This window comes from Triturus cristatus, chromosome 4_1, assembly GCF_964204655.1.
Source record: "Triturus cristatus chromosome 4_1, aTriCri1.1, whole genome shotgun sequence".
NCBI lineage: Eukaryota > Metazoa > Chordata > Amphibia > Caudata > Salamandridae > Triturus > Triturus cristatus.
The window spans coordinates 14,947,355-15,091,533 of NC_140585.1; positions in this window are offsets into that span (position 1 = coordinate 14,947,355).

A 144,179-nucleotide genomic window follows, 5' to 3' on the forward strand; every position below is an offset into this window, starting at 1 on the left:
TACAATTAATAATTAATTAAAAATTATTTAATCTATTAATCAAATTAATTACCAATTAATAATTGATTACCAATTAATTAATCATAAATACCAATTAAACAATACATATTAATTCATTAATTATAATTACATTACTTCCCACCCTATTCCCCTATAAACCCACAACCCACTACACATAAAAATTCACATAATTAATTTAATTATCAATTAATCACTTAAGAAACTTAAATCACCAATTAATTACTAATTAACAATTAATTAATTAACAATAACAATAAATAAATATTAATAATAAAGTAATTATAATGTATATAATTAACCAATTAATAAAATAATTTTACAATTAATAATTAATTAACAATTAATTAATCAATTAATTACCAATTATTAATTAATTACCAATTAATTAATCATAAATACCAATTAAACAATACATATTAATTCATTAATTATAATTAAATTACTTCCCACCCTATTCCCCTATAAACCCACAACCCGCTCTGATACTAAAATGCTAAATTAAATGTAAAATAATTATAAATCTCTAAACATTTATTTTTAAATGTATTAAAATACATTACAATAATCTTTAACATACAAATAAAATACATATTAAATGACATTACACTAAATAAATATCGATATTATTGACATCGAAATTTTTACTTACGATATTACTTACATCGATATTAAGTACTTCGATATTATTAACTTCGATATTACTTACCTTGGGATCGATATTTTGTCCATCGATATTCTTGACTTCGATATTCTGTACCTACGATATTAAAAACACGATATTATTGTAGGTCGAAATTTAAAACTCGATATTTTGGCTAAACACCAGTACAAAGACCTCTTTTGAGAGGGTAGATTTTGTATCATAGGGGGCCCCTGGCCCTTTCTGGCCACAGCTGAAGTATGAGTCCCTTGTCCTTGTCCTGCCAGCCTAATTTGTATGCCGTATTAAATTGACCAGTGGGTCCTGTGTTACAGGCCCTTCTATTCGAAATATAGGCCTTTGTTAGATTGACCATACCTCTGCCATTTTAGTGTATTACAGGCTGATGGCAGGTCTGGCAGGTCTGACCCAACACATATTCAGTTCCTCTTTCTGCGAGGCTTTCTGCTCCAGACTGGTGGCCCCCACCCTCTACCCGAGTGCTCGGTATCAAAGTTCAGCATCCCCTCAGCATCCCCTTGAGACATCGACATACAGTAAGCCGCATCCTGGCCTGGCACTTGTTTCCTGGGTTGGTTTCCCGCTTGCAAGGATGTGGCAACCGCAGAGCGTCCAGTTAGGAGAAGTGAGGAGATTTATATGTATATATATGTATTTCGCGTACAATATCTGTTTATATTTTCTGCTTGCTCTGTGAAACTTACGACAAGCGTTTGGCCTGAGAAACTGACCTTTTCACCTAGTCTATTGTCAGCATTAAGTGGGTAAATGACGACATGTCTGGTGCAATCTGCAGACGAGGCTTTTTTGGGTAGCATACGTAGGTAGAAGTTGCGTGCGAAGGAGCCCGAAGAAAGATATAAAAGGGGTGCCCCCAGAGACCTCGTTGGACTACCTCGCTGTCTGTATGTGGGTTACAGACTGCGTAGAGTTTTCCCCAAGATCAAAAGAAGCTCTTGCGTCTGCTTAGCATTATGTTGTATTTTACCCATATGAAATGTCCTGTTATGTTTAATCATTGTTCTCTTTATTTGTTTCTCCTTTTTTGTATTTACATAATGTATTCATTGTAATTGCAGGAATGCTTGCTCTAGAGTAAACGTGAGAGTTCCTAGGTAACAGAGTTCTTATACTCTGAAACGTTTCTCCTTGGTGTAATCTGTTTCTTCAATTGCACTTATAAATGTGTTCTCTTTCTCTCTGACAGTACAATAGTGCAGATACAGAGGGTATCATGATGAGCTCCATGTGATTATCTGAATTCTGTATTTTGTATTTTATGCCTTTGTCTTGCAGTTTCTTTGAAGTTGCATCTTCTCATTAAACTGCCATTGTGTTCTGCCTCCAATTCCATGTCTCACATGTCTGTTTTCTTCAATTTTAGAGCAAGCATTCCTAGGCGCCCCGGTTCAAATTAAGGTGCCCCTTTTGTCCCTGACTCACTCTCCTGCTCAGTTCTGTGGTGGCTCCCGGGGCTCTAAGTACCGCCCCTAGCTTCCGTGACCCGTAATAAATCTTCCCTCCAACAAAATTATAAAGTCCTCTTGCAAAACTTTGGCCTTATCCCTAGAAGAGTACCAAGTCCTCCTGTAGCTTGCTTGAGGGTTAAATAGCGCTGGTCGTTATTCTTACTTGTAGTGAAAGAAAATCTCTTTGAAAAGTGAAGACTATCTCTTTATTTAGTGGAGCAGACAAAGTAGCATTGTTTTATGTTGTTTCTAACAAAAACTTAGTTCAGAAAACCTGGAAATATGTTGCAGTAATATGTTGTAAAGGGAGGGTCAGTAGCAGGATTGAAACTGGCAGCATTGAAGAAAATGAACTGCATTGAAATATTGAAGAAAAGAAATTGTTTAAAGGTTTTAAGAAACTGTTAGGAGGTAATGTGAAAAGTTTGTTTTTAATTGGTGATGCTTCTGAAGAAACACCTGTGCCTTTTATGTCTACCATTTCAGGACAAAATTCAAGTATGTGGGTTCACTAATGGTGCAGGAATACAAAAAAAAGAGGGTCCTTAGAGGTTTCCAAAAGATTGTACTTTTGAATTGCAAATTATTGACAAATTAAGGGAAGTGCTATGTGAAATAAAGACACCATCCAGAGCTGCACTGTTTGAAGCTTTAACCCCTTCAGTGCCCCGCCCTTTCCACGCCCTGTGCCGGGCGTTTCATTAGCGGGTGGGGTTCATGACGAGCTGGACTCGTCATGGGCACAGCGCAACCGCGGCCCATGACGAGTCCAGCTCGTCATGGGCACAGAAGGGGTTAAGCATGTGGAAAAAGACAGCAAGAGACAAAGAAAGTAAAGATAAAAAGGTAAAGCACCAGTCACAGGAGAAGGAAATTAAAGATGACAAGAAGCTTCAAATAAATAATGATTCTGGGGATGAAATATTGGATGCATTGTTTACTGTGTGTCCACCACTTTATGTGGTCCCCACTAAAAATACTGATAATAGTGTACCAGCGAGTACTACGGTGGCTGCTGCTTCTGTTGAACAGAGAGAAACACAGATTGAGAGAATTGTGCAGACATTTCAAATTGACCCACTGCCTGTTGATTCAGCACTGACAGCGATACCTCAAAGTGTTACTGCTTCAACTGTGACAGATTCAGTTCAAATACTACAAGCTGCAGATGCGCAGGCTGTGCCCAGATAAATTGTGACTGTCCTGATTAATATGGTCCCTACTCAAAAAGTTCAAACAGTTGCAAAAGGAGTAATTATGTCAGGGTTTATATCAGAATTTCAGAATTCACAGATTATTGAACAGATACAACCCCAGACAGTCCAAGCATTGAAAGGTGGGGGGGGGTGAATGGTCTTTACAACACCAACAGCCCAGGATAAAATGAATATATTTGGAGATGGGATTTTTCAAGCCTCCTTTGAGGAAGAAACAGTGACTAAAAAGATAGAGGTGCCGATCACGATCCGGTAAAAAATTCCCCCGTGCGACTCGTATCGGGTCTTTTTACCGTACGAATCGTACAAGTGCCGTACGAACTGGCAATCACGATTCGCATGGTAAAAAGTCCATACGAACCGCACCGGGAATCATTCCCCACACGTCCTCGGGTCGGAAAATGTGTCCGACACGTCCTCGGACGATTTACCTTACAAACGTAAAAATCCAAGTCCGACCGAGGAATCACGATCCATCCCGTGCGTCCGAGCCTACAACCGTATGGAAAAAACACCGTCCGCACCGAACACCAATAGCAACCATGGAGACATGGGCCCGCATACGCGCCCAACACTCCCCCCAGCCCCCGTACGTCCGACACGTACCCCCGTATATGTATACCCCCACCCGTCTATGTACACCCCAGTACGTTCCAGTCGCACCCCCACCCCAGTACGTGTCGTACCACCGTCAATGTACACCCCCCCACCCCTGTACGTGTCGTACCACCGTCTATGTACACCCCAGTACGTTCCAGTCGCACCCCCACCCCAGTACGTGTCGTACCCCCCGTGTACCTACACCCCAGTACGTTCGAGCCACACCCCCACCCCAGTACGTGTCACAGCCCCGTCTACCTACACCCCAGTACGTTCCAGTCGTACCCCCACCCCAGTACGTGTCGTACCCCCGTGTACCTACACCCCAGTACGTTCGAGCCACACCCCCACCCCAGTACGTGTCACAGCCCCGTCTACCTACACCCCAGTACGTTCCAGTCGTACCCCCACCCCAGTACGTGTCGTACCCCCCGTGTACCTACACCCCAGTACGTTCGAGCCACACCCCCAGCCCAGTACGTGTCACAGCCCCGTCTACCTACACCCCAGTACGTTCCAGTCGTACCCCCACCCCAGTACGTGTCGTACCCCCATGTACCTACACCCCAGTACGTTCGAGCCACACCCCCAGCCCAGTACGTGTCATAGCCCCGTCTACCTACACCCCAGTACGTTCCAGTCGTACCCCCACCCCAGTACGTGTCGTACCACCGTCAATGTACACCCCCCCACCCCTGTACGTGTCGTACCACCGTCAATGTACACCCCCCCCCTGTACGTGTCGTACCCCCGTGTACCCCCACCCCTGTACGTGTCGTACCACCGTCTATGTACACCCCCCCACCCCTGTACGTGTCGTAACACCGTCTATGTACACCCCCCCACCCCTGTACGTGTCGTACCACCGTCTATGTACACCCCAGTACGTTCCAGTCGTACCCCCACCCCAGTACGTGTCGTACCCCCCGTGTACCTACACCCCAGTACGTTCGAGCCACACCCCCACCCCAGTACGTGTCACAGCCCCGTCTACCTACACCCCAGTACGTTCCAGTCGTACCCCCACCCCAGTACGTGTCGTACCCCCCGTGTACCTACACCCCAGTACGTTCGAGCCACACCCCCAGCCCAGTACGTGTCACAGCCCCGTCTACCTACACCCCAGTACGTTCCAGTCGTACCCCCACCCCAGTACGTGTCGTACCCCCCGTGTACCTACACCCCAGTACGTTCGAGCCACACCCCCAGCCCAGTACGTGTCATAGCCCCGTCTACCTACACCCCAGTACGTTCCAGTCGTACCCCCACCCCAGTACGTGTCGTACCACCGTCAATGTACACCCCCCCACCCCTGTACATGTCGTACCACCGTCAATGTACACCCCCCCCTGTACGTGTCGTACCCCCGTGTACCCCCACCCCTGTACGTGTCGTACCACCGTCTATGTACACCCCCCCACCCCTGTACGTGTCGTAACACCGTCTATGTACACCCCCCCACCCCTGTACGTGTCGTACCACCGTCTATGTACACCCCAGTACGTTCCAGTCGTACCCCCACCCCAGTACGTGTCGTACCCCCCGTGTACCTACACCCCAGTACGTTCGAGCCACACCCCCACCCCAGTACGTGTCACAGCCCCGTCTACCTACACCCCAGTACGTTCCAGTCGTACCCCCACCCCAGTACGTGTCGTACCCCCCGTGTACCTACACCCCAGTACGTTCGAGCCACACCCCCAGCCCAGTACGTGTCACAGCCCCGTCTACCTACACCCCAGTACGTTCCAGTCATACCCCCACCCCAGTACGTGTCGTACCCCCCGTGTACCTACACCCCAGTACGTTCGAGCCACACCCCCAGCCCAGTACGTGTCATAGCCCCGTCTACCTACACCCCAGTACGTTCCAGTCGTACCCCCACCCCAGTACGTGTCGTACCACCGTCAATGTACACCCCCCCACCCCTGTACTTGTCGTACCACCGTCAATGTACACCCCCCCCTGTACGTGTCGTACCCCCGTGTACCCCCACCCCTGTACGTGTCGTACCACCGTCTATGTACACCCCCCCACCCCTGTACGTGTCGTAACACCGTCTATGTACACCCCCCCACCCCTGTACGTGTCGTACCACCGTCTATGTACACCCCAGTACGTTCCAGTCGTACCCCCACCCCAGTACGTGTCGTACCACCGTCAATGTACACCCCCCCACCCCTGTACGTGTTCTACCACCGTCAATGTACACCCCCCCACCCCTGTACGTGTCGTACCACCGTCTATGTACACCCCCCCACCCCTGTACGTGTCGTAACACCGTCTATGTACACCCCCCCACCCCTGTACGTGTCGTAACACCGTCCATGTACACCCCCCCACCCCTGTACGTGTCGTACCACCGTCTATGTACACCCCCCCACCCCTGTACGTGTCGTAACACCGTCTATGTACACCCCCCCACCCCTGTACGTGTCGTACCACCGTCTATGTACACCCCAGTACGTTCCACTGTCAATGTACACCCCCCCACCCCTGTACGTGTCGTACCACCGTCCATGTACACCCCCCCACCCCTGTACGTGTCGTACCACCGTCTATGTACACCCCAGTACGTTCCAGTCGTACCCCCACCCCAGTACGTTCCTGGCGCACCCCCAACACAACCTCCTAAGTACGGAGCGCACCCCATGCCCCAACATCACAACCGCATGTACGAGTCGTACAAAGCCACACACAAGGACCAAATCGTACAACCAAATGGCCCATGTACACACCGTACACACGCACAAAACGCACGTACACAACAAGGACAAAACAAAACAACTCAACAATACACCATTCGAAAGGCACACAGCCACTAAACATGGCCAACAACCACTAAAATAACACAATCACTGACCTGCAACTGTCAAAAACAAACAGAGGCCCAATACACCACCACTCCTTATAACACACCCACCCAAAATTCAAACACTGCCACACCCACCCATGGACCAATAAAAAGGGCCCACACACACAAACCATGAGCCTTTGCAACAGACCCACTGCTGCCAGACACCACAGAACCAGACTACAAGCGACACCACATCTTACACTTGCACACCTTCACACGACCACCCTCACAAACACCCTCTCATCACATTCACACACACACACAACCATCCACACCCCCCCCAACATCCACACACCCCCCACACCCACACCATCCCCACCCACACCCCTCACCATGCCCACTACCAAGAATCCAAAGTTCAGTCACCGAGAGTTGGAGGTCCTTGTTGATCAAATCCTCAGAGTCGAGCCACAGATCTTTGGAACATTGGTCAGAAGCACCAGCCAGGCAGCCAAAACAGCCATGTGGCAGACCATCGTCGATGCTGTGAATGCTGTTGCGGACACCAGGAGGACCAAGCAGGATTGCCAGAACAGGTGGTACGATCTGCGGAGGAGGGTCAGAGCCAAGAGACAGGAGGAACACGACCAGGCCAACGCCACCGGAGGAGGGCCCTCCCGCAGACCCGTACAGTACCATCCCTGGGAGGAGAGGGTGATGGCCATACTGCCGGTGGAGGCAGTTGAAGGAGTAGAAGGACTCCGAGACCCGGGTGAGTACACAAACAACGCACCTCACATGGGGGGAACTGCAACCACAACCAAAATTAATAACAGGCACGCAACCACCACAAGCCATCGCATTACTCAACCACACTCCATGAGCAGGCACATGCCACTGCTGCCACCATGCCCCATGCACCCAGCTGGACAATGTCAAGTCACAGGCCACAGAAGACAACAACACATGACACGGTAACCCGGATGGCGGGAGGCTGGGCACCAAAAATCACATAGTGCGACTCCAAAGCAGACAACAATGCCCTCTGCCCATATGGCCTAGGTCACAGCCAGACAAACACTGTGTCCCAACACAGGAATGACTTGCCAGCAAATGGCGGATGCCTTGCATCAACACATGGGGGTGAAGGCACTGTTTTGCACATGCCAGCAGCTAATGAACAGCCAACAGTGTGAAAGAGTGGCAGCACACACCACCACAGCAGCAGCGCACAGACACACAGCAGACAAAATGGGTGCCTGGAGATCAGAAACAAACTCACATCAACAGGCCAAGGGCCACTCAAAGATCTGCTAACAGTGTGTGCCCAGGAAGCTGGGCCAAGGTGACAGAGGGTGACACACGGAGGGAGGGAGAGGGGGACACAGAGGGAGGGAGAGGGGGACTGAGAGGGAGGGAGACGGACAGAGGGAGGAGGCTGACACACAGAGGGAGGGAGAGGGGGACAGAGAGGGAGGGAGAGGGGGACAGAGAGGGAGGGAGACACAGGAAGATGGACAGAGGGAGGAGGCTGACACACAGAGGGAGGGAGAGGGGGACACAGAGGGAGGGAGACACAGGAAGATGGACAGAGGGAGGAGGCTGACACACAGAGGGAGGGAGAGGGGGACACAGAGGGAGGGAGAGGGGGACACAGAGGGAGGGAGAGGGGGACACAGAGGGAGGGAGAGGGGGACACAGAGGGAGGGAGAGGGGGACAGAGAGGGAGGGAGAGGGGGACAGAGAAGGAGGGAGACACAGGGAGAGCAAATCAGTCCTGTGGTGTGTGGGAATGTCTGCTCGTCAGCAGGTGGACTGCGTGCATGTAGACAAGGGTGGCCAGTGCCAGAACCCCCCCTCTTCATCATGGCAAAACGCAGGGCCATGTCACAACCTGTACACGAGCACAAGGACAGCCACCTGCATCATATGAGTGTGTGGATCCACTCCATGTGCACATGTACAGTGCTACAAGGAAGGCGCAAATGCATAGCTCGGCACACATGCACACTCCACTGCTGACTGCAGTCACACTTGACGCAGCAAGTAAGACTGTGCCACACATAGTTAAAGGGGCCAAATTGGTGCCCAAGGGACACACACATGCACAAGTGCACTGTGAGTGGAATGCAAGACAGATCCTAATTCCAAGAGGAAATGTGCCAACTTTGTAACGGATGAAACATGGATGTTGCATGGATCAAAATTAACATTTTCTCTCTCACACACAGGTCAACGTCGTGCTGCACCCCCCAACACTGGGGGGGAACACTCACAGGACCCGGATCTGCAGGAGACCGATCCCACCGGCAGCGACCACTCTCACCACTCTGCGGACGACCCCGAGCGACCTGGCCCCTCTGGTGTCCAACCACCTGCAGCACCTGCGTCAGGTACAACCGTGCCAACCACCACCCCCACTCCTGCCACTTCCCAGGAGACACCCAGGATCCCTGCCCCAACACCACAATGCAGCCAGGCTCGCCAGGAGGGACACGGTGTCCCGGGCACCCAGGAGGAGGCAGGCGACAACGCCAATGCCACCCCTCAGGGGTCCCGGAGACCCGATGTGCCCACAAGTGCAGGCCAGACGCAAGTGGGCAGGGGTGGTGGGAGTGGAGGACGGCGGAGGCGCGAGCCTGACCAGTTGGCTGGGGATCCGGTATTTTCACATGTCCGTAACATCCTGGACTCATACCGGCAGGACACCACGGGCATGGCCCAGGTTGTGTCCGTCCTCGAGGGGATCAAGGTCCAGCAGGCCCAGCAACATGCGGAGCTAATAGCCTGTCTACAGCTACACCAACGGAGGATGGAGGACAGACAGGCTGAGCAAGTGACGGCGTCCCAGGGGATTCACGCTGAACTCCGTCGGATGGCCGACACCATGGCCGACCCTCCCTGTGCCAGAAGGCGGAGAACATCACCACCCACAGGGAGGGATCATGAGGAGGAGGAGGAAACATCCGACGGAGCATCCCAGACGTCGTCACGGCCTGCTGCTGAGGTTCCCCGCAGGAAGCCGGGTCGTCCACGGAAAGGACCGTGAGGGTGGCTGCTACATCACCATCGCCCAGGACACCTGGCCTGGCACCTGGCCCACTGGAGCAACAGCATCACAGCATCAAGAGACATTCTCTGCCACATGGCCCTGCTGGTCACTGGCTGACCAATGTTGACAAAGACTGTGGCATGGACTCTGAGGATTTCCAATGGCAAGGACACCAACTCCCCTACTGAACTTTGGATTCCCTAATCCCGGAAAGCCCCCCACTTTGTCCCCCCCCCCCCTAATAAATCACACTATTAAGAGTAGATGCCTGCTGGTAGCATTATTACCTAACATGTGTCTTGTACAGTCTAAACATGCCTGAGTCATCTGTTCACTTCAACCATCCACACCCTGGGGCCTGAGTCTGGCACAGGACACATGGGTCACAGTTTATTAGGCAAGACAGACATGGAGCACCATACACACCCGTGATGTGCAGAACCAGCTGAGGGGGTGGCCGAACAACCGTGCTGACAGACACATTGAGTACAGCAACAGTCATGCGCAGAGGTCAGGGAACCTGGCCCGTGTCCTGGGGGGCACCCAGGTACGTGTAGACAGGTGGCAGAACCATGTCCTGCAAGCTTGAGTCCGGTGGATGCAGAGAATGGGGGCCTGGACAACGTTGGATGCATGGGGATGGCACATGTCACACTACCCACACAGTCATGGACATCATGCCCAATACACAGTCTCAGCACACACACACAGCTTGCATCTTGCCACTCGACACATTGACACATAGCCACAATCTGGGAATACCATGCCAGACATGCAGGATGCACCGTGCCAACACACCAGCATTGACTGAGCAGAGGCACCTTGGAGGCATAGGGACACCTTTAATAGTCATGTTTTTGGGATTGCAGAGGCAACTTGAAGTACACATGAACACATCATGTGGAGTAACATGTGGCTCAAACACTGGCACCCCCCTTCTGCAGCACAAATGCGTGATAGCCATGGTACTGGCACACAAGCGTCGGCTAACAGCTAAATACCCACAGCTGCACACGGAGAGCCTGCCATACACCATAGATCCGCTGATGTGGAAGTCCCACGCCATGTCAAGCCAATGTCAACCGTATGTGTCCGAGGGCAGTGTCACACACATTGATGCCATCATCACAATCCACCATCCCATCACTGATGACTGACAACCAGGCAGCCCATCTATTCTGGTGTACCCAGCTGCATGTCGTGTCCCATGGGGATGCCACATGACTGCAGAGGAACCAAACCCCGACCTGGGCAGTGTGCACACATCGTGAACAACTGCCACACCCAATACACCCCAGATGCATCCCTTACCCCATGGAGACTTCCAAACGTGTCCGTGCCTGTAACGCTGAGTCAGCCCACGATGCCATGTCCATGAGGAATAGCAGTGCCACAACAATGCAACCAGCAGATGGCATGTGCAGGTACCTGGGGAAGAGAGACACACAAGAAGTCAGCCACAAAAAGCACAGCCACTTGCATGTGCATTGACTCGACACATGTATGGATGACAACATGCTAGGTCACAATTATGACTGGGGAAATACTACCATCACTGCCACCATCACTCCAGTGACACACCCACACACACCTCTGACTCACGTGCCATACATGCAGGTGGACACACACATCACAACACATGCCACACGGGGACCAAGGCGTGCACACTCAGACACTGGTACTCACCACTAAGCAAAGAAGTCGCGTATGAGCCGAGTCCGGATGTCCTCTTGCGGCTCCACATCCTCCACATCACTAGCCCCATTGCCAAGCCCTTCGTCCTCCACGGGTGGATGGTCCTCGTCATGTTGATTCAGGATGAGTGGCACAGCTCTTTCAACTGCCATGTTGTGCAGCATGCAGCAGACCATGAAGATCTTGCAAACCTTTGCCGGGGCATATGGGAGTGCGCCGCCGGTCTTGTGGAGGCACCGGAATCGGCTCTTCAGCATGCCAAACGTCCTCTCTATCACTCGCCTTGTCCGGCCATGGGCGGTGTTGTAGCGGAGCTGGGCCGGCGTGATGGGGTTGCGGAGAGGTGTCAGCAGCCAAGGCATGTTGGGATAGCCAGCGTCCCCTAAATGGAAAGCACATGGATATCGTTAGAACTGGCGAAGCGGTAGTGCTGCTCGGCCAAACAGAATACAGGACAGACAGACTGTACCCACCAACAACACATGCTCGTTCGTTGCGCAGCTGCATCATCATATCAGGCATCCCGCTACGCCTCATGATGTAGGCATCGTGTGCTGATCCTGGGAAACGAGCACAGACATGTGAAATCACCATATTGGACAGACACACCACAAGGGCATTGATGGAGTGGTAGTGCTTCCGATTGCGGTACGCCACCTCCCGTGCGTGTGGTGGTACCAAACCTACATGTGTCCCATCTATGGACCCAATGACATGGGGCATCCCTCCCAGGGCATAGAAACCACGCTTGACCTCAGTCATCTGTTCAGGGGTTGGGAACTTGATGAAGTCATCCAGGTGAATCAACATGGCCTCCAAGAAATCATGCAGCACACCGCTGAACATGCTCTGGGACATGCCACCAACATGAGCTATGGTATTTTGGAAGGTACCCGTGGCAAGGAAATGTAGGGCAGCCATTACCTTCAGCTGGGGTGTCAGTGCCGTAGGATACCTGTGCTGCGGTTGCAGGTGTGGTGCCAGTCTCGCCGTCAGCTCCAGAATCAACGGTTGGGTGAAGCGGTAGAGCCGGATCCTGTCATTCTCCTGCATGGTGGCCAAGTCTGGAATTCTTCGGGCAACAGGAGGCGCTCTGCAGTAATTTGGAAGTGACAAGGAAGAGTGAGTGCACTACGAGAACAACTCATGTCTACTGAGCACATGTAAATCTGGCAATACACACATGCCACATAGGGAGTCAGGCATGTGCTACATGCCCAGGACACGTATGGATGCAAGGTGACACTACTTCCAAGACCCAGCTACACACGATGATTGAGAACCTCCCCATGCCACGCCATGGAAATAGCTGTGTCCCAGTGCAAGTGCACTGCCCGACGCAAGACAGGAGTGACATACACCCACACATCAGCAGAAGTGTGATGCCGATTGCAGAGACTGGCAGCGGAACACTTGAGCCACAGGTCACATGACATTACACTAGTCCAGCCCACACACCTTGCCATGAAGGTGCACATGTCATGACTCACCACACATTCCTTGTGAGTTTGCTGACATGGCCTTGTCACGCTACTCCGTGTCCCTTGCATACATGTGCACCTCACATCCGAGAACACATGTGGCATGGTGTTGGGAACAGTGTGCAATGACAATCTACACACAGCCACATGTTGGTTGCTGCAACGGCTGCAGCTTTTGAGGGTGCTACAACATCAACCTGATGTAAATCCCGGACACATATATGGCATAGTCACATTGTGCACTGTGGGTAGTGATAAGTCATGTGTCATGACCCCTGTACCTGGCATCATGGGACACTTCCGTGTGTTGGTGTCGGTGCCATGCCAGTGACGCTCACCCCAAGTGCGCAGTCCCACATGCACACATGTCAAAGGAGTCAAGGGCATGCCTGGCACACATTGCACCCTCACACAGTACACATGTACACATCTCATCATACATCTGGTGCCTTCTCCACTCAGGAGGCATGTTCCACATCACAGCCTGTGACACCTGTGCCCCACACATGTGGTAATGCACAGACGATGCCTTGATGTCCATTCCTGGACAAGTATGTCCATCCATGGACAAGTATGTCCGCCCTATTCCTACATGTGTGTCGCCTATCACCACAGTGATGTGTAAAATCCGCCGTACTGCTGCTGAGAGGGCCTGTGCATGTTCCCAAATCACTGTGGGAGTGCTGCCGTATGTGTACCCATCGTGATGGCGAGCGTAGATGTGAGTGTACGGTCCGTACCACTACGGGTACGCATACGCGTGCAGACCCATAGTGATAGAGAGCGTAGATGCGAGTGTACGGCCCTATCACTATGGGTCTGCACGCGTATGCGTACCCGTAGTGGTACGGACCGTACACTCGCATCTACGCTCACTATCACTATGGGTCTGCACGCGTATGCGTACCCGTAGTGGTACGGACCGTACACTCGCATCTACGCTCACTATCACTATGGGTCTGCACGCGTATGCGTACCCGTAGTGGTACGGACCGTACACTCGCATCTACGCTCACTATCACTATGGGTCTGCACGCGTATGCGTACCCGTAGTGGTACGGACCGTACACTCGCATCTACGCTCACTATCACTATGGGTCTGCACGCGTATGCGTACCCGTAGTGGTACGGACCGTACACTCGCATCTACGCTCACTATCACTATGGGTCTGCACGCGTATGCGTACCCGTAGTGGTACGGACCGTACACTCGCATCTACGTTCACTGTCACTACGAGTAGGCATACGCGTGCAGACCCATAGTGATGGAGAGCGTAGATGCGAGTGTACGGTCCGTACCACTACGGGTACGCATACGCGTGCAGACCCATAGTGATGGAGAGCGTAAATGTGAGTGTACGGTCCGTACCACTATGGGTACGCATACGCGTGCAGACCCATAGTGATAGAGAGCGTAGATGCGAGTGTACGGTCCGTACCACTACGGGTACGCATACGCGTGCAGACCCATAGTGATGGAGAGGGTAGGCATGCATGTACGGGCCGTTGCCATGCATTTGGGGTGCCCTAGGGCCCCCACACGCACCGTACCTGTGTGTGATGCTCCAAATTACATAGGGGACAAGTATTAAGGCCTACATGCATGCTGGTTGTCATGGAGACCAAGTTCAAAATTCGAAATTGTTCTGGAAGGTGCACAGCAGAAGTCAGTTGGAATTTGTCTACTTTGTTGCAATGTGTTTGTGGGGCTGACATCATGCAGGAGAATGAAACCGATAGAGAACACACAGACTGCTAGGTTTGTAGGGATTGGTGGAAACATAGGATGCAAATGTGAGTGACCAATCTCTCTGTACTCCTGTGCATGAGACTGGGCAGAAGGGCACATATAAGGCAGCCAGGTCCCATGAGGGAGCACTTGCCTGCACATCTTTGCATTCGTCGACCCAGCTGCTGCTACTGATTCCCTGGAACCATGTCAAGGGCTGTGGAGAGGACACAGCCATTCACCCTGGAGGAGAACATGGCTCTGCTGGATGTGATCCTCCCACAGTACCCCATGCTGTATGGGCGACCAGGGTATCAGGTGAGTGCATAGGCCACTGCCACAGACTGTCCCTATGTTGTGACTGTGACTTCTGCCATTGCGTCCAGGTGTAACACACATGCCATGTACTGTCGGGGGGGTCCCAGGGGGGGGTGCCTGATGTCTCCCAGCAGTGCCCTGAGACAGGAGGGGTGGGGGCCTATCACTCACAGCAGTGCCCTGAGACAGGAGGGGTGGGTACAGAGTGCTCCCAGCAGTGCCCTGAGACAGGAGGGGTGGGTACAGTGTGCTCCCAGCAGTGCCCTGAGACAGGAGGGGTGGGTACAGTGTGCTCCCAGCAGTGCCCTGAGACAGGAGGGGTGTGTGCCTATCACTAACAGCAGTGCCCTGAGACAGGAGGGGTGGGTGTGATGCACAGTGTGAGCCTTGATCATTGATTGTGACATTGCCATCATTCCACCTGTGTACCCACTGTGGCACGTAGTGCTTTTTCCCCTCAACAGGGGATGATGTCCCTATGACAAAGGTGCAATGCGTTGGCTGCATGACATGTCTTGTTGTAACCAGCTAATTTGTACCCATATGTCTCTCTGTGACATGTGGCTGGTGTATTGATGTGGTGTCACTTGTTCTACCTCACAGGTGGGCGCCACTGCCAAGGAGCAGATCTGGCTGACCGCCGTCAGTGCCGTGAGGCGTGTGGATGGTCGGAGGCGGAGCCTGCCCCAGGTGAGGAAACGCTGGCAGGATATCCGGTGCTGGACGCGGAGGATTGCACGGCTCCTGCTGGGGGACTCACCTGAGAGCCACAAGAACCGCAACCGCCGCCGTCTGAGCCACCTCCACAGGCGTGTGCTGCCGGTGGTCTTTCCAGACCTGGAGAGGCGCTTACAGGCGATGCAGCAGCCGGAAGGGGGTAGGTACATGTGTGTTTGTTGTGTGTCACCGGCATTTGTAAGGGCACAGTAGCATGAATTCACTGGCAGGGTTTAAAGGTGCTGTGCAGATCCTGTTTGCCCCAGTATAGCGCTGTGCCCCTGCCACCCTTCCCCTCCTTGCAATGTGTTCCCTGGTCTGTGTGTAGTCACTCCTCCACAGGGTAATGTAGGCTGGCGCTTTGTCCACGGGAACAATGTCTGTAGCATCATGTGTGGGGGTGGTGTGTAACAGGTTGTGGGACATTGCCTGTGCACTGTCAAGTTCACTGCATGTGGGTTCCATATCAGTTGGCACTGATGCTGACTCCAGACATGGGAGTTGGTCTCTCATGTGTCATGCCTTACAGCGCGCATGTCCCATGTAGTGGCCTGTGACATGATGTGCATGAGTGTGCGATACACATAGTGCAGGGATGGTGACGTGTGTTGCAGTCATTACCATTCAGTAGCATGTAGTTGCGTGCCCACTACTGTCCCCTGGGGCACCTTTTCCTCAGTGGTGTATGTGTCATCATACACGTGGCCACTGTCAGTGTCTACAGCGTAAGTTGTGCTCTCTGCCATTGTCCCCTGTCACCATGTATATAGACGTGCTATTTTGTACAGGTGTCCACTGTGCAGCCTGACCTGATTGTCCTTCTTCATACTCACAGTTGCCAGTGCCTGTGTGTCTTGCTATACTCATCTGAGGATGGGCACTGGTACCACATTATTTGTACAGGCGCACCTTGGCTGTTTGGCGTTCAATCTCGCTTTTTGCCTGCCCCTGTGTGTATCACCCAGACTATGAGATGTTGGTGCCACCTGTGTCTCAACAATTTGCCTCGTGTAGGGTCTTGTTGGGGCGGGCAATGCCTATGTGTTAAATCCTGATTACCACTTGCTGGGTCTGGGCAGTGTGTGATGTGTCTGGACACACACGCAATGTGCAGTGACAGAGTCATGTTGTGCATGTTTTCAGCATTACCTATGCAGCATGTGTCTCAAGTTCATGGATATGGTCCCTGGTCATCGGTATTTTCGCCAACGCTGTGTGGTGCAGATGCAGTGCTGGATTGTCCCCAGGGCCTGGGTGCTATGTCAGACTCCTTTTCCTGTGTTTAGCTATTGTCTCATGCTCTCCATGGTATTTCAGTGGCATGGTGGCTCAACCAACTGTGTGTTTCATGCCCTACATCGGTACCCTGTTCAGTAGATGTTAGGGATCTTCCTTTTCAGGCCATGCAATGTTACCTATGTGGATTGGACTCATGTGACAGATGTGTACAGATGTCTGATTATTTCTGTCTCTCCACCCTGCCCACAGCATCGTCGGGGGACACAGAGGGAGACATGGACACAGACCAGGCGGAGGGACCGAGCACCAGTGCCAGCCGTGACATCGGGTCTGGCACATCGAGTGGTACAGAGGCGGAGGAGAGTGTGGCCGAGGACCTGTCGACTGGCACATCAGACTACGAAGCTGACAGGTCCGGGGACGATGTCTCCGAGTGGGCGGAGGCTGCACCAGCAGCTGACAGCGGAACAACACCTCGCACCGCCCCCTCAGTTTCCACCAGCCGCCTCCCACTTGCTCGTGTCCCTTCCCAGCGTGCCCGGTCACAGCATGTCTCCTTCCTGCCAGGCACCGCACCCCCTGCCCCTGTCTCCACTGCTGCCGCCAATGCAGAGTCTGTGGACATCCAGCGGCAACTGCAGGTTGGTCAGGCTGCGATCCTTAATGTCCTCCATGCCCACGGCAAAACCCTCACCAACATCGAGGCTTTCTTGGAGGGCATTCATTCATCGCAGGCTGACCAACGCAACTTGCTGAGGTCCATCGACTCCACACTGACTGCAGCAGTGGGTCTCCTGCAGCGCGACCTCCCCCCACCTACCCCTGCCCCATCCACACTTCCCACTCCCATGCCTGTCACACGTACACCCAGACGTCGGCATGCACCCACATCAACAGACACGGGCACCACACCAGCAGGGAAGGTCCACCGCACTCCTCCTGACACGCACACACAGGGTGAGGTAGGCACACCCACTGGGTCGGGGGGCAAACGTGTGACACGCAGCCATAGTGGGAGTCCGCATTCCACCCAGTCCACTCCCTCCAAATCCCCTCCCCTCAGCTCTCCTGGCCACATCTCCCCCAAGGACACCTTCATGGCCGCTCTGTCCCTGAGCCCCACAGTTACACCACCACGCAAGCGGTCAAGGAGGTCCCCGGTCAGGGTGGTTGAGTCTCCCCCCCTGTCTCCACCCTCCCCCGGTGGCGCTGCGACCCATCCCTCTGATCCCCCCCCCTCCTTGGGGCCTGAGGTCCCTTCGGGTGCAGGGGACTCCCTGGAGGACCTTGCAAAGGTGTGTAGTGCCATCCTGGCCTCCGCCTTTGGCACTGACCCACCCCCTGTGGTGGAGTCCTCCATCCCTGCACCCACAACGCCTCCCCTTTGCCCTGATGTCCCTGCGGTGCCTGTTGCTTCCCCCCCCCCTGATGCCCTCACCAGTGTGGAAGACGATGCCATTTGACTGTGCAGGCAATGTAGGGGACACGCATCCCACTGTGTCCCCCATCCAGCTGAGAATCATTGACTGCCCTATGGGCTTTGTGAAGATTGAACTGCCTGCGATCCACGGACATTGTGCTCATGCTGAATAAAGCTTAATTTTGTTTTCATTATCACACTACTGCTATGCTGGTATTGGTGTTGGTGGGGCTGCTACATGGTTTTGGGTGGTGTGTAAGGGTTTGGGTGTGTGGGATGTGTAGTAGTGTACTGCTCATTGGTGGGACCCTGTGATCTGTGTGCCATCACAAGGTGTTGGCTAACTTTCTTTGTTCATGTAAGCAGTTACTGCATAGTGCACTTGTCCCAGGGTGTATTCCTCCCTCTGTGTACCCAGCTTTCTTCCCTGCAGGGTGTTCCCAATGTTTAGCGCAGAGCTGTGTCTACATGAGCTGTGTGTGTGACGGAGCCCTTCTACTTTGGCCATGCATGCAGGGCCATGTCTCCACCTGCGACAATCGTGGCATCCTTGGTGATCACTGTACTTGTGTGTGGAGTCTGTTGACATGAGTTCATGGGGACATGTTCCCTTGTAGCCAGTATGCATGTGGATAATTCTGGCCTCACACACATGTGTTACACCCCTCCTGTATCAGGGCACTGCTGGGAGTGATGGGCACCCACCCCTCCTGTCTCAGGGCACTGCTGGGAGGACTCCACACCCACCCCTCCTGTCTCTGGGCACTGCTGGGAGGACTCTGCACACACCCCTCCTGGGTCTGGACACTGCTGGGGGGACTCTGCACACACCCCTCCTGGGTCTGGACACTGCTGGGAGGACTCTGCACCCACCCCTCCTGTCTCAGGGCACTGCTGGGAGGACTCCACACCCACCCCTCCTGTCTCAGGGCACTGCTGGGAGGACTCTGCACCCACCCCTCCTGTCTCAGGGCACTGCTGGGAGGACTCCACACCCACCCCTCCTGTCTCAGGGCACTGCTGGGAGGACTCTGCACCCACCCCTCCTGTCTCAGGGCACTGCTGGGAGGACTCCACACCCACCCCTCCTGTCTCAGGGCACTGATGAGAGGACTCTGCACCCACCCCTCCTGTCTCAGGGCACTGCTGGGAGGACTCCACACCCACCCCTCCTGTCTCAGGGCACTGCTGGGAGGACTCTGCACCCACCCCTCCTGTCTCAGGGCACTGCTGGGAGGACTCCACACCCACCCCTCCTGTCTCAGGGCACTGCTGGGAGGACTCTGCACCCACCCCTCCTGTCTCAGGGCACTGCTGGGAGGACTCCACACCCACCCCTCCTGTCTCTGGGCACTGCTGGGAGGACTCTGCACACACCCCTCCTGGGTCTGGACACTGCTGGGGGGACTCTGCACACACCCCTCCTGGGTCTGGACACTGCTGGGAGGACTCTGCACCCACCCCTCCTGTCTCAGGGCACTGCTGGGAGGACTCTGCACACACCCTCCTGTCTCTGGGCACTGCTGGGAGGACTCTGCACACACACCTCCAATTTCTGGATATGTACGCTTGGGACATACACGGTGTGGGTGCGCTCCATGCATTCGAGGTGAGGGTACGGGTCGTACTTACACTGTTGGGGTGGGGGGTACGCTCCATGCATACCCGGGTGAGGGTTCGTGTCGTACTTACACTGTTGGCATGGGGGTTACGCTCCATGCATACGCGGGTGGGGGTACGGGTCGTACTTACACTGGTGGGGGTGGGGGTACGGTCCGTACGTCTGCGGGTGAGGGTTCGAGTCGTACTTACACTGTTATGGTGGGGGGTACGCTCCTTGCATACGCGGGTGGGGGTACGGCTCGTACTTACACTGGTGGGGGTGGGGGTATGGTCTGTACGTCCGCGGGTGAGGGTTCGAGTCGTACTTACACTGTTGGGGTGGGGGGCACGCTCCATGCATACGCGGGTGGGGGTACGGGTCGTACTTACACTGTTGGCATGGGGGTTACGCTCCATGCATACGCGGGTGGGGGTACGGGTCGTACTTACACTGGTGGGGGTGGGGGTATGGTCCGTACGTCCGCGGGTGAGGGTTCGAGTCGTACTTACACTGTTGGGGTGGGGGGCACGCTCCATGCATACGCGGGTGGGGGTACGGGTCGTACTTACACTGTTGGCATGGGGGTTACGCTCCATGCATACGCGGGTGGGGGTACGGGTCGTACTTACACTGGTGGGGGTGGGGGTATGGTCCGTACGTCCGCGGGTGAGGGTTCGAGTCGTACTTACACTGTTGGGGTGGGGGGCACGCTCCATGCATACGCGGGTGGGGGTACGGCTCGTACTTACACTGTTGGCATGGGGGTTACGCTCCATGCATACGCGGGTGAGGGTACGGGTCGTACTTACACTGTTGGCATGGGGGGTACGCTCCATGCATACGCGGGTGGGGGTACGGGTCGTACTTACACTGGTGGGGGTGGGGGTACGGTCCGTACGTCCGCGGGTGAGGGTTCGAGTCGTACTTACACTGTTGGGGTGGGGGGTACGCTCCATGCATACGCGGGTGGGGGTACGGGTCGTACTTACACTGTTGGCATGGGGGTTACGCTCCATGCATACGCGGGTGGGGGTACGGGTCGTACTTACACTGGTGGGGGTGGGGGTATGGTCCGTACGTCCGCGGGTGAGGGTTCGAGTCGTACTTACACTGTTGGGGTGGGGGGCACGCTCCATGCATACGCGGGTGGGGGTACGGGTCGTACTTACACTGTTGGCATGGGGGTTACGCTCCATGCATACGCGGGTGGGGGTACGGGTCGTACTTACACTGGTGGGGTGGGGGTATGGTCCGTACGTCCGCGGGTGAGGGTTCGAGTCGTACTTACACTGTTGGGGTGGGGGGCACGCTCCATGCATACGCGGGTGGGGGTACAGCTCGTACTTACACTGTTGGCATGGGGGTTACGCTCCATGCATACGCGGGTGAGGGTACGGGTCGTACTTACACTGTTGGCATGGGGGGTACGCTCCATGCATACGCGGGTGGGGGTACGGGTCGTACTTACACTGGTGGGGGTGGGGGTACGGTCCGTACGTCCGCGGGTGAGGGTTCGAGTCGTACTTACACTGTTGGGGTGGGGGGTACGCTCCATGCATACGCGGGTGGGGGTACGGGTCGTACTTACACTGTTGGCATGGGGGGTACGCTCCATGCATACGCGGGTGGGGGTACGGGTCGTACTTACACTGTTGGCATGGGGGTTACGCTCCATGCATACGCGGGTGGGGGTACGGGTCGTACTTACACTGGTGGGGGTGGGGGTATGGTCTGTACGTCCGCGGGTGAGGGTTCGAGTCGTACTTACACTGTTGGGGTGGGGGGCACGCTCCATGCATACGCGGGTGGGGGTACGGGTCGTACTTACACTGTTGGCATGGGGGTTACGCTCCATGCATACGCGGGTGGGGGTACGGGTCGTACTTACACTGGTGGGGTGGGGGTATGGTCCGTACGTCCGCGGGTGAGGGTTCGAGTCGTACTTACACTGTTGGGGTGGGGGGCACGCTCCATGCATACGCGGGTGGGGGTACGGCTCGTACTTACACTGTTGGCATGGGGGTTACGCTCCATGCATACGCGGGTGAGGGTACGGGTCGTACTTACACTGTTGGCATGGGGGGTACGCTCCATGCATACGCGGGTGGGGGTACGGGTCGTACTTACACTGGTGGGGGTGGGGGTACGGTCCGTACGTCCGCGGGTGAGGGTTCGAGTCGTACTTACACTGTTGGGGTGGGGGGTACGCTCCATGCATACGCGGGTGGGGGTACGGGTCGTACTTACACTGTTGGCATGGGGGGTACGCTCCATGCATACGCGGGTGGGGGTACGGGTCGTACTTCCACTGTTGGCATGGGGGGTACGGTCCGTACGTCCGCGGGTGAGGGTTCGAGTCGTACTTACACTGTTGGGGTGGGGGTACGCTCCATGCATACGCGGGTGGGGGTAGGGTCCGTACATATCCGTCCCCACGCTATGTGATGCTTGTGCGGGCCGTACCCAGGCCTTTGCCACGTGGGTACGATCCGTCCCGCCATTGTTGGGGTGACGTGTGTGTGGGCGTGGTACGACTCGTACCCACGCTCTTGAGGCGTGGGTACGGGACGTACCTGTCTGGTTGTGTTGCCGGTTCGCGTGGTGACGGACTTCCGTTGTGGCGGTCGCTGGCTTATCAGGACACACCCCCACCCCCTCGTGGTGACCGGGGCATGGGAGTCAGGTATGTCCAGGCCATGTGTGACTTATGTGGTTGTTTTGTGGTCTGCCCTGGTCGTGCCACCCCCACCCCACCCCACTTTCCCCCCTCCCTTAGTTATTCTGACCTTCTGCGGCGTCTGCGTCGGTGCCTGTAGAGCAGGTGGACTGCTATGAGGGCAGGGATGACTCGTAGGTTCGGGTCCATGTCTGTCCGTCACGTACTGGTACTCCAATCGCGTCGTCCTGTCGCGTACGGGTCCTCCTTGGTGGCGTCGTCCTGTGTGTCCGTCACGTACTGGTCCTCCTTGTTCGCGTCGTCGTCTGTCCGTCGCGTACTGGTGGTCCTTGTTCGCGTCGTCCTGATTTCCCGGCAGTTTTTGGCTGCCGCAAAATATTCACCGTGCGGGGTGACGTCGGTGCGAATCGTGATTCCTGGGTCGTGAATGGCTGGCTGCGAGCGTCCCGACGTCAGGTCGGCACTTTCCCGGATCGCATTGGTAGGTGTTTTTTTGTTCGGTCGGACTTTTTTACGAATCGTACGGTCATGGTGTACCCGTGCGAATCGTAATTCCTTGTTTGTAGAAATTGACGACCGGGTACGCGTCGGACGGAGAATATGCTCCGTCCGACGGTTCGTACCCGGTTTTTACCGGATCGTGATCGGCACCAGAGAGTATGGGGTAACAGATCAACCCAGACTCCGAAAAAGAGAGACAGCTTAATGTTTTAAATTTAAAATTTGAACATGAAAAAATTAACAGTTCCTGCTGTTTAAGTCATGAAAATGTGAACCAGTGTCAGGAAAAACAATTAATTTCCCTGAGTAAGGAAACAGCTACATGTGCAGCAACTACATGTGATAGACTGACTGATTTGGCTCACAAATGTGAAATTGATGTTTCAGGAAGTTTTCCATTTCAGAAAAGGTGCAGGGTACATATGGATGATTAAGCAAATGAGACAATGAGTTCTTCAGGAATGCAATTACACATTGCAGAAATAATGAAATATATTTTCAAATGCAATGGGTTTGAGAAATTAGGAGACAAGTGGGCAAGAAAACATGAGAAGAAAAAGAAACCACCTGACCTAGCAAGGAAACTGGATAAGAAAAAGAAACCACCAGACCCTGTTGAGGAAAATAAGAAGCAGAATGAGGGAAAAGCTTTTGCATAACTCATTGAGAAAAATGGTAGGAGAAGTGCATGTCCATGTGCCACGGAACAAAAGTGAACTTGCAGCATTTCTGAACACATTCCCAAAATTGAGTGACAGGCCTATGCTGTGGTACCCACAAGTTGATGAATTTGTTGAACTTTTAAAAGGGTTGTGTATTGATTTGAAAATGTTCTTTGACACTGCCATGCAAACTGAATTATGGTTTGAATCTAAAGTTGTTGTGCAAAGGCCAGATGAGGAGACAATGAAAAATGTTTGCATCAATGCACCATCATCTTCTGTTATGGAGAAAAATGAAGCAGTGATTACTTTTCTGAAGGGCAGAGTAACAGCAAAAGATGTTAATTGAGTACAGATTAAAAGAACAGCACAGGAGCTAAAATAATTGGTCCGTGTGTTTTGTCAAAGTGTGTGTCTGGAGTTTTAACAACACAGTGGGAGAGAATGTCCTGATGCCGGCGGCATGAGATTCTGTGTGACTCAGTTGGTTATTGGTTTCATGTTCTCTGATCAGAGCAGTGTGCTCGTACAGCAAATATTGGTTTGTTTACAAAGAAAGCTGATAGATGGGATTCTGAAGGATGAAGGGTACTATAGTGCTGGACAAGGAATGAAGCAGAAAGAGTTCGATTAACAACCTATGATGGTACAGAGGGAGTTTACACAGAAAAGTTTTCAGAATCAGTTGTTTGCAGAGAATGAAAGTGTGTTACAGGGTGTTGTTTCACAAGCAGAAGTAAAAGGTGCTCAAGGAAAATTTAGTGTTTCACAGGATAGAAGTAAAGGTGTTTTGGTTTGTGCAAATTTAAGTATGGATGTTGCACTGCTGGAAAAGGTGTCCATCTTTATAACAGATTTGAACATTGGAAGAAGAAATGTGAAATTTGAACATGATGCAACAAATGGAACTGCGCAAACACAGAGAGACATGCAGGTGCGGAATGGGGCCAGCTCAGCAAACGCAAATGTTAGTTCAGAAACAGGTAACAATGACAGGAGTTTTTCAAGCTCAAGTGCTCCCACAAAATATGGACAATGCTAAAATTAATTTAAATGAGTTGTCCAGAGCAAGTGTGAATTCTTTCCAGAAACAAAATCAGAACCCATTTCAGCAGGTTGCTTTATTTTAAAATGAGAGTTTTAACACTAACAATTCCGACATGACAAAGTCCATTGTGAAAACAATGGAAGGTCCAGACTTAGTTGTAGGAGTTTTAAAAAGAGAAATTACAAACCCAGTTTTAGAGAAGGTTGCAGCAAAAATAGGCCCATTTGAGGAACATTACCAATTTGTTGTTTCTGACACAGTCCTGGCAGGAAAACATTGGTTTTGCAACTTGAACAGCACAGATTACTGTACACCAGATGATGTTAAATATCAGATTCCTGGTGGGGATGTACAATTTAAAATGGCCCAACAAGAGGCAGCTGTAGGATTGTTTTCAGAAATGACAGTTGGAAAATTACCTTCTGATTTGAAAGAAATAATAAACACAGAAGTAGGGGAGCTCACAGAGAAAGATGTCAGATTAATAAAATGCGCAGAACATGTCTTATTCAAATTAGAACCAGATGACATGTATTCAAGAACAACATCAGTTGCAGAAAATGTACCCATAATTGGAGATAAACTGAGTAAAGGATTTTTGATGGAATTGATTGGAAGTTTATGTAACTTTCTGATCACAGGTCCTCAGAAACTAAATGAAAAGAACAGAAATGTGCAGGAGATTAGCAGCATAACTGTTCCATGTTGTCCTATGATACCGAATCCAGCCAACATATTTTCTCACATTCCATGTGCTGAAGAATGGCTTACTGTTATTGATTTTTTCCAAATTCATGTCACAGTGCCATTGCATGAGGATAGTCAGGAGTACCGTCAGAAAGAAGATGAATGTCTGGGACACATAGGGGCCGATTCCGATCTGGGTCGGAAGGGCACCGAACGCGATCCGGCTGGAAAAACTATGAGCCGCACGCGTGTTTTCCGGCCGACTCGTACAGCTGTATGAGCGAGCAAGTACAATGCGATCTACATGAAATTCACCGACTGAGTCGTTTCTGGGTCCGAACTGCTCCTTACGTCTCGGTCGTAAGCAAACCGTGGCGTGCAATGGATGCGATTCACGACCAAGCCAGTACGATGCATGCCTGAGTGTCCGGCTCACAAATTGTCCGGCTGGTTGCCTTCGGGGGTCCAAGTCAGACCCCCCTGTCACCCGCAGCCCTACGACGCGGAAACAGGGGGAGACACATGGGTCTCCCCAACACAGGCATGTATTGTGCAGATGACAATGATGCATACCCACTGTAGGGGCGCACTTGTCCGCGACGTACCCATTCAGTCAATGGGAGCCCATATACGCGTCGTACGACCGGCTCCCATTGACTTCTATGGGAGTCCGACCGAACCGAGTCCGACAGCATACGTCCACATCGTACTCGCTGGGTTGGACTGCAAGACTCCGGCTTGGTCAGAAAACACTCCAGATCCGGTTCGGAAAGTGACTTTCGCGAATTATCACGAAAATGTTAAAAATCTCCGTAAACACGCGGAAATATCGCGAAGATGCGAAAGTTTTTTTCCCGCCCGTTCGCGGTATTTTCTGCGTGGTCGCGGCTCGCCAACTTACCCATGTGGTTGCTCGCGGGTGCGGCCATCTTGTTTTCACTCTTCTCGCGGTGCATGATCGTGAGAAGAAAGACGTGATCGCGCGACCAATGACATTACTGCAGGCGTGAATTGTCGCGAGACAGCGCAAATGGCTACCAACAATCCAACATCTCGTGGAGAACGCGACCGGATCGGGAAAACTTGTCGGCGAACGCGGGGATTCAGGTAAGGCGATCGCACGCGTGCGAGAATGTATTATTTTACAGCGCGAGCCTGAAACAAATTATCGCTAAGCTGCGCAATGCAGAAATTTTGATATTTTTGCGCTCTCCGCGGAACGCGAAAATGTCAAATTATCGCAATTTCCGCGAGCGGAACGGAAATTTAGCCCAAGCCTATCAGTGAGGGAGCGGATGTGGCACTCTGCCTATTACAGACACTGCAAGGCTCTGAGACAAATGGCTTGTGATAGCATTTTTAAGCATATTTGGGACATTCTGCAAATGGCAAAGTTTTCAGATGAATGTATAGCGTTGACCAATAAAAAAACGAGCGCATGTGTGCATTGTCAATTTTAATAAATGTGGAAAAATACTAGCTGTAGCGTCGTCTTTTGCTTGTGGCAAAAATAAATATGGATAAATACAGACGGAAATGGCAAAAAAATAAATACCATTAAACTGGGAGCCCTACTTATAACCTTTGGGAGGACAAGCAAGAAATCGAACTATTGCTTGACTACGGGCCCTTGAAAAATCACGGGGCCGAAATTGCACAATTACCTTGGCGTGTGGCTCTCCACAGATAGCGGTACTAAAAAACATTAGAGCCGCCTTAATGCAAAGACCACACTAACTACTACCACACCTTACCAGCTGAACAAGGTATTAGAAAGTGTCTCTTCTGTACAAATACAAAGGGTGCTCAGGGCCCCCCTATAACCTGTGATCACCGACGGCCACGAAGCCTTCACTGGTCAACTTACTGATATCAAGGAACAGCTCCATCTAAAAGCATACAAGAGAGACCGAGGCTGCCCCATTAAATAAGAGGATGTCGGATTAGACTTGGAGGGCCATGTATGGGCGCCTTTTAAAAATATTCCTATAGATGTAGTACGCCCATGCCTCACACCTTGAAGTCCGCTCTTCAGAATATATTTCAAATTAAGAGTGGTCCACTTATCTGAATGAGTCCGCGGATACCCTCCAAATAGACCTGCCCACAATGAACAAATCCCTGCCCTCGCACACAGCACTCAAAACCATCCTGAAAAAGCAGATAAAAGCACTGTCAAAAGCAAGCGACAAACCAAAGAACTCACCAATAGAAGAAGAAATGGCAACTTCGTACGCAAATACTGACCCACCCTGCTTGACAACATAACTCCAGGGCTCTATTGGGAAAGCCGGTCTCAAACAAGCATTGGCTGCATGGGTAACAGGCCTTCAAGTGAAAGAAACAGATCCACAGTGAGCCTCCCTTTCCAAGAGTGTGAAGTGCAGGCTGTGTGCACACAAGAGGATCTTTTAACCGCTTGTTGTGCTGAAGCCCGACGCTGCTCCCGCCATGCGCATCCTGTTGAAACCCCCCTTCCTAAACCACAGCACAGGAGCCAGGCACGAGGCTGGAACTGTGTCCTCACCTCAGTGGAGCCAACTGGATTGGCTAGATTTGGTAAATACATCAGAGTAGGACACACCCCCTCAAATACTCAGCCAGGGAAAGCTTGGAATGGCATGTGTAAGTCTGGGCAGTGCATCTGACCTCTGCTTAGCACTTTGCAACATAACACTTAGCGTCTGAAATGATTGTTTACCTTGCCTTGAAACAACCGCTACGCATGCTTTTATTGGGGTCATGTCCTTTTTGCACATTAAGGACATTCCTTCTGTCTTAAAGGACTTTCATAATTACAGCTGCCTCAAAGTGTTTTACTGCACCTCAACACTGCTGACGTCTCTAGCGTTCCATGCTCTTAGGCACCTTGAAATTCGGCGCTATTTGTACTCTGGTGAGGTTTGCTGCTTTGGCCTTATTACCTTATTTTTAAAAGCCTCTGTGTCCACACCTATTTGTAGTAATTCGCACCTCTAGTGGCCGCTGCTAATTTTAAGTCCTTATTTGTGTATTACATGTAATCTGAAAATACTGCTTTACAACATTTGCTAACTTCCTTTACACACTTGTGTTTCTCAGATATTGCATTTTTTCATCAATGCCTCATGCGCTGCTTTTTTTTTTAGAAGATCCGAACTGACATTGTAAAGGTTTTTATTAATCATGCAATCAAGTTTATTGACATATACATATATTTGTTACATTAGTTAATTAAAACAATGAAAATGATAATATAAATTATAATTAATATTTTTAATTTTATTTTTAATTGATGTCGTTGTACATCAAAATACACAAATAAATATATATGTGTATGTTTAAATAAGTATATTTATATATATATATATCTTTAAATAGTATTTAAACATGTTTGATTGACATATTGAGCTTACAAGTTAAAATATGTAATATTTACTATTTTTAATTGTTTATATATAAAACAGTACTTTTGTATATATTGTTTCGATATTAGTGTATTGCAATACTTTTTCCGATATTTTTGTACTTACCATTCTATGTAAAGAAATACAATATTTTTGTCATCAGGATTTTTGACGCACTATTTGGGTATCACGACATTTATGGTTTCACTGAACCCCCCTGTGTGGGATGTCTCTCAGTGTGTGGGAGCTCAGTCACTGCTCTCACCAGACCGCTCTGCCCTCCTCCCAGAGTTTACACCAAAGAAAACCCGAAAACTTGATGATTTCAGAAATATTATTAGAACAGACATAAAAACACCTCTTTGACCGGTTCTGCTCATTTAAAATATGACCAACAATGACAATAGGTTTTCTTTGGGACGATTCTCACTCCTGTCGACTCTGAACCACAGCTGTGCAGATCGACAGGCAGGGAAGTTAAAAACTCCAATGGAAGCATAAATAACTGCAGAAGTACGGATGTTTTAGCAATAATGGATGCCTAGTATATTAAGGGCTCCCATGTTTAATGCATTTATTTTTTACATTTCCATTTATGTTTATTTTTGGGCACTCTTATTTGTGTTCCTCCATATATAATTCACGTTTTGTGAAAAACTGAAGCTGACACGAGTGTATTCCACATTTACGAAAGTAAAGATGTACTCGTCTTCAGTGCTTTTACCCCTGGAGGAGGCCCGCTCCGATGGTTTCACAAAATGTTAATGAAAAGATTTACAACTAAAATGAATGTACACTTCTACAATGTTATGGCTGCCATAGATGAGACATCAATCCACTCACATGAAACATGCAGATGTTAATGTGATCTTGTGCACATCTGCAGCTGTTCTAGCTTCATGAGGCAACATTCTCCCCTTTTTAGGTCTCACATAGCGTTGCAGCACAACGCGCTGTTTGCTTTGCGAGGCATGCAGTATACAGTATAGTGGGGGAAGCTCCGCCCACTTTCAGTCCATGTTTTTCATTGGCTTAAACTTAAATCAGAAGTGCTGCATTCTGATTTGTTTTCGGCTTGTTTGTTCCTCCTCCTGACAGCCATGTCGTCATGTTTCTCCTTTCATGGCTATCAGCCCCTTTACTTTACAAACTCTTTTGTTCCTCTGCCCCCCCTTCCTTCCCGTAGTCCGTAACTTTTCTGCCCACCCCCCCCCCCTCCCGATCATGCCTTCTTGGACGCCCGCACGTTTGTTTATAATACAATAGGTCTCTCATAATACGACTCCAATTGCATTTATAAATGTTTGTTCTCTCCTGGGATTGGCTGGCTCAGTCTCGCACTTTATTTTGCCTGACCTGTCCAGACGGCTATGTTGCGCATGCGTCGTCCAGCAGCCGCTATACAGAGGCTCGTGCGCATGAAGAGGACGGTGTTTACCAGGACCCAGGCAGCCGCCCAGCGGAGCAGGAAGAGAAGCGCCCTGCACCTGAACACCCACAGCTGCAGCCTCCTCAGCAGCGCTGGGGGTCGGACTGAGGACAGTAGGCAAGTATGAACTTTTTTTTTGTATCCTCATCACAGATCACTTTTATCAGAGAGAGAGAGAGAGGGGCGGGGGTTTAGAACGAGTTCTTTGGACAAGGCAGTGCTAATGTTGGCATCGCAGATAGTGAGAAAGGAAGCCCAAAGGTAGCTGAAGGGCAGAGGTTACATGAACCTGACGGGACACTCAATATTATGCACCACCTCCACTTCAGTGTCACTCGCTGGCCTAACGGCCGCTGACCCGCAACATGAAACGTGATCCCATCAGTGAAACACAATGCGTTTCAAACACAACGCACATCCGGTAGTGCCAAAAGTTACTTCAGTATTCCGTGCCGTTTACGGAACATTAAAATGATGTGAAGATCGCCGGGTTGTTTTGAAAGGGAAGGCTATGGCTATTCCTCCTTTTATGTTTTAATTTCTGCCAGCTTAAGAGGTACATCGCTACGGGGAAGGATTTTGCCAGTAATGGGGTTACTGTCTGTCCTTATAAGGTAAGGGGCATGCATTTTTTCTCCGCAGTTAGATTTACCTTTCTGCACAGTACTAGCCTTGGTTTTTCCTTGTTTCACATTGTGCCCCCATTGAGGCCGGCTCCGGAGACAAGAGCCCTTTTTGTGGCTAAATAGACTTACAAGATGTGCCAGCCAGGCGGAAAAGGGGGTCTCCATAGACCCCCCGCCATGCCCCATGCCACTGCAGGCCTGGGGCCGTTCCAGGCACCCAAAGTCTCGCGGGAATGTGAGCCCAGCTCCAATAAAATTAAAGGGGTTGTGGCACAGGGCGGCAGTGGGCTACAGACCACAGGCGCGGGGGTACAGATGCATGGGAGAGGTTGAGATTTGGGGCGGCGTTCAAAGGCACAGAGATTGAAAGTGGGGGGGAAGTTAAGGGCCAAGGAGGCAGGCTCTCGAAGAGTGGAGTCCCCCAGAGCTGCAACCTCTGACAGCAGGAGTGCATATTCTACCGCGGTAGAGGCACTGACAGCATAGGTGCATAATTTATAGCGGGTGGCTACAGGCGCTGGCAGCAAAGGTGCATAATGCAACAGGACTTCACACTGCACAGGGGGCTGCAGAAACTGATGCTGTAGCAATGCTGAAGGCTCCCACACTGTAGAAGGACACACAACACGCAATGCTGGCTATCACAGGCGTAAGAGTGCATACTGTCCTCTGTGGAGTAGTACACATTACACAGGGGTTATGAATTGCCCGTGGAACTCCAGATTTACAGCAGTCTCTGTGCACACGGCACTGGAAGGCCGCCGCTCTGCCAGGTGGGGTGCAGGGGCTGCAGGCCCCGATCGCATAGTGCATGCTTTACATATGGATGCAGGCTATGGTACCAGGCCCGTAAAGGGTTAAGGGAGTGCACGCGGTGGTTGCAGTCTCTGATGACCGTGACTCTGCACAGATGCCGCAGCCTTCGACTGTAAGAGAGTGCACGCTGTGGTTGCAGTCTCTGACGACAGGGGGTGCACTCTGCACAGAGGCCACAGCCTTCCATTGTAAGGGAGTGCACGCTGTGGTTGCAGTCTCTGACGACCGTGACTCTGCACAGAGGCCACAGCCTTCGACTGTAAGGAAGTGCACATTGTGGTTGCAGTCTCTGACGACAGGGGGTGCACTCTGCACAGAGGTCACAGCCTTCCATTGTAAGGGAGTGCAAGCGGTGGTTGCAGTCTCTGGTGACCGTGACTCTGCACAGAGGCCACAGCCTTCCATTGTAAGGGAGTGCATGCTGTGGTTGCAGTCTCTGACGACCGTGACTCTGCACAGAGGCCACAGCCTTCCATTGTAAGGGAGTGCACGCTGTGGTTGCAGTCTCTGACGACCGTGACTCTGCACAGAGGCCACAGCCTTCGACTGTAAGGAAGTGCACATTGTGTTTGCAGTCTCTGACGACAGGGGGTGCACTCTGCACAGAGGTCACAGCCTTCCATTGTAAGGGAGTGCAAGCGGTGGTTGCAGTCTCTGATGACCGTGACTCTGCACAGAGGCCACAGCCTTCCATTGTAAGGGAGTGCATGCTGTGGTTGCAGTCTCTGACGACCGTGACTCTGCACAGAGGCCACAGCCTTCGACTGTAAGGGAGTGCATGCTGTGGTTGCAGTCTCTGACGACCGTGACTCTGCACAGATGCCGCAACCTTCGACTGTAAGGAAGTGCACGCTGTGGTTGCAGTCTCTGACGAACGTGACTCTGCACAGAGGCCACAGCCTTCGACTGTAAGGGAGTGCATGCTGTGGTTGCAGTCTCTGACTGCAGGGGGTGCACTCTGCACAGAGGCCACAGCCTTCGACTGTAAGAGAGTGCACGCGGTGGTTGCAGTCTCTGATGACAGGGGGTGCACTCTGCACAGAGGTCACAGCCTTCGACTGTAAGAGAGTGCACGCGGTGGTTGCAGTCTCTGATGACAGGGGGTGCACTCTGCACAGAGGTCACAGCCTTCGACTGTAAGAGAGTGCACACGGTGGTTGCAGTCTCTGATGACAGGGGGTGCACTCTGCACAGAGGTCACAGCCTTCCATTGTAAGGGAGTGCACTGTGCACACGGTGGTTGCAGTCTCTGACTGCAGGGACTGCACTCTGCACTGAGGCCGCAGCCTTCCATTGTAAGAGAGTGCACGCTGTGGTTGCAGTCTCTGATGACCGTGCACGCTGTGGTTACAGTCTCTATAATGATCGCCGCTTTAGCCCTTCATTGTAGACATCATGGTGGACGGAGTGCTGATGGCTCATCTAGGGGCATATTATCAAGCCCGGCGATAAAATAATCGCCAAAACTGCCGCTAAAGCGGCGATAATGGTCTTGATAATATGCTCTATGGAATTCCAATTGAAGCTCAGGTTAGACGTCCTTCACATCTAACATGGGCTTCTATTGGAATTCCATAGAGCATATTATCAAGCCCATTATCGCCGTTTTAGCGGCAGTTTTCTGCCGCTAAAGCGGCGATCATTTGATCGCCGGGCTTGATAATATGCCCCCTAGGAGGTAAAGATGGGACCTACCCCCACACACCCAGGTGCGTGTCATTTGAGTGACCCCTCATCCGAAGGAAACCGACATTTAGGGCATTCCAGGCCATCCTCGAACGGGATTGGCGGAGCCTTACCTGTTTATCGCCCCCACGATTCCCAATATATGCAGCAGGTCTCCGGTGTGTAAAAGGGCCCCTCCCTCATTTCATCCAAATCTTCCCTCTGTTTCACTTGGCAATGTTGAGGATTCTCGATCACAGAAACATTTAAATTTTTGTTCAGAAAGTGCCACCTGGGCTTGATTTTTAATAAGATATTGGCCGGGGTTATTTTCCTCGATGGCCTGCACAAAAAGCAGGGAATGCGGTCGAAATCCATTGCAAAATCCCAATTTTTGACTAATGTATGTATATCACGTGAGGATTTCTGAACGTCTTAAATAAAACTATGCAACAATATGTGGTTTAACCGGGCACAGAGCGCATTTAAATAAAATGCCTCGGATTTATTTCAGCCTATCTTTAAGGAGCAGCTTAGTTCCTTACAGGGAACGTTTCTGTTGTGCCAGGAACAGCTCTTACAGCAGAGGAGTTGTACATAGAAGATGCATTAGGCCTTTTAAGAGGTGTCCTGCGGGGATATATCTATGTCAGATAACCTAATATGTATGGGATTGTGGTGAAAACATGACTTTTGGGCAGTAGTCATTTTTACTTCACACTTTAGCAATCCTTAGTGCGGGGTTTGTCTGACCATGCTTGGCTGCTGGTCCGTTGCATGTAGGACCACCGGGGAGCTTTGGAACTTTCCATTTTCAGCTGAGGAGCCCCCGAGCCTCACTGGGTCTCCAGCTTCTGCTGTTGGTGCCGGTGTCGTGACAGCTGCACTCTGGTGGGACTCGGTGTCCCAGACTGCAACGCCGGTAACCACCCGCAGCTGCTGAGGGCGGAGGCATTTCCATCGCGCTACAAAGCGCTGCCTCGCATCCCGCCACGTGGGATGCGCGCGGGATGCGCTGGGCAAAGCCTGGACCAAGGGCGGGCCCGTCTGTGCCCGTCTGAGACCGACCGAGGCTGGGCTGGGCCATCCCCCTTGGTTTATCTTACGAATTGTCTACTTATCTATATCCAGATAACTGTTAACGAGAAAGTGAGTTGGAGAGTCCCAGTTAGCAAATCTCAAGGCTGGTGGAGCCTCAAGTGTTTAGTGTTTGCCGCATCTTGGAAGTCAACAACACTTCAAACCATTGGCGAGGACTGGTGAGGTTTGGATCCTAAACAGCCATGGGCAAACGATCTTCCCCGGCGACAAGGCCTACCACCAGGCAGAAATCTCCTTTGCCAACTCCTACTGCCCAACCTACCACAATTGACAAAAATGCTTCACCAAGCTATAGGAGCAGTGTCTAGCGAAATTGAACGTACCGACAGACACCTCTCTTTAACACCGATCCTTGCCCACAGCTCAACATCTACGGAGCCAGAGACTTCGCATTTACTTCCAACACCAAATGCGATCCCAAACCTGGAGTCCCCATGTGCACAAGAAAAGATAGCCTCTGGTCACATTACTGAGATCCCTGCGGGAGGTGGTGCGAAAAAGAAAGGTGGGAAACGAAAACAAGCTACACATAAGGAAGGAAGCCAAGTAAAACAAACCCCCGGTATGCTACCCAATGAGCCTCCAGGGGGACAAAGCACTGATGAGTGCTGGCAGAAAACACCGGAGCACCCGTCGTGGGCATCCAATTTGCTAATGGAACTTAAAGCACATTTTGCTTTGTCTATAAAATCCAAACTCGATGCTGTAATGAGATGCATGGACAATCTATCAATATTGATGGACCATTGGGGGAGCAAAATAGATGCTATTTCCACACAATTAAATCCATTAAATCCCCACTCTCAAAGTTGGCTTAGCACCAAAACCAGGTAACCCCACCTATCCCCAATGAACCCCCCCCCCCCTCTGTAGGGTCCAATCCAATAGTGCAAAAGAACGCATCTCCCACTTTTATACCACCTGCCCCACAGATCAGGTCCCAGTTAATCCTTAACAGAGGCCTTTCCATCGCCCCGACACCGTACATGACAGTAGGCATATAGCAACAACATCAGGCCCATCTCACAAACACCAACCCAAAGTAATCATGATGCTTTCATCAGGACTACTCCACACTCTAAATCAAGGAAGCAAAATCCCTACTTCCTTGTATAGATCTGCCCCCAGCATCCATTCCCTATGTTGTCATTTTAGCTGGTGTACCAGAGCTGGATATAGGCCGAAGGGAGACACATTCTGAACTTAAAAACAAAACCATTTTTTGGTTAAATAAATATAGGCCTCTCCCCTACCAAGAACAAAGCAAAATTGTGTTCACACGCAAGGTCAGCTGGTTGGGGCGGAGACAAAAGGACATACCCGGGGATTGTGTTGTGATCAACTTTAGAGATATCCGGATGGTCCAACACATCTTAGATTGGGGCCACTCAAGGGAGTTAGGGGGTATTCTCTCTCTGCCTTTGGGATATTCCTACCCCTCTAGGCCTCTGCCAGACAAAGAGGGAACCATGTATAAGAACTGGGGATCAAGTGATCAGAATGGTGCCACGTTAAACACGGGCTGGGAATGCCAAAAAACAATGGCGTATAACATCCCTGTTAATAACAGATTTAGTTCTCTGGACCTGGTAGACTGACTAAACTCCACCAATAAAAGGCACATTAATATTGACGAGGATAAATGGGAAAACATACAGCAAGCTGATCTCCCAACGAATGGAGGGACGAAGGAGGGAAAAAAACCCTTAGAGAAGACCTGTGAGGCTATCGCCACAACCCATACTCTTAGCCCACTGAGTAATATAAATTGGGCTGGGGGAGGGCCAAGGAACAATGATAAAGAGATGCAGCAAGTTCCGTTACTTGAAAGTCGCACTCCCCAAACCTTGTTAGTTAATACAGATGAACCACAAAATACTCGCATCTTATCCTGGAACATAGCAGGCCTTAGCTCGAAATTGGACTTCCCAGACTGGGGAGATTTTGTAGATAAACAGAAGCCATGCATGTTCCAGGAAACATGGCCAAGGACAGAACTATTTAGAGTGGGCTACGCTTCATATTGTATTCTAGCTGTTCATGGGGCTGGGGGGAGACCCTCGGGGGGTCAATGTACTTGGGTTGGTGTACATTTGGGTGTAATGTTAAAAAGTTAGAGACTTTTTTTCCCCTTACATCCTGTGCATTCTTCTTTCTTTTTATAACTCCCTGAAGATTGCAATAATCAATGTTTATTCTCAAGCAGTGAGTCAGGGACACGCCTCTCAGAATCTCGACTGCCTCACTACATTTCTCCACACTGTACCAGAGAATTGCTACGTAATCGCGGAGATTTTAACTGTCAATTTGAGCCCCTGAATGGCATCACTACAACCATTAAAAGTGAGGAAAACTCGGTTTGGTCTGTGAGAAGTTGGCCTGATATATGATGTCACTAATTCTAGTGTACACCTTGTATCAGTCCAAACAACCCTTATGGTGATTGGTTGTAAAGTCAACCTTATAGACCAGCTATCCTAGTGGTAGCATGGACAAGAGCAGTCTTAGGCTAAACTCTGAATGGCATGTGAAGCCAGTTGTTATACCAATCGCTTGAATACCAAATGAAAGGACACCACAACAGATATATATAAAAATAGAATGTATTTATTCTAGTCAAAATACCCTCAGCACTCTTTATGGGATTCGAGGTAAGTACAACACAGTCTTATTTAAGCATACACTAAGTCACACAGGTAAGTAATACAGTTAGGCCCTAGGGTCCACGCAAACCATATACTAAGTAAGTGGTATAAGGACCACTGTCACGAATACAGGATAGGCCTAGGCCTAGGGAATCGCTGGGGCTACACTATACTACCAAAGGTTAGGAAGTGGGAGGCCCACGGGATTCAAGTGCAGAGTGGAAACACTCACGCGTAATGCGTAAAAGTCGATAGAAATAGAAGTTATTAGAAATTAGAAGTTTTAGGACACTTCTGGTATAGCTAGGAAGTCGAGACTCGGAAACTAGACCCTTGGATAGTCAATACCCTAGTGAGCACCAAAATGCTCAAGTTACCTAGCCCACGGGCTGCGGGTGCATAGGTGTGAACTTGCGTCGGGTTTCGTCGTTGACTCCTATGGATGCCTGAAGGAAAGTTGCTGACAGGCAGTCAGTGAAGAGTGTCCGGTGGATCCCAAGGATGGGATCAAGAATGAAGGAACCTGCAAGCAGAAGGGACAGAGTCTAGGTCACCAGCCAGGAGCCAGGAAGGAACCAGGAAGGAACCAAGCGATGTCGTGAAGATGCAGGTGAAGAGGTGAAGCTTGTCGCAGCAGTCACGGGTACCAGGAGGCGTCGAGGACGACCAGGACCAGGAGGTGAGCTGTCCCACGAAGGCTCTTGCTGTCGGCGGCGTCGAAGTTGACTCAGGACCCAACAAGCCTTGGCAAGCGGAACCCACGTAGAATGGAGGACTTGCTTCTGGTGCAGACCAGGAAGGTCTGGGGTGCTTCTCTTTTACAGACGAGTGGGTGCCAGTCTGGAGGAGCCGGACCAGCAAGTTGGAAACAAAGGTTCGTCGTCGCAGAAGTCACTAGCCAACGGACCAGCAACCGGACAACACGTCGAGCAACTCAGGTGCAGAAGGGCCCCACGCAGAACACGTGAAGTGTGGGGAGCTGGTCTTCTTTGCAGATGGTGCTCGGGATGGGGGCTTCTCAATTCCCCACGCACAGCCTCGAGGGAGCCTCAGAAGTCGCGCTAGTCAGGTACTAGCCACTTTTCCCAAGTCGCCGGTCCCACGTCCCTCATCGCCTCCACGGGTCTCAGCTTCGCTGGAGATGTGGATCTGGGTCTGAGGTGTCTGGAAGTCTCGGCGCTGGTCAGTCTCTGCAGTCGTCCCTCATAGGATCAGTCGCAAAGCAAAGCAGCGGTCGCTGGATGGTGCCTGGTTGCCCAGGGTGGTCACTCCTTGGCCACAAGGGAGATTTCTTCAGTCTTCTTCCTGAGGTCGTATGTCGAAGGTCCAGATTTTCTGTTCAAGTTGCAGATTCAGGTTAATCTAATTTAGCAGGGCTACCTGCAAGATCCCTCCTATGGGTGGGACCAGGAAGGGGAGTGGTTACACCCCCTTTCCTTTGTCCAGTTTCGCGCCAAACTGGGGCTGGAGTGCCCCAGCGCCGGTTTGAATTGGACTATGCATGGGACACCTTGTGTGCCCCAGGCAGTGTCTAGTTTCATTCAACCCTCCCTGCCCCAATACACTAAATCCTGTCTAGGGTGGTGCTCGCACCTCCCAAGGCAGGAAACCTATTGTCCAAGCCTCCCTCGCTGGAGGGACTCCCAGCAGCAGGAGGTCAGACTTGTGTCTGTGGCAGCAGCATTCATTTTGTGATGCTGGGGCTCTGGTTAACTTTAACCGGGGAAGTAGGTTTCAACATGTCTTCTCCCTCTAGAAGGGAGGAATAATATCCTCATTGCCAGAAATGGTATAGGGGTATTATTCCAAAGTGTTAGACACCTTACACAACATGTTTTGATAAAGCCAAACCATAGTTACCATAACCGTTTAAGATTATAAGGCACTTTAAGAGTATATGGTAGGCTATATCATAGAACAGCTATTAGGACATGGTTCCGAAAGCTGCAGACAGGCTCAGCTCATGCTAGAGCACCATCTCACATGTTACCAAGCACTCTGCCTCCAGGATTGTTAAGGCCTGCCATAGGAGTGGCTGATAGGTACACATGTGTCTATATGTAAGTTAGGTATAGGAATACTACACCTAAGCAAGGAGTGATTACACAGCCTTGCCCCAGCTGAGTGATCAGCCAGTTGTGTCATAATGGAAGGCCAGGCCAGGAGTGGCACAATACATGCTGCAGCCCCTGGTAGGCCTAGGGTACACCTATGCCTTGGGTACCTAAGGTACACTGTACAGGGGCCAATAAGGTGATCCTAACCAATTGGGTTATGCACCTAAAGTACATAGTATAAATTTAGAGAGAGAACAGCAGGGCTGTGGGTCCGATTGGCAGGCCCACAGCCACATCTAAGTCGAAAACCAGTGACGCAAAAGCAAAAAGTGGGGGTGAACATAGAAAGCAGACCCTACTCTCCTACATGGTCAATCCCAGAAACTAACATCCAGCCAACACGGGCATGGACCCCTTTAGTATTACAGATGGATGCAGTTATACTTAGTCACTCACTACGGGCCTGTAACAGCCGATTCCCCTCCAATAGTCCGGGGAATTTTACTTTTAATAGGCCGGGACAGGCATCTATAATAGATTACATCTTGGTAGATGTCCGATTATGGTATCAGACTATGGATTTCACGGTTAGCTCCCGTCATGAAAGCGATCAGAACCCGCTGGCCCTAGAAATAGTCTTTCCCGTGCCTAAAGACCTCCAAAGCACATCTTTACACCCCACTCCAAACCTAGTATCGAAGGAAGGAGGGTACGCTGGGGTTTTTTTGCACAATCAACGGACAAAGTGGCTACCGTGTACAAACAAATTGCCCCCTTTTAAGAAGTTGCGTTTCGATTGTCTGTAACTAGTTGTGGCTCTGCATCGCAATTGGCGATGGAAAAAAAACACCAGAATTTGATCTCTATATTGGCACAATTTTTTTATAATAGTGATAAGATAAGGCTGAATCCCAAACCCAAGCACCCATGGTACAATAAATCATGCAGGGAAGCCAAGCAGGCTTTACTAATTTCTATTTAAACGAATGCCAAACCACGAATAAAGGAAGCCAGGGCCCAATATAGAAAATCACAGCTGGAGCAAAAACCAATTGGGAAATAGATAAATGGGAAGCAACAAAAAAGCTTTAGACAATCATGATATGCGAGCCTTCTGGAATCTAGTTAAGACAGGGAAATCTGAAGGTCAATCAGCTATTGGACCACATTTGGGGTAAGAAGTCTGGAGATCTTACTTTAAAACCTTATATTCGAGGTCTGTAGAAGAAGCTGATGAAGCTGAAGATGTTAGGGAAGTATTAGCTACCCTAGAAGCAAATCCCCCAAATTTGAACGCTCCCCCTTGTATAATGAAGGAGATCACTGTGGCTCAGGGTAACTTACTTCCAGCAAAAGTACCTGGGCTAGATAGGATCCCTGACTATCTATTCCGATCTGGACAAGTAGTCTTGGCACCCTACTTATGGTCATTATTTAATGCCATTCTACAAGGTATGGCGCTGCCCTCGACCTGGGCAGAAATCATTCCTATTTACACCACTCAACCCAGTAAACCATCGCTCAATTAGCCTCATAGATGTTACCCAAAAATGTTTTGCTCATGTGCCTCTGGGCCGCCCGCAATCCTGGATAGAAGAGAACAATGTATTAACACCTTTACAAGCTGGATTTAGGGCCAAGACCTTGACTATCGACCAGATCTTTAGATTGCAACTGATCCATTGGAAAATTGTGGGTTTAGAGGGTGGCAGCCTCTGTCTCACATTTGTGGATCTTAAATCCGCATTTGAAATGGTTCAGCGAGATCAGCTATGGGGCATACTCCTTGATATGGGAGTACCAGATTATCTTTGCCACCAGCTGAAAAGTCTGCACCAAGACAATTATGCAAGAATAAGATATGGTAAAAAAGGTGAATTGACCGCTCCCTTTCCCGTAGAGAAAGGGGTGAGACAGGGATGTGTCTTGGCCCCGACACTGTTCTCCCTCTTTTTAAATGGCTTAATTGAAACCTTACTGGCAGGAAAAGACATAGACGCTCAAGGTGGGCGAACCGCAAAATTCTAGCACTTATGTATGCGGACGATACGCTGCTACTCTCTAAATCACCCATGGATATGCAGCGGGTTCTTGAGGAATTCAGTGCTTTTTACAGGAAGAGGGGATTGGAGATTAATCTCCAAAAACAAAATACATGGTTTTCAACGCTAATACGACCAATTGCCCACACCCTCAATTGGATGGCAGGGCCCTAGAGAGGGTGTCCATTTTTGATTATCTGGGGATTACACTTAACGATAAGATGGACTGGGGGACACAAGTAAAGAAAGCTAATTTAAAATTGATTCAGTCTACAGGGGGCATTTTAAAAATACACAAAAATTGCTCTCAGAAGGTGATAGGTCCACCAGCAGAAATTTACAAAATACAGGCTAGGGGAGCTTCACTATACGGGGCAGAACTATGAGGTCACTGCCCACCCAACTCCGCTATCCATGACAGAGAATCTATTCCTCAGGCAATTGTTGGGCCTCCCTAAGAGCACCCCACTAACACCACTTAGGATGGACTTGGGGATTGGTGCCATGGCCGATGTAGTCACCTCTAGACCACTTCTATATTGGCGCTACCTCTTGAGAACACCAGAGTTAGTCAACCACAGAGAGGTATTGAAGGATGTCATGACCCTCCTGGGGGCAGGGAACTTACCATGGTTAGTTCATATTAGGAATTCCTGCCAGGCACTGGGGAGGACAAACATGTGGTCAACACCCGAAGAGATCTGCTCCACTATTCCCAAAATGGCTTTGCTTGTCTCCTACAGAGAATACAAATTGGCCCAATTATGCCAGAGGACCAATTCAAGTAGCTTGACCTCCAGGTTTATGGATTTCAAAAAGCAAGACAAGTTGGAGTTGCCACTTGATAGTATCCAACCACTCTTGGCAAAGAAACTGTTCCTCCAATTTAGACGTGGGGCGCTTCCGCTTCGAGCTTTTACCAATAACAGGCAGGGAGCACTCAAACTAGATTGCCCAGGGTGTGATACAGTTGAAGAAACAGAACTACATGTTCTTTTCTTCTGCCCCGCCTATAGTAGGCCAAGGTCCAAGTGGGTGTTCCAGCTCTGCAGAAATTTGGGGATTAGACACCATACTGAGGTCTTTAGGCTCCTCAAATACGAAACAGACACGCTATTTGTGTTTGCTATTTCCAGGTTTCTCTATGCAATGTGGTGCATTCGCAGGGGCATTTTAAAGAAAAAGAATTTAGAAAATCCTTAGCTCCCATTGCCGATTAAATATGTTGCTATGTTATGCCTGCACATTTTTACTGCTTGAATATTGTTCCGTAAATTATTTTCTCCTGGGTTGTTTTCTTTCCTAAACGTTTTAACGTTTTATATCTCAATCGTTCTTAACGTGTTTTTTTAATATATGCCTTTGGGCTATCACTTATTTTTTTTATGTATCAACTGATCTGAGTTTTATATATATTAATGCATCGGAAATCATTAATAGCATGGGATATCGTAGCCCCTCTTGTTGTGATGTAGATTACACATCTGCTGTTGAATGTTGCCTGCCCCTCTTTAGTACTAAGAACTGCTAAGAGGGACTGCAGGCAATGCTGAGCCAGAAACCCTTGTACAGTCTGGACTCGCTCTCTTAGTTCTAGGATGACATTTTATTCTAACATCTGTTCTTTTATTATTGTATAAAATGTATTTGTATTATTTTATGTGCTTTTATGGCCATATGGCCGAAAAGAAGCTTTCTCTGACTGACTGGTAATCCTTATTTCCAGTTTGAAGACATATTGATCATTATTTGCGTAGAAGTATTCAAGTGTTGATCTATGGAGAGAGCGGGATTAGGACCTAACAGTGGATGTTTCAGCCCCCAGGCTAATGTGCTGCATAGCTAAATACATATAAGATCCGAAAGGCAAGACCGATTGGATTGCAAATGCTTGTTTACTTCCCTTACCTCTCAATCCGCACAGCTGTAGGGCCTGGAAATATGGACTAAGAACATTTTGAACCACGCAAAAAGAAAATCAATTTCTGTTTGTATCTATTCTTAAAAATAAATGCACAAACCCCCCAAAAAAATTCTGTCCCATTCATCTACAAAAAATAGTAAAAAGGGAAACCCGAGAGCTTTACTTACAAGTAATGATACATGTAAACAGTAATACGGCGGGATGCCGTTGGGTCTTTAGGGGGCATTTCCTTGCACCTGTGCCCCAGAGCTGGCAGGACCCTGTGCAGTGTCCAGGGTCAGACTGGGACAGAAAGTAGGACGGGTGTAGAAGCAAGTGAGGACACTCAAGGCCTGGGCAGTGCTGGTCACTCCAGGAAAGCTCTGTTGGTGTTTTGCAATGTGTGGAACACTGCATGGATTTCAGCTTGCTGCAGACATTGATTGTTCAAACGCAAGGGAAATCAACTCTAACAAGCATTGGTAATACATCGGTTTCGCCTATTTAATGAATAAAGAGCTGTTTACATCAATCATCCTCCGGCAGAAGGAAAGAGCTCCCTGACAGATAACACAGGAGTACCGAGGATGTGGCGCAGTGGCCAGAGATGCTGACTCAAAAGCTGGGGATCCCAGTTCAAGTCTCGGCTGCGCTGCCTAACATCCTGTGATTCTATGCAAACCATTTAATCCCTTGTGGTGATACATTGTTATAGAAATATGCTGCAAGAGTAAAAGGCAAAACATTATGAAAATCTAGTTCCACCGAAGTGGATTTGAACAGTATTTCGGCTATGGCAAACTGATAAGAGAAGCAGATGGGGAGAGGAGTTTGTCTAACGGCTAGGGCGGCCGACCTCGAATCTGGGGAACTAGGTTTGAGTCTCGGCAATGACGCTGCACATCCTGCGATTCTGGGCAAATCACTTAATCTCCCCGTGCCTAACAAAAACAAAAAACATAAAAAATGAATTTGTCCTAATGTAAGGCAACTGGTGCTATGTAAAGCGCTCTGATACCTGATTCGGGTCAAGTCCGCACTATATAAAACTCTATACAAAAAAAAGAGGAACAAGCATTGGTACATATAGGAAAATATTCTACAACCAATAGAAATGGAGGAAAGGTACGTGGCCCGCACAGGAACCAATGACAAGCCAGCAAAGAGAGGAGGCCGGATGTAAGTCCCTTTTAAGTTTATATTAAAAATAATAGATTTCCCAATCAGTGCAGTGGCTGACCAGGTGAAACCTATAAACTGGTCCAACAGACCATAAAACAGAACCACAAACAGCCAAAAACCTGCCACATCCTCTTCTGTCAGACCGGCAGATCGGGCACTGTCTGATTACCTCTTAGGCTAGTCCGACCTTGACTGTCCCTCACAGAACAGGCCAGGGTGTGGCTGTGCGGCACCCACTGGTCCCCTGGTTACAGCGTGCGATGTTTGTGCAGATCTTTGTGTGCCACACACGGGATTGTGTTTGCTGATGACTGACCCATGCCTCTTTGAGTGAATATGATGCATTTTATGAGAGCTCAGTTATGTTTGGCTATCTGTTCACGCCCTGAGCACCAGTCTTGCCCATGAATACTTGTGGGCTGAGGAACCACTTGCACAAGTGCAGACTTTGTGCTTTTACTCATGCACACATTGTATGCTCCAAGGAACCAGTGAGTAGGGTGACCCATGCTCACGTGACTTTGACCCACATTTCACCCATGTCTCACCGGGTGTGTATGCTGCAGCGGTTTATGGTGCAATGGGTCACTGCTGGAGCTGACCTGCAGTAGCTGCTGCTGTTGTGTTATGTTGCTTACTTTAGGAATAAAAATAAATATCGTTCTATTTCTAGCCAACAGCAGCGCATTCCTTGAATGGTCTTGTGACAGGCCACTGTTTACCACTGTCTTAGGTGGCCAATAGCAGCTCTTCGCCTATTTAAGACACCAGTCAGCCCAAACAGCAGCAGAGACATGTCTTAAACTAGCAGTTGCTGGGCTTACTCTATGTGACACTGTGCCTTGTGTGACCCCTGGTGTGCTGTCCTCAGTGCGAATGAAGCATTGTCCTCAGTGATACCTGGGCTCATAGATACCAAAACATAACACAGTGAAGCCCAGCAAATAAAGTTGCCGCACTGCTTTCCATAAACGGGAGAGAGCAGAGCTGCACCATATCTACCAAGGTTTGAAGCTGTGCCTTCTCTCCCTGCACTGGCGATCTTTAGACTGCCATGCGCCAACGCACACACCCTTGCACCACAGTGCACCATAGTTCAAGTGTGTGTGTTCTGTAAGAAATAGTTTTTGTTACTGGAGGAGGAGCCGTTCAGTACACAATCTATCCTTTAACCCCTGTCCTGTTTTGTATACATGTTGTGCAACGCGGCACATGTGCAAAGTAGGAAAAACAAGGAGAAATGAAAACATTTCTCCTGATTGCCCCCGCCGCAATAACGAGCAGTATTATGGCAGAAATCCCTGTCTACAATTGTTTGTATGCAGTATCAGACTACAGGAGGTAACCCATAAACCCATAGAGACCAGGGTCAACATGTATAACATAGAGCAGTGTCTCTAAGGGTGCAAGTTAAGGGTCAATGTTATCAGGAGCACAAGGGGTGAACAGGGAGGCAATGGATTTAGAATGACAATGCACACTTGTTGTATAAATTACTTCATATATTTAGAAAGACATGAAAAACACTGCGTAACATTCAATGGCGTGTAACCCGTGTGATACTGTGCACAAGTGCTCGTGAAACAGTCAACAACGCAAGTGACACATGAGGAAGTATATACAGTGCCAGGGAGCCATCCACTGCCTTCCAATTCTACATTTATTGTTGTTAAGAATATTGTATTCCATGTTCAAATTGTGCTTGTTACGTTTTGTGAACAGCACAATACAACTGGCTGCGAACATCAGGATTTAGTCTTTCTTCTTCATTCAGATCCTGTAACGAATGTGCTTTTCACAAAAAGGACACACCCAAACCCTGCACTCCCACCTGGGAGGCAGATTTACCACTGCACCTTTACATTATATACACTTTTGAGCATGTAATGAGTGTGCTTTTTTCTAAAAGGACACACGCAAACCCTGCACTCTGGCGGCAAAATGACAAATTCAGGTGCTTTTTAAAATAACACACTCAAGTTTATTAATGCAAAGGTAGGCCAAATATATCAATAAATGCAGATTCTCAGGTATCAATTAACTGCAATGAACAATTAGGATAAAATGTAGCAAAGAGTAGCACATATATATATAAAATGGTTAGGAACACCTCACCGATTGAAGTTGCATCATCCTTGCCAACTCAAGCTTGGGAAGCCCGTCAAAAGCCCAGGAAGGAGTTTCAATCAGGAATCAAGTTCCGTCACCTCCAAAGCAATACATTTATTCAGTGGTGAACTTCTCTGGTGAACTTCCACCTGGCCCCGAAGGCTCCCAGCTTTAATACCATTACTCATCATGAGGTGAAGTTTCTAGAAGACCTCGCCCCCTTCTCATCAGAAAGAACGGAGCTGGCTGTACCAGTCTGCGTCAAGGCCAAGACGGAGGCTGGCTAAGCACCCGTATTTTGACTTCGAGGCAGAGTTGCACATTCTACAGATAATATCCAGTTCACTCTGGTCATTGAGGAGTGAAAAACAAGTGAAGAGCAGAAAGAACTTGAATATGAATCGCAAGCACTGCTGTGCATGCAGAAATAAGGCAAAGTCAGACATGAGGCCATGTCAAAGCCAATAGTAAGCACCTATAATTCTCATAACCCAAAACAACTTGCAAGCCCTGCTGTGCACGCAGAAGCAAGGAAAAGTGACAAAACAAGATGACATGAGGCCATGTCAAAGCCAATAGTAAGCACCTATAATTCTCATAACCCAAAACAACTTGCAAGCACTGCTGTGCACGCAGAAGCAAAACAAAGTCAGAAAACAAGATGACATGAAGCCATGCCAAAGCCAATAGTCAAAGTCAGAAAACAAGATGACATGAAGCCATGTCAAAGCCAATAGTAGGAACTCACAATTCTCACCAATGTACAACACAATGCACATGTGTGCACCACCGCTCACAAAACTGAACTTCCAAACCAAAGAGTACATTCCACACCTCTCTCTCCCTCCCACGCTTTCAAATGCACATCCCACATCTTCTATTCTTGGCAAGACTATTCTACTCAGTGACAGCTCCCACTGAAAGACAGCAAGATTACAAGACAGAAGAGAAGCAGGCTTATGCAGGACCGTCTCATATATCCAGGCTAGGGTATATTAACACACTAAAGTCAGTTAAAATGGTGGTAGTTGAAGGTCATCATAGGGTACCAAACCACAAGAGTGGCTCATTCACTACATATATCTATTCACATTAGTTACTGGTCTAGTTGTTCGGAACGCGGCTACGCTCACAGGTTCCACGTGTCCTCACAGGCTTTCCTCTTCTATCCTGCCGTCTCTGTCCCTGTTGTACATGCTGGACTCACGCCGGCTTGACAAACCCTTAGCCCGCCGGATTAATTCGGGTTGAGGGCACACGACTGCGCAACTCGGAATGAGCCCGCCGCCTAGCCAATAAGTATGTGTTCAGGCCGCACATTTACCCATGTGGGCTTGCGCATGTTGTACCAACAGCCCACATTTGAAAATCGCTAACCGAGCTGAATGCACAACTAATTAGATGAGAGCATGCTTCGTACAGCCTGAGCCCATGCTTATGCCTACAGTTTTACCCTCAAAGAGATGATTGCCTAATCACCCGCATGGGCTCTTGCTTGGTGCACCATTGTGCCCACGCTCATGGCTGTTTTTGAATCCTCCTATTAGATGACTGCGTCCGCAGCTCTTAACTTTACTGCTCCTCAAAGCAGTGGACTTCAGACCTCCGACAGTGCTAACCAGATATCGTATGCATGTCTGGGCAGTGATCTGCAATTTATCCCACAGGCTTTAATTTTGCCTGCCAATAACCTCTGAGCCCCGGGAGTCATGTCCTTACTCCGGGTTGTCCCTACCAGTGCCTCTAAGGTGAAATTGCAAGCCTTGCAGTGGTATGGGAAACCAGTAATCACTAGGTTAGTGCTCTGGTCTCCCAAACACTGGTTCCCCCTTAAGGCCAGGAGGGAATCACAAGGCCAGGTTAGGAACTTACCCCTACCTATTTGAGCAGCGTGGCTGGCGCTGGCCGCAATTGGGATGCGGACGGGCGCAAACGGGCTTGCCTTTGGCGCACCTTAGGAGTGCCAGCGGCGCGCCCACTGCACACGTTCGCTGCATGCGTCAGCTACTTGATGGCGGTGTGGTGTCCATTAAATAGGCAGTAGGGGAGCCAGACAACTAAAGAAAGCTAGTCCGCTCACCCTTCAAAATGGCACCTTAAAATGTCCCAGCCAAGCAGAGGAAAGATGGCACTTTGATCTGTGTGCAAAAATGCAAGCCTACAGTGTAAAAACAAATTTAGAGATTTAAAAAAAAAGTCAGAATACAGTCATTTTAAAATAGCATTAGATTCACCCTGCAACCCGCAGAGGTGAACTTCACCCCTGTGCTCATGCCCCCACAATGAGCCCAAACAACTCAATATCACAGTTCAACTACAATCACCTGCAACTGCTGCATGTCAGTGGTGCGAGGTCCATGAAATAGGCACCAGGGGACCCAGACAACTAAAGCTAGTCCACTCACCCTTCAAAATGGCAGCTTAAAATGCCCCAGCCGAGTGGAGGAAAGGAGTGAATGCTGGTGTATCCTCAGTGTGACTGCATTGTCCTCAGTGAATGCTGGCGTGTCCTCAGTGTGAACCACGATGTTGCATCAGTGTGAACAATGTGTTCTCCCTAGTTTGAACTGCTGTGCTCTTGTAAGCATGTTCGATGTGTTGTCCTGAGTGATTGCTGTGTCCTAAATGTGATTGTGAACCCCTGTAGTGTCCTCGCGTCAATGGTGTGCTCTCTTTATTGTGACAAGTGTGTTGTCCTTTATGTTCTCAGTGATACCTGGGCTGTCCTCAGAGTGAAGCAGGGGGGAATGCCTCTTTATTTCCATGGCCACCCCCTGAGACTGAGCCGATGGTGCAGCGTCCTTGGTGCTTACACTGGGTGAGTCAGAGATGTACACTCTAGCTGCAGAACCGTCTCTGTCTCTCGGACACTACTCCTTCCACTGCTCCAGTGCTAGGTTTGTGCTATTCAAGTAACCCTACATACATACATACATAAATACATACACATGCATGCTTGCATCGCCAGTGAAGCCGGAAGACAACTTGCTCTGCTCACATCAGCTCTTCGCATCACTCATGAGGTGACCTGCTTTATGTGCTTAGTGCCTCTCCCAGGCGAGGGATAAGGTCCCTTGGGAGATCACACAGCAGTGGTAATAGGGGTGGTTAAGAGAGTTCATCTCTAGACAGTAACACAGGTTCATCTCTAGTTAGTCTCTCGAGAAATAATCATTTGATGGTGCTGCACAGGAGTGATACACTAACTGAGCTCTAGGGTCCTATTAATGAGACGACAGGCCCCTTGGGTGGGCGCCTCTCACTGTACCCAGCTGCAATGAGTGATACTGGATGAAAAAGGGGGACCGTGAATGAGGACCCGATGTACTGTCAGAGAGCGGGTCCCCCATCTGTTATAGGGTCCCCACAGCCTTGCATGAGTGGGGCTGGAACCATCACCCGATGACCAAAGCTGTCCTGGATGATTAACTAGAAGAAAGCTGACAATAAGAACCAAAACTAAATTCCATTACATGTATGGGCATCAGCATCATATGTTATGGTTTGTTATGTTGTGTTACATTACATTATGTTACCTGGATCTTATGTGCATCACACACGCCAATCACTCGGCCCCTAAGCATGCCTACAAGCAGGCATGCCTACAAGCAGGCATGCCTTTGGTTGTATCCTCTCTCCCTATTTCCCCTTAGAAGGCGTTTGAGTTGCCCTCTACTAGGCAAATGTATGCACCATGTTGGTAATGTCGATATAAATGATACCAGTGGCTGCCATACTATTTTGAGGAAATCCAATGAACTCACATCATTGCTGTCAGATTCAACCCGAGTCAGAGATATGTGGGAAGGCAGGTCCTGTGATCCATACCCATACTTATCGAGTAAAAAGTCACAGGTGGGTTGTCCCCCATAAACCAAAGACAAACATGTACCTAGGGAAAACCCTGATCGATTCTACAGATAGATAGTTGCAGCACAAACAACTCCGAGATAATTGGCCCCAATAAAACCCATTTCGCCAAAGGCTCGTGTTCCCCAGAAAAACCACAATGCTAGACTCCGCATGTAGATAGGTACAAGCAACAAATCAGGACACACCATGAGCACCCCATGTAGTGATCATGCACTCCTCACACCGCACATCTGGACACATATGTACTGGCCAACATTCGCTCTCCCTGAGGTCGAGAGCCACCTGTGTCATTATCAGATATGCACTTGAGATTGATGTATGACTAAGATGCTCTTTTACAATGTAGAGAACATTTTATTGTACCTCATGAACTGTAGAAAGTGATGGCCGAAACTTTGTACATCGAGAGATTTGAGCAGACGCATTCTGTCCAGGCTCACCTAGCTGCAGCGTCTAATAAAATCAACTTGTTCCTGCTTTGCCAAACGCCTCTTGGATTTTCATTTATTTAATGTAAATTCATATCTGAGAATCTCTTCCTCTGAGGCAGTGTTTGTTACAGGCCTTTCGAGCTTCTTTGTATTTTTGCACTGCTCAATCAGAGGGACCGATATCTGTTCTGATGCTGTACAAATGAAGATCTTTATGAGCTCCTACGATCTTCATTATTATGTGGCAAAATAATCTTTCAATATGAATCAAAGAGCTCCGAGGTGCTTCATACAGGCTCACCTCCTTTACAATGAGCCACGCTTTGCGAAGTAATGTGAATGAAATAACTAAAAAAAAATCCTGATAGCATTTCACCTGGCAGGTTCCTTCAATGTGAGAGTGGATGCCCTTAGTTGTCTTGCACTGGAGGACCACGAATGGAAACTACGCCCCACAGTGGCAGAGGTGAACTTCTCCAGATTGGGGTATTCATATGTGGATCTCTTCACAGCAGCCCCCAACAGGAAGAGTCCTTAGTTTGTGCCATACACTTTCTTCTAAATGGTTCTCAGTGCGATGCCATCAGATTGAGTTGATCTCAAGACCTGCTTTACTTTGACTCAAAGACCCTGAAGAAGGAGAGGAAGATTGAAACAATTGATCTCCCCAGATTGAGTGAGGAAGATCTGTTGTTCCAGTTGTTTGACACTCCGCATTTATCACCCTCTTACTTTCCTATCCAGAGTAGACCTGTTCTCACTGCAGGAAGGTCAGGTCCTCCACCCAAGCCCCAGAATGCTGCAGTGACACACATGAGACTGAGAAAAGCCAAATAGAGTCCCTCTGCCTTCCAGCAGTTGTGGACGTCATCGTTGTTGCCAATAAACCCACTACAGAATCCATTTATTCAGCTTGCTGGAGCACACTGGTTCAATAATGCGAGCCGGAAGCCTTAATCCCTTTCAATCCCGCCTTTCCAACATCCCACAATTCACCCTGTTTCTAGCCCAACAGAGTCTGGCACTAGAGACATGTCAATGGTTATTTGGCAGCCTGTCGGCCTCCACAGATATTTAGGATCAGCCATCCTTGTTTAGGCTGGCACTAAGCCTTTCTCTGAAAGGTTTATTGGGCTTCTTTCCTCTCACTCTATTTATTGTTCCTCAGCGGCATTTGAATCTTGTGTTGACTTTCCTAATGATTTCTCATTTGAGCTGATGCACATTTCCCTAGTTAAACATCTCACTCTGAAGGCAGCAATGTATGTGGTAATAACTTCAGTCCGTTGGTCTGGTCATATATATATATATATTCACTGAAAAAACCAAAGGTTTCAAAAACGTTATAGTTAGGAATTAACATTTAAAAAACCTTGCAAATTCAATGAAAAAACCATAGGTTTCACACATGTTATAGTTAGTTGGACATTTCACTCGTAAAAAACCAATGAAATTCCCCCGTTATAGTTAGTTCAGCTAACTATAACTCGCGCACCCGCAATCCACTGCTGATGACGTCACATATTACATCACTCATGACATGGTCAGTGACATCACTCATGACATCACTGATGACATCTCAAATGACATCACTGATGACATCATCCAGTGAATGTGTGTTTTTCTGAAAATTAAATATGTTTTATATATGTATATCTCAAGGTCGATGGAAGAATACATGGGTATATAAATGTCTAAATGGATGATTTTTTTATGAAAAATTGATTATGTGACTGATTCAGTGTATCATAGTGAATACATGGCTTTGTGAGTAATGTTTAAGTATGTAAATATCTGTATCAGTCTCTCACTTTGTGTATAGGTGGCTGCATGAGTTGGTGAGTAGCTACATGGGTGTCTATATAGGTTATTAGTTGGTTTTTGGAGTATCAGTCTGAGTGTCTGCATGGTTCGGTGGGGGGTATTACGTAGTGCATAGGTGCATGAATGAGTGACTCACTGTTTGTATGTGTTGAAGACAGCATTGTGCAGGACTGTATGGGTGGATGAGTGTGTGTATGGGTGTGTTATTGAGTGAATGACTGTGTCAATAGTGTCTCTATGAGTAACTTCATATATTTTATAGTAGTATATGTGACTATTGGTGTTTTTAATTGAGTATATGTGAGAGTAAGAGATTGAAAGAGTTCCTGTATAAATAAGTATGTTTTTCTATAAGTGACTGTTTAAAAGACAAAGTATGTGTAAGTTTCCGTATAAGTAAGTGTGGTGGTGTGTGTATAACTGTATATGCATATAATTGTATGTTTTAATCTTTATTAGCATGAGTGACTATGTGTGTGAGTAACTCTATGGATGAGTGACATTATTAAACAGGATGTATAAGTGTATGAGTACATATGATGAGTGAGTACATGTATGAGTGACTGTATAGGACTGTTGGTGAATGAGTGGATTTGTATGTGGATCTTTGAATTATTGAATTGGTTGTTGTAACTGGTATTGGTATGTCCATTATTTTGAACATTGTAGTTTCTATTTTTGAATGTGTGTATCAAAGGTTATATTAGGGTGAGAGGAGGTCTGCTACTCAATCACAAGGATGATGTCATCAGTGATGTCATCAGTGATGTCATTTGAGATGTCATCAGTGATGTCATGAGTGATGTCACTGACCATGTCATGAGTGATGTAATATGTGACGTCATCAGCAGTGGATTGCGGGTGCGCGAGTTATAGTTAGCTGAACTAACTATAACGGGGGAATTTCATTGGTTTTTTACGAGTGAAATGTCCAACTAACTATACCATGTGTGAAACCTATGGTTTTTTCATTGAATTTGCAAGGTTTTTTAAATGTTAATTCCTAACTATAACGTTTTTGAAACCTTTGGTTTTTTCAGTGAATTTGCAAGGTTTTTTAAATGCTAATTCCTAACTATAACGTTTTTGAAACCTTTGGTTTTTTCAGTGAATTTGTACGGTTTTTTATATGCTAATTTTTGTATTTTTAATTAAAGATATTTTTTTTTTAATAAAAATAAAATTACTATATATTCCTTTATATATTATCTGTATCTTTTTTTTTTATTTATTTTTAAAAAAAATTCAATTAGGAGAATTTTTTTTTTTTTTATTAATTTTTTTAATTATTTTTTGACCACTTTTTTTTTTTTTAATATAAATTCTTGGGGTGCGCGCTCTGAGCGCGCTCCTAGTACTATTTCGTAAGTTTTTTATGAATTCCGGCGTACGTTATTTACGTACGCAAATATACGTTATAGTGCGCGCTGGGAGCGCGCACCCAGTACGTATGCGTACGTACGTACGCATGCGTGCGTGCGTCCTACGCGCTCGACGCGGTTTACTTCCACATACGCTAAAATTACGCGCAATAACGGTCGCGTATACGCGTGTTCAACGTATGCGCGCTAGGTACGCGCATATGACGTATGCACCTGCGCGCTTACGCGTTCGTGCATACGTCATCACGGGGTGCGCGCTCGGAGCTTGCGCAGTGCGCGCACCTCGGGTTTATACATAATAAAACAATATTTCTTATTGGTTATCATTACTTTCAGTTTCTAATTGTTTCAATACCACACCCAATCCCCTCATGGCAAGTCATGTGATCATAAATCATCACTTTTGATTGGTTTGAAGTACTTTCAGTTCCAGATTCTTCCCAAACCACACCTACTCCCCTCATTATTAGTTCTGATTCCTTTGGAGAAGGAGCTATTCTGTTGTTGAGAGACAATGGCTGAACAGCAACCATCTTCAGACAGTGACCAGGACACTCTTGAGAGGCAGAGGAACAGGAAGCAGAAAGACAGCTTTATATGGCAGTTTTTTACTTTTCCTGAAGGTCTGAAAAAGGTAAATGCACCGAAAGTTACATGTGTACTTTGTAAAAAAGTCTTATCTCGTGGGAATCCTAACAAGAAATATTCTTTTAGCATTCACACTATGTTGAGACATGTTAACAAAATGCATCCAGTAACTTTTCGTCAAGCTTCTGGAGAAAACCCTCCACCTGCTCAGCCGACGACATCTGCAGCAGCTCAGCCGAGCACATCTTCGGCAGCTCAGGGGAGCACTTCAGCTGCGATGGTGCCTTCACCTGTTTCTACACCTCTTGTTGGTCCACCTTGTTTGGCGAGGTTGTCTACACGGTGCACTGATTGCGGTTCTCTTATTTCTGTGGGGGAGACCAGTCTTGATCTCCTTCAGAGAAAATTTGATGCGCATCCGTGCACTAGGCCATAGATGTTTTTTCTTTTTTTGCGTTTTTCTCTTCCTGTTTCCCTCCATTAACTCAAGGGCTCTTTTAAGAGCCACTTATAAACTAAACCCCCCAATTTTTTTTTTGAGATATTTTTTTTGAAATTTTTTTGAGGTGCGCGCACCCTGCGCGCACCCAAGGTTTTTAAAAAAAATAAAAAAAAAAAAAAAATGTATATACAAAAAGAGGTGAAGAAATGGAAGCACACAGAGTCATGCCATCATTTTAAGCACATAACACAGGCTGCCCCTTTCATGGGCTGCATTTCTTTCAGAACAACAACTTCACAAATTAAATCTCTGCCCACAATTCCTGTGCGCACACAGACTCATGCTATGTTTTTTTGAACAAAACAGTGTCCCTGAATAGTACCAAATTACTGTTACAGCCTGATACATTTCCCTTATTATTTACAGAAGCAGAAAACAGCACATTTCCTAACAGCTCCTTAAGACCATGTCCATATGTTACAGAGTGAGTAAATAAACAAGATCAATTTAAATGAGGCCATGGTGACGTTGAATATGTTTGCATTACACAGTGCTATCTGAAACAGCACACAGAGCTGAGTACTACACATGAGAGTGTTGGAGAAGCTGCTGCGTGTGTGCCAAGAGTGTGTTTCTGAACACTGTGGATTGTCTGGTGCTTGACAGATGAGCAAAGAGACTTCCAGAACTGCATGAAGACTGCAGGGATGTATGTAACAGTGCATGTGTGCTAAGGGATAATTTGTGTAAACACAACAGGCTGCCCCTTCCATGGGACTGCATTTCTTACTGAACAACATCTTCACAAATTAAATCTCTGCCCACAATTCCTGTGTGCACACAGACTCATGTCATCATTTTAAGCACTACATTTCTTACTGAACAACAACTTCACAAATTAAATCTCAGACAACAATTCCTATATACAGACAGACTCATGCTGTGTTGGTAGGCACAAAACACAGGCTGCCCCTTTCCTGGGTTATCAATTCTAACAGAACTAATGCTTTTTTCAAATGTGCTGCCATTTTCCTCTCTTTTTTTTCAAAGTGATTTCTGCTAAATGCTAACCATCACAATTAAAAAGAAGCTGTTCTTTTCTTTCAACTGCAAGTCTTACTTTTCAACAGCAACACAAATTATATCTCTGCCCACAATTCTTCTCTGCACACAGACTCATGGTTTGATGGTAGGCACAAAACAGTATTCCTCATTGTTACCGGTACACATTATCTTATGTTGAAAACATACTCCATATTATTTTACATATTCAAAACAGTTAAATTTTTCGCAAAACAGAAAATGTAAATCACAACTTTAAACAAATAATCATAATTTTTTTTTATATATCAAAATTAACCACAAACACCCCCTTCTCAAACTCATAACTCACCTTTAAAATTAGTTAGTTGTGAAAGAAATGTGGCAGTCACACAGCAATTTATCAGACCTCTCTCCTCTCAGCAGAACCAGTTAATGGCACAGTTTCCAAACTTCAACCCCTTTCCAAATGTACCCTTCCCCCAACTTAACTTCTGCCTGCTACCATAGCAACAGGTCATAGAACACAGGTGTGAGCAGAGAGGTCAGAAGTTCAACAGACAATGTTTCATTTCCAAAGAGCAAGAGTGCTTGACTTTTCAAACCTAACAGCAAATCCAAACTAATGTTCTTTTTTCACACTTTTTTCTGAACCAATGCAATACATGCTTTTTAAAATTTAAACATACAGCCTAGTTTTTAGTGTAGAATGGTTTGAAACAGCCAATGAGTTCTTTTTATAAAAAAAGTATGTGTGCCCCCATTTTTCAACTGTCTTTCATTTCTTTTTGCCTTTCTATTGAAAGACACCTCCTGAGTGCATCCAGATCTCCTTTGAAGATGTTCACAGTGTGGATTGTACGACACAGCTATGTCTTCTGGAGTGAAAAATTTGCAGAAAAAGAGGTATGGTGAGAGACCTTGCTTTGCCAAATGTAGACATTAAATGGATTAGTCAGAGAGGGTTAAAGTGGCACCAATTAATGCCTTTGGTGAAAACCTTTCTACATCTCCCACAGCCTAACCTTATTATTGTGCACTGTGGTGGAAATGACCTAGGCACTTTAACTGGGGTAGGTCTGGAAATGCTTATTAAGGACACCTTTGTGCAATTGATGTCGCTTTTTCCACAAACTGCCTTCGTATATTCTAACATATGCCAAAGGCAAAAGTGGAACTGGTCCAACCAATTTTGTCCGCAGATTGACAAAGCAAGGAAGCACGTCAACAAATCTATTTCTGCTTTCCTCAGAGACTATGGTATGGGTTCTATATACCACAACAACTTGCGTTACGACATGCAAGACATTTATAGAGGAGATGGTGTACACTTCACTGATGAAGGCAACAGAGTCTTCCTCTTGAACTTTGGACTCTGCATCGGTACTTACTTGTAGGTACCAAAAAACAAACAATAAACACAAGGGCTCTTTTTAGAGCGACCTTATATCTAAACACTTAAATGCGATTTTTTTTTTTTTTTTTAATAAAGTTTTTTTTCGGGTGCGCGCTGGGTGCGCGCACTCGGCGATATTTTTTAACAAAATATAAATCTTTTTTTTTGCCCTACAAGGTCCTACTGTGACCCCCTTACAATGCCTACTGGGTTAATTTCTCCCCACTCTGCCCCCTTTTCAAGTTCTCCCCCTTTGTTTATCACCCCCTCTTTATGCGATAAACAAAATGGCGGCCGCCGCTTCCTGATTTCCACCGATTCGAATGTTTACTAAGATCTAACAACCAATCAGAATTGCGCTCACGCACGGCAAGGTGGGCGCACCCAGCGCGCACGCTGCGCGCTTACAGATATATATATTGATTTAAATACTATTTTCTCAGGAAATACTGAACAGATTTACACCAGACCTGCAAAAGGCACTTCATGGACCTTATGGCTACCTCTCTGCCAAATTTCACATAATTCTGTTCAGCCGTTCGGGCTGTAGCCCTGTCTAAAGGTCCTATGGAAAAATGCATGGGAAAAACGCGTTTTGGGACCCCCCTTTTATCTCAGCCCCCGCTTGACGAATCCCCCCGAGACTTTCAGGGAAGGAGCGGAGCGTAGCGCCCCACCTATTTTGAAAAATTCGCGAGGATTCGTCGACCGGCGCAAAAGTTATTCAAAATAGAATGTTGCGGATTTCCTATGGAAACGTGGTCCTAACTATAACTACCTACTGGCGACCGCCAGTAGGTAATATATATATATATATATATATATATATATATATATATATATATATATATATATTCACTGACAAAACCATAGGTTTCAGGGGTGTTATAGTTAGCTGGACTTTTCACTTGTACAAAACCATTGAAATTCCCCCGTTATAGTTAGTTCAGCTAACTATAACTCGCGCGCCCGCAATGCACTGCTGATGACGTCACATATTACATCACTCATGACATGGTCAGTGACATCACTCATGACATCACTGATGACATCTCAAATGACATCACTGATGACATCACTGATGACATCATCCAGTGAATGTGTGTTATTCTGAAAATTAAATATGTTTTATATATGTATATCTCAAGGTCGATGGAAGAATAAATGGGTATATAAGTGTCTAAATGGATGATTTGTTTTTGAAAAATTGATTGTGTAACTGACTGATTAAGTGTATCATAGTGAATACATGGCTTAGTGAGTAATGTTTAAATATGTAAATATCTGTATCAGTCTCTCACTTTGTGTATAAGTGGCTGCATGGGTTGGTGAGTAGCTACATGGGTGTCTATATAGGTTATTAGTTGGTTTTTTGAGTATCAGTCTGAGTGTCTGCATGGTTCGGTGGGGGTATTACGTAGTGCATAGGTGCATGAATGAGTGACTCACTGTTTGTATGTGTTGAACACAGTATGTGTGCAGGACTGTATGGGTGGATGAGTGTGTGTATGGGTGTGTTAGTGAGTGAATGACTGTCTCAATAGTGTCTTTATGAGTAACTACATATGTTTTAAACTAGTATATGTGACTATTGGTGTATATATGTGAGTATATGTGAGAGTGAGAGATTGAAAGAGTTCCTGTATGAATAAGTATGTGTTTCTATAAGTGATTGTTTAAAAGACTAAGTATGTGTAAGTTTCCGTAGAAGTAAGTGTGGTGGTGTGTGTATAACTGTATATGCAAGTAAATGTATGTTTGATTCTTTATTAGCATGAGTGACTATGTGTGTGAGTAACTATGGATGAGTGGCATTGTGTAACAGGATGTATAGGTGTATGAGTACATATGATGAGTGAGTACATGTATGAGTGACTGTATTGGACTGTTGGTGAATGAGTGGATGTGTATGTGGATCTTAGAATTACTGAAGAGGTTGTTGTAACTGGTATTGGTATGTCCATTGTTTTGAAAATTTTAGTCTCTATTTTTGAATGTGTGTATCAAAGGTTATATTAGGGTGAGAGGAGGTCTGCCACTCTATCACAAGGATGATGTCATCAGTGATGTCATCAGTGATGTCATTTGAGATGTCATCAGTGATGTCATGAGTGATGTCACTGACCATGTCATGAGTGATGTAATATGTGACGTCATCAGCAGTGCATTGCGGGCGCGCGAGTTATAGTTAGCTGAACTAACTATAACGGGGGAATTTCAATGGTTTTGTACAAGTGAAAAGTCCAGCTAACTATAACACCCCTGAAACCTATGGTTTTTTCAGTGAATTTCTGAGGTTTTTTAAATGCTAATTCCTAACTATAACGTGCCTGAAACCTATGGTTTTTTCTGTTAATTTCAAAGGTTTTTTAAATGCTAATTTCTAACTATGCCTACAGAGATAGGACATGTGAAGAAAGAAGAAAAAATGCACAGAAAGAAACAAAAGAAGTGCAGAAAGAAGCAACAGAAGTCCTCAAATACGAAGATAAGTGCAGGAAGAAGGATAACGTGCAGAAAGAACAAAAAGAAGAGCAGAAAGAAGCCTTGTTGCAAAATCATCCTGTACCCTCAACTTTTTCAGACGGATACTGGTGGTAACTGAGTCTGACTAACCAGTCCTAGAGCCAGTGCTATGTTAAAAGACACTTAGAATACAGTGAAAACACCTACATACACTAGGGAACATTATGCGTTGGGGTCCCCCTGTGATTAGCCTTACCTCCTCTATAAGCCCCTAGTATATAATAGGGCATGGGGATTAAAACTACCTCTTAAAACAGGCCACAGGGCGTTTTTGCACACGTTAACTCAGGCCCCGTCCCCTCCTTTCACCATTGTGTAAACACGCCCTGTGTCCGTTTTTAGTTGGGAGATTAAGTTCATTTGAGTCCTGAGGGTCCCTAGGGTCCAACTAGCCCACTAGGTACCTCCAGTAAGTGCCACAGAGCTGCGTTGCAGAGAGGTGTAAAAAGTGGCACGGCCTGGACCACCTCTCTGCAATGCAGCTCAGTGGCGCTTACTGGAAGCACTTGGTGGGCTAGTTAGCCCCCAGGGGCCCTCAGTATTGAAGGGAAATTATATCCCCAATTTAAAACGTGCCATGGTGCGTGTTTGCACACGTCACCTCAGGCCCCGTCCCCTCCCTTCACCACTGTGTAAACGCGCCCTGTGGCTGTTCTAAGTTGAGAGATTAAGTCCCCTTGAATCCTAAGGGCCCCTAGGGTCACACTAGACCACTAGGTACCTCCAGTAAGCGCCACAGAGCTGCGTTGCAGAGAGGTGTAAAAAGGGGCTTGGCCTCAGAACACCTGTCTGCAGCGCAGCTCCCTGGCGCATACTGGAGATGCCTGTTGGGGGCGCGTTTGCAGAGTGCTGCATGGAGGGGGCATGGCCTCCGGCACGATGCCAGTCTTTTATTTATTTTATTTTTTTAAGAAGGTGGGCTGTGTGGTTCCCCTTCTTATTCTAATTTATTGGCCCTGATGACCCCATCCCCCAGGGCCTGTCTCCTAATTATATTTTTTTGACCCCAATCCCCAGGGCCGGCCACTGTTTTTTATTATTTTTAAAAAATATATATTTATAGACACACCTAGGACATGCTGGACAAACCGTACGTACCTATCACCATGACGATTTGCGTGATATTCATTAAAAGGCGACTATGCATGCAATTAATCCACGTGGAATGTATTTACACCACTAGTGAAGCTCTGACATGTCTGATGCTCTACCGTGCCTAATCCCGGTAGACACCCTTGTCGTTTATTTATACAAACATGGGTAGCTATTGACGGGCACATTTAATACACATGCACACCAAGCCATTCAAAGGGGATTCGACAAAAATTCGACCAAAACTATGCAAGAAACCCCCCTCACAGTTAATAAAACACACATCCACTGCCGGATGTGTAATACTTTTTATTTTACTCTCTGGAAAGGGGACGAACATCACTTGCGAGTCACAGCGCGCTCCTGACAGAGCCCAATGCTGTGTTACACCCACCATTGCCTGCCGAGTGCCACACACCTCTGTATTGTATTCCACTAGCTAGTGCATATGCTATGACACTCTCTAGCCCATGTGCACTGTAACACCACCCCGTGAAAATGTCATGCCACACTTGTCTTCGCACGGGTTATATTGCCCCATCTAACGTGCCTTCCTCGATGCCTATGTTATAACGCACAGTGCTATGCCATACATATTACAATTTGGGATCCATATCTTTGTCACAGTGCATATGCAACGTTACACTCCCCAGCACATATTTTATATTACAACTTTAGAGACTAGTTAGGTTACACAACACTGCCCTGTGCATATTACACTCCAAGGCGCATATCGCATAGCACACGCTAGTGCCTGTGCTATCTCGCGCTCTCCAATGATTCTGTCATTGCGCACAATGTATTGCATATTATATTTCACGCCTGGTTCATCTTATATCACACTTTTTGGTGCATAGTTTATACCATACACTATATCTAGTTTTCATTTTCAATCGTGCTCTCAGGACTATGTTCTATATAACACTGTGTTCACCTACCCTTTTCACGGGCATTACATTTTGTGATAGGGGGTGGAGGGTCAGGGGGTGTTTTTGCCAAGTGAGCCCGGAGTCACAGTCACTAACGTCTTCTTCTTCCTGAATAAAAGTGAGATTATGCTGCATACTTGTTCATATTTTAAGTAGTTTGCACAGACAAAATGTTTTAAAAACAATAAAGTTTCTAATACCCGCCTTCTCTGAACAGTTAGCTTGCTGCCCCATCCCACTCCTCCCTATCCTCTGTTGTGTGAATCCATGGACTAGCCTCCTCCCTCCTGCCATGCATGGTCTGATGTGCTGCCACTGCTCTCAATTTAGTATGATGTACCAGTCCACTCCTCCTGCCCTCCATTGCCCAATTCTATGCCCCATCATTGACCTCCTGCTTAAACTCTGTGCTTAGCTTGCTGCCCCTATTCTCCTTCCCCCTGCCCTCCGATGTCTTTGTGCATGCCCCTGCTCCATCCTTTTTGCCCACCATGTCCCATGGACCTGCCACTCCTATCTACTCTGAGTGTTCTGTTGAGCTGCCACTCCCCTCCCACCTGCCTAGCATTGTCAGATGACTGTAACCTGTCCCTGCCGCCTCCACCCTGCCTGTCCACATGCCATGCCTCTATCCTCTTCCTCCTGTCCTACATGGTCCATTGTACTGCCACACCCTTCTGCCCTCCCTGGTCTGTTGTGCTGCAACTGCTCCTCCTGCCTGCCCCGTGTGGTCTGTTGTGAGGCCCCTTCCCCTGAACTTTCTTGTCTGTGCACAGGTCCTGACCCTCCCTTCTATCCTCCATCGTCCTTTGTGCATGCCCCTGCACCCTCCTTCTTGCCCATCATAGCCATTGTGCTGCCACTAACCCTCCCACTTGCCATGCATGGTCTTCTGTGCTGCCATGGCCCCTCCCACCTTCCCTGTGTGGTCAGTTAGCTGCCCCTGACCCCCTCCCACCTTCCCTCCATGGTCTGTGTGTATGCCATCACAGTCTCACTGTTGCTCTTCATGTTGTGTCTTGCTTCTAGTGCCCATCCTGCCTGACCTCCATGGCCATCTTGCTGCTCCTGCCCTGCCCCCTTGCCCCCAGCCCTCTGTTTACATGTGCAGACCCCTACTCCCTCCCTCCTGGCTTGTCTGTTCCATTGTAATGCCCCTGATCCGTCCCTCCTGCCCTTTATGGTCTGTTATGCTGCAGCCTTCTCTCCTGTCTGTCCATTATGGTCAGCTAGCTACCATTGCCTCTTGCCCCTCTGTTCTCTGTTGTCCATGTGCATGGTCCTGTCCCCTCCCTCTTGCTTTCTATGGATTGTTGTGCTGCACTCCCGTCCTGCATGCCCTGTGTGGTGTATTGTGCTGCTGCAAACCCTGATGCCTGCCCTGCAGGGTCAGTTTGGTGCACCTCTCCATGTCTCTCCTGTCCTCTGTTATCCAAGTCCATGTCCCTATCCCATTTCCTTCCATGATCCAATGTACCATACTTGCGAACATTTTGAACTTGGTAAGAGGGAGATTTTGAAAAAAAACTGGGGTATTGATTTTCCCCTTTGAGTTACATTGAAAAAGAGGATATTGTAGACAGGAGACAGATCAAATAAAGCCCATTTGAGCTTAAAAACATTGGACGTTTCCTGGCTGAATCGGGTCTGTTGGCATGTATGGTTGTACTACCATTGCCTCTTCCTTCTGCCCACAATGGTCTATTACATTGCCACAGCCTTGAAGGAGGGTAGATTTTGTATCACAGGGGGCCCCTGGCCCGTTCTGTCCACACCTGAAGTATGAGACCCTTGTCCTTGCCCTGCCAGCCGCATTTGTAGGCCGTATTAAATTGACCAGCGGGTCCTGTGTTGCTATATAATTATCCTGAGACATCCTTACCACTCAGCCAGCATAAAACCCCTGTGTAGGCCCTTCTGTTCAATATGTAGGCCTCTTTGTTAAATTGACCATAGCTCTGCAATTTTAGTGTATAGCAGTCTGAAGGCAGGTCTGCGAGGCCTTCTGCTCCAAACTAGTAGCCCCCACCCTACCCGAGTGCTCCGTGCTCGGTATCAAAGTTCAACATCCCCCTGAAGCTGTCGACATACAGTAGGCTGCATCCTGGACTGGTACTTGCTTCCTGGGCAGGTTTCCCGCTTTTAAGGAAGTGGCAACCGCAGAGCGTCAAGTTAGGAGAACTGAGGAGATTTTATACATGAATATATTGAATTCCTGTACAATACCCATTATTTTCTGCTTGCTCTATGGAACTTACGATAAGCGATTGGCCTGAGAGACTGACCTTTTCACCCAGTCCATTGTCAGCATTAAGTGGGTAAATGACGAAATGTCTGGTAAAATCTGCAGACGAAGCTTTTGGGTAGCATACGTAGGTAGATGTAGCGTGCAAAGGAGCCCACAAAATGATATAAAAAGGGAGCACCCACAGATATCGACGGACAACCTCGCCGTCTGTATGTAGGTTAACAGGCTGTGCAGGTTTTCCCCAAGAACTGGGAGCTCTTGTCTTCCTTTGCTTAAAATGTCTTGCTCGGCTTTGCTTGAAGTATCTTATTCTATTTTACCTATATGAAATGTCATGTTATGTTTAACCATTGTTCTCTTTACTTTTGCATTTAAAAGATGTTGTATTGTAATTGCAGGAATGCTTGCTCTAAGAGTAAATGTGAGTGTCCCTAGGTAACATTTTCCTTGGTGTAACTTGTTTCTCATGATGCATTTATAGATGTGTTTTCTCTCTCTCTCTGTCAGTCCATTAATTGAGATACAGAGAATATCATGACAGCTGTATGATTATCTGGATTCTGTATTTTGTACTTTAGGTCTCTATTCTGCGGTTTCTTTGAAGTTGCATCTTCTCATTAAACTGCCATTGTATTCTGCCTCCAATTCCATGTCTCATATGTCTGTTTTCTTCATTTTTGGAGCAAGCGTTCCTAGGCACCCCGGCTCAAATTAAGGTGCCCCTTTTGTCCCTGACTCACTCTCCTGCTCAGTTCTGTGGTGGCTCCCGGGGCTCTGGGGACCGCCCCTAGCTTCCTTGACCCGTAATAGATCTTCCCTCCAACAGCCTCTCTTGCAAGTCCTGTATTGTTGGTTTGTTGCCCCTGCCCCCCTTTCCACTGCCCTCCATAGTCTGTTGTGCTTCCACGGCCCTTCCTGCCTGCTCAGTGTGGTTAAATTGTTGCCTTTGCACCCTCCTACCTGCCTTCAATTTTCAGAGTCCGTGCCCCTGGCCTCTGCCTCTCAACAGTATCCTAATGAACAACTAGATTGCTAACATTCTATATTTTTTACAAAAGTGTGGAGCGCCTGACATCATCTTGATGTAATCAAAACTGTAATACCTAGAGCATTCCTTTAGAAATTACATATATGAGAGGGTCTTATTGGCATCAAAATTATGGTTAGTGCTCTAAAAGACTAAAATAAGGACATATTTTCTGAGTTTTCAAATAGCGACAAAGCACTTTTAAATTATTTGTTATCTTTATGTTTTTTTATCTAGTTGACAACTTGATTAAATGTTGCACTTAGGGGAGAGGATGTGGTGTTACTTCCAGAACTGCAGACTTTGCAACTGGGGAACCAGGTTGAAGTTTCTGCTTCAGCTCGACATTCTGTGATTCTGGTCAAATCACTTAGTCTCCCCATGTCTACAACCAAAATGAATTTGTTCTTGTGTGATGTAACCAATGCTCATGTAAAGCACTCCAATACCTGACAAGTCTGCACTATATAACACTGCAAAAACACAAAATAATAAGTGTTTTGCACACTTCTGTCATTGGGCTATATTTGGGCTATATCTGGGTGATTTTGGGCTACATTTGGGCTCTTTTGTCTCCGGTGGCCATCTTGGGAGATTTATTTGTTATGAAGTTTCCTAATTTCCTCATGTACTGCAGTCTCCTCAGTCGGAAATGCTTTCAGTTTTTTACTTTGATTCCATCATGAAGGTATTCAGATATGTCACACATTTGCCATGAATTCTGAATGTTAGCACTCTAGTTGCTCATTAGATCACTGTAGTAAAGCTACTGCTCACCATGGAAGTCTGCTCCTGGTATTAAAAGTGCATGTTTCAGTCTGCATGTCAGAATTTTTTAATGAAATAGAAGAGGATTTGAGAAGTCACTCAAAATGTGCCCTCATTTTCTTTCTTCAGCATTAATCATAATTTCTATGGCAAAATGAACCCCCTCATTGTGTTCCTTTTTAAATTAAATGTTTTAAGTGTTACCAGTTTATTCCAATCAAGATGGCTTCAGGTGTGCCATACTTTTGTCATAATGAAGACAGTAAGTGCTCTAGTTGTTTTTAAGAACATTCTTGGACATTCTGTCATTGGGCTATACTTGGGCTACATCTGGGTGATTTTGGGCTACATTTGGGCTCTTTTGTCTCTGGTGGCCATCTTGGGAGACTTATTTGTTATGAAGTTTCCTAATTTCCTCATTTACTGCAGTCTCCTCAGTAGGAAATACTTTCAGTTTTTTACTTTGATTCCATCAAGAAGGCATTCAAATGTGTCACACATTTGCCATAAAATCAGAATGTTAGCACTCTTTTTGCTCATTAGATCACTGTAGTAAAGCTACTGCTCACCAGGGAAAACTGCTGCTGGTATTGAAAGTGCATGTTTCAGTCTGCATGCCAGGATTTGAGAAGTCACTCAAAATGTGCCCTAATTTTTCTTTATGCAGCACTAATCATACTTTTTATGGAAAAATGAACCACCTCATTTTGTTCCTTTTTAAATTAAATGTTTTAAGAGTTACCACTTTAATCCAAGCAAGATGGCTTCAGGTGTGCCATACATTTATCATAAGTAGGACGGTTAGCGCTCTAGTAGTTCTTTGGAACACTCTGGAAAGCTGCAGTAGAACACAAAGGAATCAACTGACAGTCTCTGCCCTTGTTGGATGTACATGTTTTACTGAGAATGTCAGACTTCATTCTCACATGACTGAGAAAGATAATGTGAATTTACAGAAAATAAGCTCTCAGTTTAGCTTATAGATCACCTTCCAAACCTCTGTGGTAAAAGCATGAGAAAATATTTTTCTCTCAATCATGATATCCCAGCAGAAGGCTTTTTCACATGGTGAAATCACCTTAGAACATACCACAATTCCTAAAATGAGTATGGTACCATCAACAAATGATTAATAATGTAACTAAAGTCTTAAAATCTTCTATTAACTGCAATGCTTTTTAATGAGGTGCTATCATGTATATTGGTCCCAAGATGGCTGCCAACACTTCTTGGATGAAGTGCTGACAGCCAATCAGATCTCAGGATGAGATGTGTGGTTAGGCTCCGCCCACATATATATATTGATTTAAATGCTATTTTCTCAGGAACTACTGAACAGATTTACACCAGACCTACAAAAGGCACTTCCTTGACCTGAGGACTACCTCTCTGCCAAATTTCAAGTAACTCTGTTCAGCCGTTCGGGCTGTAGCTGTGTCTAAAGGTCCTATGGAAAAATGCATGGGAAAAACGCGTTTTGGGACCCCCCTTTTTTCTCAGCCCCCGCTTGACGAATCCCCCCGAGACTTTCAGGGTAGGAGCGGAACGTAGCGCCCGACCTATTTTGAAAATTTCGCGAGGATTCATCGACCGGCGCCAAAGTTATTCCAAATAGAATGTTGCGGATTTCCTATGGAAACAGGGTCCTAACTATAACTATCTACTGGCGACCGCCAGTAGATAATATATATATATATATATATATATATATATATATATTTTATCTACTGGCGGTCGTCAGTAGATAGTTATAGTTAGGACCTATTTTCCATTGGAAATCCGCAACATTCTATTGGGAATATCTTTGGCGCCGATTGACGAATCTTCGCAAAATTCTCCAAACATTTGGCCAGCTCCGCTCCGCTCCTACCCTGAAAGTTTTGTGGTGATCCGAGAAGCGGGGGCCGAGAAAAAAGGGGTGTCCCAAAACGCGTTTTCCCCATGCAATTTCCTATAGGATCTGTTGTCGCAGCTACAGCCCGAACCGCTGAACGGAATGACACCAAATTTGGCAAAGAGGTAGTCCTCAGTTCGGACTCGTTCCTTTTGCATATTTGGTGTGAATCTGTTCAGTAGTTCCTGAGAAAATTAGGGTAAAAATGTTAGTGATATCTATGGCCGCGGAGGGTCCGCGGACCGTACCCGCACTGTAAGCGCACCCTCCCCGAACGGAGCGCACACCCTCCCGATCGCGCGCTGAATGCTAATTGGCTGTCGAGCGTCTCTCTACATTCGAAACCAGGAACTGTTGGCGGCCATTTTATGCCTCGGTAGAAGCGAGGCTGAAGATGGAAGGGGAATAAGTGTGTAAAAGATATAAAGGGGGCAGAGTGGAAATACTCTGACCCTCTAGATCTGCTTAGGGGGTCCCAGAAGGACCCCCTGTGGCCCCCCTTTCTTTTTTTTAAAAAAAGCGGCGAAATGCGCGCACGGTGCGCACATTCTATCGCGTTGGATGCACGGATTCTCTCACGGTGGGTTCGCGGATCCAAGGAAAAAAAAAATGAAATTGTTGGGAGATAAAGATTAAGCTTAAGTGTTTTGTTCTTGAGTGGCTCTAAAAAGAGCCGTTGTGTTCATTGAGAGTTTTTGGTACTTATAAGTAAGTACCTATACAGAGTCTAAAGTTGTTGAGGAAGACTCTGTTTCCTTCATCAGTAAAGTGTACTCCATCTCTCCTATACATCTCTTTCATATGAAAGCGCAGATTGTTATTGTAAATGGACCCCATTCTGTAGTCTCAGAGAGAAGCAGAAACAGATTTATTCACATGTTTCCTAGCTTTCTCAATCTGTGGACAAAAATGATCGGACCAGTTCCATTTCTGCCTTTGGCAGATGTTAGAGTACACAAAGGCAGTTTTGGGGAAAAGTGAAATCAGTTGTGCAAAGGTGTCCTTCATAAGCATTTCCAGACCTCCCCCAGTCAGAGTGCCTAGGTCATTGCCACCACAGTGCACTATTATGAGGTCAGGGTGTTGGATTTGCATGAAGGATTTCACCAATGGCATCAATTGGTGCCACTTTAACCCTCTCTGTCCAATTCATTTAATGTCTACATTTGGCAAACCTAGGTCTTTGTGAATGCCTTTGTTTTCTGCATACCTTTGGCTCGAGAAAATGTAGCTGTGTCCCACAATCCACACTGTAAGCATCTTGTAAGGAGGTCTGGATGCACTCAGATGGTCTCTGTAAATGAAATGGCAGTTTGGAAAGTAAGATGTTTCTAAAATGGTGGTTAAGATGCAATTTTGAAAAAAGACAAAAAATCATTGGTTGTTTGACAACCTTCTACACTGAAAGGTAGGGTGCATATTTCTGTTTTTTAAACGCATGATTCTTATTGGTTAACAAAAAGTGCGTGAAAGGAACATTATATATGATAAGCTGATATGTTGAGAAGTCAAGCACACTTGCTGTTTTGATTAGCAACATTGTGTGTGCTGAACTTGTGACCTGTGTGCTCAGTACAGTGTTCCATGACCTGTTTCTATGGTAACGGGCAGAAGGCAGATTGGGGGAAGGGTTGAAGTTTATGTCATTTGGAAAGGGTTGAAATGTTTAACCAATATAAATGTGTGTTTGCTTTTGAATTTATGTGGGAAGGAATGTGATTTGATGTTTACATGTATATGTGTGGAAAATGAGAGGGAAACTTTGCCATTCTTTGGTTCTGCTGACAGGTGCACAGTGCAGAGATTCTGTATAAGAAAATCTGGTGTGTGACTGATATCTGGTGTGTGACTGATATACTTCTTAATCTATAAAACATCTTGAAAGGTGAGTTATTTAATTGTGAGGGGATGTATGTAGTCTATTTTTATTTTAATCAGACTAATGTATTTTTTCTGCTAAAGTGTAGGGAGAATTTTTTTTCTCTACAATCTTATTGACGGTGTGTGTGCATGTGGAAACCATTTTGTGATAAGGATTTGTGTTTTTTCATGTGTTTGTAGACAGATAACTATGCAGTTCTTATATCTTGGTAGATTTAGAAACCACTTATTGTTTATGATTTTGTGAAATGAGTTATGTTTCTGCAGTAAAATGTAGTACTCCTTGTAGATGAAGAAATGTGTTTTGGTATAGTGCAAGGGATAGTGTTGTTTGTATAGAATCACACAGAGAGCCTGTGTGCATTTGGGAACCACTGTGGAGAAGTGTTTGGTAACATCGTGCATTTGCTGACAGATAACTGTTTTGAAACCTGTCATGTTGTCAAGTTTTAGTAGCATTAGAAGACCGTTATGGCTTATGCTTTCATTAAATGAGTTAGGTATTGACAGTAAAGTGTAGTCGTGAAATATGTAGATTGTGTGCAGTTCCCTTACCACTTCCAGTGTAGTGAATGAGTTTTGGTAAACTCCTAGGGATAGTGGTGCTTGTCTAGAATCACAATGTGAGTCTGTGTGCATTTGGGAACCACTGTCAGAGAAGCGTTTGGTAACATCGTGTATTTGCTGAGAGAAAACTGTTTTAAAATCTGTCATGTTGTCAAGTTTTAGTACCATTAGAATCCAGTGTTTGCTTATGTGTTGATTAAATTAGTCAGGCTTTGACACAAATGTGCAGTCGAGAAATATGTAGATTGTGTGCAGATCCCTTACCACTTCCACAGTCGTGAATGAGTTTTGGTAAACTCCTAGGGATCGTGGTTGTTGTCTAGAATCACTCTGTGAGTCTGTGTGCATTTGGGAACCACTGTGAGAGAAGCATTTGGTAACATCGTGTATTTGCTGACAGATAACTGTTTTAAAGCCTGTCATGTCATCAAGTTTTAGTAGCATTAGAAGCCAGTCTTTGCTTATGCGTTGATTAAATGAGTCATGCTTCGACACTGATGTGGTGTACTTAAATATGTAGATTGTGTGCAGTACCATTAACTCTTCCAGAGTAGTGAATGAGTTTTGGTAAACTCCTAGGATAGTGTTGCTTGTCTAGAATCACACTGTGAGTCTGTGTGCATTTGGGAACCACTGTCAGAGAAGCGTTTGGTAATATCATGCTTTTGCTGACAGAAAACTGTTTTGAAATCTGTCATGTTGTGAAGTTTTAGTAGCATTAGAAGCCAGTCTTTGCTTATATGTTGATTAAATGAGTCATGCCTTGACACTGATGTGCTGTACTTAAATATGTAGATTGTGTGTAGGCCTGGGCGAAAATTTCGTTCCGTTCGCGGAAATTGCGATAATTTGACATTTTCGCGTTCCGCGGAGAGCGCGAAAATGTCAAAAATTCCGGTTTCCGCAGCTTGGCGATAATTTGTTTCTTGCTCGCGCTGTAAAATAATACATTCTCACGCGCGCGCGATTGCCTTACCTGAATCCTTGCATTCGCCGACAAGTTTTCTTGATCCGGTCGCGTTCTCCATGAGATGTTGTATTGTTTTTAGCCATTTGCGCTGTCTCGCGACAGTTCACGCCCGCAGTGACGTCATGCGTCGCTCGATCACGTCTTTCTTCTCGCGATCATGCACCGCGAGACAACTCAAAACAAGATGGCCGCGCCCGCAAGCAACCACATGGGTAAGTTGGCGACCCGCAACCATGCAGAAAATATCGCGAACATGCCGGAAAAAAACTTCCGCATCTTCGTGATATTTCCGCTTGTTTGCGATAATTTTAAACATTTTCGCGATAATTTGCGAAAGTTAATTTCGCAAATTCCGCCCACCCCTAATTGTGTGCAGTCCCCTTACACCTTCCACAGTAGAGAATGAGTTTTGGTAAAGTCCTAGGATAGTGTTGATTGTCTAAAATCACACTGTGAGTCTGTTTGCATTTGGGTAAGGATTGTGAGAGAAGCATTTGGTAACATCGTTTATTTACTGACAGATAACTGTTTAAAAACGTGATTAAATGAGTCAGGCATTGAAACTAAAGGGTAGTCGTGAAATATGTAGATTGTGTGCAGTTCCCTTACCTCTTCCACAGTAGTGAATGAGTTTTGGTAAACTCCTAGGGATAGTGGTGCTTGTCTAGAATCACAATGTGAGTCTGTGTGCATTTGGGAACCACTGTCAGAGAAGCGTTTGGTAACATCGTGCATTTGCTGATAGAAAACTGTTTTGAAACCTGTCATGTTGTCAAGTTTTAGTAGCATTAGAAGCCAGTCTTTGCTTATGCGTTGATACAATGAGTCATGCTTTGACACTAAAGTACAGTACCATTGTCTTTACTGCCCCAGAACTGAAAATTTAATATTTTTACCCAGGCACTGTCCTAGAAGTAGTCTGATGATTTAGTCAGTTTCTAAGTACTTATGTTGTGAACCATTCATTACCAAATAGACTGCTTCAAATGTCCATGCAGTATGCATGTAGTTCTCTAACCACCTACACAGTTGTTTTTCACACCTTCAATTCTCTAGACAGTTTCCATACACTTCCAGGAAACACACTATCACTCTCTTTGTAGTCTTCTAGTGACCCATTCAGCACCATGTAGTTATTCATTCACTGTGCCAAAACCCAAACATTTATAAATTCACCAAGACACTCTCTTTCCAGTACTCTAATGATTCAGTTACTGTCTAAGTATTCATGCACTGAGCCAGGACTTAGCACATGGACTGCTTCAAACCCCTATGCATTATGCATGCAGTCTTTTAACCACCTAGAGATTTGTCTTTTATACTTTCAATTCCCTAGTCAATATCCATATAGTCCAGCAAACATCTTGTCACTCCCTTTGCAGTCTTTTAGTGACCTTTTTAGTACCAAGTACTAATTCATTCCCTGTGCGAAAAGTCTACCAGTTATAAATTCATCCAGGCAGTCTCCTTGCTGTAGTCTAATCATTTAGTCAGTACCCAAGTACTCATGCAGTGAGCCGGGCCTTAGCACATGGACTGCTTTAAATGCCTATCCAGTATGCATTCAGTTCTCTAATGAGCTACACAGTTGTCTTTCGCAGATTCAATTCCCCAGTTAGTATTCATACACTTCTAGCAAACACCCTGTTACTCACCCAGTGTGTCTCTTTTTAGTACTGTAATCATTCGGTTAGTTAGCATGAAGTCTTTTAGTGAGGTAGGCTTTAGGGCATGAACTGCTTCAAAGTAGTATGCAGTATGTATGTAGTGTTTTAATCATTGTCACACTTGTGGTTCAGGGCTATAGTTTTTTAGTCTGTTTTTATATAAAATGTGTTTGTACAGTAATGGAATATTGTAAATTTGAAAGTTATTAATATACATTTATTTGTGACTCTTTTTTGCAGATACTGTTTTTCAACGTTAAAATCAAGAAAGTATGCCAGAAAAAAAACGAAAACGAAAAGAACAGAGACAGGAGGATTATTTGAAGAAACATCAACCACAAGTATTGAATGAAAAAGATAATGTGGCTAAAAGGAAAAAATCTTCTGGTAGGATGACAAAGCAATTTATTAAAAATGTTTGTAGGAGCAAACAGAATGTAGAGAATGCTGCTACTTAAAATACTTTTTTAAGAAAGAAAAAAAATCAAAATAAGAGGAAAAGTAAAAAAGCAAATGTTCAGTCAAAGGAGATAAAGTATGGTAAAAGAAGACAAAATCAGTATAAGGAATTACGCAAAAAAATATTTTACAAGAGAGTAGTGCATAATTTGCTGAAAGATGTAAAGAAATATAAAAAGAGAGCTTTATTTTATAAAAAGAAGAAGCATATTGAAAGCATTGTGGAAAAGGCTTTTGAAGTAAAAAGGAAACTGTTTTTTTTAGTGTTAAACAGAATTCGATCACTAGATAAATCGATATATGTAATGAAGGCCAAAAGTAGGAGGAAAAGAGTTATTAATAAAAAAAACGTTTGTGATGTTTTTTTGGGAGAATGGAAACACAGTTCTAGTTCAGAGCCTTTTTTTTAATGAAGAGAGTTATTCACTAAGTGAAAAATTATTGTATGCAGTTGACACCAGTGGTAGAGGTTATGAGGTTAGTGATGGTTGTCCAATGGAGAAAGAGAAAATGGTTGAAAGAAATTCAGAAGAAGTGATAGCTGATGAAGTTTTAGGGACACGTGCTAAAAACCCTGTGTACACTTGGGATTGCAGTAGTGTTTGTAGTGTACGACAGGAATCTATTGAAAAATTATGTAGTTTTTTACGAGTCTATACTAAAAAAAGTGTAAAACAAAAGATTATGGGGCCGATTCCGATCCTGGAAAAATTTTCCCTGTACGAATCGTATCCGGATTTTTTACAGTACGAATCGTACAAGTAGCGAACAAACTGCCAAGTACGATTCGTATGGGAAAAAGTCCATACGAATCGCATTGGGAAAATTTCCCAACACGTCCTCGGGTCGGAAAATGTGTCCGACATATCCCCGGACGATTTACCGTACGAATCGGAAAAATGAAGTCCGACCGCGCAAGTACGATCCGTCCCGTCCCTCCGATTTCACAACCGTATGGAAAAAACACCGTATGGACCGAACTCCTATAGCAACCATGGAGACATGTGCCCGCATACGCACCGAACACCCCACCCCAGACCCTGTATGTACGCGCAGAACACCCCCAGCCCTCGTATGTACGCGCCGAACACCCCCCCAGCCCCCGCATGTACGCGCCAAACGCCCCCCCGGCTGCGGATGTACGCGCCGAAACCCCACCAGTGTATGTACGGAGCGTACCCCCACCCGTGTATGTATGGAGCGTACCCACACCCCACCAGTGTATGTACAGAGCGTACCCCCACCCGTGTATGTACGGAGCGTACCAACACCCCACCAGTGTATGTACGGAGCGTACCCCCACCCGTGTATGAATGGAGCGTACCAACACCCCACCAGTGTATGTACGGAGCGTAACCCCACCCATGTATGAATGGAGCGTACCCCCACACGTGTATGAATGGAGCGTACCCCCACCCGTGTATGGACGGAGTGTACCCACACCCGTGTATGATTGGAGCGTACCCACACCCCACCAGTGTATGTACGGAGCGTACCCCCACCCGTGTATGAATGGAGCGTACCCACACCCCACCAGTGTATGTACGGAGCGTACCCCCACCCGTGTATGAATGGAGCGTACCCCCACCCGTGTATGTACGGAGCGTACCCCCACCCGTGTATGAATGGAGCGTACCCACACCCCACCAGTGTATGTACGAAGCGTACCCCCACCCGTGTATGTACGGAGCGTACCCCCACCCGTGTATGAATGGAGCATACCCCCACCCGTGTATGGACGGAGCGTACTCACACCCGTGTATGAATGGAGCATACCCACACCCCACCAGTGTATGTACGGAGCGTACCCCCACCCGTGTATGAATGGAGCATACCCACAACCCACCAGTGTATGTACGGAGTGTACCCCCACCCGTGTATGTACGGAGCGTACCCCCACCCGTGTATGAATGGAGCGTACCCACACCCCACCAGTGTATGTACGGAGCGTAACCCCACCCGTGTATGAATGGAGCGTACCCACACCCCACCAGTGTATGTATGGAGCGTACCACCACCCATGTATGTACGGAGCATACCCCCACCCGTGTATGAATGGAGCGTACCAACACCCCACCAGTGTATGTACGGAGCGTACCCCCACCAGTGTATGTATGGAGTGTACCCCCACCCGTGTATGAATGGAGCATACCCGCACCCATGTATGGACGGAGCGTACCCACACCCATGTATGAATGGAGCGTACCCACACCCCACCAGTGTATGTACGGAGCGTACCCCCACCCGTGTATGTACGGAGCGTACCCCCACCCGTGTATGCATGGAGCGTACCAACTCCCCACCTGTGTATGTATAGAGTGTACCCCCACCCATGTATGTACGGAGCGTACACCCAGCCCCCCTGTATGTACGGTGTGAAACACCACCACCGATGGATGGTGCGGACCAACACCCTGCTCGTGTCTGTACGCACCCTACCCCAGGCCCCTACACCAGCACCCTCACCCAACATCGCGCATGTACGAGTCGTACTAAGCCATAGCAAAGGACAGCACTGTACAACAACATGGCCCATGTACGCACCGTACAGACACCAAAAACACTCGTACTGAACCAGGACAAACCAAAACAACACAAGGAGAGTCAATTCGATTCACACAACACCACAAAACATGTCCAACAAGCCCAAATACATCCTATACACTGACCTGCAACTGCCAAACAGCTAAACAGAGGCTCAAAACACAACCACTCCTCATAACACACCCACCCAAAGTTCAAATACAGCCACACCCACAAATGGACCAATAAAAAGGCCCAACACACACAAACCATGATCCACTACTGCCAGACCACAGAGACAACGCACTGCACCATACTACATCCATCAATACACCTTACACTTGCACTCCTTCACACGACCACCATCACAAACACCCCCTCATCACATTCACACACACACACCTTCACAACCACACTCACACACCCACAACCATCCACACCAACACCCCCACAACCATCCACACCCACACCCCACACCATGCCCACTAACAAGAATCCAAAGTTCACAAAGGAGGAGCTGGAGGTCCTTGTCGACGAAATCATCAGAGTCGAGCCACAGCTCTTTGGAACATTGGTCAGAGGGACCAGCATATCTGAAAAATCAGCAGAGTATTGTCAATTCTGTGAATGCTGTTGGGGCCACCAGAAGGACCAGGCATGAGTGCCAAGCCAGGTGGTATGATCTGCGGAGGACGGTCCGCCACAAAATGACGGACGATCACAACCAGGGGAACATCACTGGAGTAGGGCTGCCCCGCAGACCGGTACACTACCATCCCTGGGAAGAGAAGGTGATGGCCACGCTGCCGCCGGTGGGAGTAGACGGAGTGGAAGGAGTCCGAGAGCCTGGTGAGTACACAAACAACTCACCTCACATGCACGCAACCCCCCCAAAGCCAGCACTGGACACAACCACACTCCAAAAACACACACATGCCACTAGCGCCTCCATGCCCCATGCCCCAAGCAAGGCCATGCCAAGTCACAGGCCACACAAATCACCAACACAAGACAGGATGTCCCCGATGCCGGGAGGGTGGGCCTCAAAACTAACATAGAGCAACTCTGAAGCACACAACAATGCCCTCAGCCCATATGGCCTAGGGCACAGCCATACAAACAGTGTGTCCCCACACAGTACTGTGTTGCCTGCAAATGGTGGCCGCGTTGCAGGATGACATGGGTATGAAGGCACAATTTGCACATAACAGTAGCTAATGAAGACGCATCACTCTGAAAGAGTGTCAGCACACACCGCCACAGCAGCAGCGCAGACTCAGACACTCCGCCCAATGGGTGCCCGGAGATAAGAAACAAACCCACATGAACAAGCCAATGGCCTTTGAAAGACCTGCAAACTGTGTGTACCCAGGAAGCTGGGCTGAGGTGACAGAGGGGGACACACAGAGGGAGGGAGAGGGGGAGAGAGAGGGAGGGAGACTGAGGTGGACACAGGGAGACAGACAGAGGGAGGGAGGAGGGTGACAGAGGGAGGGAGAAAGGGAGACAGAGGGAGACGGACAGAGGGAGGAGGGTGACAGAGGGAGGGAGAAAGGGAGACTGAGGGAGACGGACAGAGGGAGGAGGCTGACAGAGGGAGGGAGAAAGGGAGACAGAGGGAGACGGACAGAGGGAGGAGGCTGACAGAGGGAGGGAGAAAGGGAGAAAGAGGGAGACGGACATAGGGAAGAGGCTGACAGAGGGAGGGAGAAAGGGAGACAGAGGGAGACAGACAGAGGGAGGAGGGTGACAGAGGGAGGGAGAAAGGGAGACAGAGGGAGACGGACAGAGGGAGGAGGCTGACAGAGGGAGGGAGAAAGGGAGACAGAGGGAGACGGACAGAGGCAGGAGGCTGACAGAGGGAGGAAGAAAGGGAGACCAAATCACCCTTGGGTGGTGTGGCCATGTCCGCTCGTCAGCAGGTGGACTGTGTGCATGTAGACAAGGTTTGGCAGTGCGTGAACCCCCCTTTCAACCTTTGATAAACACTGGGCCATGTGTCAATCTGTGCACGAGTACATCCGTGCTGCAGGCACAAACCTAACCTTACACCCAGTATACCCACCCACTGTGTTTGTCAGAACCCTGTCACAAATGCTTAAGTTACCTACCTGCATTCTCAAATAGCATGGAAAAAACACCATTTGGCCACGTACAGTGCAACACGTAAGGCGGCTCTGCATGGCTTACTACGCCCGCTCACTACACTGCTGACTGCGTTCCCAAAAGATGCATCAACTAAGATTGTGTCACACATAGGTAAAGTGTCGAAAGCTGTGGCCAAGGGACATACCCATGCACAAGTGCACTGTGAGAGGAATGCTAGCCAAATCCAATCACCCAGAGGAACTGTGCCAACTCAAAAATGAATGAAACATGGATGTCGCATGTAACACAATTAACATTGTCTCTCTCACACACAGGTCAACGTCGTCGATCTCCCCCCAACACTGGGGGGGGAAGACTCACAGGACCAGGCTCTGCGTGAAGAGGACCCCACCGGCAGCGACGATTCTCACCTCTCCGTGGATGACCCAGACCAACCTGGCCCCTCTGGTGCCCAACCACCTGCAGCACCTGCGTCAGGTACAACTGTGCCAACCACCACCCCCATTCCTGCCACATCCCAGGAGACACCCAGGAGCCCTGCCCGCACACAACAACACAGCCAGTCTGTCCAGGAGGGACAAGGTTCTCCGGGGCACCCAGGAGGAGGCAGGTGACACCGCAAATGCCATCCCTCAGTGGTCCCGGAGACCCGATGTGCCCACAACGGCAGGCCAGGCGCAAGTGGGCAGGGGTGGTGGGAGTGGAGGACGGCGGAGGCGCGAACCTGACCAGTTGGCTCAGGAACCGGTAATGTCACATGTCAGCAACATCCTTGACACATACCAGCGTGACACCAGGGGCATGGTCCAGATTGCGTCCACCCTCACAGACATCAAGGGGACCCTCGAGGAGATGAAGACCCTGCAGGCCTAGCAACATGCCTGTCAACAGCGACACCAAGGACGGATGGAGGCAAGACAGGCTGAGCTCGTGGTGGTGAAAACGGACATGACCCGTGTACTCCGTCGGATTGCCGAAAACATGGCCAACCCTCCCTGTGCCACCAGGCGAAGAACATCACCACCCACAGGAAGGGATCAGGAGGAGGAGGATTCATCCGACGGAGCATCACAAGCATTGTCACGGCCTGCTTCTGAGGGTCCTCGCAGGAAGGTGGGTCGTCCACGCAAAAGACCGTGAGAGTCAGCGGAACATCACCATCTCCCAGGTCACCTGGCCTGGCACCTGGCCCTCTGGCCCAACAGCAAATTACATTCTCTGCCACATGGCCTTGCTGGTCACTGTCTGACCAATGTTGACAAAGACTGTGGCACAGACTCTGATGACTGTCAATGGCAAGGACACCAACTCCCCCTGTGAACTTTGGATTCTACACTCCCGCCAAGCACCTCTTGTCATCCCCCAAACACGTACCCCACCACAACTAAAAATCATCACAATCTTGAGATGATGCTGTCATTTTGGCATTATTCCACTACATGTGTGTGTTGTAAAGCCAAACCATGCCTGATTTCAGATGTAACTCCAACCATCCATACCCTGGGGTCTGAGTCTGGCACAGGACACACATGGGTCACAATGTATCATCCAATACAGACATGGAGCACCATACTCACCCGTGATGGGCCCAACCAGCTGAGGGGGTGCCTGCACAACTGTGCCTACAGACCTATTTAGAAGAGCAACAGTCATGCGCAGAGGTCAGTGATCATGTGGAGTGTCCTGGGGTGCTACTCCCAGGTATGTGTAGACACGTGGCAGAACCATGTCCTGCCTGCTTGAGTCAGGTGGATGTGGAGAATGGTGTGCCGGCCAAGGTTGGATGCATGGAGATGGCACAATGGGGTGTTGGATCACAGTGCCACAAGGTTGTGTTGTGGTTGTGGGCTGCATCCTGAGTGTATGCGTGGTTTGAGAAGGTCATCCTGCAGCTGGCAGTGATCCATTCCCCCCATCTCTGTTGGACGTTGATGTGGCCTGGTTGCCGGATGTAGAAGCAGAGCTGTGCAGATGCACCCTGGATGTGGACAAGTATCATGGGAGTTGTAACGCACATGTCCGTAGAGTGCAGGGTAGGATTAGACACGGATGTCGTAGTTGACCTGGGGGATGGTCTCTCTTGCCTTGAGGTGGATGGAACTGGGGATCTTGTGCATAATGCAGAGTGTGCTGCAGCATGAGGCACAGATGTTGCTGATCAGCATAGCACATGTCAGCAAGCAATCCATAATGAACACCAGCTCGTTTGCGTGGACACTGGGTGCCCTTGCTGCAGGGCCTGCTGCAGCATGCGCCATGTCAAGAAAACAATGCCACAAGTTGCACACAAAGACAAGGATCTCAGGAAGGAACTATGCAAAAGGTGTATGTCAAGGAAGGAATGTCTGGTTCAACATGGCACACACACACACAATGGATGCACATGCAGCACAGTGGCCGTCGTGGAGACTGACATGCCACAATACCTACACAGCCATGGACATCATGCACAATACAGATTCTAATCCCTGACAAACAGCTTGCATCTTGCTACTCTACACATAGACTCATATGCACTATCTCTGATAACTATGCCAGACATGCCGCATGCACAGTGGCAACAGACCACCATTGACAGAGATGAGGCACCTTGGAGGCAGAGGGACACCTTTATTAGTCATGTGTGTCAGAATGCTAATGCAACTCTGTCAACACATACACAGGTCATGTGGATGAACATGTGGGACCGACACTGGCACCCCCCTTTGCACCACAGATGCTGGAAATCCATAGAACTGGCACACAAGTGACGGGTTACAGCTAAACACCCCCTGCTGCTCACGGAGAGGCTGCTATACACCATTGAGCCTCTAATGGGGAATTCACACACCATGTCAACCCTGTGCAACCCGTATGTTTCCGAGGGCAGTGTTACACACATTGATGGCTTCATCACAATCCACAATCCCATTACAGATGACTGTCAACAAGTCTGACGGTGAATTCAGCTCCATGTCATGTGCCCCATGGTGATTCTACATGTATGCAAAGTATCCAAACATGAACAGGAGCTGTGCACACACATTCAAAACAAATACCACTCCCAAAAAGCCGTGCTGCATCCCTTACCCTAAGGAGATTTTCAAACTTGTCCGTGCATGTAATGCTGATTCAGCACATGTTGCTGTGTTCATGAGGAATGGCAGGAGCACAACAATGCCACCAGCAGACAGCATGCGCAAGTACCTGTGGATGAGAGACACACCAGAAGTCAGCCAAAAGAAGCACATCCGCATGCATGTGCATGTACTCGACACGTGTAAGGTTGTCAACATGCTAGGTGACAATGATGACTCTGGAAAAACATTCTTCTATTGCACCATCACTCGAGTGACACATCCAAATACACCTCTGACTCACTTGGCAGACATGCAGATGGACACACACATGCCACACACGGCCCAAAGCGTGCACACTCAGACACTGGAACTCACCACTAAGCAAAGAAGTTGAGTATGAGCCGACTCCGGATGTCCTCTACCGCCTCCTCCTCCTCCACATCACTTGCCTCATGACCAAGCCCTTCATCCTCCACGGGTGGATGGTCCTGCTCATCCGGATCCAGGATGAGTGGCACAGCTTTCTCCACTGCCATGTTGTGCAGCATGCAGCACACGAGGAAGATCTTGCAGACCTTCACCGGTGCATATGGGAGTGCGCCACCGGTCTTGTGGAGTCAACGGAATCGGCTCTTCAGGAGGCCAAACGTCCTCTCTATCACTCGCCTGGTCCGCCCATGGGCGTTGTTGTAGCGGTGCTCGGCAGCCGTGCTGGGGTTGCGGAGAGGCGTGATCAGCCATGGCATGTTGGGATAGCCAGCGTCCCCTACATGGAAACATCATGGACAAAAGTGGGTCAGGAGGAGCAGTAAGACAGGAAGATGACGTTAAATACAGGACTGCCAGAGTATACCCACCAACAATACATGCTCGTTCGTTGCGCAGCTGCAGCATCATTTCAGGCACCCTGCTACGCCTCATGATGTAGGCATCGTGTGCTGATCCTGGAAAACGAGCACAGACATGTGAAATCACCATGTTGGCAAGACACACCACAAGGGCATTAATGGAGTGGTAATGCTTGCGGTTCCTATACGCTACCTCCTGTGCCTGTGGTGGTACCAAAGCCACATGTGTTCCATCTATGGACCCAATGACATGGGGCATCCCTCCCAGGGCATAGAACTCATGCTTGACACCTGTCAACTGCTCAGGAGTTGGGAATTTAATGAACTCATCCAGGTGATCCAACATGGCCTCTAAAAATCATGCAGAACACGGCTGAACATGGTTTGGGACATGCCACCAACATGAGCAATGGTATATTGAAAGGTACCCGTGGCAAAGAATAGTAGGGCTGCCATCACCTTCATCTTGGGTGTCAGTGCAGTAGGATACCTGTGTAGCGGTTGGAGGTGTGGTGCCAGCCGTGTCGTCAAGTCCTCAATCAACTGTTGGGGGAAGCGGTAGCGGCGTATACAGTCATGTTCCCTCAGGTCAGCCATGTCCGGAATTGGTCGATGGAGAGGCGGAGCCCTGCAGTGAATTTGAAGGGACAACGAAGAGTGAGTACAGTACACCACCAATGTCAATGTACTGAGCACATGTTCAACAGGCAATACACATATGCTACATACAGAGTCAGGTCTGTGCAATATGCCCTGGACACGTATGCCAGGCAGGTGACACTCCTACTAAGAGCCAGCTACAAACGTCGATTCTCAACCTCAATATGCCATGCCATGAAACTAGCTGTGGGCCAGTGTAAGTGAACAGGCAGACAAATTACAGGAGTTACAGACATCCACATATGTGCAGAAGAAGGATGTTTATTGTACAGACAGGTTGCGGAACACTAGATGCACAGGTCACATGTCATAGAAAAAGGACAGACCACACACCTTGCCATGAAGGAGTACATGTCAAGACTGATCACACATACATTGAGAGTATGCAGATATGTCCTTGTTTTGAAACTCCGTGTCGATGCATACATACACACCTTACTTCGGATTACACATGTGGGCTGGTGTGCGTAACAGTGTGCCATGCCCATCTACACACAGACACATGTTGGTTGCAGCAACTGCAGATGCATTTGACCAAACACCTACAGCAAACATATGGGAACACATGACACACACATGACATAGTTACAGCGTGCAACGCGGGCACATAGTGATAGGGACCCTACACACGCCTGTACGGTCCGTATCACTATGGTGTACGCATACGCCAGCACTCGCATAGTGATAGGGACCCTACACACGCGTGTACGCTCCGTATCACTATGGCGTACGCATACGCCAGCACTCCCATAGTGATAGGGACCCTGCACACGCCTGTACGGTCTGTATCACTATGGCGTACGCATACGCCAGCACTCCCATAGTGATAGGGACCCTGCACACGCCTCTACGGTCCGTATCACTATGGCGTACGTACACGCCAGCACTCCCATAGTGATAGGGACCCTACACACGCCTGTACGGTCCGTATTACAATGGCGTACGCATGCGCCAGCACTCCCATAGTGATAGGGACCATACACAAGCCTGTACGGTCCGTATCACTATGGTGTACGCATACGCCAGCACTCCCATAGTGATAGGGACCCTACACACGCGTGTACGGTCCGTATCACTATGGCGTACGCATACGCCAGCAATCCCATAGTGATAGGGACCCTACACACGCGTGTACGGTCTGTATCACTATGGCGTACGCATACGCCAGCACTCCCATAGTGATAGGGACCCTACACACGTCCTCAGAGCGTATGTACGGTGCGTTTCACACCTGACAGTGGTGACAGACGGCACACAGACAGGAATAGAGCTGTCATACTTGGCCAAGGCTGGACATCAAGGCATTGTCTGTGCAGTACTACATGTGTCGGGCACAGGTGTGTCAGGCTGTGATGTGGCACATTACTCCTGAGGTGTGAAGCAAATAAAAGTATGATGAGCTGTGTACCCATGTCATGTGTGATGGTGCCCTATGTGCCACACATCCCCTTCACTCCTTTGACATGTGTGCATGTAGTACAGACTTGTTGAGCCATGCGTCACTGGCATGGCACAGTCACCGACACCCGCAACTGTCCCCCAATGCCAGGTACACGGAATATTACTCCTGACATGTGAATGCCCGTGTGTGTAGGGTCCCTATCACTATGGGAGTGCTGGTGTATGCGTACGCCATAGTAATACAACCCGTACACGCGTGTGTACGGTCCGTATTACTATGGCGTACGCATACGCCAGCACTCCCATAGTGATAGGGACCCTACACACGCCTGTACGGTCCGTATTACTATGGCGTACGCATACGCCAGCACTCCCATAGTGATAGGGACCCTACACACGCCTGTACGGTCCGTATTACTATGGCGTACGCATACGCCAGCACTCCCATAGTGATAGGGACCCTACACACGCCTGTACGGTCCGTATTACTATGGCGTACGCATACGCCAGCATTCCCATAGTGATAGGGACCCTACACACGCCTGGACGGTCCGTATTACTATGGCGTACGCATACGCCAGCACTCCCATAGTGATAGGGACCCTACACACGCCTGTACGGTCCGTATTACAATGGCGTACGCATACGCCAGCACTCCCATAGTGATAGGGACCCTACACACGCCTGTACGGTCCATTTGACTGCATTTGGGGTGCCCTACGGCCGTGGAACGCACCGTACCTGTGTGTAAATAGTATAAGGGCCTAAATGCATGCTGGTTGTCATGGAGATTGAGTTTAAAGTTTGCATTTTTGCATCAGGTGGCCAGCAGAAGTCGGTTGGAAACAATATACTTTGTTGCAAAGTGGTTGTTGACTTGACATCATGCTCAATTTTTAAACCATGCAAAGCCACTCACTGGGGTAGGTTTAAAGGGATTGGAGGAAACGTAGGATGCCAATGTGACTGACCAATCACTCTGTACTCCTGTAAATGAAACAGGCCAGCAAGGCAGATATAAGGCAGCCAGGTCCCATGAGAGAGCACTTGCTTGCACATCCTTTCATTCCACAACACTGCTGCTGCTCGTGATTCCTCTGGCACCATGTCCAGGTCTGTGGAGAGGGCCCAGCCATTCACCATGGAGGAGAATATGGCATTGGTGGATGTGATCCTCCCACAGTACACCATGCTGTATGGTCGACCAGGGGAGCAGATGATTGCAGACTCCACTAGCTTAGACTGTGCCCCTTTTTTGTGACTGTGACTTCTGGCATTGTGTCCATGTGTGACAGACATGCAATGTTGTTACGAGTGGGTCCCAGGGTGGGGAAGGCCTCATGTCTCCCATGCAGAGCATGCTGTAGTTCCTGTGTGCACTCCTCACTTGCATAGTGCTTACTGTGACAATCAATGCATGGTGCATGCCACATTCTGCCTGGCTACTCCTCCTGGGAATGTTGTTTCTACAGTCCTGTGATTCTGTAGTCCCCCCAGTGTGACAGGTGACAGTACCCATAGATGTGTGTTTGTTTAGTGTACCTGTGCTGTGAGTGTCCAAATGATGTGTTGGTCCCCTGGACATTGGTGTGTGTGTGTAAGTCCCCTGTCATGTGGGTGAGTGCATATGGGGAGTTTTGCACACCAGCTGCATGAGGGATGGATATACCCAGCCCATCTGATGTGAGCAGGGAGCAGTGCTGTGTGACTGCCGTGCTGAGCCAGCCCCACACCTGTGACACCCCCCAGTCTAGTGGCACATGGGCAGAGTGAGGTTTGTACCCGCAGTTGGCAATGGCAGGAGATTGTCCTGTGCCTGTGTGTGTCTGTGTACTCTGCTGAGGTTGCGTCAGTGGGCTGGGGCATGTGACTGCTTTGAGGTGCTGTACATAATCCTGGTGTAGCTTGTGATGCACAGTGTGATCCAGGATCCTTGATTGTGTGGCACCCCTCATGCCACCTGTGTACTTTCAATGCCATGTAGTGCATTTGGCCTTCCCCAGAGGATAATGTCCCTATGACAAAGGTGCAATGAGTTGCCTGCATACCATGGCCTGTTCAAACAAGACAAATTATTTATATGTGTGTCTCTGTGTCATTGCTCAGGTGTATTAAAGTATTCTCACTTTTGCATCCTCACAGTTAGGCGTCCATGCCAAGGGGGAGATATGGAAGCAAGCCGTCAGTGCCGTGAGGATGACGGAGGGTCGGAAGCGGCGCCTAGCCCAGGTGAGGAAACGCTGGCAGGATATCCGGTGCTGGACGAGGAGGATCGCACGGGTCCTGCTAGGGGACTCACCTGAGAGCCACAAGAACCGTGGGCGCCGGCGTCTGACCCACATCCATAAGCGTGTGCTGGCGGTGGTCTTCCCCGACTTGGATAGGCGCTTACGGGAGAAGCAGCAGCAGGAAGGGGGTAGGTACTTGTGTGTTTGTTGTGTGTCACCAGCTTTTGGAAGTGCGCAGTTGCATGGATACACTGCCAGGGTTTAAATGTGCAGTGCATGACCTGTTCCCCAAAGTAAACCGGTGCTGTTCTTCCTCCCTTCCCCTCCTTGCCATGTGTTCCCTGGTCTGTGTGTAGTCACTCTTGCACAAGGTTATCTAGGCTGGCAGTTAATCCAAGTGCCCAATGCTTGCAGCATCATGTGTGGGGGTGGTGTGTAACAGGTTTTGGGACCTTGCCTGTGACCTGGCCAGTTCAGTCATTGTGGGGTCCATGTCAGTTGGCACTGATGGTGAGTCCCGACATAGGAGTGTGTCTTAAAAGTGTACTGCCTTACAGCATGCATGTCCAATGTTGTGCCCTCTGACATGATGTGCATGAGTGCGAGTAATGCATAGTGCAGGGACGGTTGCTTCAGTTGCAGTCATATCCATCCAGGACCATGGAGGAGTGTGGCCACTACCGTGCCCTGGTGCACCTTTTCCTAGGTATCATGTATGTCATCCAACAATGTGGACATTCTCTGTGTCTTCGGCATAGGTTGGGCTCTGTGGCATTGTACCCTGGCCTCATCTGTATTTACGTAAACTGTGCTACATGTGTCCACTGTACAGTGTGACCCAATTTTGCTTGTGCATACTCACAGTGAGCAGTACCTGTGTTTCTTGGTACGACATTCTGATGATGGTTGATTGTCAATGATATATGTGGACAGGCGCACCAGGGGTAGTTTGTGTACAATCAGGATTTAGTGCAGGCCATGTGTTTTTATCCCAGAGTAAGAGGTATAAGTACTTCCTCTGTCTCAATCACATTGTCTCAGGTAGGGGGTGGTTTGTGCGGGCAAGGCATACATGTAAAAATCTGAAGTCTCCTTGCTAGGTCTGGCCGGTGTGTGATGTTTGTCTGGACATACACTCAAGGTGCAGTGACCCAGTCATGTTGGGCATGGTTTAATGTATTAGCTTTGCAGCATGTGGAAAAAGTTACTAAACATGGTTCCTGCTCATCCCTTTTTTGGCAACGCTGTGTGGTGCAGATGCTGTGCACGATTGTCCCCAGAGCCTGGCTCCTCTGTCCAATTTGATATCAAGTAATTTGCTGTTGTGTCATGCTCTCCATTGTTTCTCAGTGGCATGGTGGGTCAACCAACTGTGTGTTGCAGGGCCTACATATGTACCTTGTATTGTAGATGTTACTCATGTTGCTTTTCAGGCTATGCACTGTGACCTATGTAGATTTGACTCATGTGACATATGTATACAGGTGTCTGCTTTCTCCTGTCTCTTCACCTTGCCCACAGCATCGTCGGGGGACTCCGAGGGAGACACTGGCATGGACCGTGATTAGGGATCGAGCACCAGTGCTGTCTTGTCTGGCGCATCGAGTGGCACGGAGGCCGAGGGGAGTGAGTGAGGCGGAGGACCTGTCCAGTCCCACCACCGACTATGACGCTGACGGGTCCGAGGCTGAGCTCCCAGAGGGGGCGGAGGCTGCTCCCACAGCTGACAGCAGCACTCAATCTCTGCCCGCCCCCTCCATTCCGATCACCGGCCTCCCACTTGCTAGGGTCCCTTCCCGCCGTGCTAGGTCACCACGTGTCTCCTTCTTGCCAGGCACCGCACCCCCTGCCCCTGTCTCCACTGCTGCCGTGAATGCCGAGTCTGTGGACATCCTGTGCCAGTTGCAGGTTGGTCAGACTGCGATGCTTAATGTCCTCCATGGCCACACCTGAGTGCTCACCCAGATGGAGGCATACATGGAGGGCATCTCAGCTGCGCAGTCGGACCAACGCCAGTTGCTGAGGTCCATAGACTCAACACTGACTGCAGCAGTGGATCTCCTGCAGCGCTGCGTCCCCCCCCACCCCTGCACCATCCACACTTCCCACTCCCATGCCTGTCCCACGCACACCCAGATGTCCCCATGCACACACCCCACCAGACACAGACAACACACCACCAGGGAAGGCCAAGCGCACACCTCCTTTCACGCACACACAGGGTGAAGTAGGCACACCCACTGGGTCGGGGGGCAAACGGAAGACACGCAGCCACAGTGGGAGTCCACATTCCTCACAACCCACTCCCCCCGAATCCACTCCCCTCAGCTCTCCTGGCCAAGATTCCAACAAAGATTCCGTCATGGCCGCTCTGTCCCTGAGCCCCAAAGTGACACCACCCCGCAAGCGGTTAAAGGAGTTCCCGGTCAGGGTGGTTGAGTCCCCCCCTGTCCACACCCTCCCCCAGTAGCGCTGCGACCCATCCCTCCGACCCCCCCCTCCTTGGGGCCTGTGGTTCCTTCGGGTGCAGGGGAGACGCTGGGGACCTTGCAACCGTGTGCAGCGCCATTCTCACCACCACCTTTGGCGCTGCCCCACCCCCTGTGGTGGAGTCCTCCGTCCCTTAACCCACAACACCTACCCTTGCCCCTCCTGTCTCTGGGGTGCCTGGTCCTTCCCCCCCCACATGATGCCCCCCACCCCTGTGGTAGCAAAGGAGGTATGAACTGTGCAGGCAAGCTAGGGGACACGCGTCCCTATGTGTCACCCACCAGGAATTGGACTATGGACTGCCCTATGGGCCTTGTACATATTGAACTTTTATTAACAATTTTTTCTTTTCATGCTGAATAAAGCAATGTTTTATTTTTCCTTTGTACACTACTGCTTTTCTGGTATTGCTGTTGGTGGTGCTGCTCCATGATTTGGGGTGGTGATAATGTGTTAGGTGTCTGGGAAATGTTGTGGTGTACTGCTCATGGGGTGGACCCTGGTATCTGTGTGCCATCACAAGGGCTCTGCAAATAATCTTTGGTCATGTGTGTTCTTACTGTATGGTGAAATTGTCCCAAGGTGTGTTCCTTCCTCTGTGGACCCTGACATCTTCCCTGCAGGGTGTTTCCAATATGTTGTGCTGAGCTGTGTCTACATTTCCTTGGTGTGTGACGGATCCGTTCTACTTTGGCCATGCATGCTGGGCAATGTCTCCACCTGCTCATTAGTGGCATCCTTGGTGGTCACTCTACTTGTGTATGGAGTTTATTGACATTACTTCATGTGGACATGTTCCCTTTCACACACTATGTATGTGTGTACTCCCAGCCTCGCACACATGTGTTACGTGTTCTGCAGGGTCTTTGGGCACCGGACTGACATGTGTGGCCATTGTATCTGTGGGTACTCCACCCTTTTCTTTCCATGGGCACTGCTGGGAGGACTCTGCACCCACCCCTCCTGTGTCTGGGCACTGCTGGGAGTGATAGGCACCCGCCCCTCCTGTGTCTGGGCACTGCTGGGAGGACTCTGCACCCACCCCTCCTGTGTCTGGGCACTGCTGGGAGTGATAGGCACCCACCCCTCCTATGTCTGGGCACTGCTGGGAGGACTCTGCACCCACCCCTCCTTTGTCTGGGCACTGCTGGGAGGACTCTGCACCCACCCCTCCTGTGTCTGGGCACTGCTGGGAGTTATAGGCACCCACCCCTCCTGTGTCTGGGCACTGCTGGGAGGACTCTGCACCCACCCCTCCTGTGTGTGGGCACTGCTGGGAGTGATAGGCACCCACCCATCCTATGTCTGGGCACTGCTGGGAGGACTCTGCACCCACCCCTCCTGTGTCTGGGCACTGCTGGGAGGACTCTGCACCCACCCCTCCTGTGTCTGGGCACTGCTGGGAGTGATAGGCACCCACCCCTCCTGTGTCTGGGCACTGCTGGGAGGACTCTGCACCCACACCTCCTGAGTCTGGGCACTGCTGGGAGTGATAGGCACCCACCCCTCCTATGTCTGGGCACTGCTGGGAGGACTCTGCACCCACCCCCCCTGTGTCTGGGCACTGCTGGGAGGACTCTGCAGCCACCCCTCCTGTGTCTGGGCACTGCTGGGAGTGATAGGCACCCACCCCTCCTGTGTCTGGGCACTGCTGGGAGGACTCTGCACCCACCCCTCCTGTGTGTGGGCACTGCTGGGAGTGATAGGCACCCACCCCTCCTATGTATGGGCACTGCTGGGAAGACTCTGCACCCACCCCTCCTGTGTCTGGGCACTGCTGGGAGGACTCTGCACCCACCCCTCCTGTGTCTGGGCCCTGCTGGGAGTGATAGGCACCCACCCCTCCTATGTCTGGGCACTGCTGGGAGGACTCTGCACCCACCCCTCCTGTGTCTGGGCACTGCTGGGAGGACTCTGCATCCACCCCTCCTGTGTCTGGGCACTGCTGAGAGTGATAGGCACCCACCCCTCCTAGGTCTGGGCACTGCTGGGAGGACTCTGCACCCACCCCTCCTGTGTCTGGGCACTGCTGGGAGGACTCTGCACCCACCCCTCCTGTGTCTGAGCACTGCTGGGAGGACTCTGCACCCACCCCTCCTGTGTCTGGGCACTGCTGGGAGTGATAAGCACCCACCCCTCCTGTGTATGGGCACTGCTGGGAGGACTCTGCACCCACCCCTCCTATGTCTGGGCACTGCTGGGAGGACTCTGCACCCACCCCTCCTGTATCTGGGCACTGCCGGGAGGACTCTGCACCCACCCCTCCTGTGTCTGAGCACTGCTGGGAGGACTCTGCACCCACCCCTCCTGTGTCTGGGCACTGCTGGGAGTGATAAGCACCCACCCCTCCTGTGTATGGGCACTGCTGGGAGGACTCTGCACCCACCCCTCCTATGTCTGGGCACTGCTGGGAGGACTCTGCACCCACCCCTCCTGTATCTGGGCACTGCCGGGAGGACTCTGCACCCACCCCTCCTGTGTCTGGGCACTGCTGGGAGTGATAGGCACCCACCCCTCCTGTGTCTGGGCACTGCTGGGAGGACTCTGCACCCACCCTCATATGTCTGGGCACTGCTGGGGGTCCTCCGCACCCACCCCTCCTATGTCTGGGCACTGCTGGGAGTGATAGGCACCCACCCCTCCTATGTCTGGGCACTGCTGGGAGGACTCTGCACCCACCCCTCCTGTGTCTGGGCACTGCTGGGAGGACTCTGCACCCACCCCTCCTGCGTCTGGGCACTGCTGGGAGTGATAGGCACCCACCCCTCCTATGTCAAGGCACTGCTGGGAGTGATAGGCACCCACCCTCCTATGTCTGGGCACTGCTGGGAGGACTCTGCACCCACCCCTCCTGTGTCTGGGCACTGCTGGGAGGACTCTGCACCCACCCCTCCTGTGTCTGGGCACTGCTGGGAGGACTCTGCACCCACCCCTCTTATGTCTGGGCACTGCTGGGAGTGATAGGCACCCACCCCTCCTATGTCTGGGCACTGCTGGGAGGGCTCTGCACCCACCCCTCCTATGTCTGGGCACTGCTGGGAGCACTCTGCACCCACCCCTCCTGTGTCTGGGCACTGCTGGGAGGACTCTGCACCCACCCCTCCTGTGTCTGGGCACTGCTGGGAGTGATAGGCACCCACCCCTCCTGTGTCTGGGCACTGCTGGGAGGACTCTGCACCCACCCCTCATATGTCTGGGCACTGCTGGGGGTCCTCCGCACCCACCCCTCCTATGTCTGGGCACTGCTGGGAGTGATAGGCACCCACCCCTCCTATGTCTGGGCACTGCTGGGAGGACTCTGCACCCACCCCTCCTGTGTCTGGGCACTGCTGGGAGGACTCTGCACCCACCCCTCCTATGTCTGGCCATGTACGCTCGGGACATACACGGGTGGGGGTACGCTCCGTACATACACGGGTGGGGTGTGGGTACGCTCCATTCATACACGGGTGGGGGTTCGCTCCGTACATACACTGGTGGGGTGTGGGTACGCTCCATTCATACACGGGTGGGGGTACGCTCCGTACATACACTGGTGGGGTGTGGGTATGCTCCATTCATACACGGGTGGGGGTACGCTTCATACATACATGGGTGGGGGTACGCTCCGTACATTCCCATACCCACGCTCTGCAGGCCTGGGTATGGCCCGTACCCATGCCTTTGGAACGTGGGTACGGTGCGTACCACCATTGTTGGGGTGCCGTAGGGGTCCGCATCATACCCAGGCCTTAAGAGCGTGGGTACGGGTCGTACCACGCGTACCCCTACGTCACTCCAACCATGGTGGTACGGCCCATACCCACGCTCTTCAGGCCTGGGTACGGTGCGTACCCCTACGGCACCACATTGGGGGTCCGCACCGTACCCAGGCCTAAAGAGCGTGGGTACGGGCCGTACCGCCATTGTTGGAGTGACGTAGGGGTACACGTGGTACGACCCGTACCCACGCTGTTAAGGCCTGGGTACGGTGCGGACCCCCAATCGGGTGCCATAGGGGTACGCTCCGTACCCAGGCCTTCAGAGCGTGGGTACGGGTCGTACTACGCGTACCCCTACATCACCCAAACAATGCTGGTACGGCCCGTACCCAGGCCTTTAGAACGTGGGTACGGGCCGTACCGCCATTGTTGGGGTGACGTAGGGGTGGGCGTGGTATGACCCGTACCCACGCTCTTCAGGCGTGGGTACGGTACGTACCGGAATTGTCTTGTTGCTGGTTCCCGTCAACATCCACTTCCGTTGTGGCGGACGCTTGCGTTGCTGGACACGCCCCCACCCCCTCGAGGTGACCAGGTCCTGCAGGTCAGGTATGTCCAGGGCATGTCTGATTTGGGACTTGGGTGGGGGTTATGTGTCCTGCCCCTGCCCCCCCTTTGCCCCTGGGTGTTGTTCTGACCTTCTGCGGCGTCTTCGTCGGTTTCTGTAGAGCAGGTGGACTGCTATGAGGGCTGGGATGACACGTAGGTTCGGGTCCATGGCTGTCCGTCGCGTACAGGTGCTCCTTGTGCGCGTCGTCCTGATTTCCCGGCAGTTTTTGGCAGCCGGAGAATATAATCCGTGCGGGGTGACGTCGGTGCGGATCGTACTTCCTGGTTCGTGAAACAAAGCCTGAATGCGTCCCGACGTCACGTCGGCGCTTTCCCGGATCACATTTGTATGTATATTTTCGTTGGTCGGTGTTTTGTACGATTCATAAGGAAATAGTGTTTCCATGTGAATCGTACTTGCATTTTTGTAATGTTTTTTGACCGGGTACGAGTCGGACGGAGAAAATGCTCCGTCCGACGGTTCGTACCCAGTTTCTCCAGGATCGGAATCGACGCCTAAGCTGTTGCAAGGACTAGACCCTTGCAGAGTGAGAAAACATACTGGTTTGCAAGGTCATTCTCTGGCTTGTCTTTCTAGGAAAGTTTGTGAAAGTGTTTTTCACCATTTCAGAATGCTGGCAGTACATCATACTCAAATGCGGAAGTTAGTGAGAAGGTTGTAATATGCAAAAAGTCCAGCACTAAAGTTAAGTGAGTTGAACAGTGCTCTTTTGCGTGGGTCAGTTTCAGATGTGAAGCAGGTCTGTGAGGATATTGAGTTTTGTTACTTTGGGCCTCAGCAAGAGAGTGAAGAAACTGACACATTAGTAGAACAAAATGTTGAAGACAATGTAGAACCTGTAATTACAGAAAATTTGAGGATGAAATGACAAAGTTTAAGGTAATTTCAGGTGAAAGACCAAATGTTTCTTGTATTTGTTTTCGGCGAAGTCACTATAAAAATAAGACTAGGGGTGTCAATCTGTATTTAAAAAGTGAAATAGAAGATAATGATAAGTGGATGGAATTTGCAACTTATTTGTTGGTAGAGGATTGTTTTGATTTGGGATGTGAGCAGCGTCTTTGCAAATATATTTATAATAAATTAGATGCGAATAAAATGCCTGCTAGAGCTGTTCATAATAATCTAGAGTTGGTTGCTATTCCTCCAGAGCTGATTGATTTAAATACGTATGAGTCTATTCTGATACAATGAGTTCACCCGTTTCAGGCTATTGTTCGTTTGGAGCCTAAAACAGGTAAATTACCTCCATCAGAGTTACAAAGAGGATTGAAAGGAAGAGTTGTGTATTTACCATTAGATTTAAGGAAAAATGTTGAAACTATTGGTGTAGTTCATGCAGAAAATGAGCCACTTGTCATTCTAGTTAATGGTGTTCCTACTAAGAATAAGAAAATCTGGCATGAGTTAGTGGATGTTAGAAAAGTGCAAAAGGCATCATTGTATCTGATAAAAAATAATAAGTACTATAGAAATGTGTTTGTTGGAGAAGAAGAAATAGATTTAGCAGAAGATAGTGAAACATGTCCAGATGTGAAGAGATCTATGAACATTAGAGTGTACATCCACTTCATTCCAAAGAGGTGATGGGGAATACAATTGAGTTGTTTCAAATGAAAAAAGCAACAGGAAGTCCCATGAGTGTATGGGAAGAGAGTTTGGAAGCTCGTTTTTCCCCGCAGTTGTTTCCAACAGGAAAAGGTGGACGATATGATGAACGTCCTGTGCAGATTCCTGCATCTGAATATCGGACAACAAGATTATATGCATAAGATCCAAGATTTCGACAATGTATCCCTTATATGTTTCATCTTCTGTTTGAAAGTGACTTGTCTGGACTTTCATATGCAGTAAATCACATTTTAAAAACTGGAATGCATCTGCAAAATGTAACTGCAAAGGATTTTATGGATAAAGTGCATCAGAGAGATGATCATTTAGAATCTCAGTTGATTAATCTGATGGCATGTCAGCCTGGGACTAATGAATATTGGTAATGTCGACATGGAGAACTGAAATGCATGCTACGGAACTTGGGAACTCCTACATGGTTTGTTACACTAAGCTGTGCTGAGTATGCTTGGGATGATTTACTTGAATTTCTTCGAGAGGCAAATTCCAATATAAATAATATTGAATACAAGACACCTGGAGAATTGTGCTCTTTGGATCCTGTCAATGTATGCAGATATTTCAATCATAGATTTGAAGCTATGATGTCTTTCATCTGCAATAAAAAGAATCCTCCTCTTGGAGAAGTTGTGGATTTGTTTTGGAGAAAGGAGTATCAAGCAAGAGGTGCTCCTCACATACATATGTTGTTATGGGTCAAGGATGCTGCCAAATTTGGAACAGATTCAGATGAAAGTGTTTTGTCTTTCATTGAAGATTATGCTACATGTGCTGTACCAAATAGCAGAGAAGACAAAAACTTAAAAGAACAAGTCTTACGATTTCAAAGCCATAGGTGTGGAAAATACTGTCGACGAAAGTACAAGTCAAAGGATAAGTTCTATACCAAATGTCGTTTTGGATTTCCACGTCCTGTATTAGCCAAAGGAAGAGTGAACAGTTTCATGTCAGCTGTACGACATACCATCACAAGAAAGTCTCAGAAAAACACCTACAACTTAAGAAGAAGCGAAGAATCAAAATACATAAATGACTACAAAACAGTTATTTTATCCATGTGGAACGCTAATATGGATATTCAGTATGTTGCGGACAATTCTATTTCTGTTGCTCGATATGTAACGTCTTACATTACTAAATCAATAAAGACTGAATTTAAAGAAATGTGGGAAGAGATTTCTCACAAGAAGAGTCTAAGTAAGAAATTATACAGTTTCAGTTTGAAAATGTTATCGCATCATGAAATTGGAGCATATGATTGTTCAGATTGGTTATCATCTGCAAGTCTATATTCCAAAAGTAGAAGAATCATTTGGGTGAGTCTAGGTCTTGCAGGAATGCGAAATCGGGTACTGAAATCTGTTCAAGAAAATGAATATTTAGCAGAAAATGACCCTGAAAGTACAGATATTTTGAAAACCAATATGTTGGACACATACTATCCAAAGAGAAGTCATCATCTTGATAACATGTGTCTCTATGAAGTGTTGCAAAACTACACTTTTAAACAGAATATTACAGAGAACATCAACGATGGAAAATATGGAGTGATTGGTTCTGAAGGATGTCTGGTGAAACAAAGCAAAGGAAATTTAATTAATCACAGAAAACTGAGTTGCGACACTGCTGACAAAAGGGGATTTTACTATTTAGCCCTTTTGCAAATGTTCAAACCATGGCGTTCTGAACTGGAATTACTTGGAGATTTTCCCAGCTATGAAGATTCATTTAATGCTTGTAAAGATAGCATACAATGCAATGCTTTCGCAAATTATGTGAAAATGTTGAATGATGAAATTGATCAAGAAGCTACAATTGCAGCTGAGATTGCTAGAGATAGTTCTCAAGACAGTCAAAGTTCTGCTGCACTGAGTCAAGATCCACTTGGACAACCAATTGTTGAAAATGAAGCAGCGAATGCCATGAATGAGGTGGAAACAGCAAAGTATCAAGCACAAGAGGATGCAGTACAGTTAGGAAACTTGGAAGAGCAACTAAATGTTGAACAGAAACAAATATATCAGCAAGTGAAAGAGCAGATTGACCATGGATTACTTCATGAAAAGAAAGACTGCTCATGTACATTATTTCAACCTATCTGAATGTATGTGAGTGGTCAAGCTGGAACAGGAAAGAGTTTCTTAATTAAAGTAATTACAAGTTATCTGCAGACAACAACTGAGTCGCATTTGTCTTGTGTTGTCACTGCTCCAACTGGGTTGGCAGCACATAACATTCAAGGAATTACTTTGCATCGTTTACTAATGCTGCCAGTAGAGCATGAGAACAAATTGGAATACCACAAGCTATCTGGAGAAGCTTGTTGTGAAGTTTCAAGAGTCCTGAAGAAAATGAAACTTCTCATTATTGATGAGGTGAGCATGGTTTCAAACTTGATGCTTGCCTTTGTGCATTTAAGAATGCAGCAAATTCTTAAAACAGAGTATGACGTGTTATTTGGAGGAAAACACGTCATAGTTTTTGGAGATCTACTGCAACTGACACCGGTAAAAGGACAACCGGTATTTAAAACACTTGCCCATGAAGATACCAGAAAGTCTCTTGGCAGTGTTGGTAATGTGAACATTTGGAGTCATTTTGAATACAAAGAACTGACAACAAATATGCGACAGGCAAATGATGCTGAATATGGAAGTATTCTTCAAGATATAAGAATTGGAATTCTTTCAAAAAAAGGGAAAGAAGCTTTGGAGAGTCGATTACTTTGCAATGCCTTTCCAAATGAAAATGCAGTTGCTGCAAAAGTGTACGTGGAAATTGCTAAAAATAAGTCAGTGATTTGCTTAATGCCGACACTGCGTGAGTGTTCAATATTCAACGAAGAATTATTAAAATTGGAAAATGAAGAAATTGTCAAAATGGAAGCCATCGATAAAATACTACACGAAGGAATCACTATGGGCCCGATTCACAGAACTAACTTAAGACAAAATCCTAGGGTCCGATTCACAGAATTAACTTAAGACAAAATCCTAAACTTACTACCATTTTGGTATTCACAGAAGGCACTTACTCATTTTGGTATTCACAGAAGACACTTACTTACTTTGGTATTCACAGAAGTTAGGAGTCCTAACTTTAGGACTCCTAAATGCCTTCTGTGAATACCGAAAGTCTTAAAATTAGGATTTTTCTCAGTTTAGGAGTCCTAAAATTAGGACTCCTAACTTTACTACTACTAAACTGAGAAAAATCCTAATTTTAAGGCTTCTGGTATTCACAGAAGGCATTTAGGAGTCCTAAAGTTAGGACTCCTAACTTTACTACTACTAAATTAAGAAAAATCCTAATTTTAAGACTTTCGGTATTCACAGAAGGCATTTAGGAGTCCTAAAGTTAGGAGTCCTAACTATACTACTACTAAACTGAGAAAAATCCTAATTTTAAAGCTTTCGGTATTCACAGAAGGCATTTAGGAGTCCTAAAGTTAGGAGTCCTAACTTTACTACTACTGAATTGAGAAAAATCCTAATTTTAAGACTTTCGACATTCACAGAAGGCATTTAGGAGTCCTAAAGTTAGGAGTCCTAACTTTACTACTCCTAAACTGAGAAAAACCCTAATTTTAAAACTGTCTGTATTCACAGAAGGCATTTAGGAGTCCTAAAGTTAGGACTCCTAACTTTACTACTACTAAATTAAGAAAAATCCTAATTTTAAGACTTTCGGTATTCACAGAAGGCATTTAGGAGTCCTAAAATTAGGAGTCCTAACTATACTACTACTAAACTGAGAAAAATCCTAATTTTAAAGCTTTCGGTATTCACAGAAGGCATTTAGGAGTCCTAAAGTTAGGAGTCCTAACTTTACTACTACTAAATTGAGAAAAATCCTAATTTTAAGACTTTCGATATTCACAGAAGGCATTTAGGAGTCCTAAAGTTAGGAGTCTTAACTTTACTACTCCTAAACTGAGAAAACCCTAATTTTAAGACTTTCTGTATTCACAGAAGGCATTTAGGAGTCCTAAAGTTAGGAGTCCTAACTTTACTACTACTAAATTGAGAAAAATCCTAATTTTAAGACTTTCGGTATTCACAGAAGAAATTTAGGAGTCCTAAAGTTAGGAATCCTAACTATACTACTACTAAACTGAGAAAAATCCTAATTTTAAGACTTTCGGTATTCACAGAAGGCATTTAGGAGTCCTAAAGTTAGGATTCCTAACTTCTGTGAATACTGAAATGAGTAAGTGCCTTCTGTGAATACCAAAATGAGTAAGTGCCTTCTGTGAATACCAAAATGGTAGTAAGTTTAGGATTTTGTCTTAAGTTAGATCTGTGAATCGGGCCCCTAAACTTACTCATTTTGGTATTCACAGAAGTTAGGAGTCCTAACTTTAGGACTCCTAAATGCCTTCTGTGAATACCGAAAGTCTTAAAATTAGGATTTTTCTCAGTTTAGGAGTCCTAAAGTTAGGACTCCTAACTTTACTACTACTAAACTCAGAAAAATCCTAATTTTAAGGCTTTCGGTATTCACAGAAGGCATTTAGTAGTCCTAAAGTTAGGAGTTCTAAGTTTACTACTACTAAATTGAGAAAAATCCTAATTTTAAGGCTTTCGGTATACACAGAAGGCATTTAGGAGTCCTAAAGTTAGGAGTCCTAACTTTACTACTACTAAATTGAGAAAAATCCTAATTTTAAGACTTTCGGTTTTCAAAGAAGGCATATAGGAGTCCTAAAGTTAGGAGTCCTAACTATACTACTACTTAACTGCGAAAAAACCTAATTTTAAGACTTTCGGTATTCACAGAAGGCATTTAGGAGTCCTAAACTTAGGACTCCTAACTTCTGTGAATACCAAAATGAGTAAGTGCCTTCTGTGAATACCAAAATGAGTAAGTGCCTTCTGTGAATACCAAAATGGTAGTAAATTTAGGATTTTGTCTTAAGTCAGTTCTGTGAATCGGGCCCTATTATTTTAACGGGTAAGTTGAGATCAAAACTAGATTGTTTAGAAAAAAAATATCTAAAACTGCTGGTTTGGAAAAGACACTGTATGTGTGTGTAAACTGTCGGGTAATTTTAAGGCGTAATTTGGATGTAGAGAAAGGTTTAGTTAATGGTGCAATGGGCAAAGTGGTGGATTTTGTGAATTATCAGAAAAAAGAAGGAATTGAATTTTTAAAAATTAAATTTGATCAAATTGATGAAGTTAAAGAAATTGGTCGTTGTTCAGTTCGTTTTTTGCTTGTTAAAGATTTATATGTCCGTAGGAAACAATTTCCATTTTCTCTGGCATATGCAGTGACTATTCATAAATCTCAAGGATTAAGTGTAGACAGTGCATTGGTGAACATTGGATCTACTGTATTTAAAGAGGGTATGGCATATGTTGCTTTGTCACGAGTCAGAACATTATCTGGTTTGTTTTTGATTGATTTTGATGAGACAAAGGTTACTGCAGCTGCAAACTGTGTAAAAGAGTATAATAGGTTAAGAAGGGTGTATGCTCCAAATTTAGGTCAATATCCTGTATTTGAAAAGCGTGTGGTTGGTCGAAAAAGAAGGTTAGAGAATATCTGTTCTGAAGGTATCAAGAAAAGAAAAGAACAAGATAATGTTGTGATTGCAGGTAAAAAGAAATTGGACACGGTTGAAGAGATTGTTGGTTATCAGTTTGAAAATAGTTCTGGTGTCAACTGCTATGCTAATGTAGTGGTCAATGTTGTTTTTTATCTTGAAGATTTACAAGAGCAAATTATGGAGAATCGGCAAAAAAGATTTTGTTCTCTGTTGCACTCTGTTTATGAAAAATTGACAACTGATAGAAGTAAAATACAATCTGTTTCAGATGTTTGTAGTCTTTTGGATGTGTGTTCTGGTTCTACACAATTTACACAAAATATCCAACAAGATGCTCAGGAATTTTTAATGTATATGCTTACCATTTTTGAAAATGAAGGTGTAGAAATAGAAAATATTTATGGCCTTTCTTACAAATGGGAACATCATTGTGAAAATTGCACGTATACATGTAGCACCAATGTAGACACTGAGAGATTTCTGTATTTAACATTACCAGACTGTAAATCAGTGGCTTTCAATAAATTAGTGAAAAGTGCAATTCAAAACATGGAGTGTAGCCAATGTAAATCAGAAATGTTATCCACATTATTGTTCATGAGATCTTTTTTTTTTTTTTTAAATAACATTTTATTACCAGTGAAATCCACAGCAAGTACATCAACCATGACATTCACATGACACCCATTGGGCTTGAATACAGATTAGGGCATTAGAGACCACAAGCATTACATCAAGGGCATTTAACGCAGAAACCAAATCAGTTTTACGACAATGTATAGGTGGTTCCCGGCATAGTTTGGGGCCAGGGAGGCTTCAATCCCTGCATCGTAGGCCAGGTTTCCCCATGCACTCCGGTCAGGGCTCCCACCCACAAGTCATTCAATATAGCCTGTCTCTCTCGTCGGAATCTATTGTGGGAGAAATGCAGATGTCCCCCCGATATTTGTTTCATCGTCCCCATTTGTGGTCCCATTTTTTGGGGCAGCCGTGACTCTTGTAGACCGTTTTCTCCGCTACCATCGCTACATCCATATCTTGAGCCCATGTCCGCAGCGATGGCTCCGCGGCTACCCCCCATTTCTGGGCTATATTCCTTTTGGCTATGACCCAACCCATCGCTGCCCACTCCTGCTCCTCTTTGGTAAGGTCTGTATCGTCCCACACATTAAGGAGGCAAAGCTGGGGGGAGGGAGCAACCGACTTACCGATGGCTCGCGCCATCTGACGGGTGAGTTCTGTCCAATATTGCTGTATGGGGGGGCAGGCCCACAGGATATGTGTGAATGTACCTACTTGATGACAGTCACGAAGGCAGAGCTCATCTGGACGCCTAACCAGTTTACATAGCAGGGTTGCATCAAAATACACCCGATGCAGAACCTTGAGCTGAACCAGGCGGAGCCGCAGTGGTATCGCCACCTCCCGAGGGGAAGCCACCGCATCCTTCCAGTCCTCGTCAGGCATGTCACCCACCTCATTTTCCCACCTGGCCCGTAGTTTCTGCATTGGATCAGCGAGATTATTAATTAACTTTTTGTAGGTTAAGGAAATGGCTCTACGGTCCATCGGGTCTTGCAACAATCTGTCTTCCAAAGGGGAGTAGTTTGGAAGGGCCGACCCAGGGGGCAGGGCACCGTCTATAGCATGGCTAATTTGTAGATAAAGATAATGCTCAGTGGGTGCAAGCTGATACTTAAGTTGAAGCTCTGTGAAGGCCGCTTTCCTGCCTTTAACCCATACGTCTCCCACAGTTGAGATGCCAATAAGATCCTATTTATCGAACCCTGCGCAGGTACTCAGCCGCCCCAGACAGTCTGGCTCCCAGAGTGGGGTAGCCCTAGTCAGCCGTCCAGACCATCCCATTCGCTTCTGGAGCCGGTGCCAGGTTTCCACCGTTCTGGCCGTGGGGCCAGTCAAGCATAGTTTCTTCGGGTTTGAGTACAATGCCCTGTTATATTCTCCCTTCCCCATGAGCCAACGGTCCATTCGGAAGCTCGGGTCATCATGGGATCCAAACACCCACTGGTTTATCGCGATCAGTTGTGTCGCCTGGTAATAAAGGCGTAGGTCCGGTAGTCCAATCCCTCCGTCATACCAGCCCATAGTTAGTTTTTGCATTGCAATGCGCGGCGGCCCGGTATCCCACAGTAACCCCCGCAGAGTTGCGTCGATCTTTAGGAAGTAGGCTTCTGGGAACTTTATAGGCGTGTTCTGATGGGCGTAGAGAAAACGGGGGAGGGCTAGCATCTTGAAAAGGGCTGCCCGGCCCAGAAGTGTAAGGGGCAGTGTTTTCCAATGGACCACATCGGACTTAAACCGCTGTAGTGGGCCCTCGAGGTTCCGCTCATAAAATAGTGCTGAGTCTATCGTTATAAAAATACCCAGGTACTGGAAACCCTGCGTCGCTATCGGTATATTATATCCCCTAGGGCTCAGCGGCGGGTCACCCCAGAGGGGGTACATCTGGGATTTGGACCAGTTAATCTGGTACCCAGAGTGGGCCCCGAATATATGAAAAATGTGCAATACCCGACGGATCGAACGCGCCGGGGAGGCCAGGTACAACAAGATATCGTCCGTATAGAGAGAGATGCGGTGTTCATGATCCGCTGTCCATTTAAGGCCCCTGATTTCTGGGTTGCTCCGGATCCAGACCGCGAGTGGCTCAAGTGCCAAGGCAAAAAGGAGCGGCGACAGGGGACAACCCTGTCTCGTGCCACGGCCGAGGGAAAAGGAAGTCGAACGATGGTTATTGACTGATACGTGGGCTGTGGGCATGGTATACAGTAGTCTAATCCAACCCAACAACCGGGGGCCTATCCCAACACGGATCAGGACCGCAAAGAGGTATTCCCATGTAACCGTGTCGAACGCCATCTTAGCATCAAGCGCAAGCAATAGTTTTACAGTTTACAGTTTCAAAAGCTTTATTCGACAGCATGTCATAAAAGCAAGTACATCCTAACAACTCCATAAATACTAAGCTAAAATGTAATAAAAATACATTAAATCATTATGCTGGCGAGTAACATCAGATAAAAACAACATCAATGAATAAAAAATCTTAAAAAGATCAAATGTTGAATAAAAGTTAATTAGACATTTCTTGGTGACAAAACATTCATTGATCAGCTTCAAGAGGTTTCAAGGCACGAAGACGTAATATCCATGCCCACCCCAGAAATTTAGCAACAGCAATAGCCAGACAAGGGGTGCAATAGTGCTTCCTCTTGGATTGTTGCCGCCCGTCCCAAGGCCCCGTGCACACGGCGCAGATTGCGTGCGGTATTACGGCCCGGCATGAAACCAGACTGGTCCGGGTGGATCAAGGCCGCAAGATAGGGGAGCAGGCGATTGGCCAGCCGCGTCGCCAGGATTTTAGCCTCCATTGTGATCAGGGAAATGGGCCTATACGATGCACATTCGTCCGCCGGTTTGCCTGGTTTACGGATGACCACTATGGCGGCCTCGCGGATTTCGGCGGGAAGGGCGCCAGTCTCATTGCTCTCCTTGTATAGGTTGAGCAGATGGGGTGCCAGTTTCAGAGCCATCGATTTCATAAATTCAATCGGGATGCCTTTGGGGCCCATGGCCTTTCCGGAGCGGGTATCTCGTATGGCTTTCTGGATTTCTTCCAGTGAGATATCCGACTCCAGCGTCTCTAGGTCTTGCTGGGAGAGACACCGCACCTGAATAGTGGCCAGGAGGTCTGCCGCCAGATGTGCCTGCGAGAGTTGCGGCGGGGTGTATATTTGCTCGTAGTATACTGCGAACGCTTCGGCAATGTTTTGGGGATCTGTGATCAACACCCTATCTGGCCCTTTGACCGCTCCCACCCATCGCGCGGCCATTTCTTTCTGCTCCAGCCATGCCAGCAGTTTGCCAGTGCGTTCCCCCAACTCATAGATTCTGTGTCGGGTGGCGAGGATTCGTTGGCTGGCCTCCTCACACAGTAGTTGTTTGTAGTCCCGTTTCGTAAGTTCAAGTAAGTGTTGGGCCTCACGGGTTGGGGTGCGCACAGTTTCCTGTTCGAGATGGAGTATCTCCGTCTCCAATTCGGTGACCCGTCGCCTCTGCTCAGCTTTATGTCCCACCATCAAGGACAGCGCTCTCCCCTTTATAACTGCCCCGTAAGCGCCCCATAAGGTTACAGCAGAAGCAACCGACCCTACGTTTTCGTCAAAATAGTGGTCAGTGTCTTGTCGCAAGGAGTCTCTGATGTGCGGGATTTTCAGCAGCCACGGCTGAATTCGAATGGGACCAGGGTGTCGCACTGTAGTTATCCCAAAGAAAGATCTCACTGGAGAGTGATCGGAGATTCCCCGTGCTAAGCCCGAGGAATCGGTGAAATATTGGATGTACTGTGCTTGCGTAAACAGGTAATCTAGCCGTGAGTGACTACCGTGCACTCCAGATTGAAAAGTATAAAGCGTTTCATTGGAGTGCGACCATCTCCAAACGTCCACCAGGCCGAATGCGTCCGCGAAATTGCTCAGTTGCGAGCCCCGCGGATCATTCCTTCGTGGTGGATTACGGTCCCTTGTGTCATCCATCGTTAGGTTAAAGTCGCCGCCCAGAACCACAGCGCCCTCCGGAAGGGCCATCAGGATTTTCCCTACATCCGCCAGGGTCCGGCGCTGAAGGCCCGGCGGCGCATAGACCAAGAGCAAGCTAAGGGCCCTCCCCTCCCAACTACCTGAACAGACCACATACCTACCCTGAAGGTCGGTGTGAGTTGTGTGGAGCACATACGGGCAACCCTTTCGCAGGAGGGTCCCCACCCCCCTGGAGCCAGAAGTAAAGCCCGAGTGTGCAAGCATACGATATCCCTTCCGGTTGAGGGCCTGACAGGAGTTGCCTATGAGATGCGTTTCTTGAAGCAACACTACATCTGCACGCTGTCGGTGTATGTATTGTTGCACTATGCTTCTTTTAATTTTATCGCCTAGCCCATTAACGTTCCAGGACACTAAGCTAAGTCTCTGCGCCATAGCCACCAGATCTATGGAACACCATGTCCGAGTGGTCGGAGTGACTTGTGTGCAGAGGACTCATAGCCCTCCCCCTTAGTGACAATGCTCGTAGCACCTCGTCCCTTAAAGAGACGGCGGATAGGAGATTTGGGGTCAGTAGGTGAATAATTTGCGCCTTGCTGGGACTACGGTTACCGTGTGGGATTGCTGCAAGAAAAAAACAATGAACAACAACCTTTCCAACCAACTTAATCCCATAAACTACCCAACCCTCCCTGCTCCCCTGCAGAACGGGACTAAAACCGCCCGTCTCCCCCAACGTGCAGAGTGCCTGTCGCCCTCCCATTAACACTTAGAGGAACGTGCGCTTGCGCTGCCCCACTCCCAACATAGCAGCTGATAGCGTTACCAAAAGTTCGCCCTCTTGCCCTCCCCCTCAACCCAACCATCGCCAGGTCTTAGAGTTCCGTTTACGCCACACCCGGTTTACTAAAATCACTGTCCATCCCATAGTCATTATGCCGGAATTGGACCCCCCCGAGCCCGGCAGGAAGACCATTCCATCCGCAAGCGCATCAGTGAGGGGGGGGGGGGCATCTACGTCCCTGGTGGCTCAGTTTTCGCCTCGCAAATTATTACACTGGAGGACACTTTAGGCCATGCAGCAAAGGGATCAACTCACTCCCCTTACCAGGTCCAACTATAGCAAACAGAATGTCATTGTGAGGACCGTGCTACGCTTCTCAACCTCCACCAGGGACCTCCAGTGCGACCATGGTGGGCCATACACTCGCTTACCAGCGTCCATCGTTAGTGGTCCTCTGTCGGGCCGGGGGCCTCAGCGTCAGAGCGCGAAGGTGAGCGCCGTCTTTGGCGCCAGTCCTCGGCCGCATCCGCAGCCGAAGCTCCCATTTGTTTTTTACGCTTGTCCACAGTGCGCCAACCCTCCAGCCAGTCCCAAGCGTCCTCCGGGTGCATGAAGAACCACACTTTGCCCTCGGCCTCCACTCGCAGCTTGGCAGGGAACATCATTGCATATTTGACGTCGTTGTCCCGCAGGGCCTTTTTTACATCTTGGAAGCTTCGCCTTTGTTTCTGGACTCATAGGGTAAAGTCTGGAAAGACCGTAACGTTGCTATTCTCCAGAGTGACGGGCGGAGCCGCCCTCGCCGCTTGAAGGATGGTGTCGCGATCCCGGAAATTGAACACTAGGGCCACTGTTGGTCTAGGAGGGGCCCCCGGCCTGGGGCGGCCCCCCGGCACCCGATGGGCTCTTTCAATGGAAAAACACTTGGAGAGTCCCCTAGGCTGTAGGTGTTTGAGGACCAAGTCCTCCATCCACATTATTGTTAACAAAATATGGAAAATACATCATTTTAATGATGCAACGTTGTACAGCTGATGGAAGAAAATTGGATATTTTAATAAAACAATTTGTAGCAGCACAAATATCAATATCAGGAAGGACTTTTGTAGCAATTGCAATAATTTTCCATGATGGTCCTTCCACCACATCTGGACATTACACTGCCTATCTAAAATGTGACAAAGGCTGGACACTTTGTAATGATGCCCAGTTGGTTTTCAAACAACGTTTGCCTAGGGAATTACAAAATTCCTACTCAAACTTTTGAAGCCAAAGTTTTAGGAAGCTAATTCACTCTCTGAGGAATTTATTATTATAATTTAACAGAACTACCATTGGACAGTTTACATAAAGAAGAAGTGCAAAAATACCATTTGGCCTCAAGGAAAGGTATATTTTTGAATTATGGACTTTTTGGTGGTCATTTATTCGGTGATTATTTTAATGTGGCAACATTTATAGTTTTTATAAGTTAAAGTTATAACATTTCGTAATCTGTAAGCATTTCATATGTGTATGATTTTTATTTTCTGGTATTTTACTGAGAATAGTATGTTGGGGTTTTTTTAACAATCTTTCTGATTGTTTTTTTTTTTGCCCGCTGTTAAGTGATGAGTACCATTGAAATCACTATTTCGAGTGAAATTCAATATATTCTGAGAACAGCAAAAAAGGGAAAAAAATTACTTTGTGGAAATTATGTTGTGCTGTAAAAAATGTATTATTTAGGTGCCGATTCCGATCCGTTAAAAATAATTTGCGTACGACCCGTATCCGTATTTTTTTACGTACGAGTCATACAAGTACCGTACAAACAGCCAAGTACGATTCGTACGTGAAAAATAACTACGAATAGCGTCGGGAAAAGTGTACGAGAGGGCGTCGGAAAGTTTTTACGTCCGAATAGCATCGGGAAAAGTGTACGAGAGTGAGCCGGACATTTTTACATGCAAATCGTAAAGTACAAGTCCGAGCGCGCAAGTACGATCCCGACCGTCCGTCCGAATACACAATCGCACGTAAAATGGCCCATACGGAGCCAACGCAGTAGCACACATGTACACGTGTAAACCTATGCCCGTGTACGAGCCGTACAGCCCCCCATCCCCAAATATATCAGCACCGTACACCACCCTGTCCGCACTGTACCCCAGCCCCGCAACTGTATGCGCCGTACCCCCATGTACGCACCGTACACCCCCCATGTATGCGCCTTACCCCCCCTGTCCGCACTGTACCCCTTCCCCGCACCTGTACGCGCCGTACCCCCCATGTACGCGCCTTCCCCCCATGTACGCACCATACCCCCGCATGTACGCGCCGTACCCCCATGTACGTGCCTTACCCCCGCATGTACGTGCCGTACCTCCGCATGTACGTGCCGTACCCCAGGCCTGCACCTGTACGCCCCATACCCACCCATGTACGCGCCTTGCCCCCCGCATGTATGTGCCGTACCTTTGCATGTACGCGCCGTACCCCAGGCCCGCACCTGAACACGCCGTACCCTCCCATGTACGCGCCTTCCCCCCATGTATGCGCCGTACCCCCGCATGTACGTGCCATACCCCCATGTACGTGCCTTACCCCCGCATGTACGCTCCGTAACCTCCGCATGTACGCGCCGTCCCCCCCGCATGTATGCGCCGTACCTCCGCATGTATGCGCCGTACCCCAGGCCCGCACCTGTATGCGCCGTACCCCCCCATGTACGCGCCTTCCCCCAATGTACGCGCCGTACCCCGGCATGTACGCGCCAGACCCCCCCATGTACGCGCCTTACCCCCACATGTACGTGCCGTACCTCGGCATGTACGCACCGTACCCCAGGCGCGCACCTGTACGCGCCGTACCCCCCCTATGTACGCGCCTTACCCCCGCATGTATGCGCCGTACCTCCGCATGTACGCGCCGTACCCCAGGCCCGCACGTGTATGCACCGTACCCCCACCGCATGTACGCGCCGCACTCCAACACCGTACCCCAGCACCCTCACCCAGCATCGCGTATGCACGGACCGTACCTACGCGAAAAAGACTCTTACAGAACCAGGACACTGTAAAACAGCATAAGGAGGGTCAATTCGACTCACACAACACCACAAAACACGTCTACATGACAAAATACATCTCAATGACTGACCTGGCACATCCAAACAGGCAAACAGAGGCCCTAAATCACAAGCACCTCTTATAACACACCCAACAAAATTCAAACACAGCCACACCCAAGAATGGACCAATAAAAAGGGCCCACACACAACCCATGAGCCTTTGCAACAGACCCACTGCTGCCAGACCCCACAGAGAAACAACTCTACATTACTGATACCTTCACTACACCTTCACTCACACACCTTCACACAACCTCCTTCACAAACATCCCCCTCTTCACATTCACACACACACCGTCACATTCACACCCACACAACCACAACTATCCACACCCACACCATGCCCACAGACAAGAATCCAAAGTTCACAACGGCGGAGCTGGACCTCCTTGTCAACGAAGTCATCAGAGTCGAGCCACAGCTGTTTGGAACATTGGTCAGACAGACCAGCATAGCTGAAAAATCTGCCAGGTGAATGCTGCTGCGCCCATCCGAAGGACCAGGCATGAATGCCAAGCCGCGTGGTACGATCTGCGCAGGGCGGTCAAGAGGAAAATGAACGAAGAATATGCCCAGAGTAACATCACTGGAGGTGGGCCGCCCCGCAGACCCGTACACTACCATCCCTGGGAGGAGAAGGTGATGGCCCTGCTACCGCCGGTGGGAGTACACGGAGTCGAATGAGTCGCAGAGCCTGGTGAGTACACAAACAACTTACGTAACATGGGGGCAATGGGGTCCACACCACATATACACCAAATGCACGCAACTTCCCCCAAGCACTCACCGCACACAACCACACTCAAAAACCACGCTCATGCCACTAACGTCTCCATGCACCCTTCACAAATCAAGGCAAGGCCATGTCCAAGGCTACAACAACCACAAACACAAGACTGGATGTCCGGGAGGCTGGGAAAATGAGATGCAGACACTAATGCCCTCAGCCCATATGGCATAGGTAAATACCCATGCACAATGCACAGGGACTGGCAAAGTACTGACAAGGTAGCTGACACTTGGCCCTGCTGTATGCAGCACAAGGCCCTCCTGGGACCACTGTACACTCAAACACCAACTCCACAAGCACAGGTATCTAGCACAGGAACTCACACTCACTGTCATGCCAGCATGCACCATGAGGGGACAGACACATCACCTGGGAGACCCAATGACAACTCACACTACACACAACAGCAGGCCCGGTCACACCCCCCCCCCCAACACAAGCACACACCCCCGGGGCAGGCCACGGATTTACACACTCCCACAATGGACATGTGACACAACAAGACCAATCCATAGCCAAAAAAGCATCATAGCCTACAATCTACAGGTCAAACACTCAGGAGAACATCCCAATCTGTCCCCCGCAACATACCCATCCCCAAGTGGACATTGAGAGGAATGCTAGACACATCTAACTACCTGGAGGAACTGTGTCAACTTGAATATGTATGTAACATAGATGTCGCATGAAACACCATTAACATTGTCTCTCTCTCACACACAGGGCAACGTCGTCGATCTCCCCTTAACACTGGGGGGAAGAATCACAGTCCCAGGCTCTGCGTGAAGATGACTCTCACCACTCTGTGGATGACCCAGACCAACCTGGACCCTCTGGTGCCCAAGCCCCTGCAGCACCTGCGTCAGGTACATCTATGCCAACCACCACCCCCCATTCCTGCCACATCCCAGGACACACCCAGGAGCCCTGCTCGCACTGAACTACAGAGCCAGTCTGACCAGGAGGGACAAGGTTCTCCGGGCACCCAGGAGGAGGCAGGCAACCCTGCAAATGCCATCCCTCAGGGATCCCGTAGACCCGATGTGCCCACAAGAGCAGGCCAGGCTCAAGTGGACCGGGGTGGTGGGAGTGGAAGCAGGCGGAGGCGCGAACCTGACCAGCCAGCTCAGGACACCAGTATGTCACACATACGCAACATCCTGGACACATACCGGCGTGACACCAGAGGCATCAACCAGGTTGTGTCGAGACTCTCAGAGATGCAGGGGACCCTCGATGAGATAAAGAACCTGCAGGTCTAGCATCATGCCAGTCATCAACAACACCAAGGACGGATGGAGGCAAGACTGGCTGAGCTCCTGACAGTGCACAGGGATATGAGCCAATCACTCCGTCAGATCACCCAAAGCATGGGCAAACCTCCCTGTGCCACCAGGCGTAGACCAGCACCAGACACAGGGAGGGAGGAGGAGGAGGAGGATTCGTCTGACGGAGCATCCCAAACATCGTCAAGGCCTGCATCTGAGGGTCCCCGGAGGAAGGTGGGTCGTCCATTGAAAAGACAGTGAGAGTCAGCGGACCATCCACATCTCCCAGGTCACCTGGCCTGGCACCTGGCCCTCTGGCGCAACAGCAGCACCTCATCCAATGACATTCTCTGTCACATGGACTTGCTGGTCACAGTCTGACCAATGATGACCAACACTGTGCCCTGGACTCTGATGACTTCCAATGCCAAGGATACCATCTCCCCCTGTGAACTTTGGATTCTATTCCCCCGGTAGAGCACCTAATTTAATCTACAAAAACACGTACCCCACCGCAAATAAATATATTACTTTGGTCATGAGACGTTCCTCTCATTTTGCATTATTCAACAACATATGTGTGTGGAAATGTCAAACTATGCCTGAGTGTTGAACTAACTCCAGCCATCCATACCCTGGGATCAGAGGCTGGTACAGGACACACATGGGTCACAAGGTATCATTCAATGTAGGCATGGAGCATAACACTCACCTGTGATGGCCTCTGGCTGCTGAGGGGGGGCTTGCTAAACTGTGCGGACAGACCTATTTGGGAGATTATCATCAAGGCGTAGAGGTCATGGCTCATGTGGAGGTTCCCGGGGAGGGAGTCCCAGGTATGTGTGGCCAGGTGGGAGAACAATGTCCTGTATGCTGGAGTACGGTGGATGTGAAGAACGGTGGCCAGGGCAAGGTTGGATGCACGGAGATGGCCCAACGGGATCTAGGATGACAGACGTACAAGGTTGGTTGGGGTCGGGGTTGTGGACTGCCTCCTAAGTGTGGGTGGGGAGTGTGGAGGTCATCCTGCAGCAGACAGTGATCCATTGCAGCTATCTATGGTGGACAGTGAGGTGGCTGGGGCGCAGGGCGTTGCAGCTGAGGTGTGCAGATGCACTCTGGATGTGGACAAGTTTCCTGGGAGTTTGGATGTACTTGCTCCGTAGAGGGCAGGGCAGTATTTGACACGGATGTTGTCATGGACCTGGGGGATGGTCTGTCTTTTCTTGGAGTGGATCTATCTGTGGATCATGTGCATAATGCAGAGGGCGTTGCAGCATGAGGTACAGATGCTGTGGACTAGCATGGCAAATGCGAGCGAGCCAAACATGATGCACACCATCTTGTGTGTGTGGCCACTGGGTGCTTGTGCAGGGCTCTTGCCGGTGGGACACAAGCACTTGACCCAGCTGGAAGGGGACAATCCTCAGATGATCACCTCAGTCCTGTACAAGTCCAGCCTCAGGTGGCTCGTGTTCAGCCATTCATCAATGGATCTCATGCATACTTGAATAATGGAACTGCCAATGTCTGTGTCTTTGTTGAGGGTGAGGAGCACCTGGCTGTCAATGGCATACGAGCTGATGATGAGGTGCTGTGCGCATGTGATGGTGGAGAGGGGGGTCCTGGACACTCTGTAGATTGACATGCTGAGAGATGATACCTGTGCCATGTCCCAGACGATGACACCATACTACATGCTGAAGCCTTGAGTCCCACTCCCATGCCCTTGCTGGGCTACAGAGCCGGTGGGGAGTATTAGGGATGTGACCTGGTTGGTGTGACAGGGCCTGGAAGGTGGGGCAGCGCAGTGTAGGCAGTTGGAGTTGCACACTCAGCATGCAAAGGTGTCATGTGTGTGCCCAGGGTATGTCTGACATATATATTAATACTTGACAAGGGGAACCCGTGAGGTAGGAAGGACCTAGGGTACTTACTAGTTTGAAAAACAGGAGGTCCTTCAAAAGCAATACAATATGCGATAAATATAGACCAGAATCGGCTCTATATAATTATACAATGCCCAGCCGGACATTGAGGTTTTAATGATCAAAAAAAAGGTAATTTAGACATACGTTAGAATGTAGAGTGGGACACAGTCCTGCGTCCTTACACACTTAACAAAGAGTACAAACAATCAAACATATAAAACAATTATCAGGCTGAAGAGAGAAGCTTATAGCCAATACGAGATTCAGGGGCAAGCTTTCACGAAAGTACAATGTCATGCACAATTTTAACGTATGCGTTTAACATGCATGTTTGTACATATGGTCGACGACGTTTCGATCTATTCAAACAATACATAGATCATCATCAGGACTAGAGAATATAAAAGCCTGAAGGTGCAATTCCTGTGAAATTGAAGGGGGAAAAATAAAAGGAGAAAGGAGAATTACATTAAAACCTAAAATTACTGAGAATACTCAATAATGACAGTGGTCATGCACGACAAGCCCTCAGTGAGGTACAAGCCAAGGAGGCCGGTTGTGAGAGCGAAGGAACCGCAAATAATTTAAAAAATGAGAGCAATTTTCAGAAGGGGGACATAACAATGAAATAAGAGGTGATCGAGGCATTAGTGCTAGAGCCACAGTAGATGAATATGCTTCAGATTCAATCAATTGAGAAACAGATCAAGGATTCTAGTTCTGTCACTGAGGCAAAGAAATTGATTGAATCTGTACAGAAGACTGTTGATGAATTCCAGAGAACTGAACAAAATAAGAAGTCTCTCAAAGTCAAAAAGGATATTAAAGCATATTCAGTGGAACGCACATAACCCTATCTTCAAAAAGACTTTTACACCAACAGGTCGTATTCAAACCCTCAAAACAGCAGACCCTGGGGTCGTTTCAACAAACGCAATACCTTGGTTGGCTTGTCAGATACCTCAGTAGAATCCTCCGACAACTCTGACTCAGGTGAAGGTCCCAGTACTTCTTCCAGGAACCAACATTTTTTAGGAAGAGGTCAGACAGAACTGCCAAAACGGGGACGAGTCAAACGGGCGCAGAGATGGTACAACCCACCAGGCGAACATCAGACCAGACAGAAGTTTTACCAATGGTAAATTCTACTATTACCACTACCCCACAACTGGCAACTATCCCTATTTTTAATTTGTCATCACACAACCTACTTGACACAGAATTATCTCTACTGAATAAAGGGCTCTCATTTGTCCCTACCACGCACCCCAACTTCCTCGACCTTCATGCTGAGCTACTTAGATTTTTCAGACGCCTCCGTCTGCATGCTTATTATCTGAATAATGCAACACCAAATCCTACTGCATTTACACCATTCCGCCCCCCCTCAACTTTTTTTCCCACGGCAAATATGGTACCGGTGGAAATTGTCACCTTTGAAAAAATGGTACTAAAAGACCTTAATGCTCTTAAAGATAAGAAGAAGTTTATTCCATTCAACATAACTTTTCAAGAAAAAAAGGCTATTGAATCCTTAAAAAGTAACAACTCCCTTATTATTAAATCTGCAGATAAGGGTGGTGGCATTGTTCTACAAGAACTGGCTGACTACAAAGCAGAGGTATTCCGCCAACTTCACAACACAGAACACTACTGCAGACTACCTAGAGACCCCACTATTGAATTACAGGCTCTTATACTCCAAATCACCACTGAAGGGAGAGATGAAGGTTTTCTTAGCTCTAAAGAATTCCAATTTCTCAATGCAAAATCACCCAGAACACCGGTCATCTACACTCTTCCAAAGATACATAAACACCTTACTTCTCCCCCTGGCCGCCCTATAGTCTCGGGTTGTGGTTCTATTTTAGAACCATTAGGCCAGTATGTCAATTATTTTATAAAAGATTTCGTACCCCAGACTCAGTGCTACATTAGGGATAGCATGGACATGATCAATTTGATCGAACACCATCCATTTAATTCTTCTGAGCACCTCCTTTGTACTCTTGACGTGGAATCACTTTATACAAATATTCCACAGCCTTTTGCCCTTCGAGTGATCCAGCAAGTCCTTGACTCTAGACCGAGACCACATGCAGTTCCCACATCATTTATTTTGAAATTGCTTGAAATGTGCCTCACTAGGAATTTATTCTGTTTTGATGACTTATTTTTCCAGCAGGTGAAAGGTACGTCGATGGGCGCTATTTTTGCCCCGAACTTGGCCATTCTCTGCATGGATTTTCTTGAAACTAACATTATTCTGTCACCCACTAACCCCTTTATATCCGGCGTCAAATTATGGCGTCGATACATTGACGACGTTTTTTTGATCTGGCACAATAGTACTGACTTACTGACCAATTTTCAGCACTGGCTCAACAACAATTGTTTAGGTCTCCAGTTTACACTTTCTACTGACTCCTCATCCATTCCCTTCCTAGACCTGACTATATACCACTCTGATGGTGAACTCCTCACCAAACTCTATAGGAAGCCTACCGAACGGAACACAGTTCTGAGATATGAGAGTAATCACCCTAGGGCCTTGAGGGATTCTTTACCATACTCCCAATTTTTGCATATTCGGCGCAATTGTTTTTCAAAAGAAAACTACTTCACCGAGGCCTCAGTCCTCTCTGAGAAACTGAAAGCTCGAGGTTACCCTAAGCGACTTGTTCGCAACGCCCAGAAACGGGCCTGGTATTGCCCAAGGGAAACCCTGCTCACACCCAACCCCAAAAAAGAAACCAAAAGAATTGTATGTGTGACCACTTTTTCGGTCATTTCCAACCATGTGCGTAAATCTGTTCTGAAACATTGGCCCATATTAAATGCGGGCAGCCTTAATCTGGAAAGACCATTATTTGCCTTCCGTAAAAATCGCAATTTGAAAGACCATCTAGTGCGAGCTGCAATCCCCAGAAAGACACCTCCAACAACCCTTAATGCACACTGGGGCCTCACGCCTTTGGTTGGTCACGCAAAATGTGGTAACTGTAATTTGTGTGACTATACATTAGAAGGGAAAACTTTCACTTTTGGCAACATTGTCATTAACTCTAATGGGTTCTCGAACTGCAACACATGTAATGTGATTTATTTGATTCAGTGTCCATGCAACAAGAACTATATTGGTCAGACAACCCAGAAGATCAAAACAAGGATCGGACAACACCGTAGCAGGATTCGCTGCAATGTCCCTAACGCACCACTGGTTGAACATTTCAAACAGGCTAATCACCAGGACAATGAGATCAAATGGACTGTTCTACGAATCATCAAGCTGCCACCAAGAGGTGGCGATCTGGCGCAAATCCTCAATAAAGAGGAGTTGAAACTCATTATTCAGCTTGACACAATCCGCAATGGTCTCAACAGGAATGAGGACTGGCTGTCTCTTATTTAATGAGTCTGAAACTCAACTGTTGTTCTAATGGGTTACCACTTAATTCATTTTGCCTGTAACAATTGCCAACTAACTGTAATGTTATTAAGTGGTTAAACTTAACAGTGTACTTTTCTTTTTCTATCACCTCCATCGCTTCCTATTCACCAACACTGACCCAATATGGCCGCCGTTAATCCACTCACGAATTCCCGTCCCAACACACCCTGCACGTCCTGTCACATGACAATGTTTGGTTAGTCACGTGCCTTCCGGGTTTGCCTTAACCACCAAGCATAGCCCGTTACCGCCAACCTGCGATCGTGCAATTCACTCTGTTTCTGGTAAGTGCTTGAGCGGCGCGTTCACCCCCTCTCCATGGCCCTGCTCCCTCCTCCTCTAGCTCCCGCAATGCGCTTTTCCTCAGGCGGACCTTGGATCGTCAAGCCGCTACACTGGGAAGCTGATTAATCGTATAGCTCCTTCCGCACGCCACGACGCACAAGTGGTGAGTTCCCCTTCCAATCCTTCCTTCCCCCTCCACTGCATTGATCGTGATCCCTCTTAATTGCTCCCTTCCTTAGTTTTCAGCCCTGCCACAAATTGGAATTCTCCTGGCCGCTGGATTCCCGAACCCACTTCCTCATTCGGACCTGGGTTTATCTCATTATAGGAATTGTTCGTCTCCGATTCTGGTCAGTTTCTCGCCTTAATTGTGTCTTCTATCACGACGACGATCGGCTCACGCTCCTTACTCCCTTACTCCCCACGTCCTTGACGAATCACTGGTTCAATCGCGCATTAGTTCACCGCACAAGTATACCACATCTCGTCTACACTGCGTTCTATCACACGCTCCACTGCGGACTATTACCATCTAATTGCACGGGTTGACACGTTCTCCGTCGTCTCACAGTCGAATTACTGTGGCTCTAGCACTAATGCCTCGATCACCTCTTATTTCATTGTTATGTCCCCCTTCTGAAAATTGCTCTCATTTTTGAAATTATTTGCGGTTCCTTCGCTCTCACAACCGGCCTCCTTGGCTTGTACCTCACTGAGGGCTTGTCGTGCATGACCACTGTCATTATTGAGTATTCTCAGTAATTTTAGGTTTTAATGTAATTCTCCTTTCTCCTTTTATTTTTCCCCCTTCAATTTCACAGGAATTGCACCTTCAGGCTTTTATATTCTCTAGTCCTGATGATGATCTATGTATTGTTTGAACAGATCGAAACGTCGTCGACCCTATGTACAAACATGCATGTTAAACGCATACGTTAAAATTGTGCATGACATTGTACTTTCGTGAAAGCTTGCCCCTGAATCTCGTATTGGCTATAAGCTTCTCTCTTCAGCCTGATAATTGTTTTATATGTTTGATTGTTTGTACTCTTTGTTAAGTGTGTAAGGACGCAGGACTGTGTCCCACTCTACATTCTAACGTATGTCTAAATTACCTTTTTTTTTATCATTAAAACCTCAATGTCCGGCTGGGCATTGTATAATTATATAGAGCCGATTCTGGTCTATATTTATCGCATATTGTATTGCTTTTGAAGGACCTCCTGTTTTTCAAACCAGGGTATGTCTGACAGCAGGCGTTAGATGTGTGGATGGGCTTAGCTCGGAGTGTGGCTGCTACATCAGACTGTAGTGTGATGTGGGTTATGCAAGGACAGGATGGTGGTGCAATGTGCACCTTGCATGTGCTGATGGTTCAGCCTTTGGCACCGCGTGGCGGCAACAGTGGCATAGACAAGCAGAGGACAGCCAAATGAATGGGTGGAGGGAGGAAGTGAGGAGCATCTTGGAGGCGTGTGTGTTGCCAAATCTGGATACTCTGTGGGCCCTTGATGCAGGGGCCACAGCAGCAGGCGGCATCTCCTTGCAAAATGCCAGAATTTGCACACAAAGACTAGGATGTCAGAAGGACAACTGCAACAGGTGCGTGTGTAAAGTAAGGAGTGTCCAGTGTCACATGGCCCACCCAGAGACAATGCATGCACAATCACCAAAGAAGCATGACACCGGATCAGAAAACTGAAGGCCGACCTGCTCACAGGAGACACACCCTCAGCAGGTGTTGATGGCCCATTGTGTGGACCAACATGCCAAAAAACATACACAACCATGTACTTCATGCCCAATAGGGAGCCTAATCCATGAGCAACTGCATGCATGTTGCTAAACTACACATGGACTCCTATGCATAATTTTCCACAACTATGCCAGATATGCCGCATGCAAAGTGGCAAGAGACCTGCATTGACAGAGATGAGGCACCTTGGAGTGTGACGAACAGCTTTATTACTCAGCCTCACACTAAGGGAAATGCATCAATTGGAACAGACTCACAGGTCATTTGGCTGACCATGTGTGACCTACACTGGACACCCCCTTCAACACACAGATGTGGTAAATCCTACTGAGCTGGCACACAAGTGAAGGGGTTGAGCCTAACACCCCTTGCTGCACACAGAGAGTCTGCAATTCCCCATTGAGCCTCATATGGGGATGTCCCACACTATGTCCACCATTAGCATCCTGTATGTTCCTGAGGGACGTTATACACACATTGATGCCTTCATCAGAATCCACAAACCATTACAGATGACTGTCAGGAAGGGTGACTATCAATTCATGGTAGCCATGCAACACGTCATGTGCCCCATGGTGAGTCGACATGTATGCATGGTAACACAACATGCACAGGAGCAGTCCCCACATATCACAAACATGTACCACCCACAAAATGCCTTGCTGCACTCCTTACCCAAAATGACTTTTCACCATGTCTGTGCATGTAACTCTGATCCAGCACACGTTGCAATACTCATGAGGAATAGCAGGAGGGCAATGATGACATGAGCAGATGACAGCCGCAAGAACCTGGGGAGGACAGACACACAACAAGTCAGCGAAGAGCTAGTAATCCGCAGACATGTACATGTACTCTACAGGAATGATGTTGTCACCATGCTCTTAAAAAGTTTAGTGTCCCAGCCAAAATGTGTGGAATGACATCATCACTTGAATGACACATCAGAACACACCTCCAAGTCACTTAGCACACAGTCAGCTGGACACACACATTGCAACACATGCCACACAAGGCTCAAAGCGTGCACACTCAGACACAGGGACTTACCATTATGAGAAGAAGTTGCGGATAAGCTGACTCCGGATGTCCTCATCCTCATCCTCATCCTCACTTGCCCTGTGCCCAAGCCCTTCATCCTCCACGGGTGGATGATCCTGCTCATCCGGATCAAGGATGAGTGGCACGGCCTTCTCCACTGCCATGTTGTGCAGCATGCAGCACACAATGAAGATTTTGCAGACCTTCACCGGGGCATATGGGAGGGTGCTGCCGGTCTTGTGGAGGCGCCGGAATCTGCTCTTCAGGAGTCCAAACGTCCTCTCAATCACGCGCCTCGTCTGCCCATGGGTGTCGTTGTACCGGTGTTCTGCGGCTGTTCTGGGGTTGCGGAGAGGCGTCATCAGCCATGGCATGTTGGGATAGCCAGAGTCCCCTACATGCAAACATCATGTGAAGAAGGGGGTCAGAAGATGCCGTAAGATACAAAGATAGCGCTAAACACAGGACTAACAGAGTATACCCACCAACAAGACATGCTCGTTCCGCGTGCAGCTGCAGCATCATTTCTGGCACCCTTCTACGCCTCATGATGTAGGTATCGTGTGCGGACCCTGGAAAACGGGAACAGACATGGGAAATCAGCATGTTAGCAAGACACACCACAAGGGCATTGATATAGTGATAATGTTTGCGGTTCCGAAAGGATACCTCCTGTGCCTGTGGTGGTACAAAAGCCACATGTGTCCCATCAATGGCCCCAATTACGTGAGGCATCCCTCCTAGGGCATAGAACTCACCCTTGACACGTGTCAACTGCTCACGAGTGGGAAAATGGATGAATTCATCCAGGTGCACCAACATGGCTTCTAAAACATCATGCAGGACACGGCTGAACATTGTCTGGGACATGCCACCAACATCAGCTATGGTCAATTGAAACGTGCCGATGGCAAAAAAATGTAGGGCTGCCATCACCTTCATCTTGGGGGTCAGAGCTGTAGGATACCTGTGTTGTGGTTGGAGGTGTGGTGCAAGCCGGCGGGTCAAGTCCTCTATCAACTCTTGCGAGAAGCGCTATCTGCGTAAGCAGTCATGTTCACGCATGGCATCCAGGTCTGGCATCCGTCTGGGGAGAGGCGGTGCCCTGCAGAGATTTGGAAGGAATAACTAAGAGTGAGTACATTACCACACCAATGTCACTGAGGTGAGCACATGTTCAACAGCTAATACACATCTGCTTAATACAGAGTCTGGTCTGTGCAATACATCCAGGACACGTAGGCCAGCCAGGTGATACTCCTACGAAGAGCCAGCCATAATAGTTGCATGGCAATGTTGACGTGACATGCCATTAAAATAGCTGTGGGCCAGTGTAAGTGACAAGCCAGACACATTACATGAGTGACAGACATCCACATATCAGCATTTGAAGGATGTTATCTCATACAGACAGCTGGCGGGAGTCTAGACGCACAGGTCACATGTCATCCGAAAAAGGACAGATAACACACATTTCCATGAAGGGGTACATGTCAAAAACTGATGACACAGACATTGAGACAACGCAGATATTGCCTCATGTCAGGAAGTCATCTTCAAACCATCATGACACATGTAACGTGTGAGTCCACATGTGGCATGGTGTGCGTATATGTGTGTCATGCACATATGTACACAGACACATGTTGGATGCTGCAACAGCAGATGGAGTTGACGGAACACCAACGGCAAGCTCATGGGAACACATGACACACACATGACATAGTCACATCGTGGCACGCTGGTAGTCACATGTCAGGTGTAATTATCAGTGTACCTGGCATCAGGGGACAGTTGCGGGTGTTGGTGACTGTGCCATACCAGTGATGCAGTGCTTGACACGTGTGTCCTACATGAACACATGTGCAAAGTGTGAAGGGGAAGTGTGCCACATAGTGCCCCATCACACATGACATGTGTAAACAGCTCATCACACATCTATTGTGCCACAACATGATGAGACATGTGCCACATCACTGCCTGACACACCTCGGCCCTGCACATGAAGGACTGCACTGACAATGACTTGATGTCCAGTCTTGTGCGAGTCTGACACCTCCATTCCTTTCGTGTGCGCCTCCTATCACCAGTGTAAGCTGTGAAACCCAGTACACACGCTCTGAGGGCATGTGTACGGGCCGTACACGCGTGAGTACGTGCCTATCACTATAGTTGTGTTACCGTAGGCCCTAGTGATACGGCACGTACTCACGCATGTACGGCCCGTACACGCATGAGTACGTGCCTATCACTATAGTTGGGTGCCGTAGGTCCGAGTGATACGGCATGTACTCACGCGTGTACGGCCCGTACACGCGTGAGTACGGCCCGTATCACTGTAGTGATGGTGTCCTAGGGGCACGTGTGAAACGCGCCATACCTGTGTGGGGATTTAAGAATTACAATGGGGACACATGAGGGACAAGTATTAGGGCCTAAATGCATGCTGGTTGTCATGGATACCGAGTTTCAAGTTCAAAATTTAACATCATGTGTTCTGGAAAAAGCAGTTGGCCACATTATACATTGTTGCAAAGTGGTTGTTGACTTGACATGATGCTGCCAAATCGAAAGATGCTAAGGCTGTCACTGGTGTATGTTTAAAGGGATTGGAGGAAACGTAGGATGCAAATGAGTCTGACCAATCACTCTGTACTCCTGTAAATGAAATAGGCCAGCAAGGCAGATATAAGGCAGGCAGAACCCATGGGAGGGCACTTGCCTGCACAACATGTCAGTCGATACCACTGCTGCTGTAATGTCTTCCTCTGGCACCATGTCAAGGACTGTGGAGAGGGCCCAGCCTTTCACCCAGGAGGAGAACGAGGCCCTGCTGGATGTGATTCTCCCATGGTACCCCATGCTGTATGGTCGACCAGGGGAGCAGGTGAGTGCTGACTCCACTACCTTTGCCTGTGCACCTTTTTTGTGTCTGTCACTTCTGGCATTGTGTCCAGGTGTGACAGACATGCAATGTTGGTTGGAGTGGGTCCCAGGGGGGGTGGATAGCTTATGTCTCTCATGCAGGGCTTGATGTAGTTCATGTGTGCACTCCTCACTTGCATTGTGCTTACTGTGACATTCACTGCATAGTGCATGGCACATTCAGCCTGGCTAATCCTCTTGGGCATTCTTGTTCTATTGTCCTGCGGTGATTCAGTGGTCACCAAGGTGTGACAGGTGACTGCACCCACAGATGTGTGTGAGAGTTGAGTGGAGCTGTGGTGAGAGTGGTGAGAGTGTCCAAATGATGTGTACGCCCCCTGGACATTGATGTGTGTGAATGTTTCTTGTCATGTGGGTGAGTGTCTATGTGGAGTGTTGCACCACAGCTGCATGGAGAAGGCAACTGCTCAATCCATCTGATGTGAGAAGTAAGCCGTGCTGTGTGTCTGACTTGCTGAGCTAGCCCCACACCTGTGACCCCCCCCTGGCAAGTGGCACATGTGCAGAGTGAGGTTTGCATCCGCTGTTGCCAATGGCAGCTCATTGATGTGTGCCTGTGTGTGTCTGTGTACTCTGCTGTGGTTTCGTCAGTGGCCTGGGGCATGTAACTGCTTTGCGGTGCTGTCCATCAGCCTTGTGTTGCTTGGGATGCACAGTGTGTGCCATGATCAGGGATTGTTTTGCACCCCTCATGCCACCTGTGTACTTACTATGCCATGTAGTGCATTGGTGCGTCCCCAGTAGAAAAAGTCTCTATGACTAAGGCGCTATTACTTGCCAGCATACTATGCCCTGTTCAACAAATCAAAGATGTTCAAATGTGTGTCTCTGTGACATGGTGCAGGTGTAGTGATGTTGTCCCACTTTGTCATCCACACAGGTAACCGCCTACCACAAGGGGAAGATCTGGAAGGATGCCGTAGGGACCGTGCAATCGGTGGAGGGTCGCAGTCGGCGCCTGCCACAAGTGAGGAAGAGATGGTAGGACATCCGGTGCTGGACCTGGAGGATCGCCCGGGTCATGCTGAAGGAGGAGGCTCCTCGCAGGCATGGTGGGCGCCGGCGCCTGACCCACCAGATGAAGCGTGTCCTGACGGTGGTCTTCCCTGACCTGGATAGGCAGATATAGGAGTTACAGCAGCAGGAAGGGGGTAGGTACATGTGTGTTTGTTGTGTGTCGCCAGCTTTTGTAGCTGCTCAGTCACCTGGATACACTGCCAGGGTATATATGTGCAGTGCATATCCTGTTCCCCCAAGTCAACCTGTGCTGTTCTTCCTCCCTTCCCCTCCTTGACATGTGTTACCTGGTCTGTGTGTTATCACTATTGCACATGGTCATCTAGGCTGCCAGTTAATCGAGGTGCACACTGCTTTCAGCATCATGTGTGGGGGTGGTCTGCCTGTGCCCTGTCCTGTTCAGTCATTTGGGGGTGCATAATTGTTGGCACTGATGCTGAGTCTCAACATAGGAGTGTGAGGTTTCAAATGAACAGACTTGCAGCATGCATTACCAATGTTGTGGCCTCAGACATGATGTGCATGAGTGGGAGATATGCATAGTGCCGGGACGGTTGCTCCTGTTACAGTCAGCTCATTCCAGGACCATGGAGCAGTGTGCCCACTACAGTCCCCTGACACAGCCTGCCCTCCTAATCATGTGTGTCATCCAACACTGTGCACATTCACCGTGGGTTCAGCATGGCTCTGCCTCTGTGGCATTGTTCCCTGGCCTAGGTAGTATTTTTCACATGTGTGATACATTTGTCCACTGGACAGGGATACACCAGTTTGCTTGTGCATACTCACACTGGGCAGTGCCTGTGTGGCTGTTCACAACAATCTGTTGATGTTTGTTTGTGACCAATATGTTTTGGCAGCCCTACAAGGTGATGTCGTGTTAATGAAGCTAGTTTTCAAGCACAGTTATTGTAACCCTGAATAAGAGGTGTCACTTCTTGATCGGTATCAGTCACATTGACTCAGGTATGGGTGGATGTGCGCGGGAGGGGCGTACATGTTCAACCCTGATGTTTCATTGCCAGTTCTGACTTGTGTGTGATGATTCGCAGTACAGAAAGTCATCGTGCAGTGCCCCCGTGATGTTGGCCAGTGCTTAATGTTCATGCTTCGTAGTCTGTGTCAGTTTTTGACAATCATGTATCCTGCTTGTACATTGTTGGCACCTGTGTGTGGTTCAGATGCTACACAGTTGTGACTTTGTGTGCTGACATCTGTGGGTACATTCTGGCTTGCCATGAGGGGAAACCCACAGTACAGCTAGGCTTTTTTGCTAAGCAATTGCAGGCCCATTAGCTTATGCATTGTCCTGGGCATGGACATGTGTGTCACTCCAGATGACAGTCAGTAGGTCATATGTGTAGCCAAGTGTGTGATCAGGTGACGGATAGCCATGTGACAAATGACATTATTCAAGTTGTTACTCAGAGAAAATGTCCATTGGCACTCACTACACCTGTCAACATGTCTCAATGTTTCATATGCTTGACCTTGTTGTTTTGTTGTGAAGGACAATGATGTGCCTGCATGACAGATGTCTCCCAAGGAAGTGCACAAGACACCACCTTTACACTTTCCAGGGACACGCTGGCATATTTTAAAGTAAGGCACAGTTTGAACAAAACTTGTTTGGAGTTCATACATATACATGTTCCCACAGTGTGGTAGCATTTGGGTTAGTCCTTGGTTGTTGCTGATACCAACTTACGAGTGTCAAGTCATCCAGACCACCGTGGTGCCATGTATATGTAATTACTGATACGCCATTCCTGCCTAACAGTGGCTGATTTGAATGAGTCTGGCAGCTCAGAGAATGACTGTGTACATGTAGTTTGCTGTGCACCTCCGTGTGTGACTTCTGCTATACAGACACATGTGTGTTGTGTTCACAGAGTGCCACATTCACACATTCTAGACTTGTCCATTGTGTAAAGGGTTGTGATTCTCCAGGAGTCACAATGTATTTCTTTGGGGTGTCAAAAGTACTCACAGGTCTCTGAGTGTGGGGACACCTTCTGCATTGGCATGTGGTATTTGGCCTTGGGTGCGACAATACTGTTTGGTTCACAGTGAACAAGAGGTGGCATGCCTTCATAGTCTTGCTGTGCTCAACTGATCCCAGACACTAGCTTCTCATGATCTTGTGATTTCAAGTTATTTGCTGTTGTGTCCTAATTTTCTTTTTTTCCAAGTGGCATGGTGGGTTAACCAACTGGGGAGTGCAGGGCTTACATATGTGGGGATTATTCTAGATGTTACTCATGATGCCTTTCCTGATATGCACTGTTGCCTATTTTGTTTGGACTCATGCGTCAGATGTATACAGGTGACTGATTTTTTCCTGTCTCTTCACCTTGCCCACAGCATCATCGGAGGACACCGAGGGAGACACCGGCACGGACGTGGAGGAGGGATCGAGCAGTGGTGCCACCACTGCTGAGGAGTCGGCGGACTCAAGTGGCACCGAGGGCGAGGGGAGGGGGGCGGAGGACCTGCCCAGTACCAACACTGACTACGAGGCTGACGGGTCCGAAGCTGAACTCCCTGAGGGGGCGGAGGCTGCTCCAACAGCTGGCAGCAGCACTCCATCTGTACCCACCCCCTCCATTCCCATCACTGCCCTCCCACTTGCTCAGGTCCCTTCTGTCCGTGCTAGGCCACACCGTGTCTCCTTCGTGCCAGGCACCGCACCCCCTGCCCCTGTCCCCCCTGCTGCCCTCACTGCCGAGTCTGTGGACATTCAGCGGCAGTTGAAAGTTGGGCTGACATCGATCCTGACTGTCCTCCATGGCCACACCAGACTGCTGACCCAGATGGTGTCGTACATGGAGGGCATGTCATCAGCGATGTCTGACCAACGGATGTTGCTGAGGTCCCTGGACTCGTCACTGATGGCAGTAGTGAGTCACCTGCAGCGCTGCCTCCCCCCGACCCCAGCCCCATCCACAAGTCCCACACCCATGCCTGTCCCAAGCACACCAAGACATCCACACACACGCACCCCACCAGACACAAGCAGCACACCACCATGTAAGGGCAAGCGCACACCTCCTGACACGCACACTCAGGGGGAAGAAGGCACACCCACTGGGTCTGGGGCACACAGACAGGCACGCAGCCACAGCCCTCGTCCACATGACTCACTCCCCAGTCCCTCCGATGTCACTCCCCTTGGCTCCCCTGCCCCAGATTCGGAGAAGGAGGCCTACTTTGCTGGGCTGGGCCTCAGCCCCACTAGTTCACCTGGCCGGAAACGGTCAAGGCACTCCACGGGTAGGGGAGTTAAGTCCCCCAGCCTGTCCACCACCTCCCCCAGTAGCGCTGCAATCGATCCCTCTGACCCTCCCCCCCTCTCCTTGGGGCCTGTTGTTTCTCCGGGTACAGGGGAGATGCTTGAAGTACTGGCAGAATTGTGCAGCGCCGAGCTTACCTCCACCTTTGGCGCTGCCTCACCCCCAGTGGTGGAGTCGTCCGTCCCTGCACCCACCACACCTACCCTTCCCCCTCCTGTCCCTGCGGTGCCTGGTCCTTCCCCACATGATGCCCCACCCCAAGTCGACGACACAGAGTCTTCTGATGTGCAGGCAAGCTAGGGGAGACGCATGGCCATGTGTCCCCCCCAAGGACTGATGATATGGACCGCCCATTGGCCTTTGTGAATAGTCTCGTTTACACATTATTATTTTCATGCGGAATAAAGCATTTTCTATTTTCGTTAGAAAAGTCTTGCATTTCAGGTATTGATGTTGATGCTGATGCTGCAGGAGTTGGGGTTGTGGGCATGTGTTATGTTTCAGGGAAATGTTGTAGTCTGCTGCTCATGGGGTGGAACCTGGTATCTGCGTGCCATCACAAGGTCTCTAAAAAGATTCTTTGTCGTGTATGCTCTTTGTGTTTGGAGACATTGTCCCAAGGGGTGTTCCTTCCTCTGTGGCACCTGACATCTCCCCTGCAGAGAGTTGCAAAATTGTTGTGTTAACCTGTGTCTACATTTCCTTTGTTGGTGATGGATCTCTTCAACTCTGGCCATGCCTGCTCAGCAATGTCTCCGGCTGCATCATCTGTGCCATCCTTGGTACTCACTGTACTTGTGTATAGAGTATTTTGCCATGCCTTCATGGAGAAATTGTCCCTTTTCTGCACAATGCATGTGTGTAATCCCAGCCTAGCACACATATGGTACTTGTTCTGCTGGGTATTTGAACACCTGACTCACAATTGTGGGCATTGTATCTGTGGGAACTCCACCCTATTCTTCCATGACAGACAACATCTTGGTGGCTGGCCCAGCACCTGAACATTCCTGTCAGTCCTGGGATGTGCGTGACAGTGTGTGTTCTCTTTGGCTCTCTTAGGTTAGTAGGCAGCGACATGACTATACAGTCTTGTGGCATGATCTCAGTGTGTGTATTGTGCTGCATCTGCCAGGGGTGGGTATGCATGTGTTATTTGTCCTCACACCCACATGTGGTGTGTCATGCAGTGGGGGAAAGACATCCATCCTCCTGGGAGTGGGACACTGCTGTCAGTGATGTGTTGTTATGGCACTATCATCATTGTCCAAAGTTAGGGATGCGTACATACACCCATGGAGTTGTGGTCATCTGATAATGATGTATACCCCCCATGTCTCTGTCCACTGCTGGGAGTCCTCTGCACCCACTCATATATGTCTGTCCACTGCTGGGAGTCCTCTGCACCCACCCCCATGTCTGTGTCCACTGCTGGTATTCCTCTGCACCCACCCCCATGTCTGTGTCCACTGCTGGTATTCCTATGCACCCACCCCCATGTCTGTGTCCACTGCTGGGAGTGATGGGCACCCACCCCTCACATGTCCCTGTCCACTGGTGGTATTCCTCTGCACCCACCCCCATGTCTCTGTCCACTGCTGGGAGTCCTCTACACCCACCCCCATGTCTCTGTCCACTGCTGGGAGTGGAGTCCTCTGCACCCACCCCCATGTCTGTGTCCACTGCTGGTATTCCTCTGCACCCACCCCCATGTCTGTGTCCACTGCTGGTATTCCTCTGCACCCACCCCCATGTCTGTGTCCACTGCTGGTATTCCTCTGCACCCACCCCCATGTCTCTGTCCTCTGCTGGTGTTGATATGCACCCACCCCCATGTCTCTGTCCACCGTTGGGAGTCCTCTGCACCCACCCCCATGTCTCTGTCCACTGCTGGTATTTCTCTGCACCCACCCCCATGTCTGTGTCCACTGCTGGTATTCCTCTACACCCACCCCCATGTCTCTGTCCACTGCTGGGAGTCCTCTGCACCCACCCCCATGCCTCTGTCCACTGCTGGTGTTGATATGCACCCACCCCCATGTCTCTGTCCACTGTTGGGAGTCCTCTGCACCCACCCCCATGTCTCTGTCCACTGCTGGGAGTGATGGGCACCCACCCCTCACATGTCCCTGTCCACTGCTGGTATTCCTCTGCACCCACCCCCATGTCTGTGTCCACTGGTGGTATTCCTCTGCACCCACCCCCATGTCTCTGTCCACTGCTGGGAGTGATGGGCACCCACCCCTCACATGTTCCTATCCACTGCTGGTATTCCTCTGCACCCACCCCATGTCTGTGTCCACTGCTGGTATTCCTCTGCACCCACCCCATGTATGTGTCCACTGCTGGTATTCCTCTGCACCCACCCCCATGTCCCTGTCCACTGCTGGTATTCCTTTGCACCCACCCACCCACCCACTTGCGCCCTTGCTGTGGTACACTGCTGTCCTGGGCATACACCACCCCCAATTTACAGCTGATGTGCTGCACCAAGCCGTACACCTACATCCGTGGCGTGTGTATGCCTTGTATCCATCATGTAATGGGACTGTAGGGGTACGGGTGGTACGGCCCGTACCCATGCTCTGGGGGTGTGGGTATGGGCCGTACCACCATAGTGGCGGTGCCGTATGGGTACGCGTAGTACAGCCCGTACCCATGCTCTGGGGGCGTGGGTACGGGCCGTACCACCATAGTGGAGGTGACGTAGGGGTATGCATGGTACGGCCCGTACCCACGCTCTGGGGGCGTGGGTACGGGCCATACCACCATTGTGGCGGTGTCGTAGGGGTACGCATGGTACGGCCCGTACCCACGCTCTGGGGGGCGTGGGTACGGGCCGTACCACCATTGTGGCGGTGAAGTAAGGGTACCCGTGGTACGGCCCGTACCCACGCTCTGGGGGGCGTGGGTACGGGCCGTACCACCATTGTGGCGGTGACGTAGGGGTATACGTGGTACGGCCTGTACCCATGCCCCCCAGAGCATGGGTACGGTCCGTACCACCATTGTGGCAATGACGTAGGGGTACGCGTGGTACAGGCCCATACCCACGCTCCGGGGGGCGTGGGTACAGGCCGTACCACCATTGTGGCGGTGACGTAGGGGTACGCGTGGTACGGCCTGTACCTACGCTCTGGGGGGCGTGGGTACGGGCCGTACCACCATTGTGGCGGTGACGTAGGGGTAGGCGTGGTACGGCTCGTACCCACGCCCCCCAGAGCGTGGGTACGGGCTGTACCACCATTGTGGCGTTGACGTAGGGGTATGCGGGGTACGGCCCGTACCCATGCTCTGGGGGCGTGGGTACGGGCCGTACCACCATTGTAGTGGTGACGGGTGCAAGTCGATGTCCACTTCCGTTGTGGAGGTAGGTAGGGATTGGTGGACACGCCCCCCCCCCCCCAGTGACCAGGGCCTGGAGGTCATTTCTGTGCAGGACATATGTATATTTGTAATTGGGTGGGGGTAATGTTTCCTGCCCCAGCACCCCCACCCCCCTTTGCCCCTGGGTGTTGTTCTGACCTTCTGCGGCGTCTGCATCGGTATATGAACACGAGGTCGTAGGCTATGAGGGCCGGGATGACGCGTAGATTGGGGTCCATCGCTGTCCGTCGCGTACCGGTGCTCCTTCTTCAAATCGTCCTCAATTTCCCGGCAGTTTTTGGCTCCCGTAAAAAATGCCACGTGCGGAGTGACGTAGGCACGAATCGTACTTGCTGGTTCGTAAAACGCTGCCTGACTCCGTCCGGACGTCGTGTACGTGCTGTCCAGATCCAGATTTGTATGTATTTTTTTGCCAGTCGGTGTTTTGTACGGATCGTACGGAAATGGTATTTCTGTATGATTCGTACTTGCGGGTTTATAAGGTGGTTTTCTCAGGTACGAGTCGGATGGAGAAAACGCTCCGTACGACGGTTTGTACCCGGGTTTTACAGGATCGGAATCGGCACCTATATGTTATAATTTTTATTTTATTTTCTTTCACAGATCCAAATTTTAAAATGAGCAATTTTTAAGAATTTATATTTTAATGAAAAATAGGCAAAAATGAATAACATTTTTTATTCCTATTACTGTGAAGGTAAGTTTAACTAAGTCTCAATATGCAAAATGAAGAGGCCTGCAAGAATCTACAAAGTTGAAACACGTTTCTTAAAACACTTTGTTTATGTAGTTTTGAAATCTGACCATAATCAGATATCAAGTGACCTGCAAAAAAAGAGATTTGAGGGGTTCATAATATTTCATCTTTTTAGCTGTTGAAGGACCGCAATCATTTCAATCATTCTTCTTTGAACATCTTTGCAGTCAAAATTCTGTGCTTACCGTCTATCATTCTCAAGGAAATTTAAAAACGGAAATATGTCACTTTTTATAACATAGTTATTGTGTAAGATACTCTTTCATATTTTCAAAGAGAGGAAAAGGCACTCTGTGCACTTTTTATACTCCATGAAAATATAACCTCATCATGCACACCACTTTCGGTTGAAAGGGTGTTCTATAAGTGTTGTTGTGCATGATTGCACTTAATACTCATAGAACAAGACACATGTCTAGATTTATTAGAAATTGTAAATCTCGATATGTGTGTGAATGCTGCACCATTCTAAAATTGGTGTACGAAAGCACAACAAGGAGAATTGTTTTCATTTCTCCACATTTTTATATCTTCAATGCATGCTGAAATGTTCAGCATACATTGAAGGAGAAAAATGTATTTTCTCATTGATTTTGTGCAGGAAGGTGTGTCTTCCTGTAGAAAACCAAACAGCACATGACACAGATATCCTTGCACTATGGTGCAAAGGTGCCTGTGTCACCACATGGCTGCAGCCGTGCAGACAGAAGCATAGATTTGCAACATATTTATGTACATATGTTGCATTCCTGTGCTTCGGAAGTACTACAGCACACTACAATGAAAGAGGTTACTGTGTGATGCTGCAGCACTTCCTTATAGTTCTGCACTTATACAGTCACCATACGCTACTAATGCATTCATTCAGTCAATTACGTACTACACATACATTCATCTAAACTTTCACACACTAACAAAGAAATTTAGCTCTATTTTTAAACCAGGAAAGTTTTAAAAATTGAAATTGAGGACGGATGTCCAAGGTTTGGTCTGAGGGATGCACTCTTGACGTGCTCGGCTGCGATGAGGTGGATGGTGCAGGAGCAGGAGTGTCTCTCATCCGTCTGCACTCTTCACGTGCAAGATTGTTTGGATGAAGGCTCCTCATGTGCTTCATCATACTTGCCGTGCCGCAAGAGTATTTCTTGGTAGGATCCCCTCTCGATAAGACTCTTTTGCAAATCTTACATGTGACCAAGGTGGCATTGGTCTTATTCTGTCCTTCGGGAAAAGTAAAATATTTCCACACCACTGAAGCAAAACGTTTTTTCTGTGGTTCCTCCGGCAAAAATTCATCCTCAGAGGTTTGAGGTGATGCAGGTGATGCCTGCTGCCCTGAAGCCATTTTTGGATGCATAAAGTTAGAACTAAGTGTATACTTAGTCTAAAAAAATCTTCTTCTCTCCAAAGAGATGGTTCTCCACAGAAGCTCAAAGAAGAATGATTGAAATGGGTGGGGTCTTTCAATAGTTAGAAGAGGAAGTGTAATGAACCAAACAAATCTCTTTTTTTTGCAGGTCACATGGGATCCGCACACCGTGCGCTTACGCAGCACGCACCCAGCGCGCATCCGCGAAATTGAATTAAAAAGAAATATAGGATTAGATGTCAAAATATATTAGTTTTAAGACTAGTTTAGAGTTTGTCTTCAATTAATATTCACATGCAATACATAAATATGTTTTTTTAAATGTTAAATACTTCGCGGGATCCGCGGACCTGCCGCGTCATGGACGCATATGACTCATCGCATAAGCGCGTAGACGTCGCGTTACGTACATCGAACGTATCGCGTATAGGCTGGGAATTGCGTACCGGTCGCATAGCGATCGCGCACTAAACACATACCCAACGCATACCATGCGCAGATGCTATCGCGTACGGATCGTGAACGGTGCACTTAGGGTGCGCGGATCCAAAAACATTGAAAAAATATATATCTAAAATAAAGTTTTGCACTTATAATTAAAAAAATATTTTGAAAAATATAAAAAATATGTTTGAAAAACCCATTAAGTTCAAATAATATTTTTTAATTTTTAAAAGAATTAATTGAAGAAATATGTTTAAAAATTGGTGATAAAAAAGAATTTAAAAAAAACAAATAATTAATGAAATTGACACACTGAATTAAAAAAATATAGAAATCCAATCAAAATCATTAAACATGATATCTTTAGAGATAAGTTATAGATAGGAATTAGCATTTAAAAAACCTTTGAAATTCACTGAAAAAACCATAGGTTTCATGCATGTTATAGTTAGGAATTGGCATTTAAAAAACCTTTGAAATTCACTGAAAAAACCAAAGGTTTCAGGGGCGTTATAGTTAGGAATTGGCATTTAAAAAACCTTTGAAATTCACTGAAAAAACCATAGGTTTCATGCATGTTATAGTTAGGAATTGGCATTTAAAAAACCTTATAAATTCTGTGAAAAAACCATAGGTTTCAGGGGCGTTATAGTTAGCTGGACATTTCCCTTGTACAAAACCCTAGAAATTCCCCTGTTATAGTTAGTTCAGCTAACTATAACTCGCGCCCCCGCAATGCACTGCTGATGACGTCACATATTACATCACTCATGACATGGTCAGTGACATCACTGATGACATCACTGATGACATCTCAAATGACATCACTGATGACATCACTGATGACGTCATCTATGTGATAAATTAGTACACCTTCTCACACCCTAATATAACTTTTGATACACCAACTCAAAATTTCAGACGGCCATTTTGAAGACCATAGATACTCCAAAACCAATAACTACATACCCACTCATTGACTCTTAAGTCTCCATGCACCTCCACTCACTCACCTATACAGTCACTCATACTTACAGTCACACCGTACAAGACTATCATATGCATTTATACAGATATATAGACACTCACACACTGCCAATCATCCATTGAGGTACTGACACACCTAGTCAGTTGTGCAAATAATTAAACACAGTCCAATTGACTCACCTATACAGTTAAACACACTCAAGTTCACTTACTCATAAAAATACTAAAAAATGTTGACACTCTTATTCAATTACTAGTACAAGCACACACTCATCCATACAGCCAGTCCCGCAATCACACACTCTCACATATAGATAGTTATTTACTCTTATACACATATACACTGTGTTTCACATATGTAGTTACTGTCACATGTACAACTGAGATATACATTCAATCACTAACACACCCTTACATACACTCACCCAACCATACAGTCCATCACAGTTGCACTCTTGAAACCATGCACCCATAGAATCACCCATTCACACATCTATGCACAGAGTCACACACACCCCACCCACACATACACTCAGGCACCCATACAGATACTCAGACAACCAATCAATAACCCATAGAGACACTCATATTGCTATTCACAAAACCATGCAGCCGTTTATACAACAACAGATAGACAGATACAGACATTCACACAGTTTAGTCACTAGTCTGCAGTAAGATACATTTAATGACTCACTTATAGAGTCAGTTACGCACCTAGAAAATCATCCATTCACACACTTGTACAGCCCCTCATTCTTCCACAGGCATTTCACTATATATATTAAACATATTAAAACTGTTCAGAAACACATACTCAAGTGATGTCATCAGTGATGTCATTTGAGATGTCATCAGTGATGTCATCAGTGATGTCACTGACCATGTCATGAGTGATGTAATATGTGACGTCATCAGCAGTGCATTGCGGGGGCGCGAGTTATAGTTAGCTGAACTAACTATAACAGGGGAATTTCTAGGGTTTTGTACGAGGGAAATGTCCAGCTAACTATAACGCCCGTGAAACCTATGGTTTTTTCAGTGAATTTCTAAGGTTTTTTAAATGCCAATTCCTAACTATAACATGCATTAAACCTATGGTTTTTTCAGTGAATTTCAAAGGTTTTTTATCCATCTCGAAGGCCGGATTTAAGGCAGGACCATATATCCCGTGGTTCACCGCCGCCAACTGAGATGCCCAATAGTATCGTTTAATATCGGGGAGGGCGACCCCCCCATCGTACCAAGGGAGCGTCAACTTGGCGAGAGCAATCCGCGGCCGCCCGTCCCAAAACAGTTGGCGCTGAAGACCCTCCACCTCCCGGAAATAACGGGCCGGCACGACATCAAGAGTATTTTGCAAAACGTACAAAAAGCGAGGCAGCGACATCATTTTAAACAATGCCGCCCGTCCGAGCGGCGAAAGCGGAAGTCGTCGCCATCTCGCGACGTCGGCCTTCAATCGCTGGAGGGGAGGGAGAAGGTTTCGTTCATAGCGGACCGCGGGGTCCAGTGAGATAAAGATTCCCAAATATTTGAACCCCAGGGTAGCAATCTGAACAGGGCAATCCCGCGGCAGGAGGGGGGCATCCCCCGAGAGGACTTAGACGCACGACTTGGCCCAGTTGATGACCAGGCCGGAGTTGCGGCCAAAGGAATTCAATACGTCCACCAATACAATTAGCGACTGTCGGGGAGAAGTGAGATACAGAAGGATGTCATCCGCGTAAAGGGAGACACGGTCTTCGAACTCCGGCGTCCATCTAATGCCTCGCAACGACGGCTCCCAACGCAACCAGGCGGCGAGAGGCTCCAAAGAAAGTGCAAAGAGAAGGGGTGATAACGGACATCCCTGCCGCGTACCTCTCCCCAGTGCGAAGGGAGCCGACACCCTACCATTCACCACCACCTGAGCCAGTGGGTCAGCATATAGTAATTTTACCCAACCAATAAACTCAGGGCCGAACCCAAATTTCGCCAACACGGCCCAAATATATGGCCACTCCAAAGTGTCGAACGCCATAGTAGCATCTAAAGATGCCAAGATGGCCGGCTCACGTATAAATTCCGCTCTAGCAAGCACGCCGTGCTACCGCCTCAGATTTAGAGCGGTATTCCGATGGGGTATAAAGCCGGACTGATCCTGATGAATCAAGTCGCCCACGACCCGAACCAGTCGGTTAGCCAACACCTTAGCCAGAATTTTGGGTTCAGCGTTCAACAGCGAAATGGGCCTATAGGAGGCGCAGCGATCTCGCGGCTTCCCCTCTTTGTGTATCACAACTATGGTGGCGAGGCGTTGGTCAGGGGGGAGGAAGCCCGCCGCACGTGCCGCCAAAAACATGTCTCGAAGATACGGCGCTATCTTATCGGGACGCAACTTATATAGTTCGATGGGAAGACCATTAGGACCCACCGCTTTACCCGATGCAATCGAGCGAGTGGCCAAAGCGATCTCATCTGACGACAACTTCACCTCCATCAAAACTGCATCAGCCTCCGATAGGGTTGGCAATGCAATGTCTCTAAGCAACCGATGAGAATCCTCCTCCGAACGCACAGAAACCGGAGAGTATACCCCGCGAAAATGAGCCGCGAAGCAGTCAACGATCTCAACCGGGTCAGTCACACGCACTCCATCCCTCCTCTCCACAACGGGCACCACCCTGCTAGCTCTCTCCTTCTTATCCAACCAAGCAATCAGCTTTCCGGCCTTATCCCCCACATCATACAGTCGCCCTTGCTGCTCTCTACTCATCTCTTTAGCAGCTTCCGTGACTAGCGCTCTATAATCTGATTGTTTGAGGCTGAGAACATGCAATTTCTCATCAGTAACTCCACGCTCCAAGTCCTCCTCGATTTCAGCTATCTCAGCTTCCAGGTGAACCACCTCTGCTCTCTCGCACCTCTTAGCATGGGAGATAAGGGACAAGGCCTGCCCCCTGATCACCACTTTATAAGCTTCCCATAGGGAGACAGCCAACGACACCGACCCCACATTATCAGTGAAGTAGCGATCAGTGGACTTGACCAACTCCGCGCGGATCTTAGGGTTACGAAGATACCAGGGGCTAATGGGTGCCACTCTCCCCTCTGCCCCAGGGACAACCCTCAGTTGCAACCATATAGGGGAATGGTCAGAAATACCTCGGGCTAAATGACGCACCTCCCCAATCATCCCAGCTTGGATCGCCGGCATAAGCATGTAATCAAGTCTCGAGAGACTCCCATGGGCCCCCGAGTGAAAGGTATATTGCGCCTGTCCCGGGTGCATCAATCTCCAGCAGTCTACAAGTCCCAAAGTGTCCAAAAAAACCCCCAACCAGGCCTGAGCCCTAGGGAGATCCCTGGGGGGGTGACGGTCATCCAACCCGGAGATAACGGCATTAAAGCCACCACCCAACACCAGAACCCCCCCCAGGGAGTCCCAGGACCAAACGCTCCAAATCAGAAAATGTAGCCGTTTGTAAGCCCGGAGGCACATACACAGCCACGAGCGAAATAGTCCTGCCCTCCCATCACCCCACCAGTGCCACATATCGCCCCCTATCATCGTGAAGCACCTCGTCCACTTCCAATGGGAGAGAGGCCCTAACCAGAATGCCCACTCCCCTAGAGCCAGAAGTGAAACCAGAGTGAGCGGCAAGGCGATAGCCCCTCCTATTTAGGGCCTGGAAGGAGTTCCCGATCAAATGTGTCTCCTGCAGGAAAACAATGTCGGGCGAAATCCGCTTCAAGAACTGCAACACCACCCCGCGCTTGATCCTGTCCCCCAGTCCATTCACATTCCACGAAAGGATTCTCAATCCCCTACCCCCCATCCCACTCCCGCACATGATACCCACATCCCGGAGAGCACAACCCGGATACGCCAGCAGAAAACTTCACATTGCCTTGCAAAACAAAAAAACAATCCCCAACAACCCCCCTCCCCAACAGTCCCGGAACCACAACTCCCCCCTCCCTGCACCCCTGCTTGAGCCCATACAGCCCCCCCAACTTGCAGTGTGCCTGTCGCCCTAACATATACCACAAAAAGAACCCCAAAAGGAGGAAAAGGCCCCAATAAGCTCCCCACAACCCCCAAGCATTTGAAGGGCATGTTGTGCCAAATTAGAGTGCAATTGAGCCAAGGTACAAAACATCGCCAGTCCAGTCCATCGCCAGGAACCAAGTTCTAGTCCTGCTCCACCACATCCCATCCGCTCTCCGCTGTCCGACTGTCTCGATCCTGTCCCCGAGGCAGGGCGTCCAACCAGTCTCCAACTGCCTCCGGCCGGTCAAAAAAGTGGGAACGACCCTGGAACTCAACCCGCAACCTCGCCGGGAATAACATCGCATATTTCAGCTCCATGTCCCTCAGGCGCCGTTTAACACCCAAAAATCCCAGCCGTTGTTTCTGGACCGCTTGCGTGAAGTCCGGATAAAAGCTGACATTGGAGTTCTCAAACTTCAGCGGCCCGGCCACCCTCGACGCCTGAAGGATAGCATCTCTATCCCGAAAGTTAAAAAGTCGGGCAATTATAGGCCGCGGGGGAGCACCCACTTTGGGCGCACCACCCGGGATCCTGTGGGCCCGCTCCACCGCAAAGAACTTGATCAATCCCTTTGGCGCGAGACGATTCATCACCAGATCTTCCACAAAAAGATCAGCAGCAGATTCCTCCGATCTTTCCGGCACTCCGATGATACGAACATTGTTCCGTCTAGCCCTGATTTCGTAGTCCTCAAGTCGACGATCCATCTGGTCACTGGCAAGCCGCAACCTACGGACCTCCGTCTGCAGGGCGGCCACATCCACAGTTAGGCTCGACGCCGCTTGAGTCAAAGAGTCGACCCGCTCGTTGGTTTTGGACAGGTCTGCCCTGACCAAATTCACATCGATCAGGACCGCGTCCAATTTATGAGCCAGGGTATCAAATCGCTGACCCACAGCAGCCTTCATCTCCTCAATGGCGCCCATGACGTCCTGCAGGGTCAGTTCTGCCGACGGGCCCGATACCTCTTTAGACCTCTCAGGCGATTTATGCAAGCCACTGGGGGATCCCTTTGGCTGCGCATAACGATCCATGTTGTTGGCCTGAGTATAGGATCCCCTCCGGGTTGACTTGGGTTTCGACTTGTCCCCGTCTAGTCTCGCCGCCATCATCCGGAGGCCACCAAGGTTGGCACCGGCCAGCGTCAGGGACAGGGACCAGGTGGCTAATTCAATCGAACACGGCAGTCGCAGACAGGAAGCCCGTGTATATTCCGAAAATCAGTCCAGACACTCCGCCATCCGCGCACCTCTGAAACACCAAGGTCCCTCAGCCGATCTCAAAAAACAGACTTGAAAACGAAAGTGAAAGTGCGGGGTATGTGGCAAGTCAAGCCCAGCATGCCGCTGTTGTTCACTTCGTACCCGGGCACCTCACCAACTCGAGATAGGCACCAAGGCAATAGCAGGCCGCAAATTTTTGGAGGGCAACCCTTCGGGTTCCTGGCGTCCGATCTGAATTTGGAAAACGGGTGGCACCTCAGCGCGAATGCATCAGCAAAAGCCCGTCAAATTTACCAGGATTTAGTCAGGATAGACGTGGGAGGTTGCGGAGGCCCTCGAGAGCCGTAAGCCTACGCGGCCATCTTGGTTGCGCGCTAGGCTCCTCCCTCCTCAAAGGTTTTTTAAATGCCAATTCCTAACTATAACGCCCCTGAAACCTTTGGTTTTTTCAGTGAATATATATATAGTCAGATCTATAATGTGCATGGCTGCCCCTGCGACGGTCATAAGTCCTGTACAGGTTCATTGTCGTATTCCCTAAGTTAGCATGAGCACATTGCAGACTGTCCTCTGCTTTGCACACCTTAGTTTGTTGGTATTTTATGCTGTATTCCACAATGTACTTTAACACAAAACACACTGTTGTTATGCACTTTGTTTCTTTCCTGGGATTTAGTCGGAACATGTAGACAAGGTCCACTCTAGATAAAATTGTGTCGACTGTCAGTGAAATTGTACAAAATGAAGTGTCTACCTTGTATCATGGTCAACATCAACTTAGATCAGTTATGCAAATTGGCTGGACACTGCCGGCACTGAAAAATGGACGCATACCCCGGCATTACCTAAATTGTAGCGCATTGTCCTCAAACTTCAATTTAACAAAGAAACAGCAGTTAATGGCTATGAAAGATGCAGCTTATACCATGCAACATATAAAGAAACCTGAACAGCTTCCCTTGACTGTAGCGGAGACTAATTCAGCAGTGTGGTTAATACTTGGGGTTATCTCGTTGTCCATCTCGATGTTTCAATTTACTGCCTGCATGAAACACTACCCTATAGGTAGATATGAACCCCGTGGGAGCAGTTACATTCATGAGCTATGGACCCTTCCTTTCACATATCGTTGTCACTGGGCTGAGAGAGAGGTTTTTCTAACAGGAGAAATGTGTGATTTCACTGTTGGCCATTTCCTTGTCTGTCAACAAGTGAAGATACACAGCACCTATAGTGTTTCTGCCCCTAATCTGGCTTGTTATTTGAAAGGAACTCCATTTCCCGCTATTATTCCCACCCTCACATTCCTTTCAAACGGCAGCTATCCTGTTCTTAATAATCATGACTGCTGCTGTTTGCGGGTGGAAATCCAGTATGTGGTGTCTGTTTCTTAGTTAGTTACTTGTTGCAACACCATTCTGTTTCCCCCTCCACATAGGAGTGTCAATAGTTTTTTGTGGCCTTCCATTCTAACCTTGAAAACAGATTTCAATAAACTAAGCAGACTCAAAGCAATACTGTTCTAACACGTACAGAATTTTCAAAAAGATGGAAATCAATCAGAGTGCAGCAATGATTGGCATCTCACCATTTGTAGACCCTCATAGTGCTATGCTTATTCACTCAAGTGTTCCCTCAAAACCATACAAGGACCACACGTCATGCATCCCGGTGATCCACGGAGTGCTCAGAGCATCCACTATCCATGGTGTGTGGGGGTGAATAACAGGAACAAGCCCTGAGGAGTTTTCCCAAAGTTCTTTGGACCACCCTAATGTGTGTGTGTGAATGAAAACACTAACCAGGCAACAGGTGACCACTATTCACCTGTGCATGCTGCCATGTTTTACCTTCTGCTTATGTGTGGTTATCTAATTTATTATGATTACCAATCCAATACACCATATCACAATCACTGGTCACAAATCCAATACACCATATCACAATCACTGGGCGCCAATCCAATACACCATATCACAATCACTGGTTGCCAATCCAATACACCATATCACAATCACAGGTCACCAATCCAATACACCATATCACAATCGCTGGTCGCCAATACACCATATCACAATCACTGGTCACTAATCCAATACACCATATCACAATCACTGGTCACGAATCCAATACATCATATCACAATCACTGGTCAGAAATCCAATACATCATATCACAATCGCTGGTCACCAATACACCATATCACAATCACTGGTCACCAATCCAAAACAACATATCACAATCGCTGGTCGCCAATCCAATGCACCATATCACAATCACTGGTCACCAATCCAATACACCATATCACAATCACTGGTCGCCAATCCAATACACCATATCACAATCACTGGTCACCAATCCAATACACCATATCACAATCGCTGGTCGCCAATACACCATATCACAATCACTGGTCACAAATCCAATACACCATATCACAATCACTGGTCACGAATCCAATACATCATATCACAATCACTGGTCACGAATCCAATACACCATATCACAATCACTGGTCGCCTATTTAAATCGTGGAGTGAGCCTAAAAAATTGTGTCATCTATGTTTGCGACTTATACCTCCTCCAAAGCAGCCTGAGAGGATCACGCCTCCATATATGATCTCAAACATTACTGTAAGTAAATGTCATATGATATTAACCAGTTGCAAACCTCAAAGGGTCCATCTTGTAAGCCCATGCACCTCTGCTCCAGTTTCCAAACATACACGTGTGGTCCACGGGCTGTTTCCTAAAGCTGTGATTATTCTATCGGGACTGGACGTGTATGTTTGGTAACAGGGGAAGTGGTGCATTGGCTTCTTGTTAGAGAGGTAATACTCACCAGCCAGGGACATCAAGACGAATCTTGTAATATGGGTTTTTTCATGGGCTCTAGAAGAACAAGTGGCTCAAATGCATATATTGACATGCGTAAGGGTAAACAGAGAGTGAGGGCAATAGAATTCACAAATTCACAGAGAACTTCAGAGGAGATGATGGCAATGAACCGCAAAAACACCAGGAGGCACCCACAGACCCAGAAGCACCCAGAGGACCATTAGGCAAAGGAGGAAGAAGGGATGGGATTCAAAACAAGCAAGGACTGAGGGGCATTGCAGGAGAGAAGGTAAGACAACTAGGGGAAGGGAAAACATGTACTGGGGAAGGGTAGAACCCAACAGCAGTGGAGGAAACGCAATACAGTGACAAACTAAGCAAGACTGGGAGCCATGTCAGCTGAACGTTGCCTGTCACTTGCTTTTTAGTTTATAGCCCTTTTTTGTGACCAGGTGGTGCTGGGCTCCCTCTACTGGTTCTGTCCTGGGAATGTCTGTTCTTGACCCTCAGTGTGAGATCCATCAGGCAAGTACTGGTAGTCCACAGTCTCCAATCCCATGTGGTCTATCATTATCTTCTTGTCCCAGTCTAAACAGACGTGTATGTCTATCTCTTTCCTACTGTATTCCTTAATTAAATCTCGACAATACCCAATAGTACTGCAGCTCCCTCCTGGTCTTCGTGAGGCTAATGGGTGTTATGAAAAGCCTTAGCCAATGGGGGCATATGAAGAGGCCAATGGATCCCATGATCTCTCTGAAGCTTGTAACCTTTACAGGCCACCAGATACTGAAGACTTCTTGACACTTTTCAAAGTCATGGATTGCCTCAGCCTTATACAAATTTGCTTTATCTACCAGAACCAGTGGTGGGTTGGAGGGCTTTAGATGGTCCTGGTGCAGAAGACTTAACCACAGATATATGTACTACAGGATGGATCATCTATCTATGCATTAAAGCCAAAAGGAAGACATTCCTTCCCAAAGGACCTACAAATCTAGGTGAAATCTTTAGATGGGACCCAGGGTTGGAGAGATGCTCGGTAGAAAGCAAAAAATTTGCTCTTTATATTACAGTTAGAAACTCTTTGGAGTTATCAACATATGTAACAGCTGACTTATGAATCTAATGGAGCTGCTGAAGTTTTGCTGCAACACTGGAAACCTTTGAAGTGCCCACATAGAAAGGCCATTACCTGGCTGGAACCCTCAGGGGCGAAAGAAAGGAGGGTACCCGAAGGTGCTGTGTAGAGTGTTGTCATGGGCTGATTCAATAAAAGGAACCTATGAAGCCCATTCCTCCGGATGTTCCATGATGAGACATCTTAAGCAATGTTCCAGAGACTGATTGACATTTTCTGTTTGGCCATCGGTCTGAGAGTGGTGACAGGTGGTCCTGTGCTCTACAGTGAAATTCAGGGAGCGCATACAGTTGTACAGCCTGAGCCAAAGATGAAGCGCTCTTTCTGGGGATGTTGGCAATTTGAATATTGGGATTAAATTGGCAAGCGTTGTAAACTAATTCAAAATGACCATTACTGTAGTGCAACCTTAGTAAATGGGCAAATTTACAATAAAACAATAGTGATGTTGAAGCCGGGACAAGAGGGAGTGTGCAAAGGTTGCAGTGACCCCACTGGCCTCTGATGTTCAGTCTTGCCTTGAGAACAGCCACCACAGCTCCTAATAAACCACCCACAGCTCTGCGCCAGCATTGTTGGCTGCAGAAGTTATGACTTCTCAAATCTGAACTTTCAGTGATTCCCAGATGCCTTCTGCAAGGGAATGAGTCCAGACATTCTTTGCCCTGGACCTTCTAGTAACCAGTCCTCATTGGAATCAGATTCTGTGCTTCTTGAACCTTTAAAAGGAAACTCGTCTGCATTAGGACCAGTGGGTTGTGGTGCCAGATTTGGATGCGGTAACTCTTACTCTAGTCCTCCTTCCACAGGGCCTTGATGGGATAGCACATTCACTTTCCAATTCCTCTTCTATGCTATATTATGTTATGTTAATTTGTGTTGTTATACTATGATGTTATGTTGTTCTGTTATGCTATGTTATATTATGTTATGTTGTTCTGTTATGTTAATTTATGTTATACTATGTAGCTTGTACAGCGCACTGTCACTCTGCTTGTTGCGGAATTCAGGAAGGAAGGTGGAGGCTCATGTGTAGCAGTAGGTCATTCCATACCACACAGGAGTGATGCAGGAGAAGGCATTGACTGCCAGATCTGGTTTTCTGTAGGTATGGCATTTGTGCTAGTAGGAGTCCGGACAAGCAGAAATGTCTGGATGGTTTGTGAAAGCAGATGCAATCGTTGAGGTATGCTGCGCCTGTGGATGGACTTCATGGCGGTGGCTGTTTCATCCGGGGTCATAAGGGGCCAAGTGTTGTGCCTAGCATCACTGCACCTCATAGATTCGACAAACCCCAGTTTCTCGTGATCAGTCCAGACTGTGACTTTATGTGTTAATACTTGCACATATTGATGCCATTGACCAAAGTC